Source organism: Adiantum capillus-veneris, chromosome 26 (genome assembly GCF_014529385.1).
Source record: "Adiantum capillus-veneris isolate H3 chromosome 26, ASM1452938v2, whole genome shotgun sequence".
Taxonomy (NCBI): domain Eukaryota; kingdom Viridiplantae; phylum Streptophyta; class Polypodiopsida; order Polypodiales; family Pteridaceae; genus Adiantum; species Adiantum capillus-veneris.
This window is the reverse complement of record NC_140956.1, coordinates 78,549,499-78,693,677: the sequence shown is the minus strand read 5'-3', so window position 1 is coordinate 78,693,677 and position 144,179 is coordinate 78,549,499. Positions and strand designations below refer to the sequence as shown.

The window sequence follows — 144,179 nt, the reverse complement described above, 5'->3', positions numbered from 1 at the left end:
AGTCTAGAGGTAGTACGCATCCAGTGAGGATTTAATCCAGAACACTCCCCTGATTGAACTTTTATCAGAAAGTCAATTACATAAATGGGAAACGCCCCCGCTTTTCCACAGTAATTCATGCACTAAGAGAGCAACTGGTATTTTTGCCAAGTCCAAAAAAGACCAGTAAACAATAAGGTGTAGTTAGTATGCCACAAGCCAATCGGCTAACCCCCAATCCATGTACGATGTTGCACCACAGTAAGGGGTAGCGGTCATCCATCCCTTACTATATAGACTTAGCCAACCCATATGGTGGATTATACCTGTTTTAAACAACAAGGAACATTCCTCCTCAGAAGTGCCATATTCTGCCAAGGGCCACCACACGGTGGTTTTAATTTCATCAGGTTGTGCGGTTGATTATGCCCCCCAATTTTTTTCCAAATTTTCACTTAAGTGTCATTATCAACAGTAAAAAAAAGTGAATATCGGGTATGGAAAACCCCTTTTGTCCAGAAAAAAAAGGTACCTGCAGTTAAATAATAAGCGGGTTAAAAAAAACCCAGTAATAGTACCATGGTAATGCTCCCAAAAGAAACCACCTTTACCATGTAATGCCAGTCAAACTTGACCACTGTAGTGGTCCTTACTAGGTTTAAGAACGAGGAACAGAGCCTACCAAACAGAGGTCCAATCACTTATATCATGCCATGCTAAGTATAGTCATCCCAACTATTTAAGTACACCATTTGCTAAGTGTAGGCATTTTTATGAAAGAGCGCTTTACCATTTAATAAAAAAATGACAGTAACAAGATTATAGATGCTAAGCTTAGTGACCAACCTGAGTTGGCTGAGTTGTAAGCTCCATGCTTGGTGCAATAGAGATGGAAAAACACACAGTCCTCACTCTTGACGCAAGTAAAACACACGCAAAGCTAAGTGAGGGGCAGAATGCGCCCTCACCTCTTTAAATAGAAGAAGGACGAACGCCCTCACTCATGGCTAATTGTCTGTAGCATATACTGAGTAGATCGAGCTCCCCCTGGCGAAATGTGGAAGAGTAGCCGCCCGCAATGTCATCTAGCACATTAGGTTAAACCCGAGCACCTCACGACATGGTAAATGACTGTAATAAGTAATTTATTCACGCCTTGTAACCATCATACCCTTCTAAGGGTCCTATCCCATGTTTCAAGAGTAGTAGGTCCCCTTAAATAGAACTTAGAGTATCGACAAGCAAAATACGCCTTAATCTAATGCTTAAAAAGGCTTCCAGCAAGTGGTTGAATGTGTGTGTGTGTGTGTGTACCAGCAAGTGTGAACTAAGCTAGGAAAGTTAAATTTGATACTAAAAAATTTACCAGTAGGTGGTGAAATGTGTGTGTGTGTGTGTGTGCGTGTACCCGCGTTGTCCCAGGCACCATACACAATGGGTCGACAGTAGGCCCATTGTGAATGGGCCTACTACCTTATTAAAGAGATGAGATTGTCAAGGTTAAAATGTAATTTAGGCCAGTCATGTCGAGTAAGTGATAGTAGAATTTTATCAATAATGTCATATCTATTGAAGCCATTAAGGCAGTACTTTTTTATAAGTATCTTAATATCTTCCCAAGCAAGGAGGTAGTTAAAAGAGGAGTAGACAATTAGATATAGTAGGCTGATGCAAGTGCTAAGAGCTGCTTTGTGGGGCTTATTACTATTCCTTTTAATGAACTCAAAAGGAGGAAGTTCCAGAAGATCTCTTTTCCATATAAATTTTTGGTCATATCCTCCAACACAGGGTATATGAAGCAAAATAGAGAAGTTAAGGAATTGTCCTGAAGTGCAGAAAAATCCATTTGGGGTTGTGAACCAATGTATAGAAGTTGGTTCTATTTTCAAGCAGTTAGGATATATATGACGGATTTCCTCCAAAAAGATTTTGTTGTTGATGCTCAGTAAGTCATCCATATATCGGTAAGTGTGTCTGAAGAGTAAAAGCTTATTATGAGAAACCATTTTTACCCAAAGAAAGCAAGGAAATACTACACATAACCGGGGAGCAGGAAAATCCCATGGGGATGCCAAGGCTCTGGTTAAAACAATGTCCTTCAGAGATAATGGTATAGTTTTCAAGTAACCAAGATATATAGCGACATACCTTCTCTTCATTGAAGTGTAAGGGATGGGAAGAGTTTTCCTTTTTAGTCCATCTAGGTTTTTTTTGAAAGAGATATGTAGAGACAACCTCTTTTACCAGCATTAACAAAAGCTAGTTTGATAACTTGTGATAGTACATCTTTAAGCCCAAGATCTCCTTCTAAAGGAATATTCTCATAACATTGAGTAATATCTGCCGAGAAAAGATGAAAGATGTGTTTAGGGAGGTTAAGAGAAACCTCAGTAGAGTTTTTTGTTATCCAAAAGGGGTTGTATTGTACTTGTAGAAAGTTATGGCAAAGTTTTTGTTTAGATGCACAGATAAGTTCAAGCTCTGCTAATGATGTCAAGACAAAGAGTGATATCTTTGGTGATATCCGTGAAGATGCCATTTGAAGCATCTGATATCCATTTGAATTTATGTTTATGAATCTTATAGGTAGGAAAAATTACTGGCGGTTTAGTATGCTGAAGAGAATATCCCAAATTCTCTAAGTGTTTTGAGATGTTATTTGTAACTGTTTATAGAGAAGTATTGATTCTTGTGAACTCCTTACCGGCGGATACTCGAGAATGAGCAGGATTCTTGTGAACTCCTTACCGGCGGATACTCGAGAATGAGCAGCATTCCAGGCTAAGTTTTTACAAATAAGAGTGGGACAATTAGAACTTTTGTCTAGACAAACAATAAACCATATCTTCGATATTTTTTGAAACTCATATGTGAGTTGTGGTGTTAGCCAAGATTTATTTGCAGATAACCATTTCTTAGGTATTTGTGAGATTTTTTGAAAAAAGCATTCTTCCACTACTTTGATTAAGTCTAGTAGGACTGTCTTCTCCAGTCGGAGAGAACTGACAAGGTCAGTTAAGCAGCAAAGTAAAGCTGATAGAGCAAGATAAGGTTTTTTTGGAAAGTTAGGTATGTGGTTAAGCCCTTTAGCCAAGATTTTTTGGACTTTGTTATTTCCAATGATGGTAAGATCACAAGTACAAACGTGCATACCATATGGATCAAAGTCTTTACAAAATGTGATAAACCGATTGCAGATGCATTCAGGGATTGAGTTATGTCGAAGAAAATCATTAGTGTATACCAAATTTTTAACAGGTTTTTGATATTTCCATCCGATAAGTACAATTTCTAGTAGTTTGTGATTGCCAAAAAGTAGGTCGAAGCACTCACACAAAAGTGTTTTAGGATGTACCCAATCAAGAAGCTCATTCTGAACGAGACAGTGTACGTAAATAAAGTCCTTGCTTGGAACTTTTTTGTCCTTCCAAATGGGCTTACAGCAACCTGCAGTTATATCAATAATTATATTTCAAGAAGGTTCCTGATTGGTGTATTTCTACCTCTTCCTTTAGTGTAACTACAAGATTTCCCTCGATAAGAAGACGAGCTAGGTGTTAGAAAAGAAGTAAAAGAGTTGGGGGTAGCAAGAGATTTGGGTCTTTTTAAAGAAGGGGAATCATCTTCATCAATACATGGTTTGAGTAAGCTAGTGATAATCTTTACACCTTTGTAATTGGCATAAGTGGTCAGATAGATCCCAGGTTCATCAGATTTTTCCTTCAAAATATCTAGCATTAGTCCGCGAAAGATGTTAAAAGCAATATGAGCGATTACTATCTGTTTTGCTTGGCCACCTAACCAAGAGCAAATAAGGGAGAGATGAAAGTCCACTGGTTTCTTCGAGAAGAGTAGGTCTAGCTGGGTGAGAATAAACCATATGGCATGATCGAACCACATGATGGTAGACTCACATGAAGCTTTGGGGTCAAGAAACTTGCTGGCACATTTAACATAGGGCCGAAAAACATTCCAAATGGATTCTGTGTAGAAGTCAGGATTGCTTTTGGCAAACTCCATGTTTCCCTTTGTTCGGATGTAGAGGCCTGTATTGGAAGGGCATTTGGAATGATCGATGAGGTTGAGGTTGAAGGGAGATTTTATTAGTTCCCCTTTATCAAGGAACTGTCCACCTTTCAAAATTTTGAGTTTGCAGTCTTCAATGGTAGAGACAGGGAGGTTAGCAAGGTAAACCCAGGTTTCACTTAGAATAGGTGCTAAAAATTCTTTGCTCGATAAGACCCAGAGCTGATGGTCTATCCCAAAGGATTCAATTTCAATCTGCCTAATAGGTACGAAAGGAAGGACTTTAGAGATTTTTGGTACCATTTCTAAGAGGTTAGAGTCATTGAGGGAGGAGAGATTGCTCTGAAATACTTTAACGGCTTCCAGAGTAGCACTATCCCTACAAAAGATGCCACCTGTTTGCGGGATAATCGAGGTAGCTGGGGTACTTATAAAGGTAGGATTGAGGCCGTATAGTTTCTTCAAAAAGTTGGACGGATCAGACCTAGAGGACGAGAACAAGGCAAGCTCTTGTTGATATTGTAAAGACAATATAGGAAGCTATGTTGTGTATTGTGAAATCAAATTAACACCTTCTTTTGAATCCTTATCCAAGGTAGCTAGAATTTTGACCCAATCATTAAAGGATAACATGTGTAAGATAGACATCTTTTTGTCTGAGGTAAGAGCCGAGTCATAAATTAGTTGAGAAGCATCCACGCTGCTAATACATCTGAGGACAAGAGATGTAGCCACAAAGAGGGGTTCAGAGGATAATTCCAAACCTTGCGAGAGGATATGTCTACTTAGTATAGTAAGTAATACAATATTTGACCTTTCTTGGTAAAAAAGGTCCGGTTCTAGCTGCTAAGGCTTTTTTAGGAGTATGGTCTTTTAGATAAAACTTAATCTACTCTAGAATCCTTGTATGATTCTCCGGGTTGTGTTTTACTTTCATACGGGCTGTCATTCTAAAGTGTTTGTGATCCTGCAATGAAATATATAAACATAGAATTAGTCTTGTGGATTGGGCCTGCAATCCTTAAAGCGGCAAAGTCAGAGACTGTGATAGCTGTGAGTAAGAGACCAGAAACATAGTCTGTGAGGGGCCACCTAACACCAGTCAACCGGTTAAGGGTTTATAGACGGTGGGTCCTACTTAGAACTATGCTTCAAAACTATTCTCTGAAGCCAGTGTCCCGGTTTCCCCATAAAAGGGAAAAACCTTATGTTTAGGATGTGTGTGTAGCTGTTTTACCATAAATAATAATACATAATTCAACTTTTTACATTCAAAAGACAGGTAGCTTGAGAGAGAAGGAATGATAAGTACAAAAATAACTCAGTCTCGAAATCATCTTTGTATAATGCTTATATGAATGAAGTTTCATTCCAGTATACAGATATCAGAAGTACTTCCCTTGTCAAAAGTGTCTGTGTAATCATGTAAGGACAACTGCTTAAAGCCAAAAAAAACTTCCAAAGATAAGATAGAGTCCTTACCTGCATGCATCCAAACAAGACAACATATATGTTAGCCTTGAATGTGTTTTACATGTTATTTGTGGACTATACAAGTTGTTATCCATGTCCATCTTTAACAAGTTTTTTTAAAAACCTTCAAGCCTTAGTCCAAAGTATTTATTTTATCACCTAAAGTGTAAGGTTTTTTAGAAGGTCATACTACCTTTAGATTTAGCTCCATTGATGAAGCTTCATATTCACTTTGCTATAAAGCAAAAGCAAAATAAATGATATTTCTTTTAAGAATAATCAACAAGTTTTCTAGTATTTACAGATAAAATTTAACCCTAATTAGGGTTCTATGTCCTCTTCCTTACTTAAATGTTACTTACCTTCATTCTACGATGAGTAAGCCAATTAGCAAAGATCTTTAGATATAAACACGATGTCTAGCTAGACCAAGTGTAAAAAATTAAGTGTGTTTTTTCTATGTGCTTTTATTAAAGAAAATATTTCTTTGTTCATAGTACTATTGAAACAATATAGCATCAAAAAATCCACCAAGTCTAGCGGTAGTACGCATCCGTTGAGAATTTAATCCAGAACACTCCCCTGATTGAACTTTTATCAGAAATTCAGTTACATAAATGGGAAACACCCCTGCTTTTCCGTAGTAATTCATGCACTAAGAGAGCAACTGGTATTTTTGCCAAGTCCAAAAAAGACCAGTAAACAATAAGGTGTAGTTAGTATGCCACAAGCCAATGAGGTAACCCCCAATCCATGTACAATGTTGCACCACACTAAGAAGTAGCGGTCATCCAGCCCTTACTATATAGACTTAGCCAACCCATATGGTGGATTATACCCGTTTTAAATAGCAAGGAACATTCCTCCTCAGAAGTGCCATATTCTGCCAAGGGCCACCACACGGTGGTTTTAATTTCATTAGGTTGTGCGGCTGATTATGCCCCCTAATTTTTTTCCAAATTTTCACTTAAGTGCCATTATCAACAGTAAAAAAAAAGTGAATATCGGGTATGGAAAACCCCTTTTTTCCAAAAAAAATTATGTACCTGCAGTTAAATAATGACCGGGTTAAAAAAAAACCAGTAATAGTACCATGGTGCTCCCAAAAGAAACCACCTTTACCATGTAATGCCAGTCAAAGCCGACCATTGTAGTGGTCCTCACTAGGCTTAAGAACGAGGAATAGAGCCCACCAAACAGAGGTCCAATCACTTATATCATGCCATGCTAAGTATAGTCATCCCGACTATTTAAGTACACCATTTGCTAAGTGCAGGCATTTTTATGAAAGAGCGCTTTACCATTTAATTAAAAAAATGACAGTAACGAGATTATCGATGCTAAGCTTAGTGACCAAACTGAGTTGGCTGAGTTGTTAGCTCCATGCTGTTGGAATTGGGGTTGCAGAGAAACGCACACAGCTTGGAGAAGACAAAGGAAACTCAAGGCACACAAATAGAGAGTGTGTTTCTTAGTGTGAAATGGAAAGATAGATAGACCTAGAGTGATAGGCGTATATACAATGCATAGGGGGGAAAACCTTCTAAAGAGGGAAAAAATGCCCCGGCGGTCCTAATGTGTTCACACACGTCACTACCACATGGATATGGTAACAAATCCCCTTGGAGTGATGCGGTGAACAAGAGCTGGCACATGAGTAAAGGGAAGTGCCATGCCCTGAGGACATGATCAGTCCACAAAGGGGAGTAAGCCCAAAGCTTTGCGGAATGCTTCAAGCTTCTCAGGAGACAATGCCTTTTTGAAAATATATGCAAGGTTGTCATGTGTTGGCACATAAGCCAAGCTGATCTCTCCTGCTGAGAGCCTCTCCCTGACATAGTGGTAATGCACCTCAATGTGCTTTGTGCGAGCATGAAAAACTAGGTTCCTCGCAACTGCCAATACGCTCTGACTGTCAGTGTAGATAGTGTTGGCAGTGTCCTGTCCAAAACCCAAATCAGCCATAACGCTTCTGGGCCATACACACTCAACCGTAGCTGTGAAGACTGCCCTGTACCTAGCCTCACAACTCGAAGTGGCCACAGTAGGTTGCTTCTTGCTCAACCATGATATACATGAACTACCAAGCATGAAACAAAAACCAGTTGTGGACACTCGCGAGTCAAAACAACCAGCCCAATCTGAGTCCGAAAAAGCATGTAAGTCTGGCGGCAATGATCCCCCCTTGGGATAAAACAAGCCAAGATGTAAAGTGCCACTAAGGTAGCGGAAAATCCTCTTCACAGCCTGCCAATGCTTAGACCCTGGGCTATGCATAAATTTGCTAACTTGTGAGATTGCAAATTGAATATCTGGCCTCGTGTTGCATACATAAATGAGTCATCCAACGCCAGTTTGGTAAAGGGTGACATCAGCAGGATCACCAGCATCATGTAGACTCAACTTCAAACCTGTTTCCATGGGAGTGGCAATGGGTTTGCAATCCTCAAGTCCAAACTTACATAGTAATGTCTCTATGTAACTTTTCTAACACAAGGCAATACCACCATCACACTGCTTGAACTGTATACCCAAGTAATGATGCAACAACCCCAAATCTTTCATCTTTAAAGTAGCATTCAAATCAGCTTTAAATTCAGCAATATGTCTCTCATTTGGTCCAATGATCAGCAAATCATCTACATAAAGAACCACAATGAGAAGTACATCACCCTCACGCTTTACATACAATGTGCTTTCTGTTGGACTGTTACGAAAGCTTTGTTTGATCAAATGAGTGTCAGCTTTCTCATACCAAGCACGAGGAGATTGCTTGAACCCATACAAAGCCTTCTTAGTTCTGCACACTTGTCCTCTTGTCCTTTCTTGTCAAAATCGCGAGGCTGCATTACATAAACTTCCTCAATTATGTCACCATTCAAGAAATCAGTAACAATGTCTTATTGATGTACATCCCAACCAAAATGAGCTGCCAATGCACATAGAAAATGCACAGTAGTCATATGACAAGTGGGAGCAAAGGTCTCTTCATAATCTATGTCTTTTTGCTGTGCATAACCCTTTGCAACAAGTCGAGACTTATGGCGATCAATCTCACCATCCGGATTGCATTTCAACTTGTAAACCCACTTTGTACCAATGGCCTTTTTGCCAGGAGACAAATCGCATAAAGTCCACGTGTCATTTTATATAAGTGCATCATATTCTGATTGCATGGCAGCCATCCAATTTTTTGAATTATGTGCCTTATTAAAAGAGAGAGGTTCCTCAACATCATGTAAGCTAGACACAGCCAAAGCATAACAATCTGATGCATAAGATGCATGGCGAGAGCCTGAACGAGTACAACTAGACAAAGGTGCATCCAATTTACTATCACGCAAAGTGTGCACCAGCCATTTTGGCATACCTCTAGCCTGCTCATTTTCAGTCCTCATTTTCAGCCCTTTCCTCATCAAGTACATCATTTATATCTACATGAGTAATAGGCTGATCTGTAACATTTTCAAAAACCCCCATAAGCTGTACATTTGCCTCATTGGAATTTACATTGGAATTTACATTCGAACTTCCACCACTAAAAAGAGGCAACAAAGTGTCATAAATGTCATGTGAGCTTACATTACTGTCTCTAGTACATGACAGCAAGGGCTGAACAAAATCTTCCACAAACACTACATCCCGTGAAACCAAAATATACTTTGTTTGTGGATGATACAACCTGTAACCTTTGCTTTCAGCACTATAACCAACAAAAATACATTTGACAGCCTTATCATCCAATTTTTAGCATTGCACTTGTGGCACTAAGCCATAAGCCAAACATCCAAAAACACGCATGTGCTCAATAGAAGGCTTTCTATCATGCCATGCTTCATATGGAGTCATAGATTGCAAAGCATTCGTAGGACACCTGTTGAGTACAAAAGTGGCACACATGACAGCCTCGAGCCAAAACCAATGTGGTAAAGCTTGACTCTTGACCATACATCTTGCCATTTTCGTAATAGACCTATTTTTCCTCTCAGCAACACCATTTTGCTGAGGTGTATACGGCACTGTACAATAGTGTTTTATCCTACGACTAGCCAGAAATGCATTAAACTCATGAGAGATATACTCCCCCCCCTTCGATCGGAACGGAGGGTGCCCATAGTAAATTTTTATACATTTTCAGCCATAGCCAGAAATTGTTTTAAGCACATAAAAACTTCAGACTTTGCTTTAAGCGGAAATACCCATGCATGCCTGGAGTAATCATCAATGAAAGTCACGAAGTACAGGTAATTGCCCAAGGACGGAGTTTGCATGGGCCCACAAACATCACTATGCACAAGCTGCAACCTGCGTGTGGCCTAAACTGAACCATCCTTTGGAAAATTAGAACGCTGCATCTTACCCAAAATACAGCCTTCACAAACATGTTTGACAGTTGCTGCAAGAGGCGGCAAAGAAGCAACCATATCAGATTTTGGCAAAATTCATATGACCAAAACGTGCATGCCAAAGTTCTGCATATGAAATAGCCCTTGAATCTGCAACAGCATTTGCAAAATTTTGTCCACACTGATCATACAAAGTGAGCTTATACACCCCACGTCACAAAAGGCCAGATGCAACAATTTCATCACCAAAATTGAGATCATGAACTATACATTTGTCATCCACAAATTTGACTACAAGTCCAAGTCTAGCAAGTGCGGATGTAGACAAGAGATTCTTCTTGATCCCAGGTACATAAAGTGCATGAACAAGTGTGAAGGAACTACCATTTGCAGTAGTAAGCACAATCTTTCCAAGTCCCTGAACTGGATAAGAGGCATTGTTGGCACAAGTGACTGAATTCCCATGAGGGACAGACTCGAGAGAGGTGAACAATTCATGATGTGAGGTAATGTGCTTTGTAGTACCACTGTCAAAATACCATACATGTGAATCCGCAGTAACTGACATGCATGCATCATGGACAATAGGATTGTAAGTGCACTCTGCACTAAAAGCCCATTCTGCATCAACATCAGCAACACAGCCTCCTTTCATAGAAGACTCAACAATGGCTGCATTTGTAGTGGAACCAACATTTGCAGTGGAACCACCCTCTTTCTTCTTAGCCTCTTTGGTCTTCAACTAATGACACAACTTGATCAAGTAATCATTAGCTTTACAATAATGGCAATGCATTTTCTTTTTGCCCTTATCACCAAAATTTTCAGACAAATTGCTGCTAGCAGAATCATTAGGAACATAATTTTTTCACTCGCAGCAGAACCATAAGAAGTGGCTGTATTGCTGTTACCACCTTTTCCCTGAGAAGCAATAAAAGCTTGTTCAAGTGCACGCTGCCTAGTCCAGTTTTTTCTAGAAAGTGACTCTTGCAATAGCAATGTGCATAATGCATCAAACTTGACAACTTCGGGATTTCCTTGGGTCATAAGTCTCCAAGTACTAGCAAAAGTTTGGTAAGAATTTGGTAAGGCATCAAGAACAGTCTGCACAAAGACTGTCTGAAATGACTTCACCTGCAGAAATAAGTTGCTCATTGATATCCTTGACACCAGCAAGGAAAGTGTCCATATCATCTTCCTGATGCATAATCCTCAATGCAGCTTGCATAAAAACTAGCCAAAATATCCAAAGCCTGTTTTGCAGATTTTTTTGAACGAATGTGAGGAATAATGGTGTGCTTCACAGACAACACAATCAATGCATGAGCCTGCGCATCCTTTACATCCAACGAGCTTGTTCTACCGTAGGCAAAACAACTCTAATAGCAGCAATCCTTGCAGCGAGACCTGCAACAACCTCAAAATCGTCTACATCCTCAGAACCAGGACGTACATCAATGCCCTGCACAATGTTCCAGATGCCCTTTGACACAAAAACATGTTGCATCATATAAGCCCACATAGGGTAGTTTTCCCCATCCAACCTCTCCTCAACAACAAACATCTTGAACACATCTGTGTTGTTGTCATCCATGGTAAATGCTGCACGTGATGTGAAAACTACCCGAAAATAGGAGAAATGAAGCGGGAACAACACATGCTATATAGCACAAACCGTAGAATGCTGTAAGGCACCTGTTATGCAAAAAACGATGCTGACAGAATTTCTGCACAAAATGATGAAATTGCATGTGCAGACCTGCCTATAGTGGAAATGGCGGCTGAAATGAGCCCGAATCAGAAATCTGAGCAGACTAAGCTCTACGAGTAGTCCGGAAATATTTGTCGACCTGCGAACGCTTGCCAAACCTCATTGTAATCGGAGAAAGTGAGAAAGCGTGTGCTGGAGCAGCTGGCGATTAAGCCCGGGAGGATGTACCCTACTCTGATACCAATTGTTGGAATAATAGTTGCAGAGAAACGCACACAGCTTGGAGAAGACGAAGGAAGCTCAAGGCACACAAATAGAGAGTGTGTTTCTTAATGTGCAATGGAAAGATAGATAGCCCTAGAGTGATGGGCGTATAGACAATGCACGGGGGAAAAAACCTCCTAAAGAGGGAAAAAATGCCCCGGCGGTCCTAATGTGTTCACACACATCACTACTACATGTACATGTGTGTGATCTGTTCACACACATCACTACCACATGTACATGGTAACACATGGTTGGTGCGATAGAGATGGAAAAACACACATTCCTCACTCTTCACGCAAGTAAAACACACGCAAAGCTAAGTGAGGGGCAGAATGCGCCCTCACCTCTTTAAATAGAAGAAGGACGGCCGCCCTCACTCATGGCTAATTGTCTGGAGCGTATACTGAGTAGATCGAGCTCCCCTAGGGAAATGTGGAAGAGTAGTCGCCTGCAATGTCATCTGGCACAGTAGGTTAAACCCAAGCACCTCACGACATGGTAAATGACTGTAATAAGTAATTTATTCATGCCTTGTAACCATCATACCCTTCTAAGGGTCATATCCCATGTTTCAAGAGTAGTAGGTCCCCTTAAATAGAACTTAGAGTATCGACAAGCAAAATACAGCTTAGTCTGATGCTTAAAAAGGCTACCAGCAAGTGGTTGAATGTGTGTGTGTGTGTGTGTGTGTGTATCAGCAAGTGTGAACTAAGCTAAGAAAGTTTAATTTGATACTAAAAACTTACTAGCAGATGGTGAAATTGTGTGTGTCTATATATATATATATATATATATATATATATGAGAGAGGACTATAGAGAGAGAGAGAGAGAGAGAGAGAGAGAGAGAGAGAGAGAGAGAAAGCTCCCTCTAAAGCTCTCTCAAGGATCTCCATTTGAAGGGAGCTTTTTTTAAAATTTTGCTACTGCAAGTAAAAATCAAGAAAAAAGCTCCCTCAAAAAGCTCTCTCCAATCCTCTACTCATGATCCACCTGTCCCTCCCCTCCAAGCTTCATAACCTCCAACAAGATGCCATTGAATGATTACTCTTATCTCTTACTCTTTTACGCTCTATCCTATCCACTTTGCTCTCGAATGGCACGTACACAATGGCACACATTGTCCGTATGAAACCGCATTACACACGTCAAGTAAACTCTGCGGACAATCAATAATCAAATTCCCTCTATCCAAATAGCCAACCTTTTGTTGGTCACTGCTAGAAAGAAAAAGTGCCCACAGAAAGAGAGAATTTCTTATATACATAGGTTAAAATAGCACATGAGACATCATCAAAAATTCAAGAACCAGAGACCATAACATCCATTTCAAGAAGACAAATCTATTTAGTCATTCACACTAAAAGACACATTTGTCTAATGTGCAGGCCAAATCTTAGTTTCTATGGGGTCCTATTAGAGAAAAGGGAAAAGTGTCTGTGTGTGCGTGCGTGTATGTGTGTGTGTGTGTGTGTGTGTGTGTGTGTGTGTGTGTGTGTGTGTGTGAGAGAGAGAGAGAGAGAGAGAGAGAGAGAGAGAGAGAGAGAAGTATAGTTGCATCATTGCCAATTGTCCAAATGGCACGTGGGGAAGTCTTTAACAAACTAAAAGATACGCCATCGCACCATATAGCCACATCTTGAAAGTTACTTATACATAGGCTAAAGTAGCACATGAGACTCCATCAAAAATTCAAGAACCATAGACCACAACATCTATTTCAAGTAGACATATCTATTTAGTCATTCATACTAAAAGATACATCTATCTAATGTGCAGGCAAGACTCTGGGGTCCTGCTAGGGAAAAGGGAAAAGAGACAGCACGTCCTTCCTTTAGCAAAGCCAGAGAAAGAGCACCCTTACTTGCAACCACAGTAAGAAAACAATCAATAGATTAGTTTCCAAACAACATTATAGGTAAGTGGGGTGTCTCTAGTTGTCATCCATGTCACCCTAACCTATACTAAAAGAGGAGAATGTTGTAAAAGGTGGAAGAATCTAACAAGGATAAGTCTGTTAATCCTTCTGAGTCAAGATAATCCCACCAGATTTCCTTGATAACAACCTTTGGCCATCCAACATGGTAACCGTGTACCAATAGTTACCATGCATGCCCGTTTCCTTATTTAGTCACTATTCCATACCATAGAGAAGAAATTAAGCATAAACTAATTGTTATGGTACCTCAGATGGTCTAGTCGCATTGTTTATCGTCTTGGCAGAGTGGTTTGAAACTTCAAACTTACAAGTTCAGTTCATTGCTGGTATATCCTACTTACCCATTCGCTCAAAGAAGAAGGAGGTGTAAAGCTAATACTCAAAATAATTTACTCTTACTTGATATCTTAATCATCAAGGCTTTCACACAAAGGAAGCCCTTACTATGCTCATAGACTAAGCAATTACTGTTTGGAAATACAAAAATGGAAACTAAATGAGCTCAAAATAATGAGCTCTCCTTTAAGTACTGCTTCTCCTCCATCTTGCTCAGAGTTTCTTACTCTATTCTGCATCAAAAGGTGCCCTAGATCAGGCCTGCGCACCATGCTACTAAGGTGGATTTCTATTCAAGCCTCACAACTTTCCAGGCATTTGTCATTGATTTCATCTACAATAAAGATGCTATGACTATGCCATCGGGCCTATCTTAACTGTCCATGTCACCTCGCCTGCAAAAGGATTTTGCCTTCAAGTCGCCCAGCGTATAAGACCTTGGGTTTATTACATCCCAAGTTCCCAAGTGAAAAGGCATTAAGGCCTAGTTCATCCCACGTTAGGGTATAGCCTTAGCCTAATTTAGTTAGGTTTCCTTTGTGATCTAGTTTGGCCATGAGTTAATTAGGTCTCATTGAGGTAGTCTCAACGAGGTAGTGGTAGTTAGCCTACTTACTTAATCGAATATTCAAATTAGCCTAACTAGCAGAACTAACAATTAGTTTCAGGTTCAATTTTAGGGCCATGTGCCCATACCATAGTACCATGGCGTGCGGGGAAGTCTTAAAGAAACTTAAAGATACACCACCGTGCCATACAACCACATCCTGAAAGTTACTTATATACATACGCTAAAGTAGCACATGAGACTCCATAAAAAATTCAAGAACCATAGACCACAACATCTATTTTAAGTAGACATATCTATCTAGTCATTCATACTAAAAGATACATTTACCTAATGTGCAGGCTAGATCTTAGTCTCTCTGGGTCGTGCTAGAGAAAAGGGAAAAGTGATAGTACGTCCTTCCTTTAGCAAAGCCAGAGAGAGAGCACCCTTACCTGCATCCACAGTAAGAAAAAAATCAATAGTTTAGTTTCCAAACAACATTACAGCTAACGGGGGTGACTCTAGTTGTCATCCATGTCACCCAAACATATACTAAAAGAGGAGAATGTTGTAAAAGGTGGAAGAATCTAACAAGGATAAGTCTGTTAATCGTTTTGAGACAAGGATAATCCCGTCAGATGTCCTTAATAACAACATTTGTCCTAGCCAAACCATGCATCCAACATGGTATTCGTGTACCAATAGTTACCATGCATAGACCATGCATGCCCATTTCCTTAGTTTAGTCACTACTCCATACCACAGAGAAGAAATTAAGCATAAACTAATTGTTATGGTACCTCAGATGGTCCAGTCACATTGTTCATCGTCTTGGCATAGTGGTTTGAAACTTCAAACTTCCAAGTTCAGTGCTGGTATATCCTACTTACCCACTCGCTCAAAGAAGAAGGAGGTGTAAAGTTAATACTCAAAATATTTTACTCTCACTTGATATCTTAATCAGCAAGGCTTTCACACAAAGGAAGCCCTTACTATGCTCACAAACTAAGCAATTACTGTTTGGAAATACTGAAATGGAAACTAAGTGAGCACAAAACAATGAACTCACCTTTAAGTATTGCTTCTCCTCCATCTTGCTCAGAGTGTCTTACTCTGTTCTGCATCAAAAGGTGCCCTAGATCAAGCATGCGCACCATGCTACTAAGGTGAATTTTCTTTTCAAGCCTCACAACTTTCCAAGCGTTTGTCATCAATTTCATCTACAATAAAGATGCTATGACTACACCGTTGGGACTATCTTAACTGTCCATGTCACCTCGCTTGCAAAAGGATTCTGCCTTCAAGTCGGCCTAGGGTATAAGACCTTGGGTTTATTACATCCCAAGTCCCCAAGTCAAAAGGCATTAAAGCCTAGTTCATCCCATGTTAGGGTATAGCCTTAGCCTAACCTAGTTAGGTTTCCTTTTTGATCTAGTTAGGCCATGAGTTAATTAGGTCTCGTCGAGGTAGTGGTAGTTAGCCTACTTAATTAATCGAATATTCAAGTTAGCCTAACTAGCATAACTAACAATTAGTTCTAAGTTCAATTTTAGGGCCATGTGCCCATACCATATGTTGGAATTAGGGTTGCAAAGAAACGCACACAGCTTGGAGAAGACGAACGAAGCTCAATGCACACAATAGAGAGTGTGTTACTTAGTATGCAATGGAAAGATAGATAGCCCTAAAGTGATGGGCGTATATACAATGCTCGGGGGAAAAAACCTCCTAAAGAGGGAAAAAATGCCCTGGCGGTCCTAGTGTGTTCACACACATCACTACCACATGTATATGGTAACAAATCCCCCCTCGAGTGATGCAGTGAACGAGAGCTGGCACATGAGTAAAGGGAAGTGCCATACCCTGAGGACATGATCAGTCCACAAAGGGGAGTAAGCCCAAAGCTTTGTAGAAAGCTTCAAGCTTCTCACGAGACAATGCCTTTGTGAAAAGATCTGCAAGGTTGTCCTGTGTTGGCACATAAGCCAAGCTGATCTCTCTTGTTGAGAGCCTCTCCCTAACATAGTGGTAATGCACCTCAATGTGCTTTGTGCGAGCACGAAAAACTAGGTTCCTCGCAACTGCTAATGCACTCTGACTGTCAGTGTAGATAGTGTTGGCAGTGTCTTGTCCAACACCCAAATCAGCCATAAGGCGTCTGAGCCATGCACACTCAACCGTAGATGTGAAGACTGCCCTGTACCCAGCCTCACAACTCGAAGTGGCCATAGTAGGTTGCTTCTTGCTCAACCATGATATACATGAACTGCCAAGCATGAAACAAAAACCACTTGAGATCAGCTTGGCTTATGTGTTGGCACATAAGCCAAGCTGATCTCTCCTGCTGAGAGCCTCTCCCTGACATAGTGGTAATGCACCTCAATGTGCTTTGTGCGAGCATGAAAAACTAGGTTTCTCGCAACTGCCAATGCGCTCTGACTGTCAGTGTAGACAGTGTTGGCAGTGTCTTCTCCAACACCCAAATAAGCCATAAGGCGTCTGAGCCATACACACTCAACCGTAGCTGTGAAGACTGTCCTGTACCCAGCCTCACAACTCGAAGTGGCCACAGTAGGTTGCTTCTTTCTCAACCTTGATATACATGAACTTCCAAGCATGAAACAAAAACCACTTGTGGACACTCGTGTGTCAAAACAACCAGCCCAATCTGAGTCCGAAAAAGCATGTAAGTCTGGCGGCAATGATCCCCCCTTGGGATAAAACAAGCCAAGATGTAAAGTGCCAAAAATCCTCTTGACAGCCTGCCAATGCTTAGACCCTAGGCTATGCATAAATTTGCTGACCTGTGAGACTGCAAACTGAATATCTGACCTTGTGTTGCATACATAAATGAGGCGGCCAACAACAGTTTGGTAAAGAGTGACATCAACAGGATCGTTAGCATCATGTAGACTCAACTTCAAAACTGTTTCCATGGGAGTGGCAATGGGTTTGCAATCCTGAAGTCCAAACTTACATAGCAATGTCTCTATGTAACTTTTCTAACACAAGGAAATACCACCATCACACTGCTTAAACTGTATACCCAAGTAATGATGCAACAGCCCCAAATCTTTCATCTTGAAAGTAGCATTCAAATCAGCCTTAAATTCAGCAATATGTCTCTCATTTGGTCCAGTGATCAGAAAATCATTGACATAAAGAACCACAATGAGAAGTACATCACCCTCACGCTTTACATACAATGTGCTTTCTGTTGGACTGTTATGAAAGCCTCGTTTAACCAAATGAGTGTCAGCTTTCTCATAACAAGCACGAGGAGATTGCTTCAACCCATACAAAGCCTTCTTACATCTGCACGATTTGTCCTCTTGTCCTTTTATACAAAACAGCGAGGCTGCGTTACATACACTTCCTCAAATATGTCACCATTCAAGAAAGCAATAACAATGTCTGATTGATGTACATCCCAACCAAAATGCGCTGCCAATGCACATAGAAAACGTGCAATAGTCATACGAAAAGTGGGAGCAAAAGTCTCTTCATTATCTATGCCTTTTTGCTGTGCATAACCCTTTGCAACAAGTCGAGCCTTTTGGCGATTGATCTCACCATCCGCTTGCCTTTCAATTTGTAAACCCACTTCGTACCAATGGCCTTCTTGCCAGGAGGCAAATCACATAAAGTTCATGTGTCATTTTCTATAAGTGCATCATATTCTGATTGCATGGTAGCCATCCAATTTTTTGAATTCTATGCTTCATTAAAAGACAGAGGTTCCTCAACATCATGTAAGTTAGACACAACCAAAGCATAATAATCCGATGCATAAGATGCCTTACGAGAGCCTGAACAAGTACGACTAGACAAAGGTGCATCCAATTTACTATCACGCAAAGTGTGCACCAACCATTTTGGCATACCTCTAGCCTGCTCATTTTCAGCCCTTTCCTCATCAAGTACATCATGTACATCTGCATCAGTAATAGGCTGATCTGTAACATTTTCAAAAACCCCCATAGGCTGTACATTTGCCTCATTGGAACTTACATTCGTATTTACACCACTGAAAAGAGGCAACAAAGTGTCATAAATGTCCTGTGAGCTTACATTACTGTCTCTAGTACATGACAACAAGGGCTAAATAGAATCTTCCACAAACAGCGGATGATATAACTTGTAACCTTTGCTTTCAGCACTATAACCAACAAAAATATATTTGACAGCCTTATCATCCAATTTTTTGTGTTGTGTTTGTGGCACTAAAGCATATACGCATGTGCTCAATAGAAGGCTTTCTATCATGTCATGCTTCATATGAAGTAATAGACTGCAAAGCTTTCATAGGACACCTGTTAAGTACATAAGTGGCACACATGATGGCCTCAAGCCAAAAAGAATGCGGCAAAGCTTGACTTTTGACCATACATCGTGCCATTTCCGTCAGTGACCTAATTTTCCTCTTAGCAACACCATTTTGCTAAGGTGTATAAGGCACTGTACATTGGTGTTTTATCCCACAACTAGCCAGAAATGCATTAAATTCATGAGACATATACTCCCCCCCTCGATCGGAACAGAGGGTGCCCATGGTACATTTCGAGATATTTTCAGCCATAGCCAGAAATTGTTTGAATCACATAAAACTTCAGACTTCGCTATAAGCGGAAATACCCATGCATGCGTGGAGTAATCATCAATGAAAGTCACGAAGTATAGGTAATTGCCCAAGGACGGAGTTTGCATGGGCCCACAAACATCACTATGCACAAGCTGCAACCTGCATGTGGCCCGAACTGAATCATCCTTTGGAAACTTAGAACGCTGCATCTTACCTAAAATACAGCCTTCACAAACATGTTTGACAGGTGCTTCAAGAGGCGGAAAAGAAGCAACCATATCATATTTCTACAAACGCAGCAAACTGGCAAAATTTAGATGACCAAAACGTGCATGCCAAAGTTTTGCATCTGAAATAGCCCTTGAATCTACAACAGCATTTGCAAAATTTTGTCCAAACTTGTCATACAAAGTGAGCTTATACAGCCCACGGCACAAAAGGGCAGATGCAACAATTTCATCACCAAAACTGAGATCATGAACTGTACATCTATCATCCACAAATTTGACTACAAGTCCAAGTCTAGCAAGTGCGGCTACATACAAGAGATTCTTCTTGATCCCAGGTACCTAAAGTGCATCAACAAGTGTGAAGGAACTGCCATTTGCAGCAGTAAGCACAATCTTTCGAACTCCCTGAATTGGATAAGAGGCATTGTTGGCACAAGTGACTGAATTCCCATGAGGGATAGACTCGAGAGACGTAAACAATTCACGATGTGAGGTAATGTGCTTTGTAGCACCACTGTCGAAGTACCACACATGTGAATCTGCAGCAACTGATAAGCATGCATCATGAACAACAGGATTGTAAGCGCACTCTGCGCTAAAAGCCCATTCTGCATCAACATCAGCATCACAGTCTCCTTTCACAGAAGACTCAACAATGGCTGCATTTGTAGTGAACCAGCATTTGCAGTGGAACCACCCTCTTTCTTCTTAGCCTCTTTGGCCTTCGCCTTAGGACATGACTTGATCAAATGATCATTAGCTTTACAATAATGGCAACACATCTTCTTTTTGCCCTTATCACCAGAATTTGCAGACGAATTGCTGCCAGCATAAGCATTAGGAACATAATTTTTGCCACTCACAGCAGAACCATAAGAAGTGGCTGCATTGCTATTACCACCCTTTCTTTGAGAAGCAATAATAGCCTGTTCAACTGCACACTGCCTACTCCTGTTTTTTTTGGAAAGTGACTCTTGCAACAGCAATGTGCATAATGCATCAAACTTGACAATTTCAGGATTTCCTTGGGTCATAAGTTTCCAAGTACTAGCAAAAGTCTAGTAAGAATCTGGTAAGGCATCAAGAACAGTCTGCACAAGGGAACTGTCTGAAATGACTTCACCTGCAGAAATAAGTTGCTCATTGATATCCTTGACACCAGCAAGAAAAGTGTCCATATCATCTTCCTCATGCATGATCTTCGACTCCAGCTCTTTACGCAGCAAAGAAATTTTAGCCTCATTGCGGCTTGCATAAAGACCTGCTAGAATATCCCAAGCCTGTTTTGCACTTTTTGCTGAACGAATGTGAGGAACAATGGTGCGCTTCATAGACAACGCAATCAATGCATGAGGTTGCGCATCCTTTACATCCCAAGGAGCTTGTTATACCGTAGGCAAAACAACTCTAATAGCAGCAATCCTTGCAGGAAGACCTGCAACATCCTCAACATCGCCTACATCCTCAGAACCAGGACGTACATCAATGCCCTGCACAATGTTCTAGATGCCCTTTGACACAAGAACATGTTGCATCACATAAGCCCACATAGGGTAGTTTTCCCCATCCAACCTGTCCTCAGCAGCAAACATCTTGAACACATATGTGTTGTTGTCAGCCATGGTAAATGCTGCCCCTGATGTGAAAACTGGCCGAAAATAGGAGAAACAAAGCGGGAACAACACGTGCTATATAGCACAAACCGTAGAAGACTATGAGGCACCTGTTATGCAGAAAACGGCACTGACAAAAATTCTGCACAAAATGACAAAATAGCCTGTGCAGTACTACCTATACTGGAAACGGAGGCCGAAATGAGCCCGAATCAAAAATCTGAGCAGACTGAGCTCTACGAGCTCACCCAAAATTTTAGTCGACTTGCGAATGCTTGCCAAAGCTCACTGAAATTGAAGAAAGTGAGCAGGCGTGTGCTGGAGCAGCTGGCGACTGAGCCCGGGAGGACGCAACCTGCTCCGATACCAATTGTTGGAATTAGGGTTGCAAAGAAACGCACACAGCTTGGAGAAGATGAAGGAAGCTCAATGCACACAATGGAGAGTGTGTTACTTAGTATGCAATGGAAAGATAGATAGCCCTAAAGTGATGGGCGTATATACAATGCTCGGGGGGAAAAACCTCCTAAAGAGGGAAAAAATGCCCCGGCGGTCCTAGTGTGTTCACACACATCACTACCACATGTATATGGTAACACGATAGTGTCTTTGTTTAAAAAAAACCAGATTCAAGCATCTATAGCCATGGAGTATCTATCTTAGTAAATGTGCACACACACACACACACACACACACAGAACTATGATTGCATCATTTCCAATTGTTTGAATGGCGCACGGGGAAGTCTTAGAGAAACTCAAAAATACACCACCGTGCCATACAGTCACATCCTGAAAGTTATGAAAGAGAGAGAGAGAGAGAGAGAGAGAGAGAGAGAGAGAGAGAGAGAGAGAGAGAAAGAGAAAGAGAGAAATGGAGAGGGTAGAAGTTATGAAAGTCCCCCTTGTGAAGGTGTGTGTGTGTATATATATATATATATAGAGAGAGAGAGAGAGAAGTATAGTTGCATCATTGCCAATTGTCCAAATGGCACGCGAGGAAGTCTTAAAGAAACTCAAAAATACGCCACCGCACCATACAACCACATCTTGAAAGTTATGAAAGAGAGAGAGAGAGAGAGAGAGAGAGAGAGAGAGAGAGAGAGAGAGAGAGAGAGGAGTTAGGTCTTCGAGCGAGCTCAACGGAGAGAGCTTTTTATTATTTTTTGAGGGCCGCCCTCTCTACCTCCCCTTCCTCCTCTTGCCACCCATGTGCTTCTTCCTCTTTCCTTTCTCCTCCTCCAACATCCTCCCTCTCCTCCACCTCCTCTCTCCATCTACTCCTCTAGCCGCCCTCCCTTCTCCTCCAACAATCGCCCATCCTTCCTCAAGATTCGACTCTTCTAGCCCTCTCTCTTTCTCTCTCCCTCTACCTCTACCCCCCCTTGCTTGCCCTCTCTACCCCCCCCCCCCCCCCAATCACCCCTCCCACTTTCCTCTCTCTCTCTCTCTCTCTCTCTCTCTCTCTCTCTCTCTCTCTCTCCCCCCGGATAGATCTTTAAGGTCTCTTGGGATAGTTTCCTATGATGTTAAAATTCTCTTCTTCTTCTTCTTCTCTCTTGCTTTCTCTATCTCTCTCGCACTCACTCATTCACTCTCTCCCTCTGTCTCTCTCTCCCCTTCCTATCTCTCTCACTTTGGGACAAAAGGGAAAAAAATGGTGGGGTAGCCGGGAGAGAGAGAGAGAGGGGGGAGGGGGGGGAGGGGGTGGGTAGAGATAGATAGGGGGCTTAGAGAGAGGAGTTGCAAAAAGAGGGGGGGGGGGGGGGCAACGCTAGAAAAATAAATTCTTTCTGACCAAAGAAAATAAGGGAAAACTTGAAATGCTCCTCGATTTTTAGGTCAAAAATTGAAGGTTTTATCGGTATTACACTAAAACTTGTGAATTTTTTTATTTTCTTCAAGGACAGCTCAAAATATAGCCGAGATTTTACAATTTCAATGGTTAAAACACTTTACCTTGGGTTTTTTTCTGACTCTAATAGGGGGTTGAGAGAGAGAGAGAGAGAGAGAGAGAGAGAGAGAGAGAGACAAAAGGGAGGGGCCGCGGAGGGGGGGAGGGGGATTGTGAGAGGGAGAGAGGAGTGAAAAGGAGTTTATGCCCCCCCAAAGAAAAAGAGGTCTCTCAAGAGAAGCTAGTAAAGGAGCTTAAGCCAAAAAAGAAAGAAAAAAAAAGAGCACTCCCAAACAAAGCACTAGCTATATCGCTAGTGCTTTGCTTGAGAGAGCTCTTTTTTTTTTTTTTGCTTAAACTCTTTTTCACTCTTTTTTTCCTCTTTATATGAAAAAGTAAACAACACTCTCCCCCCCTCTCCCTGTCACAATCCCCCCCTCTCTCTTCTCTCTCCCTCTTTTCTTTCCGTCGGCACCTTCCTTCCCTCTCTCTCTTTCTCTCTCTCTCCCCCCCTAGAGAGCTCCATCGTTGGCCTCCCATAAGCATGAAGGGCCGCCTTGTCGGGTGGCGTTAGATCTTAGTTTTGCCCGTTGGAAGCCCACATGCGTTCACTCTCTACTCACCTTGCTCTCCCACTCCCTTTGATGTGAGATAGGACATTGGGGCAATGGAGAAGAATAAAATCGATTGTGCACATTATGCTCGCTGCAAGGGGATAGGCTCAAGCATGAGAGAGAGAGAAGGGGGGAGAGAGAGAGAGAATGAGCAAGGGAAAGAAGGGGAAGGGGAGGGGCCAAAGAGAGGGAGGAGGGATGGGTTTTTTTTTTTGGGGAGGGGGGAGAGAGAGAGAGAATGAGCAAGGGAAAGAAGGGGAAGGGGAGGGGCCAAAGAGAGGGAGGAGGGATGGGTTTGGGGGGGAGAGAGAGAGAGAGAGAGAGAGAGAGAGAGAGATGGGGGGCTAGAGAGGCTAGGTGGAGAGAGAGAGAGAGAGGGCGGGGGGGAGGGGCGGGGATGGGTTGGAGGGATCATGAGAGGGAGAGAGGAAGAGGGGGTTTGATACAAAGAGACCCAAGGCACTAGAAAAATTGCTAGTACCTTGGCATTTTAGACAGAGATAGAGAGAGAGAGAGAGGAGGTCCTTGGCTGCTCTAGTGGTGGGAGGGGCGGCAATGGGCGGTGGTGGTAGGATTAGGGGTGGCTCATGGTGGCAGTATGCTAGCACCACTAACCACCACTGGTGGACTTAGGTGGTGGTGGCAATGGGTGCTAAAGGGCGGCAATGGGAGGTAGTGGTGGCGGCCCTCAAAAAAAAAAAAAAGATCGCTCCAAAGCTCACTCCATAACCGTCCCACAGAGAGAGAGAGAGAGAGAGAGAGAGAGAGAGAGAGAGAGAGAGAGAGAGAGAAATGGAGAGGGGAGAAGTTATAAACGTTTCCATTGTGAAGGTAGAGAGAGAGAAAGAGAGAGAGAGAAGCACTCTTGCTCAATAGGAAATGCATGTGTGTGTCTGTCTTCCCCTGTTGAGGATACTATCGTTCCTCTCCCTGTGAAGTATACTCTGTGCGTTCTCCTTGGGCATGCAAGGCAAGATGGAGTGGGTTGAATGTGAAGATGTAGATGAGCGTGCAACAACATGGGAGGAAAATAGCAATAATATAAAGTATCTTTTGAAGCTTTAGTCCTCTCATATATAAAATTTGAATATGCGCATTTACTTACTTTAGTAATTCAACCTTTTTTCGTAGCTTCTCTCCACGTGTTGGGTTCTTCATTCTTACTTATCCGACCTTTTTCCTTAGCGTCTCTCCACGTGTTTGGTTCTTCATTCTTAACGAAATATAAAAGTTAAAATAAAGTCCTTCCATTAAAAAGGGTATGTGGCTAGTTGGTTGGGGGAATTTTGAAAGGCCATCAGCTTTGAGAGAGAGAGAGAGAGAGAGAGAGCAAAGAGAGAGAATTAAAGTTTCTCAAAGGACACCGTGAGGAGCAAGCAACACATTCAAAATGTAAAAGGCCAACTTTTGATTCCATGATGTATGTCCCTCCACTTTATAGAAACATGAGGTGTCGGCCATCGTTTTTGCATACGAGCTTGGGTAATAGCTTGAGGTATGCCTTTATAGCCTCACTCAACTACATCTGGGTGCAGTGTTCGAGAACAATCAGTTTCACAAACATACAAAATTCCCTTTAAGGTAGATTCAAAGAGGAAATTTTGCAGAATAATTGGCATATTTTATATGTTCTTAAATTTTTCGAGCAGATTTTCTTTTTTTCTCTCTCTTCAACTAGGTAATTTGGTTTCTCAGCCGCATCAAGGCTAAGTTGAGGCACACTTTCCCAAACATTGTCTAGGTGCCACTGTGTGAATACACAAACACAAACCTAAACGTGGCCATGCAAATCTAATTTTGAAATTTTACGAGTACGGCTGCAAGAAAGAAAAACGTCAAGGCGTGCACTGCATGCCTGTGATGAGTAGTACGAGGGAAGGGGCAACAAAAGAGGGCCGAAGCACGGTTCATGAAGGCATGGTATTGCTACCACAGGATGGGAGAGGGCACTGCAGGAGGAAGGTAAAGAATGCTACTACAAGTGGCACCATCTAGAAGACAATGGGGTTCGCAAGTATGAGAGGAGGAGGAGGCGCGTAAAGCTGTAGTTCAGGAGTCTGAGTGCATGAGAGTAAAAGGAGTCTGGTCAAAAGAGTTGTTGAGGAAATTTATTGCAAGACTTTTGCGAGTCAACTCTGACCTCATAGGAGCTTCTCTCCTCGGAGTCTTGACTCTCATCAATCGAGGTGTTGCAAGGTTGGGATCATTGATGGTGCAAGGCAGGGCCAACTATTAGCAAGGCCGGGTTATTAACTGGGGTGTAATCTCTCTCTCTCTCTCTCTCTCTCTGTGGTGTGTGTGTGGCCCTGTCGTCTATGCTATTCCACTGCTGGGAAGGAAATCCACTATTCTAATGATTAGAAGCCTCCTTTGCCTTCGATCTCCAAATCTCTTGACCTACGCCATAGGCTATTGCATGACTCTCGAGCCAAGGTTATGCTTGCTAATTTGCAAGACAAAACGATAAACAAGACCATGTTTTTGGCGAGAGTGTAGCAATGATCGACATTGAGTATGCAAATTTTAGCATGAAAGAACGCATCCTCCTTCAACTCAACCCAGACAAGGCATACAAAAAAATATCATGTTCATATATTAAAATTGTCATGATGGCTTTGGGCTTTGGTCCCAGTATGTGTGCAATAGTGCACACCCTTATAGCAACTTAGAATCAGATTAGTTTCTTACAAAAAATAATAAAGATGATTGAAAAGACACATATTCCCATATTATAGAGAGTTATTGGTCAATCTTGAGAACCTTGAACGCTAAGGAGTACTTTCATAATAGATTGAATACACTATTGAATAGTTAAGGATGATTTTTATAGAGTAGATTATATGTGTGTGTGTGTGTGAGTGAGAGAGAGAGAGAGAGAGAGAGAGAGAGGGGGGGGGGGGGGGGGGGGGGGGGGGAGATAGGACTTGCAAGAGACCTCATCACTATTCTTTTTCCTTGCAGTTATAGCTTCATTGGTTTGGTGGAGCTCTTTAGTAGTTTGCCTCAAGTGTTCATCAGTATGGTAGAGGTTTCCTTTCATACATGTAGATTTTGATTTATGCAGTAGATCTTGGTATATCTATAATGGAATTAAAGATTATTTTAGGTGAAGTAAATAGTTAATATTTCATTTGTAACTCTCTTCCTCTCTCTCTCTCTCTCTCTCTTTCTCTCTCTCTCTCTCTCTCTCACACACACACACACACACACATTGTGTGTGTGTGTGTGTGAGAGAGAGAGAGAGAGAGAGAGAGAGAGTTTTTTCTATGTAGGGAGAGAGAGAAAGAGAGAGTAGACTTCGTATATAGAGAGTGAATAGTAGCGATAGACACGAGCCCCCTTTTAAATAGAGAGCCTTTGTTTCCAATCTTTGTGTCCCAATTGAAGAGATTGGTGAGTGCCTTAGAGTGATTACTAGACAGGGCCTCATAGATTCTCATTGTCTCCTATGCATGCAAGTTGATAAACTTCAATCACAATAATTGAGATTGGGAGAAGAAGGAGTTAGAAAATGTTGAGCTAAGTCAATGTAACTCCACTTGATATGTTTCTCATTACCTGTCTCACTAATAAAAATTAGATTTATGGACTTGCAGTGTTATTAGTTGCAGTCAAACTGTTGCCAATCAATCCCTCTTTCGCTGGCTCTCTTTGTCTCCCTCTCTCGTATTACCTCATATCCCTACAAGTTGGTAAACTTCAAGCGTAATAGTTGATGTGATTGACATAAACTCAAGTCACTATCCTTACCACCCCTCCCCTGTGAGATCCTTTGTTGCAACATTTTAAAATTTGAGTTCTTAACAACGTCTTCTCATCATCCCTTATTCCTCCAAGTTGATAAACTTCAAGCATAATAGTTGAGATGAGGAGAATCTATTGAGACATTAGAATGACAAACTCTAGTCACTATTCTTACCACCCTTTGGAGAGACCTTTGTTGCAAAATTGTTGGCTTATAGGGATATTATCACATTAAAGTTAATATTGACCATGATAATGGCCATGCTTATGTGAGTATTAAGGAGGTGAGGGACCGATTCCCACTTAATATATGTTATTCATATGGTGACACTTGTCCCGATTGTAGGATAGAGATGTATGTGTTGGGTCGCCCTCCTCGACGCCTTGGGTGAAGTGTGCATCGCATTAAACCTTGGATAGTGTGGACACCGTGATGCTTCCAGGACCTTATTTTATTGATGGTGATGGTTATTTATGTATCTTGTCATACATTGAGTGTTGGAATCTATGTAGCTTGACACACATCTTAGAATGTACTCCTCTCTTCCTTTCCCTCTCTATAAACAAACTCCTTGTTTGATTTTAATTATGGTTTGAGGAAAAAGTATTAATTATGGTTCAATTACTCCCTGCTTGATTTTGATTTCGGTTTGAGGAAAAAACTATTAATTATGGTTCAATTACGTTTTCATGGCATAGTCAATTAGGCCATTTCAGCAAGAATGGGATGAAAGATCTTTCTTGTTTGGGTTATTCGATTGTTTTTATCTTTTTGGACTTTGAATTGTGTGAGCATTGCATGTATGAAAATCATGCTAGATTAGCCCGTTCTAGTAAGTCAGACAAGGAACAAGTTAAGAAATTACATATAGTGCATTCAAATGTGTGTGGGCCTATGCCTACCAAGTCACTAGATGGTGGTGCATATTTTATCACTTTCATATATGATGCAACTTGCAAGCTTTGGGCATACCCATTGAAGCATAAAGATGATGCCTTTTATATATAGTCAGAGACAAAACAAAGAACAGATTTATGTTGAGATAACCATCAAGAAGCAAGGAAAGATAAGGATTGTAAATTGTCCAACGTATTTGAATATTTTTATGGTATGTTTGAAGTGAATGTCTTAGTCTTCATGGTTGGTTGTTCCAAAGTTTCTGTGACACACATGGCATTAGGAAAGAGCTTGTTGCTCCTTGTACATGTTCCAAAAATGACAATTTTGAGAGAATGAATTTTAAACTTAGAGAATTTGTAGCGTGTTGTCTAGTGCTAAGTTGTCAGATGATTGATCTGGGCTAAAACTCTTAACACTAGAATGGTAACCTAACAGGACATAAAAGTGTCCTTTCAAGGTTTTTGGAAAAATTTCCAAAACCATAGTAGATCCACTCATTTTGAAAAATCCTTTCATGAGCTTATAGTTCAATAACTACTACGTATGGAAAAAATGAGAAACTTGTAATTTTTCTCATCCCTTGGTCACTACAAGCCTCCAAAGTTGATGGACCAGTGCATTTTGCCCAAAACAGCAATTTCTTACGGTTGATTGCATATAAATAAGAGTGGGGATTTTTGTAGGACATGAGATAAAATGACCCGTTAACTTCAATGGGTTGGTGACCAAAACATATGGTTGCTTTTACCTCACTAATTTTTTTTTGGGAAAAAAAAAAGGTACAAAAAAGTTGCATTTTTGCCATTCTGCGGACCTATCATCAAAGTTTCTATAGTCACGCTCAATATAGATACTATATACATGTTTTCTTAGTTCCCTTTGGGCCTTTGGATTCAAAAGGAGCCATGGAGCATGTCAAAAGGATAATGGATCTCTTACAATTGGAACCTTGGGAGCAATGATAAAGTGCTAAATACAGCAAACATGAAAAAACTGGGTTTAGCATTATGACCTCTAGAAACCCATAGAAATTACTCAATATCTAGTCAAGTTTGTAGCCTATGATTAGATATGGTTACTACCTACAAAATACACACAATTGGCCTAAGAAACTAGCAATATTGAGAAAGTTATACTTGCTACTCTAAAATGTATCGTATTCTTCAGCAATCAAAAAACTCAACCATCATCATATACTTGTAAATTGGTCATAACTTTCAATTTTAACACTTAGCTCTCCCTACAAGCATCAAAACATGTTGAGAACTATGAAGGCCTAACCTCTAGCCATCTAAACCTCACAAACATGAAGTTTAGAGTGATATAGTTGCCAAAAATTTAAAAAAAGCCAAAAACTAGACCCGTTTTTTCACACAGTTTAGGTTCAAAAATGTTGTGCAAGAGGACACCCTATCGCCTTTGACAGACACCTTATCACTTATTTGAGTCATGGACCGGGCTTGTCAATCCTATAGGCGCGTAAGTGATCGTCGATAAGAGATGCACCACTTATCTTATTTTTACAGTATTTTTGCAATGACCGACCACTATGGACGCCCATGTGTGAATGGATCAGATTCTTATAAAAGGTCCATTTTGACCTAAAATCCTCATTCTTTGAGGTGCATGCTAAGAAGTGCTCTTGCTCTACCTCTATCTTCTTCTCCATTGTGTGCTCACGTGTGTATGTGTGTGTGTGTTTGTGTGTGTGTGTGTGTGTGTGTGCGTGCTTGAGAGAGAGAGAGAGAGAGAGAGAGAGAGAGAGAGAGAGAGAGAGAGAGAGAGAGAGTATATGTGATCGAGCATTGCGGCGGCATCGACGGCGGCGAGGTGGTTGAGCACGACGACGACGGCTCCCTCTTCTTCGTGGCACAGGATCCTTCATGACAGAAAGAATTGAGCGGTGAGTGACACACCATTGCCCCTTTGACCTTGCTAGGATTGTCCAGTTGTGTGTCTCCAGCCATTCATGGCTCGTACAGTGTTTGGCAAGTTCCCATCCTTCGACACGTGCAGTAAAGTGCACATTTTTTGCGCCACTGCCGGGGACTGCCTTGCACTAAGCTTGAGGAGCACTCAATGCTACCTCTTAAAACCATTCTTTCATCTCTGTTTTGGTGTTTTTTGAATTTGGATTAAGATATGTTAAGTTGATGTAATGTGCAGGTTTTAGCAGGTTTTGTTAGAATATGTTAGTGTTGCAATGTGCAGGTTTTAGAAGGTCTGTTAGCAGTTATGTAATGTGCAGTAGACAGTGAGCAGTTTGTTGTGTTAGGAAGTGTGTGTGCAGTGCTAATTAGTGTTAATTAGCTCTGTTAGATGTAGGTAGCTTGGACAGAGCCTCCAGATGTAGTTGTGTGCGCGCGCAAAGCAGGCTATGTGCGTGAGCTCGACATCCACGCAGTTGAACATTATCCACAGAAAAAGGTTTTTTTTAAAAAGTTGTGTTTTAAAAAAACAAAAAAAATATTAATATAAAAAAACGCTAAAAAATCTGAGACAAAAAAAATAAAAACAAAAGGAAGGATTGCAATCATTCCCTGAGCCTGAGCCCAAGTCCAAGCCCAGGCCTCAGTCTTATGATATAGTATAGACACATCTATATATATAAAGACTACCACCTCAAGTGAGGGGAGGGCATGTGGGACAAATTCTTCAAATCCTCCATCGTCTCGTTCACACTTACCCTTTGGACTTGCTAATTTTAGCCTTCTTCCCGCCTAAGAAAAGATTGTTTTTAGGATTCCCAAGGCTTTAAGTAACCAAATCAGGGGCTGTAAAGCACGGCACGTCCCTCTAACCAAGACGCTTACAAAAAAAGACCATAAAAACAAAATAATTGAGAGTAAATTTGGGTTGCAACATGCAAAAATCTAGGTGAGTGGCCTTCACGGGCACTCACCAACACTTCTAGAATGTTGAGGTCACATGCATCTACGCTCTAATCGTGTGCTAGAGGACAATCATATAGAGAGTGTCTCTGTTTATGTGGGAACCCACTATTCCTCCTCATTAGGCTCTAGGCCCTCAGTGAGAACCAAAGGTAGTACCACTCAGGACCCACATATTGCATCTAGTGACTCTTCCTCTAACTACGACGTCATGGAAGGTTATCCGATGCCCAATCCCAATAGTTCAAGCCAAGACATGCATGCCATGGGCCCACGGTCGGGACCCGGTGTGCTTAGCCACTTTAAAGACCGAACGTAGAGCTAGCGATGTAAATGAAGGGGGTGGGGAAGTAAATTCACCATTCATGACCAAGGTAGATCCCATGCTCCTGGAGAGTGTGCATGTGAATACTCCAATCACTGCACTCCCTGACTCTTGAGAGCTATTCCCCTCCGAGGTTATATTACATGATGGTAGAATCATTGCCGAAGTGCAAGAGGTTGAGTGACACATCCTTGCAGCTAGGGAAAAGAAAATCGAGAGCTTACGCAAGGCAGAGCAACGGAGAGAGCTAAAAGCGAAGGCCCCTATGTCAACATCCATGCTAGGCGAGCAATCGAGTGCTCCTGAATTAGCAACCACTAAGGGTCAACCATAAAGATCCACACTGCATCTAGTTCAAAGGACACCCCTAGCACCTCAATCCTAGATGGAGTATTTCTAAATGAAAACTGGGAGTATGAACTACAAACGGAGACTTTAATCGACCTATACACAAGTCACACCTATCATGTGGGTTGGTTAGATGTCCCACAATCCACATCGGGTGCTACTAGCGTAAAGGAGCAACAACAAAGAGTTTGTGATGTCATCCATAGGGTTATTGAGCTGAGAGGCAGAACAACGGGTTCCATATGTCTTCAATGGGTCTCATAGGATTCTTGGATATAGGGAAGGCTAAGCAACCAGCTTTATAAAAAATGGAGACTCCCTCGATAAGTCTGATGGATCCTCCATATGTTGTTTCTTCAGGGGTCTCAGTACAATTTGAGCCCACAAGTGATAGCTCTACCTTTCTAAGTTTAGCTCATCTTTCTCTTGATGACACCACAACTACCATGCCTACCCAAGTGATGGGCATGACAAAAAACATGCCATGGACCTCATTTATTAGTAAAACACCGCTACATGGTGGCCCAATGCCTACAACAGTACCTACTACAAGTGTGTATCAATCATATGCACCTATGGGTCCTCATGCTCATGTAGCTCCTACCCCTCCCATTGTTTCAACAACTTATGCTCCACGACCATAACATCCAAGCTCGTATTTCAATGAGACCATACTTGTTAGGAAATAAGACGTAGCTAAATAGATAATTGAGTAGATTACTTAATGGAGAGAGACAGATTTACATACACGAGATTATAGAGTAGAGAGAGAGAGAGAGAGTACACATGATATACGTGGTTCACCCAATGTGGGCTACGTCCACGGGAAAGCAGCCACTCAATGGCTTTAGTACTTCAAAACAAGAAGTAGTTTACAAAGGGATTATACCCTTAATGGAGCTCCCGCCTTGCTTCACTCTCACCACCTCACACTCACCTTGTTGCATCAACTTCACACTATATAATGTGTGTAGAAATGGCCTCCTTTTATAGGCCAAAAGGGTTGCCCTCTCTTATGAGAGGCAACCATGTGTAGCCGCCCTTGTGCGAATAAGTCCAAATCAGACCCTCCAATCCGCCGATGTGTGTCCGCCCTTGAGAAGACAAGTCCGCTTTTGAATTCGGCCACCGGCCATTGAATTCGGCCACCGGCCACCGGCCATTGACTACCGGCCAACCAACGATTGTTTTCCGACCACTTTCCGGCCGCCGGCCGGCCATAATATTCCGGCGAAAAGGAATATTTCGGCGAGGGAAAAAAAAAGTCTCGGGGACTTCCGCCCCCGAGGCCCCTAAAGTTGCCCCTGATTCTTGGCCGTGAACATTTTGGTTTCCGGTGAGTGATTTTCCTTCACGCACGATGGCTTCTCCTCATAATGGGGGCCTTACAAATGTGTCCTTTTACCACAGAAAATTACAAGGGTAAATCAGGCTCCATACTTAACAATATCCCACTTGGAGACTGATCTCCAAACCAAACCTGTGACTGCTTTCCATTCTGGCTTTTTATCCTTGAATGCCGATTGAAGATGAGAAAAAGCTCAACTTCTCCTTGTTGACCACCTTTGTAAACATGTCTGCAGGATTTTCACTTGTATGCACCTTTCCTAGCTTTAGTTGTCCCTCTTCCAAAAGAGTGCCTATGAAGTGATATCTCACCTCAATGTGCTTTGTCCTTGAATGAAACGCTGAGTTCTTCGCAAGATGGATAGCGCTTTGGCTATCACTGTACAAGACACAATTGTCTTGTTTGAATCCAAGCTCTTCTAAGAATCTGTGAAGCCACATAATTTCTTTGCTTGCCTCCGTCATTGCTACATACTCTGCTTCCGTGGTAGAAAGTGAAACCACTTTCTGCAGCTTTGAAGCCCAGCTTACTATTGTGCCTCCAACCGTGAACACATAGCCAGTAGTTCTCCTTCGAGTATCTTTGTCACCTGCCATATCTCCATCAGCATACCCTTCTAGAAAAATATAAGTTCCTCCAAAACACAAATCATTTGTTGTTGTCCCTTTTAGATACCTAAGTATCCACTTCACAGCTTGCCAATGCTCTTTACCTAGGTTGTCCATGAACCTACTCACAACTCCCACTGCATGTGCAATGTCTGGCCTACCGCTGCAGCATATGGAACTTTAGACATATAGGCTATCTCCTCTTGTGTCTTTGGACACATATCCTTCGTTAGTTTAAAATGACCAACCAAAGGTGTAGAAACTGGTTTTGCATTTTGCATTGCAAACCTTTCTAGTACCTTCTTGATGTAATCTGCTTGAGATAGCTTTATTGTCTTCTTCGTCCTGTCCCTTGATATTTTCATACCAAGTATCCTCTTTGCAGCACCTAAATCTTTCATTGAAAAATATTCAGACAGCTCCTCTTTTAGGTCTTTGATGTCCTGCATGTTAGCACTTTCAATCAACATGTCATCAACATACAACATTAAGATGATGAACTTCCCATCTCCCAAATTCTTCGTGTAGACGCAGTGATCCGAGTTGCATCTTGTAAATCCATGATCCAACATCCATCTATCAAACTTCAAGTACCATTGTCTTGATGCTTGCTTTAAACCATACAAGCTCTTCTTTAATCTGCAAACCATTTTCTCCTTACCTTTTACTTCATACCCCTTTGGTTGAAGCATGTAGATTTCCTCCTCTAAGTCACCGTGAGGGAATGCCGTATTTACATCCATTCGCTCGAGATTTAAATCATGAGTAGCCACAAGGCTTAAGACAAGCCTAATTGAGTTCATTTTTACAACAGGAGAAAATATTTCATTGAAGTCAATACCTTTCTCTTGAGAAAAACCTTTTACCACAAGCCTAGACTTGTACCTTTTCTTCCCACCTTCTTCTTCCTTCAGCTTGTACACCCATTTGTTTTGAAGTTCCCGCTTACCTTTAGGCAACTCAACCAACTCCCATGTTTGGTTGCGATGTAGTGAGTCCATCTCCACTTGCATGCTCTTCATCCATTCTTCTTTGGATTCATGTTGCATAGCTTCTTCGTATGATTCTGGCTCTCCAAAATCTGAGATCAAGAGATGGTTGAAGGAAGGAACAAACCTTTCTGGAGGTCTACTTGCTCTTGTAGATCTTCGGGGAATAGGTTGAGGCTCCTCATTTGGTTGACGTTGTTGCACATTGTCACCACTTGCAGTCCTTGAGTCTTCACCGTCCTCAAGCTCCATGTACTCATCACCTGTTTCTTTTGTTTGTTTTCTTTCCAAGTAATCTTTGTACATATTTTGTTCGTTAAAAATGACATCCCTACTCCTTAAGATTTTACCATCTTCAGGATTCCATAGGCGATACCCAAAGTCACCTTCTCCATAGCCAATGAAGAAACACTTTTTGGACTTTGCATCTAGCTTTGATCTTAGGCTTCTATCTATGTGCATGAAAGCCTCACACCCAAACATTTTGAGAAATGCATAATTCACCGGTTTACCTGTCCATGCCTCTTCTGGAACTCCCCCATCCAATGCCGTTGAGGGTGACCGATTGATTAAGTACACAGACGTACTTACAGCTTCCGCCCAAAGCTCAAGCGGTAGGCCTGCATGTAGCCGCATGCTTCGTGCTCGCTCCATGATTGTCCTGTTCATCCTTTTCAAAATCCCATTTTGTTGAGGTGTCCTTGGGGTTGTCCTTTGCCTCCGAATTCCATTGCTAGCACAAAAGATTTCAAAAGCTTGGCTGCAATATTCGCCTCCATTGTCGGATCTGAGGCATTTAACCTTGGTACCTGTTTCATTCTCCACAAAGGCTTTCCACCTTTGAAATATGGAAAATACATCAGATTTATTCTTCATGACATAAACCCATGTTTTTCTAGTCGCATCGTCTATGAATGTTACATAGTACAATGAGCCACCAAGTGATGGTGTACTTGCAGGACCCCAAACATCAGAATGAACCAACTCAAGTTTTTTAATTTTTCTTTCATTTCTTGATTTTTGAAATTTTACCCTCTTTTGTTTACCATAAACACAATCTTCACAGAACTCTAAGTCCACTTCTTTCAAACCTGGTAGAAGCTTCTTTGTTTGAAGGATTTGCATTCCTTTGGCACTCATATGCCCAAGTCGGTAGTGCCACACCGCACTGTCAACTTCTGTAGTTGCTGCACAAGCTGAAGGTTGTGTGCTAACAGTACACAAGTAAAGTGTACCGACTTTTTCTCCCTTGGCAACCACCAAATATCCCTTTGAGATCTTCCACCTTTTGTTTCCGAATGCAAGGTTGTGACCTTCATCATCCAATTGTCCTGTAGAGATCAAATTTTTGCGAAGAGAAGGAAGATGCCTAACATCTTTAAGCTTCCATTCATTTCCGTTAGCAGTTTTGACAAAAACTGTACCTTTTCCGACAATCTCACAAGCTTCATCATCTCCCAAGTATACATACCCAAAATTACCTTTGGTGTAGTCTTGGAAATGTTGCTTGTGTGGTGTCGCATGGAATGAAGCCCCGGAATCTACTATCCAGGAATTAGACACATTGTCTAATGAGAGAATTAGATCATCTTGCTCTACTTTACCTGCCACATTGGCCTCTGATGTTGGCTTGTTGTCTTGAGACTCTGCCTCCTTCTTCTTCTTGGACCAGCAATCCTTCTTGATGTGGCCCTTCTTGCCGCAGTTCCAACATTCAAGAACTGACTTTGTGCGTGACTTGCTCCGCCTTGAGCGATCACGACCCTTTTGGTTTTTGAACCTTTCCTTAGGCCTTCCTCTTGTTTCCACTGACAGTGCAGCACTTGATGATTCTCCTGTGCTTCTCCTTCGTATTTCCTCGCTTAGGAGAACACCCGCATCATCAAACTTAAGAGTATTTGTGCCAGAAATAGAATTGCTTACAGCCATCACAAAGCTGTCCCACCTATCCGGTAGAGATGATAGTATAACGAGAGCTCGCACTTCGTCATCGAAATTGATTTTCACTTATCGAAGTTGACTTATGTTTGTGTTAAAGTCATTTAGGTGTTCTGCAACTGAACCATTCTCTGCCATCTTTAGATTGAACAAGCGCTTCATAAAAAATACCTTATTGGATGCCGATGGTTTCTCGTAGAAGTCATCAAGTGACTTCATCAAGTCCTCCGTGGTCTTCATCTCCGAAACATTGAAGGCCACCGTTGACGCCAAGTTTAACCGGATTGTTCCCAGTGCCTTTCGATCAAGGACAATTCATGCTTCATCTGCCATTGTTGCGGGCTTCTTCTCAAGACCGCCTAGTGGTAAATAGAGGTCCTTCTGGTAGAGATAGTCTTCAATCTGCATCTTCCAATGTTGGTAGTTTTGCCATTGAACTTCTCAATCTTGAGCTTCCCTTCCTCCGCCATAACTCCCACTCAATTCAAGGAATCCTTTCCTTGAGATAATTTAGCTACGAGCAAACCTTGCTCTGATACCAGTTGTTAGGAAATAAGACATAGCTAAATAGATAATTGAGTAGAGTACTTAATGGAGAGAGACAGATTTACATACACGAGATTATAGAGTAGAGAGAGAGAGAGAGAGAGTACACATGATATACGTGGTTCACCCAATGTGGGCTATGTCCACGAGAAAGCAGCCACTCAATGGCTTTAGTACTTCAAAACAAGAAGTAGTTTACAAAGGGATTATACCCTTAATGGAGCTCCCACCTTGCTTCACTCTCACCACCTCACACTCACCTTGTTGCATCAACTTCACACTATATAATTTGTGTAGAAATGGCCTCCTTTTATAGGCCAAAAGACCAGTTGTTAGGAAATAAGACGTAGCTAAATAGATAATTGAGTAGATTACTTAATGGAGAGAGACAGATTTACATACACGAGATTATAGAGTAGAGAGAGAGAGAGAGAGAGTACACACGATATACGTGGTTCTCCCAATGTGGGCTACGTCCACGGGAAAGCAGCCACTCAATGGCTTTAGTACTTCAAAACAAGAAGTAGTTTACAAAGGGATTATACCCTTAATGGAGCTCCCACCTTGCTTCACTCTCACCACCTCACACTCACCTTGTTGCATCAACTTCACACTATATAATGTGTGTAGAAATGGCCTCCTTTTATAGGCCAAAAGGGCTGCCCTCTCTTATGAGAGGCAGCTATGTGTAGCCGCCCTTGTGTGAATAAGTCCAAATCGGACCCTCCAATTCGCCCATGTGTGGCCGCCCTTGAGAAGACAAGTCCGCTTTTGGATTCGGCCACCGGCCACCATCCATTGACTTTCGACCACCGGCCACCGGCCAACCGACGGTTGTTTTCAGACCACTTTCCGGCCGCCGTCCGGCCATAATATTCCGGCGAAAAGGAATATTCCCGAGGCCCCTAAAGTTGCCCCTGATTCTTGGCCGTGAAAATTTTGGTTTCCGGTGAGTGATTTTCCTTCACGCACGATGGATTCTCCTCATAATGGGGGCCTTACAAATGTGCGCTTTTACCACAGAAAATTACAAGGGTAAATCAGGCTCCATACTTAACAATACTAGCTAGCATTAGCATGTCACTTCGCACGTCTGCTATGCCTAGGGGCACACATATGAACTTTGGGCCACCACATGGCACAACATCGTATGCCCAGCCTGGAACCCAAGGGCTGTCTATACGCCAAACCCGATGCCAATCCCCATCCCACACGCAGTCTCAAGAGCGCCTGTCTCCACTATACATGCTCCCTTGGGTGACTTGGCAATATTTTTCCAAGCTATTGGTCGATCTATTGGTGAAAATATGCGTAACACGACTGATAGAGAGCCTAGAAGTAAGGTAGAACAAATAGCCAAGCTCAACAAAAATTTAGTGGAGACGGGGATGTAAGCAAGCATATCGAAGTATTTGAACAAATATGTGATTCCCTAGGAGAACACAATGACCTGCATAAGAGTAATGCTTTAAGCTTGACCTTGAGTGGGAAGGATGGGGATTGTCATAGAACCCTAAGGGTGGAAGAGAAAACGATTTACCCTACTCTTAGGAGACTGTTCTTGAAAGTATACATACGAGAGGGAGTACTTTGGGGTGTAGCATCTCAGCTTCAAAAAGCCCAACGAGAGGAAGGGAAGTCTGTGAGAGACTTTCTTTGTCGCTTGAAGGATTTGGATTCTCGTTGTAATCCAAATGAGCGCTTCAATAATAACCAATTGCTCGATAGATTCATTAGGAGACTAGGACATGAGGATATCTACAATGGCCTAGTCATTAGAGGGATCACCACTTGGGAAGCAGTCACTACCAAAGCGATCCAACTGGAGGACAATTTAATGATTCAAAGAGAAAGGGTGTCTGTTGAGCCTAAATCTACTAGCTCGCAAGCATCGGGGCATGAACCAATGACCATAAAGCCTATTGCTAAAGAGCCAACGATATCTCAAATGACTTTAGCAGATCTCACCAAGGCCATTCAGATAGTCTTAGAGACAATCGTGCTCCACAAAACAATCATATGTATCCAAGAAGCGACCAACAATGGTGCGCAGTTTGCTACGGTCCACATAGTAATAGTGAATGCCCTACGTGTAGAGTAAAATTTAATGAGAATTTTAATGTGCATGTGGAAGGTATGGTCATCAAGCCAAGGATTGCATAGTATTTAAACGTGAGATGGCCAATAGACAAACTTAGCATGGACGGACACACCTCGAGTGCCTGCATTGATGTCAGCCCCACCTGTTGAACAACCGTCACAACACATGGTCCCTAGGACCCAAAATGTTGTGCAAACAACACCATTACCACCTCCAATGCTAGGGCCGCAATCCCCACATCCGAGAATCACTTATGTGAATCTAGTGGGTTGTGAGTCATCTATTGCTTGTGCGGATTGCGAGGATGAGTTAGACCCTAATATTGCCTATGTGATTGATGCACTTGAAGAAAATCCACAATGCTACATGGAGGACTATTGGGGACAAGTCAAACCTGTCTATCAAGTAGCTGCTCTTGCGGCAAGAGGCCAAAATATCAATTTCACTGTCAAGGTACCATCTCTTCAATGCTACAAGTGTGGGGTCCACATCGTGTAGTTGAGTGTCCTATTAGATTACAAAAGAATGCCACACTAATGCAAATTAATCAAGCGAGCACATTTACAATTCCGATACGCATTGATGTGGCATAGATCATTTGATTGCCCAATGTCCTAATAATCCAAATGCGCCAAAGATCACATCATTGAACTTAATTGAGGTTACCAAGGAGCCATCACAAAATACCATATGGTACCAATAAATGTACTCACACGATCGATGTTCCAAAAACAAAATTATATTCTTAAAGAAAGAGACACGGCATCAATTGCCCAATCTCAGAAGAAGAAGAAGACACAAAGGAAGAGATCGCAAAAAGCAGCGAAGTTAGATCCAAGTTCAAAGACTAAAATAGGGACTGGTGACGACCCCGTGTATATGAATGACATTGAAGTGGATTCTGATTCAGGTGAGACCATGGAGACTAAAACGACCACTGGAAAAGACCCAAACAAGGAAGATCGGCATGAGCCACAATGGCCAGAACCCAAGAAGAAGATAGGAAATTACCCAAACCCTACACACGAGATCGAGAGAGTCAAGCAATTAATGGGTTTGGTAGAAGAGACACAAAGGGATCTAGAGTCAACAACGAGGCAGATCCAGATTACCGACACAGTGTTCCCTATGCAAAATCAACCTCACAAAGACCATAGACCAGTAGCAATACCTAGTGTCATCCAAGAAGAAAGTGACTTCAAGTCATTAGAAAGTGGGTGTACTCCCTTCTTGTTAGAGAGAATGTTGATAGAGGGAATACCTGACCCTATCGAAGAAATGGAGATCCCATCTTCCCCATGTTAAGGGACTATAGCCCAAAAATTATCGTTAAATATTGTCAAATTGATGGATTTCATGGCTTTAGAAGTCAGAACCACCAACATATCTAAACTATATGGAGACCCTGAGCTATTCTTAGCTCTTTGAGCTTCCCTCAACGGAGAATTGAAAGTCGGCCCGGGCTACCACAATTTGCATAGATGGATGGAGTTAGGGAGGTGCCAATAGAGGAGGAACACTTAGATCCACATCCCAACCTAGATGAGAACTCTGTTGTTGAAATACATGTTAACAAGTTGAGAAAATCTGAAGGCGATGAATCCATGCGACCATACCAATCACTACCAAGGGATTAATTGTGAATGGAATCCTTGATGGTGGCACTGGGGTTAGCATTCTAACTAAAAATTGTTGGGAATCTATGGGAAGACCTCACCTTGGGACTACAAACATAGTGGTAAAGATGGCCAATGGGACTATTGTTAAACCTATTGGGATGCTAGAAGATCTCAAGATCAAGGTCTTTGGACACAAAATAAGGCATACCTTATTGTTATTGATTTTTCCAAGCACACTATGTCATCTGAAATGATCTTAGGATGTTTTTTCATGAGGGAAGCGAAAATGGTGCATGACTGGTCTAAAAACCATGTCTACTTGCAGTTCCAAGACTTTGTCATTCGAGTTGATCTTGTAATTGGTCGAGCACATCCTCTAGGAAACAGATTTATAATTGATCATAGATCTGACGCCACAATTCACTCGGTCGCATTGCAGTATTGTTACACATGTAAAAAGGACTCTTATGTTGGGGAAGATTCCCTTTATATCGATGTTTTACCTGGGATGACTGAGTCTGACAACGTGCATTGGGTCCACCTTGCAACAACCATAGACACTTGGGGAAATAGGGGGACGACCTGGGTAGCACCTGAGGGGGATGAAATGTCACAACTTGTACCTTTAAATATGATAGGATCAATGCATATAGCTTTTGATGACCTACCAAATGAAGGCTTGACTGACATAGGAACTAGTAGCATCTCAAAAGACTATAGCCCACACGATTCGAAGTCAGAATCATCAATTAAAATTGACTCTGAGGATAAAGAATCTGAGTTAAATCTTGATGCAAATGTGGGGACGAACCATTCAGGGCCCAATGATACATTATATGACAATCTATCCGGGAGAGGAGAAGACACGAGTAGCAATTCATCTAGTGACTCTTCATTGGAGTAAGGTCATAATTGAAAATTAGACAAGAGGAGTAAGAGATATAAGAGGTGAAAATATCGAGCAAATGTGCGTGCTAGGATAAAGGAAAGAAATCTACCGCACAATGGCTTAACTATGTGGGGATATGTGATGCTCATCAAAAGTTGGTAGATAATTGGGGTGTATACCTTCAAAGCATCATGTGGTGTAGTCCACAACCCATTGACATCGCACAGCTAGAAGCTATAGAGAAGCCAAAGTTGAGCCGTACTACACACGGAGGAGCATAAGGTTGTGTATACAAAGGCCCAGGGAACACCTATCGATGGAAGTAATGGAGTCTATGATGGTCCAATGATAGTTAAGGAAATAGAGCAGACTCAGGTGAGGAGTCCAAACCTACTTTCATTGCCCAAGATCTGATAGAGACCGAGGAATATGTACTTAAGGAGCTTCTCAAGTAATTCAAGGATATATTTTCTTGGACATATCATGATATGAAAGGTGTTCCACCTTCCGTGGTGCAACACATAATTCCCATGAATAGCATGGTTAAACCAGTCCAGCAATGATCCTACCCAATGAATCCTAAGTATGCAAAGATTTTTCAAGAAGATATTGAAAAGCTTGTCAAATGCGGATTCATATACCCTATTGATCACTCAGAATGGATGTTTTCAATAGCTATTGTGCCGAAAAATAATGGGAACCTCAGAGTGTGTGTGGATCTTAAAAGGTCAATGCCGCCACTAGGAGAGACCATTACCCCTTGCCATATTTGGAACATGTACTTGAAAGAGTTGCAGGGAAGGAAGCTTATGGCTTTTTAGATGGATACTCTAGAAACAATCAAATCACAATTGCACTAGAGAACCAAGCTAAAGGTGCTTTTATAACCGAATTTGGAGTGTTTGCATTTCATGTTATGGCTTTTGGCTTAACCAATGTCCCTGTTACCTTCCAAAGATTGATAAATACTGCTTTTAGGGCATATTTGAAGGAGTTTTGCGAAGCTTTCTCAAATGACCTTTGTGTTTATTCCTCTTAGAAAGAACATCTATCATGTTTATGAAAAGTGTTTCAAAAGTGCAGATTGTATCGCATCTCATTAAACCCTTTCAAATACCAATTTTGGGTTAAACATGGAGTCATTTTAGGGCATATATCCAAAAATGTGATTTCCACAAATGAGAGAAAAATTAAAGCCATTTCCAATTTGCAACCACCTACAAACTATAAAGGAGTTCAAAGGTTCATGGGCCATGTTGGTTATTACCGGCGGTTTATTTTAAACTTTGTCGAGATAGCTCGCCTATTGTACAAGCTTCTTATTGAGTTCCACTTGACCACGGAGTGTGACCATGCTTATGAGTTATTAAAAAAGGCCTTAACAAGTGCTCCCATCCTACGAGTACCTGATTGGAAGTAATTTTCCGTGTCCATATTGATGCATCAAACTTTGCTATTGGGTGTGTTCTAGCTCAACCAAGAGAACATAAATTGGACTACCCCATTAGCTTTGCAAGTCGTCAATTAAATGATGATAAGAGGAACTACACCACTACAGAGCGTGAAGGTTTAGCTATGATTTACGCAGTGAAGAAATTTTGCCACTACCTTCTTGCCAACAAGTTTGTTTTCTATGTGGATCATCAAGCGTTATTGTATCTAGTGAATAAACCTTGTTCCACGGCAAGAATTATACGATGGTTATTAATTCTTCTTGACTTTGATTTTACCATTGTGATGAGACCCGGTAAAAGACATGTCATGGTGGATCATTTATCTCGCATACCCAATGGTGAAGCTTTTACTGGAATCGATGACGAATTACCCGATGATTCCTTGATCCTAGTCAAGACCACGCCAGAATGGAGTAAAAAGATTGTGAACTTCTTGGTTAATGGTTTTCCACCCAAAGAGCTTCGTAAGGATATAGCTCGAAAATTGTTAAAGGAATGGGAACCTTATTCTCTAATTACAAGAACTCTCTACAAGCTAGGGAAGTACCATATTCTTAGACATTGTTCTCGTGAGCATGAGTATTTATACATACTGCAAGAAGGCCACATGGGTATAGCCGAAAAACATTTCTCAGAGGAACTAACTGCTAGAAATGTGTTGCAATCAGGCTATTGGTGGTGACCTATCTTATTTAAGGATGCATCACTTTTTGCAAAAGGGTGTGATGAATGCCAACGTTACAAGATCACACAATGAAAGGATAAGATGCCCTTACATCCTATTAAAGTGACTCAACCATTTGAAAAATGGGGTTTAAACTTTATAGGCCCAATTAATCAAATAGCTCGTAACACTCAATCTTGATATATTATAGTTTCCGCTGACTATGTGACAAAGTGGGCGAAAGCAAGGGCGACACACAATATTGATGCAAGGTCAACTGCTAAGTTTCTCTTTAAGAAAGTTAATACGCGATTTGGTTGTTTGCTTGAGATTGTGAGTGACAATGGTTCTCATTTTATAAAAGGAGTGATAAAGGAACTCACCACAAACTTCATGATAGTCCACCATAAATCTACACTGTATTATCCACAAACAAATGATCAAGTTGAGAGCACTAGCAAGACTTTAATTTCTATCTTGACCAAAACAGTGGAAGATCATCGCACAGATTGGGATTTGAAGCTGACTTCAACTCTATGAGCTTATCGTACTGCTTACAAAGTGGATATTGATTGTACACCATTCAAAATGATATATGGTCAAGAAGCAGTTATGCTATGGGAGTTTGTAATTCCTAGTCTGTGGATAGCTTTACAAGAAGGTTAGGATGGTTAGATGAAGAAAGACAATTGGTTGTGCATGAGCTTGTGGAGAAAGATAGGAAAAAGAAATGGTTTGACCGTCATTTAAAGAACAAGGATATCAAGGTTGGGGATAAAGTTCTTATGTATGGAGTGCGTAATGAGAAGAAAAAGTTAAAATATACGAAAAAATGATTATATAGAGTATGCAAGATCACCCCACAAGGTACCATTCATGTGGAAACCCTTGATGTAGTTGAAACCTTTGGAATCCTCAATGGGAGTAAATTTAAAAGATACTATGATTCTTTAAGTCAAGAGGAGCTACGTGCCATTCGTCAAAAAAAGGCAACTAAGGCACAAGCAAAATTGAAAAAGATACAAGCTCAAGCTGAGGCTAAACAGCAACAACAATGTATTAGACGCCAATGAGAAGCCAATCTTGGAGTTACACGTGCATTTTAAGTTAAAATAGAGGATGATTGGTTGGACTTTGACACACCTCTACGATACCCTATTGAGTTAAATAGCACCTATAGGAAAGTTCTATATAACGTCTTATTGGACACAGGTGCTAAATATAATTTGTTATCATATGGATTGTGGTGTCAGTTAGGAAAGCCCTCCCTAGCTGAGAGTAATAACCAAGTCAAGGGTATCAACAAGAAAAAAACTACGATTTTTGGAACCTGGCACACTTCTGTCAATTATGACAACGGGATCGTAGCTCAAGACTTTTTCGTCATGCCTGCTGGAACTATGGAAGGCAATATAAACCTAGGAAGCACGTGGATGATAGTGACCAAATGCACTATTGATTGGGGGATTGTGACTGTCACAACACAAAAACCAACTCTTAGCCCTGCCACTCAAGTGATAGTTCCTGAGATATCACCTTCTGAGGAGATACAACCCAAAACATTGCATGTCCAGGAGGTTGAACCATCAGTATCTATAGTCCAACCCTCCAAAGCTTCAACTTTTGTACTTGAAACAAAGCATGAGACACACAAGATTCATCGTAATATAACAAAGAAAACATACAAATGGGTCCCTTAATCATCTTTAGCGAGTATTTTTGATGCTAAAAAATAGAAGCCTTGTAAGAGATGCCCCACTCGCTCCAAGAAATATAAGAAAACGCTGCGTTGGATTTTAGAACGACTATTGGAATCCCAAGACTACTATGAAAGAAATCATCAAATCTGGGTGCTTAAACGTAGATTGTGTTCTTACTTGTCACCATGTGAGTTAAATCCTGTCACGATAAAGCCGATTGAAGATCGTGGAAAGGGAAAGATCACAAAACACTATACACCTGATCCGGAGCTAGTTTGGGTATCCAAGAGCGAACGACTTGTTTCGCTCAGCTCAAACATAGAAAAAACAAATGAAGCTTCTTGGTCTTCATGTAGTTCTTCTACAAAAACACAAGCTTCATCACAACTTCCACCTACCGTCAAATTTGTAAAGAAAAACAAGGAAAAAATAGCACCTCCCATTGTAAATCCATCACCTAAAACAACGTTTCAAGAAAAATCATGGGAGAGTACCTTACTGTTGAGATGTCGAGCTCTACACCTTGAGCTGGCATCCACTACGGGCCTTGGCCGCTTACGGCATTTACTCACTGGCGCATTAGGTGACCGACACGGAGGATCTCTGCCAGTGATTCTACAGCTAGACTACACTTATAGTGCCAGCGTAGTACGCTTCTAGCGTGTTCACACTTAGTGACCGCATGTATATATGTGCTACTTTTCAGCTTTAGCACTTAGTCATTTTGTACTCTCTTTTCTGTGAAGAAGAAGAAGAAGCTTTCCATCTCTGTGTGCTTTGTGCTTGTCTTGTGTAGCTCTCTTGCATCCTCATTCTTTACATGGTATTAGAGCCTGGTGCAGGCAAGAGAGGCTAAGAGAGCAAGAGCATCACAATCCCTTCGTTCACAATCCCTTCGTTTCTAAACAGGTCTCCAAAGTGCAGTATACAGAGATTTACTGTACAAGTACAGTGGTTGTATGTACGCTTGATTGTGGACACTCGTTGAGTGTAGAAAGCGTTACAGGTACCACGATAGCAGGTTCAACAGATTTGCAGGTTTTTGCAGATTGCAGCTATTTTGTCTTAGTGCTTCAAGATGTCTGACGGTTTCAGTCAGATTGTTACTGAGAAGCTTGAGAAAAATAACTACCCTGCATGGAAGTTCAGAATAACAAATTTCCTAAAAGGAAAAGGTGATTGGGACTATGTAGAAGGAGACAATGAAAAGGAACCAGAGATTCCCGAGGCAAATGCTACAGCAGAACAAAGGAAAGCTTTGAGGGACTGGCAACAAGGCCAGAGCAATTTGATGTATTGGCTTTCTATGAGCATCACAGGTGGCATGATGGGCTATCTACAGGATGCTGAAACCCCTGCCATTGCATGGAGAAACTTAGGCAGAGTGTTCGAGGTGAACACCAAGGCCAGGAAGCTTCAACTAAAGTCGGAGCTAAATCCGGTTAAGAGGAAAAACCTCTCAATCAATGATTATGCTTTGAATATCAAGAGTATCATTGAGGCTCTTGGATCTATTAAAGTCTCAGTGGAAGACGATGACATTGTCCGTGCATGCTTGGATGGTTTAGGAGATGAGTATGTACATTTTAGGTCTTCCATGAATACAAGAGACGACATCCCCGTGTTCCAAGATTTGATTTCTATGCTTATTCTTGAGGAGAAGAACCTTGACACATCTTCTTCTCATGGCAGAAATAATTCTGAATAGGCCTTCTATTCTAACTCCAACAGAGGTAGAGGTAGAGGTCGTGGTCGAGGCCCAAGGGGTTGCAGGGGCCAATTTCTGGAAGGTCAATCAAATCAAAACAATACAGGTGGCACGGGAAACCAGTCTCAAGGCAGGGGGAGTCAAAGAGGTCGTGGTGCAGGATCAAGCAGGCAGCAACATACTCCAGATAGCAGAGAATGTTGGACTTGTGGTGAAAGAGGTCACATGTCACGTGACTGTCCAAAGGGAAAAGCAAGTGGAAAGAGAGAACAGGGCAACTATACATCTACTAGCAGAGATGCAGATGACAGCAAAAACGAGCACATGTTTGTTATGCAGCATGTAATGAATACAATGACTGCAGAGAATTCCACCCAAGATGATGTTTGGTATGTGGATTCAGGTGCCTCTAATCACATGACGTGGTTTAGAGATATGCGCAAACCAGATGTGTCAGGCTATGTGCAGACAGGAGATGACACAGCTCACCCCATTGCTCATGTAGGGGACATACCTCTAAATACGAAGAGTGGAAAATCAAAGTACTTAGCAGATGTACTTCATGTCCCAAACATTACAAAGAATCTTGTTTCTGTTGGACAAATGGTTGAGCAGGGTTTGCAGGTTCGCTTCAATCCAAATGGCTGTTATGTAGAAGATTTCCAGAATGGCTGTAAGCTGATCACAGAGGGCAAATGTGTGGGCAGAATGTTTACGCTGAATGTAGACATGCCTGAGGTAAAAGCTGCATTATTTGCACAGGGCACAGGTATTGTGGCTGATGTTGACATTTGGCACAAACGCATTGGCCATGTCAATGAGCAGAGATTGCGCAACATGCAATCAAAACAGATTGTAAAAGGTTTGCCCAAATTCAAGGTGGATGGTATGCATAAAGTGTGTGCAGCATGCCAGTTTCGAAAACAGTCAAAGGGCTCATTTCCACATGAGCGCAATGTATGTAAAAAGCCAGTTGAGGTGGTGCACACAGATGTTTGGGGTCCAACCGATACTGCAAGTATACATGGTTGCAGGTATTATGTCTCTTTCATTGATGACCATACAAGGAAAGTATGGGTCTACTTCATGCGTAACAAAAGTGAAGTGTTTGGTCACTTTCAAGACTTCAAAGTCATGATTGAGAAGGAGAAAGATATGCAAATCAAGACATTGAGGTCAGATGGAGGGGGAGAGTACTTCTCCAATGATTTTTCAAATTTTCTGCGACTGCATGGTATACGCAGGCAGTTTACATGCAGATATACTCCACAACAGAATGGGGTCGCAGAAAGGAAAAACAGGCACATTGCAGAGGTTGCACGTGCATTGATGAATGAGAAGAACATGCCTCATCATTTCTGGGCTGAAGCCATAAATACAGTTGTGTACATTATGAACAGGACACCTACAGCTGCGGTGCATGATGTAACACCTGAGGAAAAGTTTACAGGTACAAAGCCTGATTTGGCACACTTGAAAGTGTTTGGCTACATAGCTTACGTGCATGTACCAGATGAGTTGCGTAAGAAATTGGATCCTAAAGCAGAGAAATGTATTCTTGTGGGATATTCCCTTGAACAAAAGGGGTACAGGTGCTACAATCCTACTACGCGAGAATTACGAGTGAGTAGAGATGTAGTCTTTGATGAGATGAGCAGCTAGTACAGTAATGCACATGGCACTATTGGGGCTGATGTAAAAGATGATGTGGTTGTACAAAATGTGAGGCCACAGTCACAGGTTTTGAGTGGACCACAAGAGTCCTCTTCTTGTGGCTCTGTTGAGAAACCATGGAATGGTAGACTACGTACGCAGGTTACTCCACCAACAGGTACAGGGAATGTATCACGAAAAGGAAAGGAAAAGGTTGATGAACCTCCCTTTATGACTGATGCATCATCAGGTTTTTCACATGTAGACATGGATTCAGATGGTTCTGAACAAAGTCTTGATGAGGAATTTGGAATTCCGGCTGTCAAGACACCTGGTGTAAGGAAAGTACAAGAAGATGCTAGAGGGCAAAGGAGTGACCCAGGACTGCGCAGATCTAATAGAGTCAAAAATCCAGTTCAGAAATTGACTTATGATGGGTATCTAGCGCATCACCAAGCCTACATGGCTAAGGTGATACAGGATGTGAAGCCCACAAGTTTTGAGGATGCAGTTGGAAATGTGCATTGGGATGATGCAATGAATGAAGAGATGGCTGCATTGGAAGCAAACGACACATGGGAGTTGGTGCCATTGCCAAGTGGCAAGAAAGCTATTGGCTGTAAATGGGTGTATAAAACCAAGCAGAAGGTTGATAGTAACATTGAGCGTCACAAGGCAAGGCTGGTCGCAAAGGGTTATGCACAGACGTATGGTATAGACTATGAGGAGACCTTTGCTCCAGTGGCAAAGATGACGACTGTGAGAGCTGTCATAGCAGTGGCTGCATCTAGAGGATGGATTATGCATCAAATGGATGTAAAGAATGCCTTCTTGAATGGTGAGTTGCGAGAGGAAGTGTATATGGATCAGCCACCTGGTTATGTCGATCCAGGTTACCCAGATTATGTATGCAGACTTCTCAAAGCTTTGTATGGTTTGAAGCAGGGCTCTAGAGCATGGTATGACAGGATTGCCAAGTATCTTGTCAGTATTGGTTTTAGGAGAGCTCATGCTGATCATTCACTCTATGTACATGAGAGTGATGTGGGGATTGTGGTCATTACCATATATGTAGATGACCTTATTATTGTTGGTGACAATGCTATGGAGATTGACCATGTGAAGGGTCTTCTCAAACAGGAGTTTGAAATGAAAGATTTAAGCGAGTTGCGCTACTTTCTTAGCATTGAGGTGATCAGGACTCCAGAGGGTGTATGGCTATCATAGAGACAGTATGCTTTGGACATGTTGTCAAAGTATGGTATGGCTGATTGTAAGCCAATTTCTATTCCCTTGGATGTGAATGCAAAGCTGAGTGCAGAGAAGGGTGATGTTGTTGAGGATGTCAACATGTACAGGAAGATTGTGGGTAGTCTAATCTACTTGACTATCACGAGGCCAGACTTGAGCTACAAAGTAGGCTTGGAGAGTCAGTTCATGCAGCTTCCGAGGAAGCCACATTTGGATGGAGTACGACGCACACTTAGGTATGTGCAAGGTACTCTTGACTACGCATTGTTCTATGCAGCAGATGCACCATTAGCATTGTATGGGTATACAGATGCAGATTGGGCAGGTAGCATTGTTGATAGGAGATCTACGAGTGGCTTCATGTTCTCTTTTGGGAGTTTTGTTGTTACTTGGAGCAGCAAAAAGCAAGCTACGGTTGCTTTATCGAGCACAGAGGCCGAGTACAGAGGTGCAGCAGTTGCGGCGTGCGAGGTAGCTTGCCTACGCACATTACTTGAGGACTTGGGAGTGCAGGTGGACCAGCAGATTTTCATCCATTGTGACAACCTCAGCAGCATGCAGTTGGCTAGGAACCCAGTGTTCCATGCCAGGACCAAACACATAGAGGTCCATTACCACTACGTTCGAGAGCGAGTGTTGGCGGGCGACATCGACTTGGTCTACGTCAGCACAGAGGAGCAGATAGCGGATATCTTTACCAAGGCCCTCGGAGCTGAGAAGCTTCGACGTTTCCGGACTATGCTTGGACTCTGCGAAATGCAGAGCTCGAGGGGGAGTGTTGAGATGTCGAGCTCTACACCTTGAGCTGGCATCCACTACGGGCCTTGGCCGCTTACGGCATTTACTCACTGGCGCGTTAGGTGATCGACACGGAGGATCTCTGCCAGTGATTCTACAGCTGGACTACACTTATAGTGCCAGCCTAGTACGCTTCTAGCGTGTTCACACTTAGTGACCGCATGTACATATGTGCTACTTTTCAGTTTTAGCACTTAGTCATTTTGTACTCTCTTTTCTGTGAAGAAGAAGAAGAAGCTTTCCATCTCTGTGTGCTTTGTGCTTGTCTTGTGTAGCTCTCTTGCATCCTCATTCTTTACACTTACCACCCTTGCAACTAGATGAAACGTAGGGTAGTAAAAAACTATTGGTCAAAATTTTTACCCATTACAAATTGGAACAATTGGTTTCAAAAGGTAACATCGTTCTAAAAGATATGATCTACCCAAGGAAGGGGGAAGTGTTTGCTGACATCCATCATTCACTTGCTCCCCCTTTAACCTTCTTCCCTGACCTCTTAATCTCCCAATCTGAGGGAATGTATATATATAATAACCCTATACTCAAGAAAACAAAAATAAAAAAGTAAAAGAGCAAGAGCCACAAAACAAAAAGCTTGAAATCTACAAATTCTAGTATATGACCCAAAAATCATAATAATACATTATGCACAAGGACACGATCTTTTGAGACGACCCTTGTAATATTTTCACACTAACCAAAATCTATCTGTGTGTATTGATATGGCTAGTATGCTAGAGTCATCCACTCCTACCTTAGGTGAGAGGTATCTTCTTTACTTTTCACAAGTGTTTCACATAGTGTACCCAGTGCTTGTCTTTGAATGGAAATTGGTAGATACGCTAGCGTGTGAGAAGAATTTTGAAGAGCTAGAATGGTTGATACGTCTCTTGACCACCACTAATCATTACTTAGTAGAGAATGTCTCTCCGATTGCACAAGTTTATCCTTTTGACTAGGATGACTATACACGCCTAGTGACATTCTTAATGAACATATGTGCATCAAATGATGAAGAAGATTTACATGATTACACGAATGACACATATGGTCTCATGGATGATGGTTTTATTTTTCTCGAAGAGGATAGGGATTTAGACTTAGGGCTACCCGTCGATAGGATTCTTGATGTTGTTTTAATTGGGGTCAATAAAGGTTGGTGTCTCTTCCCAATTGATGTGCCTCGTTCTAGAGGTATTCCTTGTGTTTTCTAGTGTGCATAGGAACGCGTTGAAGTTGTTGGATTTTGAACTTTTGTTTAGTTCACTGTTCAAATCAAACGCGATCATCAAAACAAACAGATGTTTCTTGTCCATTATCATTGCCTCTTGTCTTTTTAGAGTAGCACAATATTCAACACATTTGCTTAGTATTCAACGTTAGATTCAATAGAATTTTATGTCATAGTCCCTTCTTTAGGTTTATGAATCAAGAAGTCTGACTAAGGTAGTTTCACCAAGATAGACATTAGAGATCTTCTCTTAATACCATGAAAATGGTCTTTATAATTACCAATGGTGCCTTTAAGTTCTTAATCCGATACTATGAAGAATTATGTGCAATGTACTAGTGCTTTCTAGTGGGCTTGATTCCTCTTGACCTTTAGTTTAAGTATTGTAAAGGGAGTTTAATGTGTGATGAGTCTATGGACAGTGTCAATATGACTTCTCAAAGTTACAAAATTAAAATGCAATGAAAAACAAACAAACAAAAAACGAAAGTGTCAAACATGTAAAATATTAAGCTGGAAGAGAAATCCCAGCTTGATTTGATACTCCACTCACATGTATTGCCTATGGTATTAGAGACCTAGAAGTTCCCAACATGGATGCTTTTTTCCTTGAAAAGCAAAAAGCCCAAGGCATACAAAATAAGCACATGTCAAAAATTGAACAAATATGAAAAAACTTTTGAGGAGTCAAACAAAAGGGATAATTCAGTCGATGATTTCATATGCAATTCCTTTTATCGTAGCTTAATTAAATCTTTTAGATATAGCCTCTCGTCAATCCTCGGACATGAAATACTTTGCTCTCGCGATTAAACAACTTAATTGACCAAAGAGAATTCAGAATCTTATCCATGGTATTAATAGTTGACCTTTAGTGTCTCTCAACCATTAAATTAGCGACCTTAAAATTGTTTATTTTTCTTATCTTTATAAGTACTTATACGTTTGATTATATAACAGTTTAATGTTTACTACTGATAAATTGTTTAATATTCTGTTACCAATCAATCTGTGTGCCTATTCACTGCGTATGCTTTCTAATTATATATGTTCTATGCGAATACAATCACTGGGCCATTTTTTATTGATTTTGCAATGTTTGAAGAAAGCTAAAGACTACAAACTCAAATGCTCTTCCACCTCGACGAAGGGCTTTACTTCACTAGCTTCCGACGACGGAATATACATCAGGAAGGGGGACATGTTAACCACTTACGGATACCCTATTACCTTTGACAAACGCCTTATCACTTATTTGAGTCATGGACCGGACTTGTTGGTCCCATAGGTGCGTAGGTGATCGCTTCCTGTTGATCACATTACCGGAAAGTTGGGACACTTTCCGTACAGCTTTGAGTAATTCTGCACCTCCAGATGGTTTGACCATAGGAGGTATATAAGGCAGTCTGCTTACTGAAGAAACCAGCAGAAAGACAATGCACAAAGGCAAAGGAACAGCCTTAGTTGTTAGGGGAAGGACCAAAGAAAAGGACAAAGGTGGAAAGAGGAATCATTCTCGTAGCAAGTCCCGCAGTGCTAAAGGCAAGAGTGACATAGAATGCTACCATTGTGGCAAGAAGGGTCACATGAAAAGAGACTGCAGAGAATGGAAAGCAGAAAAAGGCAAAGAGAAAGCTGAAGACCATGGTGAGACGAACAAGTCCTCAGTGAATATTCAAGAAATAAATGTGACAAACACTGTTGCAGAGGATGACAATCTAGTGTCAGGAGACATCTACTTCTTGAAGAATACAATGGACTCAGCTCTTCTTACAGCATCTGATGGAAATGCATTGAGTGACTGGATTATAGACTCAGGGGCATCACTTCATGTGTCTCCAAACAAGGAGTGGTTTACCTCTTATGTAACCACTAAAGATCATGTTCGGCTAGGCAATGGGCAGACATGTGAGATCTTAGGTGTTGGAGATGTTCAATTGAAGTTCCAGAATGGTTCTTCTTTCACACTGAAGAATGTGAGACATGTTCTCGTAATTACAAAGAGCTTGATCAGCACAGGTCTACTTGATGATGCTAGCTACGTCACCACTTTTGGACAGAACATGTGGAAGATATCCAAGGGTTCTATGACAGTAGCACATGGAGTAAAGTCTGGAGGACTTTACATGATTTATGTATCAAATGTCCCTAAAAATGTAATCAATGTAACCGAGCAGCCGAACGTTTCTTTGTGGCATAGCCGGTTAGGACATATGTCCAAAAAGGGAATGGAAATCTTGTCTCGTTCTGGTTATTTGCTTGGCTTGTCATTTAATGATTTTGAATTCTGTGAACATTGTCTTTATGGTAAGCAAACACAGCAGCCACATAAGCATAGAAGCAGTAGAAGAGATACACAGTTGGCACTTGTTCATAGTGATTTTTGTGGACCTATGCCTAACCTATCTCTAGGGGGAGCTTCTTACTTTATGACATTTATAGATGATTACTCGAGGAAAGTATGGGTTTACTTTCTCAAGCACAAGGATGAAGCGTTTAGTGTTTTCAAAACATTTGTGACACTTGTGGAGAATCAGAATGGCAAGAAGCTTAAATGCTTACGCACTGACAATGGTGGAGAGTATGTTTCAAAGGCCTTTCAGGACTTTTGTGAGTCAAAAGGTATAAAACATGAACTTACTGCTCCTTACAATCCTCCTCAAAATGGTGTTTCTGAGAGGATGAATAGGACCATACAAGAGAAGGTCAGAAGTATGTTGTCTAATGCACAACTGCCAAATGGGTTTTGGGCTGAAGCTGTATCAACAGTTGTTCATCTTATAAATAGATCTCCTAGCAAGGTTTTGCAGAAGAATTCAGTGGTAGATATGGTATGGTCAGGCAAAATGCCCTCATACAAGCATCTCAGAGTCTTTGGCTGTGAGGCATATACTCATGTTCCAAAGGAATTTAGAAACAAACTTGAGCCAAAGAGTAAAAAGTGCATCTTTCTAGGCTATGGTAATTCTGGTGAGATGGGGTACAGACTTTGGGATCCCGAATCCAGAAAGGTTATCCACAGCAGTGATGTTCACTTTAATGAAGCCAAATATCATTCTAAACCAGAGAGGGTTGAGGATATTAGAAGAGTTGTCTTCCAAGAAGATGGACCTGCACGTGCAAGACAAAATATCAGGGCTCAAGAGGAGCAAGGACAGGATAGAGTGGAACCACACGTTGTGGCTGAGCCTCAGCCACCTATTTTGCATAAATCGGGACGGATCTCACGACCTCCTGATCGGTTTGTTCCATCTATGAACTATGTCATGTTGACTAATTGCAATGAGTCTCATGTTACAAGGAAGCAGTACAAATGAAGGACTCTGGGAATTGGCAATTGGCCATGCAGTCAGAGATGACAGCTCTACATAAAAACCAGACATGGAAGCTAGTTAAATTACGACAGGGCAAAAAGGCTCTACCTTGTAAATGGGTTTACAGGTATAAGATCACCGCTCATGATAGTCAACCAAAGTACAAAGCAAGGCTTGTTGCCAAGGGCTTTAAGCAAGAACAAGGCATTGACTTTGATGAAGTCTTCTCTCCGGTGGTCAAGATGACTACATTGAGATGCTTTCTTGCATTGGTTGCCATATTAGATTTGGTGTTGCACCAAATGGATGTCAAGACAGCGTTCTTGCATGGTGATTTAGATGTGGAAATTTACATGCAGCAACCAGAAGGGTTTGTTGAGAAAGGCAAGGAAGATTTGGTGTGCCAGTTGTTAAAGAGTCTTTATGGCTTAAAACAATCACTGAGGGCATGGTATCATAAGTTCCACAAGTTTATGCTTTCTCAAGGCTACAAACGTAGTGAGTTCGATCACTGTCTATATACAAAGAAGGCTAAGGATGGCACTTGGTTGATCCTTATTTTGTATGTGGATGACATGTTGATTGCTGACAAGCACTTGGAAGAAATTTCAGCTTTGAAGTCAAAGATGGCAAAATCGTTTGACATGAAAGACATGGGTGAGGCAAGTCATATACTTGGTATGCGCATTGAGAGAGACAGATCAAAGAAGTTGATTCGGTTATCTCAAACAGAGTATATTGACAAGGTTTTGCAACGTTTCAGTATGGAGAAGGGAAAGGCATTGAGTGTTCCATTGCCACCATATGTGAAACTTAGCAAACAAAATTGTCCTGTGTCTGAGGAAGAACAGGCTGAAATGGATAAGATTTCATATGAGTCTGCAGTGGGTAGTTTGATGTATGCAATGATTTCTACTCGCCCAGACATTGCATTTGCAGTGGGAGTAGTAAGTCGATACATGTCAAACCCAGGCAAGAAACATTGGGAGGCAATGAAAGGAATATTGAGATACCTGAAAGCTACAAAGAGTATGCGTATATGCTATGGGAGTCTGGAGCTAAGTGTAAAGGGTTTTACAGACTCAGATTATGCAGGTGACTTAGACAACCGAAGGTCTACGTCAGGTTATGTCTTTACATTGGCTGGTGGAGCAGTATCATGGCGTTCTAGATTACAAGATTGTGTTACTCAGTCTACTACAGAGGCTGAATATGTTGCAGCATCAGAGGCATGCAAAGAATCAATTTGGCTTAATTGACTAGTAACAGATTTGAGAATCAAAGAAGAGATGCATGTGTTATATTGTGATAGTCAAAGTGCTATACAATTGGCTCGCAATCCAGTTTATCACTCAAAGACAAAGCATGTGGATGTGAAATATCATTTCATCAGGGAAATGCTCGAGGATAAGCAACTTCAGCTTGTCAAAGTTCACACCACAGAAAATCCTGCTGATCTACTTACAAAAGGACTTCCCTCAGAGAACTTTGCGCATTTTCGCAAGCAGTTAGGTGTAGGGTAGTACATCACTTCTCTACATCTCTTGTATATTAGCTTGTATAGTAGCTTCTCTCACACTTAAAGTACCACATTGGACTTTAAGTGGGAGGTTGTTGGGGTATAAAGCTCAATGTGGTCGCCCAAGTTATTGGGCGGGCCGCCAGGTATGTACACATATTCTTTTGTTAAAACCTAATAAGAACTCACTATGCTCTACACATTACAGTAGAGCGAGTTCACCATATCGTCGTGCTCTTCTTCTCGCACTCTCTCGCGTCGCACTTCCACTCGTACTCCTTCACACAGTGCATTATGTCATGGCCCCCAGCCGAGTCTCATCCCTAGTATCCAAGATCTCACGGTTGAACCCAAACCTGTTGGTGTGGCAGTGGATCATGCTCTTGTGTCGCTAACCAACTCTTTCTAGTTTAGTGTAGCACACAGGCCACAGGCAGCAACCCCTACTCGCTACACCTTCACACGGGAGACGAAAACCAACTCTTGTGTCGCTAACCAACTCTTTCTAGTTTAGTGTAGCACACAGGCCACAGGCAGCAACCCCTACTCGCTACACCTTCACACGGGAGACGAAATGTGTGTACATAGATGGGATCTACAAACGCTTGTGTACAGAAGAGCCAGGACGACCTCTGGAGGAGCTTACTACTATATTGACACAGACATTACATGATGCAGCAGCAGAGCCATACCCACACACCCAACCTGAGCAAAGACGACGTTCCCAGAACAGCTGGTATGATGAGGAATGCCGCGAGACTAGAGCTAGACTTCAAAGGGAGGTGCTTTTGGGGGACATCACTCACAGACAGTCACAGATTGACTTCCGGCACCTAGTGCGACAGAAGAAGAGGGCATTTTTGGCTCGCCTAGAGCAGGACCTATACCAGATATTCTTGAGTCGCGACTCACGTGAGGCATGGCGGCTCTTTCATGAGCACTCTCCCCCCCCTACCATTACCTCTACACAGGCCTGGGGCGAGTATGTGTCATCTCTATACACAATTCTTGGACAGCCGCCCTTTCCCAACCCCCCTGATCCATGCCCCCACACATGTGCTTTTTTCATCGGGCTGAGATGGTGAGGAAGGCCATCGACAGGATGAGGACTGGGAGAGCATATGATCATGATGGCTTAGTGGCTGAGCACTTCATGCATGCCAAAGATCTACTAGCATAGCTTCTAGCGGTTATATTTAACCGTGCCATGTGTGAGGGCTTGCCTGATACTTGGAGCCTATCTACTATTGTACCTATCTTCAAGTCAAGAGACCCTATGGAGCCTGGGAATTATCGCACTATCATGATCGGACACACATTGGCACGGCTGTACGCATCCATTCGTGAGCAGCAACTGAGCAGGTGGGCAGAGAGAGAGAGAGAGAGAGAGAGAGAGAGAGAGAGGATACGTGCAACCGGGGAGGCAAGGTTCAAGAGAGGTTTTTCTACCCTTAACCATACCTTGACACTCAGAGCCATCATTGAGGAGGGCAGATCACATGGGAGAGGATCTATTGTAGCTTTGTGGACTTCCGCAAAGCATTTGACACAATACCCAAAGCTAGATTGATGCGCAGATTACACGAGTTGGGAGTACCCCCACAGAGCTCATTTGGGGGGTCATGGCATTATACACGTGAACAGTGGGGCATGTACGCACCTCAGAGGGCCTATCTACAACGATTCACTCCACTATTGGAGTGAAGCAAGCTTGCCTACTCTCTCCTACTCTATTTGGTATGTATGTGGATGAGGTTTCTGACTACATTGAGAGAGATGGTGATAGAGGTGCATAGCTGGCAAGGACATGGATTCCACTATTGTTATATGCTGATGATATTTTGTTGATCTTCGACTCGCCGGAGGGGATCCAACGTCACTTGGATGCTTTGCATAGGTTCGCCCATGAAAGTGGTTTGTCTGTCAACCTTGGTAAAACCAAGGTCATGGTATTTAATACCACCCCACAATGGATCAGGAGGTCAGCGCCCGCATTCACATACGGCCAGGAGACAGTGGAGTATACAGATGCTTACACTTACCTTGGAGTGGTTTTCGGTGGACCAACATTTTCATTGAGGAGAGCAGCAGAGACTAGATTGACCAGAGCCCACGTAGCATTGGGTAGATTGGAGAGGATGTGTTCACATGTTCAGTTTCAAGAGCCTCGAACAAAGCTCTGGCTCTTTGACACTTTGGTGGCTTCTGCATTGCTCTATGGAGCTAAGATTTGGGGACCTTCATTGGACCATCACGGGAGGACAAGTCGCACTGATAAATGGGGGGACGTGGAGAAGCCACTAGTCGTCATGATCCGCGGCTCATTAGAGCCAAGGCTTCAGTACCACGTGCCATTATTCCGGCAGAGCTAGCTGCCCCCCCACTAGTGGTGGAGGCATTCACCAGATCTGTCTCCTTCATACACCGCATGTTGGAACTTCCCAGAGACAGATATGCCCGCCTTGCACTTGAATCCTCTCGACAGTTAGCCATGCAAGGAGATACAGCATGCTGGTATGGGGAAATGACATCATGGTTTTAGGCGCATGGGTTCAGCATAGACAGATTGCCCCCCTTCCAGTACTCACTGGATGCACCCTCTCTGACTCTTACACAGTCGGAGATCACCAGGCTCATCCGCCAAGACGTGACTAACTAGACGCCAGGAGGACATGGATACAGCCAACACGGGAGTTGGGCACGAAGATGGCTTTCTACAAAGAGCATCTTCTCCAGCTTACGGAGGACGGTGTTGTGACGAGTCCCAGATACATGGACACCCACTTGTCTCATGGGATACGATGTGCTATTGGTCAGATACGCACATCTTCACACCAGCTGCGGATCGGAACTGGGAGATACAGTGGAGTACCGGCAGAGGCCAAGACATGCCTCCTGTGTAACATGGAGCCTGAGACAGAGTTGCACTACACTTGCCACTGCCCCGTTTACTACGAGATACGTGGCCGCTTCCACTGCTTGTTCACAGAGGGCTTCAGACCACTCTCCAGAGTCATGCGATACAAGGATCAGCGATGCTTGGGTCTGTTTTTGCTCGAGCTACGCAGACATAGAGAGAGCCTGGAGAGGCTAGCCAGTCTCACAGACGGATCACAAACTTCTTTGGAGCAGACACTAGACACCCGAAGGAGCTACTACCACAGGAGATCTCGTCGCCTCACACCAGAGGCACACTGATCGGCCGAGCTAGGGAGATCTAGATGCCCACGACTGCGGAGGACTACACAACATCGACGGAAGCTGCATCAGAGGATTCAGATCACTTTGGCCTAACATGCACGACGCCCAGTCAAGCTATTGACCATGGAGATTGATGAGATCCGCCAACAACCGATGCTGGATCTTTTGTGATTTAGCTGTCGCTCACATCTAGCAGTTTAGGATTCCATAGTATTTTATTTGGTCATTTTTGTTACTCTGACCTTGTATCAAATCCACCACATTGTAACTTTCTGGTCTCATAGGTCACTTTGGCCTTTTGAAGACGTTAATATAACATTTCATTTCATTTCATAACATTTCTCTCTCTCTCTCTCTCTCTCTCTCTCTCACACACACACACACACACACACACACAATTGCAGAGATGAATAAGTAAGATTTAATGGGGTTCCTCTTGTTTTACAATCACTGCCACTTTTTGCTTAGTACCACTTTTGGCTGAACCTACTCTATGATTCTTCGTATCAAAAAAACCCAAATTTGGCCTCGTTACTGCATGTGGTTTTTCAAGGTGGACAACACACCGCCCAAAGGTTGAAGAATGCCACCATTCATTTTTTGAGCCAAGACAGGAAAAAAGCGTCCTTGAGATCATTGTGTTCTATGAACTTTGGAACATTTTCTGTGGAACCAGATCATAATCTTCGAGGTCATACCGTGATCGTTCCCGTCCCACCTATATACCAAACAGACAACATTGTCATCATGCTTCTATTCCCTATTGGATACAACAAAAGAGATGAAGAAGAGACATACCCTGCTCAAGTACGCTTGGTCACACGAAATTTGCTCGTCCATGCAGATGACCTTTTGTTCAAGTGACATTATTCTAGAACCCAGAAACAAGGGGGAGAGAACTTGTTTAAAAACATGAAAGAGAACTCTTCACATAAACAGACGGCCGTCATCCTCACACATTCAATTAATTGGTCCACTTACTGTCTGATTTTTGAGTCGAGTCTTTGAGTTATGTCCCTTGTTTTGTACTGCTCAGGATCTTCATGGAAGCATACCATTCCATCTTTCTGATTTATGGTAGCAAAAATCTCACCTTCCTGAATCTGAATGTATGGCCATATGCCATTTTAGCTTACGGAAGCAAAAAGGTTTTGCTTTGGATATGCTAATTGCTTCTCATGTAACAGAAAAAGTTTGATTTTTATAATAGCAGGGATTCAATGAGCTTACCATGCGTAGAACGTATAGCTCTGCTTCTTTTGGGCTTGCCAACTGCACTGTAGTGGCTATGTCTTCAAGTGACAGAGTGACAAACGTTTGCGTCAGTCTCTGTATGTTCCGTTTATACAATGAAGAAACAACTTGCTTCACCAGGCCCAAATTACTATCCTGTTTGACTCAAATGTTAAGTTGTGCTTGGCTCCAAGAATAAGAAAGTTAAACATCTGATTTTAACATGGTGATAAATGCAACAAGTTTGTCATAATTGTCACCATTATCAACATTTTTCATTACCTTTCTGAAAGCTTCTTCATTAGATTCAACACAGCGTTGTAAATCACCGATATTTCGGCTGCTAAAACAGTTTGCAAGCTCCAAATAGTCCTGTAAAATGAAAAATAAGGGCAGTGGTAGATACACGCACGATACAAACAGTTCTGAGACAACTAAGAGATTCATCCTCAGCTACCTTAGTGCATGTCTTCAAGTATCTTTGGCTAACTGAAGGGGTATACTTTGGAAAAGCTGGAACCTGCAGCAAAACAAAAGCTTTAGCTTATCCTTGAAAAATCCCTAAACATAAAGCAATCACATTTTGAAGGTGGAAGCCCGAATGTATCAACACAAGACGACAAATCTTTGTTGACTAGGTGCCCACGGTTGTTGAGTGCAGAGAAACCAAGAAGAAAAGAACCGAAGTTGAAAGTTCTATGATGTGCGGCTTCATAAATGATTGTATCTAAGAGAAGCTATTTCCTCTCCTAATGATGATATTAGTCTTTGTTACTGGAATTTGCAGGGGCTAAGTAGGTGCCCAAAATTCAAATACAGTTAACAAAACCCTTGTTTGGATTGCATTAAAAGTGTCTCCCTTATAACTGAAAAGTAGCTTGAGATCTAAAATTTTCTATGTGAATCCAAGGGTACGGAATGACACTAAAGGGGCTGTGCTAATACTAGCAGGGTAATGACATCAGCTGAGAAAGATTATATCGCAGTATAGCACACTGTTAAGGCCTTCATGTTTTCTTCCTTAAAAAATTGTTATTTTGACTGTGGAAGAAACTTTTCTTTTTGTGTTGCAACACATGGATGTCTGCACACATATCTCAAAATAAGGATCAGAGATAAGAACATCGCAATCTGTGAGAAACCGCTTTTTCTCCACAACTCTCAACTCTCGTTGATGAAGCATAGTGAGAGTTTCTTTGATCTCTTTCTCTCCCTTATGGCCCTTGATTCCCTGAATTCTTCCTTGAAAGCTTGCATCTCTTTCTCTATGCTTGTAGAAAGATCTGCCATTATAATTCCACTAGACTTATGATTTTAATTCTGCCAGACATGTTGCATAACATAGTAACCGAGCACAAGAAACAACCTAGTTGTACTTGTTACTGTGTATATGGTAGTGATGTGTGTGAAGACACTTAGGACCACCAGGGCCATATGTTTCTGCATTAGCAAGACTTGTTGTAAAATTTGTGGATGATATATATTGTTTACGATCTTACTTTAGGTGATACTATTGTGGCATCAAGTACCTTGTGTCCTGGTTCAATTCCTCTGACAAGTGTGTGGAAAACTTTACAAATGCAATTACAGATTCTAAAGTTGTTTCAAATGCTAGATTATGGCATGCACGTCAGAGATAAACTCTACTTATTAGGGTATACTAGATATTGTATGCGCTCCCGTTTGTGACAGCTGCCCTTGCGAGATCTCCTGGCAAGAGAACTGATTTAGAGAAAGAGGAAGACAAGTCTCATGTAGAGAACATGAAACACCTCCTCTCCAGGGCCTCCACCTCTGCTGTGGTGCTCTGCATCTAGGTGATCACATCCTCTTGGTGTAGATGCTTTGAGGAGAAAAACGCAAGGAGCATGTCCTTGCTGCCCATCAACTGCCTGTGTTTTCCCCTACTACTCGGAAGAGAAATTGTTGGGGCTGGAGAAAACGTTGGGGCCACGTGGACAAGCTACTGCTATAGGTCAGCATTAGTCTTCGTTAGTATAGTTTAGGATCTAGCCTGACACTTTGTGAGCCTCAAGAAGGACATGCATGATCATGCATATCAGTATAGTTGCATACCCATAGAAACATGCTACGGGGAATGTGGTCGGGGTTGGGACGGCAAAAGTTAGGGAACGGGATTGGGGTCCATAACAATTTTTCTTTTTCATTTTTTCTCGATTTTTTGAGTTACACGTATGTACTATAGTGCTAAGAACAGTAAGCACTTTGAGCATTGAATTGCACCAAAAACGACGAGAAATATGACTTATAATAGCAAAATACGCCAATAAAACATCCATGGCGTGATGGCGAATACAAGTAGATGAGTACATGCCTCAAGGGCTCAAAACGGAATTGAATATGGTGAAGATCTAGCCTTTACACTTCCACAAATCTTTCCTTCTTTCCTTGCGTTAATGTGTGCTGCTTAGCACGAGAGATGGTTCCTTTTATTTTCGTGAAGAGAGGGAATGAGAGAGAGTTAGAGATGTGCAGAGGGGGGGGAGAGAAAAGGAGAGTGACAAGTGCAATGCGTACGTGACATTCGGTCTCTTGAGTCTCAATTTGATCTCAAGTATGAAGTTTTAGTCTTAATTCTAAGATTAGCACCAATAATCCTCAACACGTTCCTGGAAACGGTGTTATGGCGCATAAGTATTAAGAACCACAAACTTCCCAATCATATTTATCCTCATGCATGTTTCATGCAATCATCCCATACTCAAAACATTCATTTGATGTGTTTGACCATAGCATCAAATAATGAATTCTTGTCCTGTTCCCACAAGGCCTTACAAGTATTCATCAAATGAAATCCTCAAAATGGCTCTCTTGAGAAAAGTAGGTTAACCTTGCTCTGATACCACTATCACACGGCTATGAGACAAATCCATAAACAATGTCATCTTGTCTCTATGGACGTAAAATAGTTACAAAAGAAAGCTAATGTGTGTAATGTGTAAAGAAGATTTGATATCATCTACAAGAATGTGAAAATGTGCTTAACTTTAGAACAGTAAAAACAATACAATACTAAAGGTAGTATGTGAAGAAGTGCGCAAAGATGTAAGGTGTGTCCCCTAGATCAATAGCTCTGCTTTAGAATGTCGTACAAAGGGTAAGGAGATACTAGATCTCTCTTGAGCTGTGAAAGAACAATCCGTAGCCTGTCCGCTCATTGATGATTCAAGATATTATCAATTTGAATCTAGGGAAAGGATGGAGAACATGGGCCAGTAGGGAGGGCATCTTCTGGATCCAAGCTGTCTAGCTTTGGCTGCTATCACTCCTCTAGTCATCTAGTGATGCCTCAAGGTATCATCATTTGAATCTAGAGAAGGGATGGAGGACATGGGACAGGTTGGCGAGGGCATCTGCTGGATCCAAGATGTCTAACTTTGGCTGTTATCCCTCCTCTAGCAGCTAGTGACATTAATCGTCCTCTGATGAATTCACACGAGGAGAAGAGAATCTGAACTCCTCACTCACTAGAAGAAGCTTCTGATGTGTGACTACGATCATGAGCCCCTAAGCTGCTAAAGTCGAGATAGCAACTGCTCATTGTGTCCTACTAGCTCCATTAAGAATGACCCAACAATCTCTGATCAGGACAATATATAGCACTCCTCAACGATTCTTGATCCTCCGCTTGCATAACCTACGTATTGGACACTCTCGCGGACCACGGTATTCCATATGCCCCCAATCTCTATTCCCAATGAATGCTCTACATATGAGGATGTTCAATAGCAATCTTCACATCATGTACACCCAGATGAGTACACAAGTTTAGCTGCACGAACTGCAAAAAGACGCACTACCAACTTTCCAAAACAAGAATGAGGCTCCATAATTATCCCTCAGCCGTTTTAAACTGTAAAAATTATCACAAGATATTATCAGAATGGATACAGAGCCGAACTGGAGCTTTTAAGCCTCTTCGCAGGAAGACTGCTTCATATAAAGAACATCATCCCCGCTTCATGATAGATTGATCCCTCGTTGGCAAAAACACACCAGCACAAACATTACATGCACCTCAATGAGGATTTGAATTAAGCATCTATACAACAGAACATGTGGCCCTAAAGTGCAAGAGGATTCGAGCTGTCATTGCGGTAAGCCCACCACAATGGCTCCGTTTCTAGTATCTACACGTTTTTAGGCATGCCCATTTGCCCCATGAAGTTTTCATACATCCATAAATTTGAATCGATGGCATACATCCACATACGAATGATGTATGGACAGACTCACGTACAGACAATGGAATTTGGGTGCACACACATAAGTATGAACAGCCATTCACACATGCATACAGAAAATTATGAGCGTGCGTATATACAGATGTATGAACGGATGCAGATGCATGCACACATGGCCTTGCGTAAATGACAGGTGAGCATATTGGCAAAATGGAAAATCTAAAACGAAAAAACATGTTAAAATTTGTTTATCACACACGACCTATTTGTGAGGAGAAAGAGTTCAACCTGTCCACAATGTATCAAAGAAACCAAGATAAACTTTTTGTAGGACTCCACAACTATGGCACTGAGTACAGTTGCTGGAGCTGTGATTGCCTGCACATAGAAAGTACACACACAGGAGGCACACCACATGATTAGCCAGATGAAAAGACGTTAAATCATATAGAGTATACTAAAATAATCAAGCAGTGAAACCCAAACAAGGAGCACAAAGATAACAATTGAACACTAACAAGCAGAGGTGGACACTAACTTATAGAAGGTCTCAAAGAGATGACACGTAACATAGACGTAGTGGCTAAAGCCTCTTATGGGGTGAGTGAGCTCCCTACAAATGAACTTTTTGACAAGGAGCGCTGCAATAGACCTACCACCCAACCGTAGTAGCCCCATATATAAAGACTGGAGTTGGCCGAACGTTGACCAAGCATGGCCAAGTCTAGGTCAATTGACATCCAGTGTGGCCATCTAGTCCAGGCAATGGACTCCACCCCTGAACCATTGCAATTGCGGTGTGTATAAAGGAAGTTTACATCCTCGTAGACGTTGTGGAACCAATGCTGAGAGGAAAACATCGGCGGGTAAAAACTTCCCTTCATTGAGTTCAACTCTTAGACCTCCTTCATTCTCTTATGGTAAGTTCACTCTCCTCAAAACTCCATGTTAGCTTTGTGAGTTCTCTATTGTACGCTCCTTTTTTATAATCTAGTGTTCATATACCAAGCATCCCATACTATCTGGATTGACAATATTGTCACAAAATGCTGATGTGTCAAGCCACTGAAGAACGGAACCAACCTGCAGATCCTGGCCGAGGAGCCTAAACTCTAGAAGATGCAGCAGAAGAAGTTTTACCAACTTGCAAGACCCCGTCCGATGGGGCCCAAGTGACCTAAAGGAATAAAATAAAGCAGGACCACACACACACACTATTGCGTAGCAGTTGATGATGTGGCAGGCAGTACGGACGCCCAAATTTTGCGTTGACATGCTAATGTGGCACCCTGTACGGATTTCCGGATTTCGCGCTCACTGTGCTGACGTGGCACCTATACGCATTTCCGTGATTTTCGTTGGGGTAGCTTTTAGTGCCAGATGCTTTTAAGCTTAAAGCTTTTCATGTAACTGCTTTTCATGGCCAAGGGCCTTTAAATATAAGCCAAGGGCTCATTACTGGCCCATTCCCACGTGGATGTGTAGAGTCTCGAGTGCCATGATGTACTGAGTTCAAGCATTATAAAGAAATACAGAAAGGGGTGCCAAGGTTTGGGACCAGTGTTCTCTCGGGGTGGAACTCTGTCACTCCCCATCTCGTATGCCGTGCACTCTCTATCTCTTTCAGTTCATTTGTTATTTGAAGTGCTTAAAGTTGTTCAATCTATTCTTTTCCGTTAGCACCGGGTGCCCGTCCTTCCCGAGTACGGATAATAAGGGTATCCATATGGGCTCCAACCATTGTAGCCTAGGGCGGTGGTGGTGAGGGCAATGACGGTGTGAGCGGCATGAAAACACACACAGCGCCTCTATAACGACCCGACACACACTCTTGGGAAGATACACACACACACACTATGGGGCACCACTCGGCTTACACAACACACCTGGCCGAGATAGGAAACACACCTCTGGAGTGAGAGGAGAGAGACTATCCACTTGCCCACTCCACACACACACACACACACACACACCCAAAAAACTCAGCTCAAAAGAGGAGAATTTCTGATGTTTAGATACAATTGAGCTTGGGCCAACACCAATGGGGCAAATAGCTCACACAATATGGGTAAAATAAGCCAGATACAATCACAAACTAGAGCAGAAACTTCGCTCATAGGAGAAACTTACACAGAAAAACAGCAGGAAAAGAGTGGGGAATTTGGCAAAATGGACAGCGTCATCGCGTCCGGAACGGCCCAAAACCCCAGTCTACAATGTCAAAGTGCTCAAATCCGACCTCGGATGAGCAGTTTACGGCCAAAACAGGCTCCAAAATGAGCAAAAAACACAGCTGCGGCTGTTCCTCCTCTCTTCTCCGCGTTTTTTCAGGTCTTCTCTCTCTTTTTTCAGTTCCCACACTTAGCTTTATTACTTGGGCACCCTTGGCCTTTTAGATGACCTCAAACGGACCCCGAACAGGCCAAAAACTGACCTCGCAGTGCATAGTTGTCACCTTTTTGCATCATCCGCACACCTGGCACTCAGCTTTTTTCCAATAATGCATCTCGCCACCACGTGAAGTGGCCCCAAAAAGTGGTCCTAATGATGACCTTTCTGCGTAACTCTCACAAGAAAACACCCACGTTGTGTCCGTCCTCATTTGCGTGCAAATATTGACCTCGTTCGCCCTCCTGACGCCACTAGATGCCATCTGACGCACCTGCTGACCTCATGTCGTCGGCCCGCGGATAGCTTCCTCGAGAAGTTTTACGCGCTACCAACTCCTCCTTATTGTAGAAAAAACACAATGGTACTGGTAATAGTGAAAATCGATGCACTATGTACACCCTGTCCTACCTGTACACATGTGGGCCCCACGTAACCACCTGGCTATGGAAATTGGGCAATCCTTTATTCGATGCACCATGCATGTGTATGTACATATGCGCAATCCCTTGCTCCAAAAAACTCCTGACAACGGTGGCAAATGCGGTTGCACTGGATCAGGGTCAGATGGCTGCACCATATTCCTGAAGACTCCCTTGATCGAAATAGACGGCTGGGAAAGTTGCCGATTGTAAGCTCTCGTACTTTCTGGTGGCGGAGGAGGAGGAGATATCACCTGGGGCATCAAAGGGGGTAATAACATGTAATTCAGAAACTATTGAAAACTTTGTAGCATCGGGATATTTTGTTGCGGATGCCATGAAAGAATGTCGTGAAGCTCGTCAAGGAGAAACTGCAAGTATTTTGACGAATACATGAAAGCCATGTCTTGGGTTCTTTATTGTAAGGTGCAGCGGAAGTGAATGTTGATTTTTGCTCAAGATGAGTGCTCCGAACTGTGCTCAACGGTTCCTTTTGCCTTCCGTTCCTTTAGTGAGAGAGAGTGCAATGATAACAAACAAAGTGAATGACGCTGTGAATGAAGGTGCTGAGAGAGAGAGAGAGAGAGAGAGAGAGAGAGAGAGAGAGAGAGAGAAGAATACAACACCAGACAATTCCCAAACCCTCCTCCAAGGGTCCCCCCTCTCTATGGCGAGAGAGGTCTATGATATTGATTGCACAAATCTAGTACAATGGTCTAGATGCAATGGACTTGCCAATGATGTCGACGACAATGATGACGGCGACGAAGACGGGCTGAATTCTGAAAACGCTAGTCTGAAAACTGCAAAAAGCTGACTTCTGCTGAATTCTGACACTGTGTCGGCGAGGACAGCGATGGCGACGACGCGACGACGATATGCTGAAAACGCAGATGCTGAAATCTGCGGACAGCGGACTGAATCTGAAAGCGCTGGCTGATTTGACGGTACAGCAAGGATCTGCTGCGGGTAGGTGATATCTACGAGGCTAAGGGCTGATTCTGTAAGGCTAAGTGCTGAAAACTGAAAACGCTAATGATCTGGGCTGATCTGACACCGGAATCTGAAAACGCTAGGATGAGTCTGCAAACTGAAAACACCTTGCTGAATCTGTAGCAAAACGCTAGGCTTGATCTGTTGATGAAAACGCTAGTTGTCCTGCTTCTTTTGGCTGAAAACGCTAGGTCTCCTGCCGATCTTGCTGAGAAGGTGCACTGCAAGTTGTTGGAACTTCTTCTGCCGCTTCTACCATGAAGTGCTAGCGCTAGGTTTCTTATATAGTCACTTAGCAAATTTGACCTACTCACTTTTCCAACAAAGTCAATACGTGAAAAATGGATAAATTGGGAAAATGGATTCTATGACTATAAAATGCTCATGATGGGTACTAAATGTCATGCTGATGATCATGATGTGTGCAACCAAAGGATATGCAACTATTCTAAGTGCCTTGACATGCACGGCTTGCGCACAGGCTCACAAAGGTGCCAGAACACTTCCTAAGCTGACTTGAACCCTAGACCTGAAGTAGCTTGCCCACATGCACATAGGGTTAGATGTGCACGTGACATTTATGCCTTATGCCTTGTAAGACAGAGCGGTGAAGACAAGAGCGCGCTTGATGTGCGATGGAGTAAGGGTGGAAGTGGCTAATAACTCCGGGGTCGGGACATGGAAGGCTAATAAGTCCGGGGCCAGGACATGAAGATTTTTTAGGGCAAAATTTGGAAGCGCCAGTTTGCTTTGTCTGCTCTTTGATAGGACCGGTATGCTTTCAGAAAAGCATACGCATAAAGCTCTGATACCTTCAAGGATGGCGGCACGACAGTCAAATGTTTCACCTTTTCCGGGATGAAAGATCGGAAGAAAGCATTGCAGTTCCTACAACAATTCGACAACATCTATGCTTTGGGGAACTATACAGAAGAATCCAAGATCTCTCAAGCAAAGAGATTTCTTAAAGATAATGCCATGGAATGGTGGGTTCAATCACGACGCAATTGCATGCTCCAAGGACTTGGCATGCAGTTGCGGTTCCTACAACAATTCGACAACATCTATGCTTTGGGGAACTATACAGAAGAATCCAAGATCTCTCAAGCAAAGAGATTTCTTAAAGATAATGCCATGGAATGGTGGGTTCAATCACGACGCAATTGCATGCTCCAAGGACTTGGCAAGCTTTCAAGGCAATATTTGTGCGCAGTTATATGACTTCTCTTTATGAAGTTTGGATCTTGGCAGAATGGGGCAACTTGAAAATGCTTGCCACAAAGACCATGGACGACTATAACCAAAGGTTTCTCGACGTCTACCTCCCTGTGTCCTTCATTAAGTTCATTTCCTTGTAAGGGTACAAATTGAAGATAGACCAGCTAGAGTTTACTATAGAAGTAACTCTGGCCAATAACCAAAACTCCCGACAATCACGAACAAAATCTCAAGATTGTCGTGAAAGTCAACCGCAAAGGCCTCGTTTGACACCTCAACAACGAGACACCTTATTACAGTAAGCCCGATGTTTTGGATGCTTTCAAACAGGGCATAACTATTTTGGTTGTCCCCAACACACTGACAGACCAGAGGAGTCGACGCACGCGCGGACGGTCGACAGAACCCCAGAACCATCTCCAGCCAAACAAGCTAAAGCAGCCATTGGACTTGTCCCTGACAACTATGGTGTCACAAACTGATGACGTGGCAATGTCCATAAGTTGTCCCAACTTAGAGGGCACTTGCCAACAGGGCCCTAGGGACACTAGGCTTAAAAGAAAACTGGCTTCCGCAAATCGCGTTGCAGTGCTAACGTGGCTGGCCGTACGGATTTCCGCAAACGTATTGTTGTGCTGACATGGCAGGTCGTACGGGATTCCGTCTTTCGCGCTGGCTGCTTTTGGGAGTCAAGTGCTTTTGAGTTTGGAAGCTTTTCATGTACTGCTTTTCCCCATGGCCAAGGGCCTTTAAATAAGTCCTCTCTCTAGCTCACTTCTTGTGCTGACGAGCCCGTGAGCAGAGGAGACCCATGGGCAATTGTACTTTGCTCAAGCATTAATACAAAAAGAAATACTGTAAGGGGTGCCAGTCTTTGGGGCCAATCTCTCTGGGCACGAAACTACGTCGGACAATGTCAACTAAATTGAACTATGAACTAAGCGTGAAGTATTTTAAAGTAATTCTCTCTCATGTGTCCCACCAGATTCTCGATTTGGGATGTTCAAGTTTGTTACTGTGGTATCAGAGCTCAGTCGATTTCTCTTCTACCGGGAAATCCGATCCCTTTTCTTGCGAAACACATGGACTCTAGGATGAATCAAACGACGACTCCTACCACTTTGGGAATAGAAGGCAGCACAGGAAATTCGAATGGATCAGCAGATCAAGAATACGGGCCACCTTGGTCTACGGAGTATCAACTGAGGAGATGCAACGCCAGCAGCAGGTTGACGACTGCGCAAAGCAGATGCTCCAGTTTGCAAAGGATCCACAATATGAAAATTTTTTGACTCGGCACCTGATTGAGGAAGTGCATACGCACTGGCATTGATACACCAATAAAACCAGCCCTCAAGAAACCTCCTACCCCAAGGATGTTTAATGAAGAAGAGCTTGATGACATTGTCTAAAGACGAGTCAACCAACTTTTGGGGGTGAAGAAACGATCGAAGAAATGTAACAAGGGGACTGACTACCACGGTTATTTGGGCCGACAATCTTCTTTTGCAAGTGCAAGAAAACAGAAGAAGCATGTACGCTTCGAAGGACTGTTCAGTTCGTCCTCATCTTCTTCTGACACTTCGGATAGCTCTTCCTCTTCCGATTCGAGTGATGAGGAGAGAAAGGGCAAGAAACAAAGAACGAACCAAAGATTTGGAAAGAACAAGAAGAAGGCAAAGAAGAGCTCAAGTTCAGGCTCTGATGACCACATGTTCTATTCAAAGAAGAAACACTTTTACAGAGCCAACCAATATGATTTTCTCAAGAACAAGGACAAAAAGACCAAGGAATTTAAGGAGGGTGGATAGTCAGTAGTAAAGTTTGAATCTTTTTCAGGATTTCAAGATGCTCCCAAGGCTTTAGCCTTTATTCAACAGTTTGACATAGCATTCTCTGGATGGTGCTACTCAAAGCACTCCAAAATCAAGAGGGCAGCATCATTCTTGAAAGGAAATGCACAAACGTGGTTGTCCACTCTTCTTTTAAGGAAAGAAGCCCCGACTAAGCGGTTAAAGTTCAAACGGCTCTTTATTTCCTCTTGGCTGACTCAAGAGTACGAACGAGATGTGATGACCGCTTGGAACCATCTTCGGATGACCAAGGCTGACACTTTGGATGCTTATTGTGAGAGATTTTGGGATGCTTTTCTATTAGCCTCTTCTTTTAAGAAGGTCACTTTTAAGCAGCAAATCGAGCGGTTTTGTTGTGGCCTTTCCAAAGAGATCCGAGATGACTGCCTTGAGCAGAAGTCCGAGTCCACACAGCAATTGATGGGACATGCTAAGCGGGGATTTTCTATGCATTCGAGTAACCTGACTTACCTCACTGATCAAGGTTCGACACCAAGGACCGGACAGAATTCAACAAATTATAATAGAAGGAGGAAGTTTCAGAAAAAGAAGGATGCACGACCCCGATTGACCGAGGAACAGAGAATAGACTACCTCAAGGAGGGGAAGTGTCTTGACTACGGAGAACAAGGACACATCCCTGCAAGGTGCCCCAAAAAGGCACAACGAGGACAATCAGAAGATAGGCTAGAGAGTTCCAGAGCAGCTGAAGAACGTGGCAAAAAGGAAAGATGAAAGCACGACTGGTAGCAGATTGTATGGGGACCGACCCGAATCAGATGGATGAAAGCACCGATCTTTGCCGCGCATGGGGCAAAGTATTAGATCAGGAAGCCCTCATCTTCTTTGACGGATGAGCCAAGGCCAACTTCATTTCACCCAATTGGCCGACTTGGAATTACGCTCAACAGAATGGGGCCACAAGCAGAGGCAGTTCTAGCGGCACCCGGACGGGGTGTTGCCATTACTCCTGTAATTGGCAAACTTCGTTTGCATTGTCAGGGGTACTTAGGGCACGAGGACTTTTACATCATGCCTTTGGAAGGGTGTGACGTCCTTCTAGGAATCCCTTGGTACCACAAGAACAACGCCGTGGTTGCTTATTGGGCCAAGAAAGCGACTTTGACAAATGAGAAGGGCAGGAAAATTGTGCTTGATGTAAAATTGAAGGGCTAGTCCGTCACTATTGTATCGGCTTCGGCCATTTCCAAATTAATTGAATGGAGTCTTTTCGTTTACTCGATCTACTTAAAAGAATTGAATGATGAACAACGAATCAATATGTCTAAAATGAATAAGGAACGACAAGAATTTCTGCACACACAGTCTGATTGCTTCTCTAAAGGCCTACCAAGCATTTACCTGCACATCGTCCTGAGGACCATACGATTGATTTGATTCCTAGAAGTACACCACCGAATCGTCGAGTTAGCCAAGCCCAGAATGAAGAAATAATGAACCAAGTAAAAGAACTTCTAGAAAAGGTGCACATCACCTTACTGTTCTCCGGTTTTGCTAGTACTAAAGAAAGACCGATCTTAGAGAATGTGCATTGATTATAGAGCTCTCAATAAAATCACCATCAAGAACCGATTCCCTATTCCAAGGATCGATGATATTCTCAACAGACTTCAGGGACCCTCTTGCTTCAGCAGAATTGATTTGAAAAGTGAATATCATCGTATCCAAATTGCTCGAGGGGATGTCTACAAGACAGTTTTCGGACAGCTTTTGGTTTATACGAATATTTGGTGATGCCTTTTGGACTCACAAATGCTCCAACAACATTTATTCGAATGATGGATAGAATTTTCCGAGAGTATCGATCTTTTGTGGGCACTTTCTTTGACGACATCATAGTTTTCTCCAAGAATGAAGCAAAGCACAGACGTCATCTGTCACACGGCCGGGCACCCCGTGCCAATAGAAAAGAACAGACTGAACAGACTTTTAACACTTCAATAACAACTGAATTGAAAGAGAGAGAGAGACAACACGCGACACGGAGTGGCGGAATTCCACCCCAGAGAGTATTGGCCCCAAACCTCGGCGCCCCTTTCGGTATTTCTTTATATTGCATCATCAAAGTACAAGCCGGTACTCTAGACTCTGCACCTTCTCCAGGAAGCATGCCAGAGAATGAGCCCTAGCCTCATATTTAAAGGCCCTTGGCCTAAAAAGCAGTTTACATGAAAAGCTTTCAAACTCAAAAGCTTCTGGTCCAAAAAGCTGTTTACTTTCAAACTCAAAAGCTTCTGGTCCAAAAAGCAATGCCAAAAGCTGCCATCGTAAATCATGGAAATCCGTCCAGCCTGCCACATCATCATGCCAACGTAATTTTCGGAAATCAGCCACGCTGTTGCAGTTTTAGGGTTAGGGTTTCCAAAATCAGGGTTTGCAAGTTTTAGGGTTAGGGTTTTCAGTATTAGGGTTTCAGCAGTTAGGGTTTTTGGAATTAGGGTTTCAGCAGTTAGGGTTTCAACAGTTAGGGTTTTTGGAATTAGGGTTTCAGCAGTTGGAATTAGGGTTTCATTCTTTAGGCTTTGACACGTCAGCAGTTTGTTACATCTCCCCTTCTTGAAAGAGAGTAATCGTCCTCGATTACAGCATATCTGCAAAACAACTCAAGTTAGCTCAAAAATTTCCGAGGGTCATTCCGAGGGACAATCAGTTTGCTCTTTTTATTAAGGAGTTAGCTTCTCCTTTCTGCCCTTTTGATCAAGGAGTTAACTTCTCCTTTCGGTTGTTTTGATCAAGGAGTTAGCTTCTCCTTTCTGCTCTTTTGATCAAAGAGTTAGCTTCTCCTTTCGTCTACATCCGAACTCTTGATATTCCGGCGTAGTAAAATTAGCCATCACACCCAGACCATACTGATCTTCCACGGGTGTCTTGATGCACTAAAATTACATACCCAGGTAATCTCATCCAATTAGAAATATTCAGTAATTGGCACATCACAATGCAACACAAATGCTTACATATGCATGTTACAAGACACAACAAACAGCACCGCTGAGCACTCCCCCGAGACAAACAGTCTGCAGTATGAAGCTACTCAACGACTACCTCGTCACCCCCCTCGCAAATAACCTAAAAAGGCCCGGGCCATGAGCTCAGAGGACTGTACAACCAAACGCTCCCCAGACTGCAGTCTGCGTCGCTCGGAGGTTCTAGCATGCAACCAAACGCTCCCCAGGCATCGGCCTGCGTCGTTCCGAGGTTCAAACAATACCAAAACCCGTATTTCTCACTTCTCCACTCGGGAGTAAAAATCACCAATCAATGAAACCAGTATTGAAACCAGAGTCAAACATTTCAAATCGGCACCAAGACAGGTTCAAAACAGATACCATCCATTTCAAACAAATTCCAAACAGGATCACCAAACAAGATCAAACAGAACTCAAACTTAAAAAGCAATCTCGACATCAGTCAAGCTCGAAAAGTCGACTGACTTTCCATCTTGAAACCTGCACCCAAAATTAGGGTTAGGTTCCTTCCATGAGGTCGTAGCCGAGCACAGCATGGTCCATCAACTCTTGGACAAACAGTGTTTCTTTAGCGGCAATGGTAGTCCCAAGAGATAGCAATCACACCGAACCTCCAAGGTCATCTGATCGTGAAGAGACATCTGATCGTGAAGAGACATCTACTGGGAGATATCGAGAAACTTCAAGTTATAATCTGCTAGAGTTTCCATGGCAAGCATTTCAGAATACCCCAATCTACCAGAAGTTGCACTCCGAAGGAAGATGTCAGAAACCATATAACTTCGGGCAAAAATTTTCTTGAAAGCTTGCCAAGTACTTGGAGTATGCTGCTTGGTAGTTGTAGACATCAACATCTGCATGGCACTGCTTCTGAGAAAAAAAACAGTGACTTGTAACAAATATGGATCCTTCTCTTACAGTGATCTTAATTGGCTTATGCCTGTAAGACACTGCGGTGAAGACGGGAGCGCACCCGATGCGCGATGAAGTAAGGGTGGGAGTGGCTAATAGCTCCGGGTTGGAGGGCGAAGATACCTCGAATCAAATTCCAATAGCTCTGTCTGCTCTTTTGTAGGACCGGTATGCTTTTAGAAAAGCACACGCCTGATGCTCTGATACCACTGTCACACGGCCGGGCACCACGTGCCAATAGAAAAGAACAGACTAAACAGACTTTTAACACTTCAATAACAACTGAACTGAAAGAGAGAGAGAGACGACACGTGACACAGAGTGGCGGAATTCCACCCCAGAGAGTATTGGCCCCAAACCTTGGCGCCCCTTTCGGTATTTCTATATATTGCATCATCAAAGTACAAGCCGGTACTCCAGACTCTGCACCTTCTCCAGGAAGCATGCCAGAGAATGAGCCCTAGCCTCATCATATTTAAGGGCCCTTGGCCTAAAAAGCAGTTTATATGAAAAGCTTTCAAACTCAAAAGCTTCTGGTCCAAAAAGCAGTTTACATGAAAAACTTTCAAACTCAAAAGCTTATGGTCCAAAAAGCAATGCCAAAAGCTGCCAGCGTAAATCACGAAAATCCGTACAGCCTGCCACATCATCATGCCAGCGTAATTTTCGGAAATCAGCCACGTTGTTGCAGTTTTAGGGTTAGGGTTTCAAGAATTAGGGTTTGCAAGTTTTAGGGTTAGGGTTTTCAGTATTAGGGTTTCAGCAGTTAGGGTTTTTGGAATTAGGGTTTCATTCTTTAGGCTTTGACACGTCAGCAGTTTGTTACATCATCTGCTACGAGGCTTTCAGGCATTGCAGAAGCATAGATTGGTTATCAATCCCAAAAAGAGCAAGTTTTTCTTACCGGAGATATATTTCTTGGGGCACATTGTCTCAGCAGAAGGAGTGTGCAAATGGACCCGGCCAAAATTGAGACTATCAACGATTGGCCTGAAGTGAAAAATGTTCACTAAGTTCGAAGCTTGCACTCTTATTATCGGCGGTTCATTCGGAAGTTCCAGAGATAGCTTCACCTTTGCATTTACTGACTCAAAAAGGAGTCCCTTTCACGTGGGGACCAACAGACGTGACCGCTTTCGAGATGGGAATGGACTACAAGACCAATGTTGGCTTAGCCAGACTTACAAAATCCATTTGAAGTTATTGTGATGGTTGTGGTCGTAGTCTGGGAACAGTTGTGATACAAGAAGGCCATGTCATTGCTTACGAAAGCAAGATGTTTTCACGGCCAGAATTGGTAGCACAGATATATGAGAAAGAGCTATTGGCACTGATCCATGCTCTTACACAGTGGTAATAGTATTTACTCAGAGCTGATTTTACAATCTTAACGGATCATCAATGTTTACGCTACTACTTGTCACACAAGCAGCTTTCGAAAAAGCAGATGCGATGAGCTAACATCTTGTCACAGTTTCACTTCCAGATTGTCCATGTTCTAAGGACAGAAGAATTTAGTGGCAGATGCATTGTCTCAGAAGCCCTTGGTTCTAGCTATTTCCGCGATTCATCTCAAAAGCTTTGAAGATATGGTTGACCAATATGCCACAGATCCTAACTTTGCTACAATTTTACCCGGATACATAATGGGAAGACAGTTTCAAGCTATTCCATACGGGACGGCTATTTGATATGGAAAACGATGCTCTGTGTTACACAACCTTTGAGGGAAAAGGTCTTGACAGAGTGCCATTGTTTACCTTTTATAGGCCACCGCGGCATAGATACCACCTTGAAGGGTGTAGAGCGTTACTTCTAGCCGAGGCTTAAAAAGGATGTGGATGACTTTGTTCGTAGTTGTTTAGTATGCCAAAAGGTCAAGTTTGACAAGCATAAGCCTCAGGGACTTCTACAGCCTTTATCCATTCCCACCTGCCTCTAGGAAAGCATTGCTATGGATTTTATCTTTGATCCCCCCAAGACTCAAAGTGGGCACGATGGCATTTGGACAGTCATTGACAGGTTTAGCAAGCAAGCAAGCTCACTTTATTCCAGTAAAGAAGACGGTCAAGCCTAATCATTTAGGCTTTAGCAAGACTGTTCCTTGCTCAGATTTTCCGGTTACATAGCGTGCCTGAGTCCATAGTCTAAGACAGAGATCCCCGATTCACGAGTTTATTTTGGAGGGCAATTTGGGAGAACATTGGCACGCAGTTGTAGTTCTCATCATCATTCCACCCACAGACAGATGGGCAATCTGAGATAGCCAATTTAGTGGTTCTGGATTTATTGAAGTCTTGCATCTCCGATCAGAAGACTCAATGGGAAAAATATTTGCCTTTGGTGGAGTTTGCCTACAATAACACGGTTCACTCTTCGACGAGGAAGATTTGAGGTAATCGAAGGTGCTAAGAAGGTCTTTCCATTTCTAAGCACCAAGGACAAGATTTTGAAGCAGATCAGTACACAAGGGATTTGGACACTGCTTTTGCCAAGGTTCGCGAGGCTCTAGAGAAGTCTCAAGCACGACACAAGAAGGCAGTTGATAGACATAGACGCGACTTGAAATTGAAGGAAGATGATTGGGTGCTCTTATGTTTTGAAAAGGCACGCCTAAGGAAACGAAAGAGAATGGAGCCGCTTTTTTCAAAGCTTAGCATGAGGTATATAGCCCTTTCCAGATTCAAGAAAAGATAAATGATGTATCCTTCAAACTCAAGTTGCCAGACACTTGGAAGATTCACCATGCTTTTCTTGTGAGCCTCTTGAAACCCTTGCCTGATGAGCAACCTGAAGAGGAAGAGAGCGAGGAGATACTTGTTCCAGACGGATACTAGCCCATAAAGAAAGAAAAGTGAAAGGTGAAGTGATTCGATGGTTCTTAATGAAATTCAAGAACTATCCGGCATTGGATGCAAAGTGGATGGAGGAGGAGGACCTAGCAGATACTCCTCAAATTTTGGAACTTTACCTTAAGGCTTTCGGCTTAGCTCCGACTATTCACAAAGATCCCGTAGATCAGCAGGGTTGAACGTGGTGTAGACGGGACTGCACGAGCCGCTCCTTTGTCAAAAATTACCTAGATGGAATGAGGTCACTAATTTCCCTTTGGATTTCAGGGATACTGCTGTGATGACAGTATTCTGTTGTATGACTTTACGAAAAAGAAAACTGAAAATGGGAATTCTCAAACTTGATTAAGTGATTCTCTCGTGTGTCGTGCCTAATTTCCGACTTGGGGTGTCCAAGTCTGTAACGACTCCTCCCGCAAGTTTGGGCCATGAGATATAGAGTCCTTTTACAACCAAACGCCCCCTACACCGCAGCATGCGTCGTTTGGAGGAGCTGAGAGTAACCACTGGTCAGACTTTCTATTACTCCCCCTGTAAATAACCATCGTAGTCCGGGCCATGAGTAACAACAACAATACTCTCCCCGTAAATAACCACAAGGATCCGGGCCATGAGTAAAAACAATACTTTTCAAACATTCAATACTACCCCCCCAAATAACCACGAGGGTCCGGACCATGAGTATGAGCAAGCTTTCTCAAACATCATTTCTCATTACTCCATTCGGGAGTAAAATCACCAATCATTGAAACCAGTATTAAACCAGAGTCGAATAATTCAAATCGGCACCAAGACACGTTTAAAACAGATACCATCCATTTCAAACAAATTTCAAACGGTACTTCCTCAAACAGAGTTCAAAAGTATTAAAACAACTAGATAATTCATTCAAGCTTTTTCTTCAGACAGCCGAACTTTGAGGACGACTAACTTGTCCTTCTGCATCACGGTAATTGTACGGTTCCAAATCTGGAGTGTCGCATCATTCTTGTCATGCCATAGCATACCCAACGAGCAACTGAGCAGAGAGTGCCAGCGGGAGTTGTAACTTTGCTCAAGCATTTTTATAAAAGTAAATACCGAAGGGGGCGCCAGATTTTGGGGCTAATACATCTGGGCACGGAACTATATGGAGCCGTGTCGACTCTGTTTTAAAAAGTGTATTAAAATTTTGAAGTATTTTAAGTGATTCTCTTGTGTGTCGTGCCCGATTCCCGACTTGGGATGTCCAAGTAAAAAGGTACGGGCCATGAGATATAGAGGCCTTTTACAACCAAATGCCCACTAAACCGCAGCTTGCATCATTTGGAGGTGTTGAGAGTAACCACTGCTCAGACTTCTTATTACTCCCCCCGTAAATAACCACCCACGACCGGGCCATGAGTAACAACAGCAATACTCTCCCCGTAAATAACCACAAGTGAGTGAAAACAACACTTTTCAAACATTCAATACGCCCTCTGCAAATAAACACAAGTGTCCAGACCATCAGCATGAGCAAGCTTTCTCACACATGATTTCTCATTACTCCATTCGGGAGTAAAATCACCAACCATTGAAACCAGTATTAAAACCAGAGTCAAACAATTCAAATTGGCACCAAGACAGAATTAAAACAGATACCATCAATTTCAAACAAATTTCAAACAATACTTCCTCAAGCAGATTTCAAAAGTATTAAAACAACTATGTAATTGTTAGGTGCAGCGGAATGAATGTTTGCGCTTTGCTCAAGATGAGTGCTCCGAACTGTGCTCAAGGTTACTTTTGTTCTTATGGAAGGGAGGGCCTTCCGTTCTTACTGGAAAGTGCTATGATCACAAACAAAGTGAATGGACAATGTGCGTGCAAGTGTATGAGACTGAGAGATAGAGAGAGAAGAGATACGACACCAGAGACGTTGTAAAACCCTCCTCCGAAGGCCCCACTCTCGTCGACGAGAGTGGTCTACTTATGATTGCACAAAGTAGTACAATGACGATGCAATGGACTGATGCAACTTAGGACTATGCCGATGATGACGACGACTTTAGGACCGAAAGCGGGCCAGTGCAAATCTATTGTGATCTGTGAATTGTTTTGAAGTGGTTATTTGGTGCTGTCGCGATTGATTCTTGACTTGGAGTGTCCAAGTCTGTTACAGTGGTATCAGAGAAGTACATGCACACTGGAAGAAAACCACTACACCACCCCTGAAACCCCTCAAGAAACCTTCTGATCACAAACAGTACTCAGAGAAGGAATTACAAGAGGTGGTTGATGTACAGATTGCTCATCTTTTTGACGCACAAAAGAAAGCCAAAAAGCACGGCAAAAAGCAGAAGAAAAGCACTGACTTTCCGGGATATTTGGGTCGTCAGTCGACTTTTGACAAGGCAAAGAAAAGTCGACTTTTGACAAGGCAAAGAAACAGAAGAAGCGTGTTAGATTTGAAGGAGTACCCACTTCTTCTTCTTCTTCTTCTTCTTCTTCTTCTTCTTCTGACAGTTCTTCTAGCTCTTCAGATTCGAGCGAAGAAGACAGAAAAGGTAAAAGCGAAGCAAGAAACAAAGCTTTGGAAAGGGCAAGAAAAGGGCAAGAAAAGGGCAAAGAAAGCTAAATCTCGCCCCGAGCCTGACAGTTCTACTGAGGACTCGTCTACAGACAACTCAGATTCTGATGATGGAAACTTCTATGCGAACAAGAAGAAAGCCAACCAGTATGACTTTCTCGAAGATAAAAGCAAGAAAGTCCGAGAGTTTAAGGAAGGTGGCCACTCGATCAAGTTTGATACTTTTTCAGGATACTCAGATGCTTCGAAGGCTTTGTCTTTTATACAGCAGTTTCACATCGCTTTCGCGGGAGGACGCTATTCAGAGCACTCCAAGATTCGGAGAGCTACCTCTTACCTTACGGGGAATGCTCGTACTTGGTGGTCCACGCTTCTTTTAAACAAGACTGCGCAAATTAAATGGCTGAAATTTAAAAAGCTTTTTATTTCTTTTTGGTTGATGCAAGAAGATGAACGAGATATACGAGCTGCTTGGAACCATCTTCGGATGACCAAGAAAGATACAATCAATGCTTATTGTGAAAGATTCTGGAGCTCTTTTCTACCCGCCTCTTCATTCAAGAAGATCTCGTTCAGAGAACAGATTGAGCGATTCACCTTGGGTCTACCTACAGAGATCCGAGATCACTGCTTGGAGCAGAAGTCAGCTTCTATTCAGGAGTTGATGAGTCATGCGAAGCGGGGCTTTGCCATTCACTCTGGCAATCTGACTTACCCCACAGATGAGAACATGACACAACGAGCCGAACAAACTTTTGGGAATGGAAGTAGAAAGAAAAAGAGCAACCTAGAGAAAAAGGATGCACAAACCAAGCTTACTCCTCAGGAGCGAGCTCGATTCATCAAGGAGGGAAAGTGCTTTGGATGCGGGGAACAAGGACACATCTCCACGAAGTGCCCTAAAAAGGCAAAGAAAGAACAGAATGATAAGGACGACGACAGGCCTGAGAGTTCGAGAGCAGCTGAGGAACGTGGACGAAAAGTCAAGATGAAAACAGGACTGGTTCCAGATTGTGTGGGTACTGATCCCGACACCATGGTTGAGAGTACAAAACTTTGCCGAGCTTGGGGCAAAGTGAAAGATCAAGAGGCCCTGATTTTCCTTGATGGAGGAGCCAAGGCCAACTTCATTTCACCGGAATTGGCTGCGCGGCTCGAGATTACTCCCGATCATATGGGACCACTTGCAGAGGCAGTTCTAGCGGCACCCGACACGGATGTAGCCATTACACCTGTCATTGACAAACTTCGATTGCATTGTCAGGGGTATTTGGGGCATGAGGACTTCTTCATAATGCCTTTGGAGGGTTGTGATGTTCTCTTAGGGATTCCCTGGTACCACAAGAACAACGCCGTGGTCGATTATCGCACGAGAAAAGCGACTTTGACTACAGAAAAGGGCAGAACAATTGTACTTGATATTAAACTAAAGGGCGAGTCTGTCCCTATTGTATCGGCTTCGGCCATTTCAAAATTAATGACATCCAGTCTGTTTGTTTACTCGATCTTTATGAAAGAATTGAGCGATAAGGATAGGACAAATATGTCTAAACTTGATAAAGAATGCCAATTTTCTCCACTCTCACACTAATTGCTTCTCAAAGGGCCTACCAGGAGAGTTACCCCCTGCTCGTCTTGAACTCATACCATTGATCTGATACTTGGAAGCACACCACCGAACCGGCCACCTTACCGTGTGAGCCAAGCACAGAATGAAGAGATTATGAACCAAGTGAAAGACCTCTTGGAAAAGGGTCTTGTCCAACCTAGTACTTCACCGTATTGCTCTCTAATGTTGTTGGTTTTGAAGAAAGACGGATCTTGGAGGATGTGCATTGATTATAGAGCTCTCAACAAAATCACCATCAAGAACAAATTTCCGATTCCTAAGATCGATGATATACTCGACAGGTTACAGGGATCCTCGTGCTTTAGCAAGATTGACTTGAAGAGTGGACATCATCAGATCCAAATCGCGCCGGGAGACGTCTACAAGACAGCCTTTCGGACTACTTTTGGGTTATTTGAGTTTTTGGTGACGCCTTTTGGCTTAACCAATGCTCCTGCGACATTTAACCGGATGATGGACAGGATTTCGAGAGTACAGACTATTTGTTGGCACTTTCTTTGACGACATCATTGTTTTCTCCATGAATGAGGCAGAACACAGAGATCATCTGCTTCAGGTCTTTCAGGCATTACGAGATCACAAGTTAGTGATTAATGCAAAGAAAAGTGAATTTTTCCTACCAAAGATACACATTTTGGGACACATTGTCTCAGCAGCTGGAGTGCAAATGGACCCGGCCAAGATAGAGACTATCCGTGATTGGCCCGATTTGAAGAATGTCCATGAAGTAGAAGCTTCTTGGGACTGTGTTCGTACTACAGGCGGTTCATACGAAAGATTGCAGAGGTTGCTTCCCCTTTGCATGTCTTGACACAAAAACGAGTCCCATTCTCGTGGGGATCCACAGAGGTGACTGCCTTTCGGACCTTGAAAGAGAAATTGACTACAGGACCAGTTTTGACTTTGCCGGACTTGCAGAAGTCATTTGAAGTATATTGTGATGCTTGTGGTCGTAGTCTGGGTGCGGTCTTCATGCAAGAAGGCCATGTCATTGCTTACGAGAGCCGATTGTTCTCTAGGCTAGAGATGACAGCACAGATATATGAGACAGAGCTTTTGGCGGTTATCCATGCTCTTACTCAGTGGCGGCATTACCTACTCGGAGCGGATTTTATTGTCTTTACAGACCATCAGAGTTTGCGCTACTTCTTGTCACACAAACAGCTTTCGGAAAAGCAGATGCGGTGGGCGAACATCTTGTCACAGTTTCACTTCCAGATTCTCCATGTGCAGGGACAGAAGAATGTGGCAGCAGACGCTTTGTCTCAGAAGCCGTTGGTTCTCGCTATTTCCGCGATACATCATAGGAGCTCCGAGCATATCGTCGATCAATATGCCACATATACAGATTTTGCAGATATTTTCACACGGATACGGGATGGGGAGACAGTAGCTGGATACTCCCTTCGGGAAGGCTACTTGATGAGAAAGACTATGTTGTGCGTTACACAGCCGTTGAGGGAAAAGGTTATGATTGAATGCCACTGTCCACCTTTTATGGGTCACCGCGGCATTGCTACCACCATGAAGGGGGTAGAGAGATACTTCTTTTGGCCAAGACTCAAAAAGGATGTGCAAGAGTTTGTACGCAGTTGCTTAGTATGCCAGAAAGTCAAGTTTCACAGGCATAAGGCACAGGGATTGTCACAGCCTTTACCCATACCCACCTGCCCCTGGGAAAGTATTGCGATGGATTTCATTTTTTATCTCCCGAGAACACAGAGTGGTCACGATGGTATCTGGACTGTTATTGACAAATTTAGCAAACAGACTCATTTCATTCCAGTGAAGAAAACAGTCAAGCCGGATCACTTAGCTAGACTGTTTGTGGCCCAGATCTTCAGATGACATCTCTGACAGAGACCCCAGATTCACGCGTTTGTTTTGGAAGGCAATTTGGGAGAACATTGACACGCGGTTGCAGTTCTCATCATCGTTCCACCCGCAAACTGATGGGCAATCTGAGATTGCAAATTCAGTGGTTCTAGATTTATTGAAGTCTTATATCTCTGATCAGAAGACTCAATGGGAAAAGTACTTACCTTTGGTGGAATTTGCCTACAATAACACGATACACTCTTCGACGGGGAAGGCGCCATTTGAGATTGTTGAAGGTGCTGCGAAGGTTCGACCCTTCCTAAGCACGAAAGATAAGATCTTGGAAGCGAATGAATATACGCGAGATTTGGATACCGCTTTTGCCAAGGTTCGCCAGACTTTGCAGAAGTCTCAAGAACGACAGAAAAAGGCAGCGGATCGCCATCGTCGCGACATGAAATTAAAGGAGGATGATTGGGTGCTCTTACGTTTTGAGAAAGCATGCCTACGAAAGAAAAAGGGAAAGGAGAGGCTTTTTCCAAATCTTAGTATGCAAATAGCGAACACACATGCTGGAGTCTGTTTTATTTCAACGCTCTAGAGTATGAAAAATAAAGGTGACAAACTTTCTATTTTTAAAAAAAATAGCAAGGCGAAGCTAACCTAACCGCCCACCAAAATATCTGCCCCCCCCTTTCTGCAGCGCGTTCTCTCTCTCTCTCTCTCTCTCTCTCTCTCTCTCTCTCTCTCTCTCTCTCTCTCTCTCTCTCTCACATGACACATCCAACCCTATGTGTCCGTGGACAAGGTACAGCATGAGCAGGGTTCTGTCAGCCCAGTCAGTCGAGATTAGAAGTGATCTGGCACTTTTGTGAGTCTATTCGTAGACCGTGCATGCCCAATCACTTAGTATAGATGCATATCCTCTGGTTGCACACACCATGATCATCAATATTCCCATCAGAATCCATTAGAATCAGTTAGGGGATTTTTCCAGTGCATTTAGCCTATTTTCCCTATTTTTGACATTTTTCACTTATTATATTTAAGTGACTTCCAAACAAAAGTAAGTAGGGCAATTTTGCTAAGTTAATATATAAGCAAACCCAAGTTAGCACTAAATGGCAGAAGAGGCAGCAGGAGCTTCCCGCTCAACAGGCATTCTTCTCAGCAAGAACCCTCAAGCGCCAAGCTTCCCATAGCCTAGCGTTTTTGGACATCCTTAGCACTTCCCCATCTCTGACGTTTTGCAGATTTGCTTGGTCGCCACAGATACATTCAGCCCTAGCGTTTTCACCTATCGCTAGCATTTCCACAGCCTGGCGTTTTCAGCCTCCCCACCATCGCCAGCTCCTCCAATTGCCTAGCATTTTTGCTAGTACCACCCAGATCTGCCAGCGTTTTGGTTTTCAGCCCTTTCCGCAGCAGAAGAGGCAGCGTTTCAGCAGTTAAACACAGCAGCAGATTCAGCCCTAGTTGGTTGCAGAAGACCCCCATTTTCAGCCCACAAAAACGCAGCCAAAACAGTCATTTTCAGCCACCGAAAACAGTCCCAGATTTTCAGCCATAGCGTGTGTATGGACAGCACATAGAAGACCACAGATTTCAGCCCTAAAGTCGTCGTCGTCGTCATTACCGTCGGCGGCGGCAGCATAGTCCCAGATTGCATCAATCCATTGCATCGTCATTGTACCACTTTGTGCAATCAATAAGTAGACCACTCTCGACGACGAGTGGGGCCTTCGGAGGAGGGTTTTACAACGTCTCTGGTGTCGTATGTCTCTTCTCTCTCTATCTCTCAGTCTCATATACTTGCACGTACGGTGTCCATTCACTTTGTTTGTGATCATAGCACTTTCCATTAAAGAACGGAAGGCTCTCCCTTCCATAAGAACTAAAAGGAACCTTGAGCACAGTTCGGACCACTCATCTTGAGCAAAGCGCAAACAATCATTCCCCTGCACCTAACATTGGTCTCAGAGCTTTGGCAGTGTTCTGTATCACTCAAGGAAAGAACCACAAGAACCACAAGAATTATTTTTGCTTGTCGAGGTCGCACGAACCCAAGTTCGCTTGGGCGTGTTGATTCCTAATCGTGTTTTGTTGAAGAGTGACAAGAATCCCAAGAAAGAAGGGCTTGTCCAGCCTCCCCTTGTGTCTCTTATCACTCATTGAGAGCGGACCGTGCACTTAGCGGCCGGCCAATCGATGTGAGGTGGAAAAAGCAACCTTGGTGTGAGCGCAAGGCCGCCAAGGGATGCACCCGCGGAAAAGAGTAGAACTCGGGTGAAGAGAAGATCCTTCTCCAACGCGGTTTGCAAGCGAAAGAAAACCTCAAGAACCTCAACAACAGACCCCCAAGAACCCAAGTTCCTCGTGAACTTAAGAACCCAAGACCCACAAGAACCCACGAGTTCAGAATGATCATCATTCAAAGCAGAATGGATACTTCGCTTGGAGGTGATGAGCATGAGAGAGGCGAAGAAGAATTTTCCCCACCAGGAGGTTTTTCCGACCCTTCCCCATCTACGATACCGATTGCACTAACTCCAATGGAGGAGTTGGAGTTGTTGTTTACGGAACAGAATTTACAACGCGAAGCAAGAAATGCCGCAAGAATAGCAGCCATAGAGCGCAAATACCAAGAAAGAATGGCAACCATGGCGCGTGAGCACGAGCAAGCACGCTTGGAAGCCAAAGAACGATAAGCCAAATTGGATCGTGAATGCAAAGAAAGAAAAGCAGAAATGGAACGCAGACACGCAGAAGACAAAGCAGAAAGACAAGCACAGAACAAAGTAAGACAAGCAGAATTTGATCGCGAGATCAAAGCAAGAAGAGAAGAGTTCTTGCGACTCTTTTCTCAAGCTCAAGCACAGATGCAAGAGATTCGGGAAAAGGAGACTCTCTCAATCTCTTCTTCTCCAAAGCATGACACACAGGATTTGCATGATTATGATAAGCATGATGAGATTATGATAAGCATGATGATTTGGATGACAAAGATAAGCATGATGATTTGAATGATATTGCTAAGCATGATGATTTGGATGCCAATGACAAGCATGATGAGTTGCATAAAGATGATGTGATTGTTCACAAGGATGATGTGTTAGTGGATGCTTTTACTAGCGAAGCTAATCTCGTTGTAGATTCGATCAATCACGAAGAACCGATCTTGGATTTCGAGTCGAGGTCCAAAGAACCCCCTCAGAAAGAACCCCTTCAGGAAGAACCGATCTTGGCTCTCGAGCCTAGGTCCAAAGAACCCTCACAGGAAGTATTATGTGTTCGCATGATTAATACGCACGCATTGTTCGAATGTTTCATTCGTGATCGTTTCCTGTATTTTAGTCAGCATCTTTATGTGATCCCTTTTCCTAGGCATGACATATTGTATGTTGAGCACGTTTCTCTCATGGATGAGCACCAATGTATGCGGATTTTTCATGAAAAGCTGAAAAGTTTGCATTCAAGGAAGTCATAATTCATGTCTCTTCCTTGGCACGACACAGTTGTAGGAAGAGCACAAGAAAGTATGAGCACCAAGCATGCGCATTTCCGTTGTGAATTGCCACAGTTGATTGTTGTAGATCATAAGAGAAAGATTCGATCTCATTGTTTGCATATGTTTGGTGAACGGTTCGTCACTCCGTCCGTCTCTATGTTCATCTACATTGCATACACAGTCTTTAGCGAAGACAAGATTTTTTCCATTCACTTTACATGGAATGGGTATGTTCATGGTTTTGTGTTGGAAATTGTGTTGGAAATGGTTTCTGGAATTTTCAGCCATGGAGATTCTTGAAGAAGAAAGAAGCATGACTATAGACGAACTAGAAGCAAGGAAGGAGATTCAAAAGATTTTGTCGTTTTCCGCGCGGCCCAAAGAAGCAAGCGTTCCAGACCTTTATGAAGTTCAAGTACCGCACGACCCACACATCAAAGTGGGTCAGCGAAGAGTCCTTCCAGGATTCCCGATGCTATTGGCGATATCCCTCGACGCCATACAATTCGGTACCAGTAGCTCACTTTGAAAAGGAGGGGATGTCACGTGACACATCCAACCCTATGTGTCCGTGGACAAGCTACAGCATGATCAGGGTTCAGTCAGTCCAGTCAGTCGAGATTAGAAGTGATCTGGCACTTTTGTGAGTCTATTCGTAGACCGTGCATGCCCAAGCACTTAGTATAGATGCATATCCTCTGGTTGCACACACCATGATCATCAATATTCCCATCAGAATCCATTAGAATCAGTTAGGGGATTCTTCTAGTGCATTTAGCCTATTTTCCCTATTTTTGACATTTTTCACTTATTATTTTTAAATGACTTCCCAACCAAAGTAGGTAGGGCAATTTTGCTAAGTTAATATATAAGTAAACCCAAGTTAGCACTAAATGGCAGAAGAGGCAACAGGAGCTTCTCGCTCAACAGGCACTCTTCTCAGCAAGTACCCTCAAGCGCCAAGCTTTCCATAGCCTAGCGTTTTTGGACATTCTCAGCACTTCCCCATCTCTGACGTTTTGCAGATTTGCTTGGTCGCCACATATACATTGAGCCCTAGCGTTTTCACCTATCGCTAGCATTTCCACAGCCTGGCGTTTTCAGCCTCCCCACCATCGCCAGCACCTCTAGTTGCCTAGCGTTTTTGCTAGTACCACCCAGATCTGCCAGCGTTTTGGTTTTCAGCCCTCTCCGCAGCAGAAGAGGCAGCGTTTTCAGCAGTTAAACACGGCAGCAGATTCAGCCCTAGTTGGTTGCAGAAGACCCCCATTTTCAGCCCACAAAAACGCAGCCAAAACAGTCATTTTCAGCCACCGAAAACAGTCCCAGATTTTCAGCCATAGCGTGTGTATGGACAGCACATAGAAGACCACAGATTTCAGCCCTAAAGTCGTCGTCGTCATTACCGTCGTCGTGGTCGGCATAGTCCCAGATTGCATCAATCCATTGCATCGTCATTGTACCACTTTGTGCAATCAATAAGTAGACCACTCTCGCCGACGAGAGTGGGGCCTTCGGAGGAGGGTTTTATAACGTCTCTGGTGTCGTATCTCTCTTCTCTCTCTATCTCTCAGTCTCATACACTTGCACACACGGTGTCCATTCACTTTGTTTGTGATCATAGCACTTTCCATTGAAGAACGGAAGGCTCTCCCTTCCATAAGAACTAAAAGGAACCTTGAGCACAGTTCGGAGCACTCATCTTGAGCAAAGCGCAAACAATCATTCCGCTGCACCTAAGACTCTCTCTCTCTCTCTCTCTCTCTCTCTCTCTCTCTCTCTCTCTCTCCGACACACACGCGTGCCTCACACACACACACACACATGCGCGCGCGTGCTTGCGCACGGCATGCGCCTAGGTCGAGGTCAAAGAATGGACTCTCTCTCTCTCTCTCTCTCTCTCTCTCTCTCTCTCTCTCTCTCTCTCTCTCTCTCTCTCTCTGGGTTCAAAGTGTAGGGCACGACCCCTTCGACTGCCGCTGCAGAACGTTGTCAGACGTTGCCTGGAAGCCTGCGAACCTCCCCGTCATGTCAATTCAAAATGCATGTATGATATAATATAATATCTAATGTTACCTTTTGTGTGAGTGAAATATTTACTACGGACCTTTCCAGATCATTGAAAAGATAAATAATGTCTCCTTCCGATTGAAACTGCCAGATACTTGGAGAATTCACAATGCATTCCATGTGAGTCTCTTGAAACTTTTTAAAGGTGATGTGCCTGATGATGGGGAGCCTGATGAGCAACCCGAAGAGGAAGAAAACGAGGAGATCCTTGTTGTTGAACAGATTTTGGCACATAAGAATACGAAGAATAAAGGTAAAGTCCGAAGGCGGTTCTTGGTTAAGTTCAAGAACTATCCTGCATTGAATGCGAAGTGGATGGAGGAGGAGGACCTAGCAGATACTCCTCAGATTGTGAAACTTTACCTCGATGCTTTTGGTTTAGCATAGTCTATTCCAAACGGAACCCAGAATTCAGCTTGGCCGCAGATTTGATGCAGTGGGATGCACAAGAGGGGAGTCGCTCCGCTCCTTTGTCAACAGATGCCTTGATTTAGATACTAGAGTCACTGATGTCTCTTTGAGCTTCAGGGATACTGAAAGCTGACAATATTCTGTTGTATGACTTTATGAAATGTAATTCCTGATTATGATACTGATTTGTTCTTGACTTCTCTTAAGTGTAGGAACTGATTGTAACAGACTTGGACACTCCAAGTCAAGAATCAATCGCGACAACACCAAATAACCACTTTAAAACAATTCATAGATCACAATAGATTTACACTGGCCCGGCGGAGTTCCATGCCTAGAGATATTGGCCCCAAAGACTGGCGCCCCTTTCAATATTTCTTTATGTATTTATTTAAATGTTACAAGGGATGCCCAAAAGCAAAGCCCCAAAAGCTTGAAAGCAAAAGCAAATTCTCTCTCTCAATGAGAGTAAAAATAAAGCATATTCTCTCTTTATCTCTCTCCCAATTTCCTTGCAAAGCCAAAAAGCAGGGATTTGCGTCGCTGAAAAAAACGCCTCCGCGATTTCCAAAAATTAGGGTTTTTGGCAGAAACTAGGGTTTGCAGGAATTTTAGGGTTTCTCACAGAAATTAGGGTTTCTGCTGTCCGTAGCCACATCATCACTTTGTGACATACCCCCCTCTTGAAAGCATTGTAATCGATCGCGATTACGCCTGCAAAACCAACAAAAGCCATAAACCGTCTTAGCAGACACTGACTGTTAGTACCTACGTACTAGGGACACACATCTAGCACATGTACCAAATCGACAGTCACATCACACGACATCACAGGACATCACTAGACATCACATGACATTCAACATTCATTCGGATCTTAGACCATGATTTATCGGCAATGTAGCTAGCAATCACATCTAGATCCAATCAGGACCTCATTGATGTCCGATTGACTAACCCCTATTGCAACCATGTCTATTCGAGATCAATCAAACCAAAATGCTGCAGTCATTTCGTCTATCAGTTCCAGCACTTAAAAGAAGTCAAGAACAAATCAGTATCATAATCAGGAATTCCATTTCATAAAGTCATCCAGCAGAATACTGTCAGTTCTCAGTATCCCTGAAGCTCAAAGAGACATCAGTGACTTTAGTATCAAAATCAAGGCATCTGTTGACAAAGGAGTGGAGTGACTCCCCTCTTGTGCATCCACATGCACCAGATCTCCGGCCAAGCTGAATTCTGGGTTCCGTTTGGAGTAGACTATGCTAAACCAAAGCATCGAGATAAAGTTTCACAATCCAAGGAGTATCTACTAGGTCCTCCTCCTCCATCCACTTCGCATCAAATGCAAGATAGTTCTTGAACTTAACCAAGAACCGCCTTCGGACTTTACCTTTAGTCTTCGTATCCTTATGTGCCAAATCTGTTCAGGAACAAGATCTCCTCGTTTTCTTCCACTTTGGGTTGCTCATCAGGCTCCCCATCATCAGGCACACTACCCTTAACAGCTTTCAAGAGACTCACATGCAATGCATTGTGAATCCTCCAAGTATCTGGCAGTTTCAATAGGAAGGAGACATCATTTATCTTTTCAGTGATCTAAAAGGTCCATAGTATTGCATACTAAGCTTTGGAAAAAGCCTCTCCTTTCCCTTTTTATTTCGTAGGCGTGCCTTCTCAAAATGTAAGAGCACCCAATCATCCTCCTTCAATTTCATGTCGCGACGATGGCGATCCGCTGCCTTTTCTGTCTTCTTCGCTCGAATCTGAAGAGCTAGACGAACTATCAGAAGAAGAAGAAGAAGAAGAACTGGGTACTCCTTCAAATCGAGTACGCTTCTTCCGTTTCTTTGCCTTGTCAAAAGTCGACTGACGACCCTAATATCCCGGGAAGTCAGTGCTTTGCTTCTGCTTTTTGCCGTGCTTTTTGGCTTTCTTTTGCGCGTCAAAAAGCTGAGCAATCCGTGCATCAACCACCTTTGTAATTCCTTCTCTGAATACTGTTTGTGATCAGAAAGTTTCTTGAGAGCGGGTTTCAGTGGTGATGTAGTGGTTTTCTGCCACTGTTCATGCACTTCCTCAAAAGAAGTCTCGCTCATATATTTTGCCAATTTCGGATCCTTCGCAAAACTGAGCATCATCTTTGTTGCATCGCCGATCAATTCACGACGCTTCATCTCTCTTTTCTCCACCTGAGTAGGCCGAGGCGGGTCATACTCTCTGTCAGAATCTTCGTTGTGATCCCTCCCCGCATCTCCAGATGCAGAGAGAGTCGACAGATCCTTGCGTGAAGCCATAGGTGCCGCGAAAAAAAAATTGGGGATCAGATTTCCCGTAGAAAAGAAATCGGCCGTGCTCTGATACCACTGTAACAGACTTGGACACTCCAAGTCAAGAATCAATCGCGACAGCACCAAATAACCACTTCAAAATAATTCACAGATCACAACAGATTTACACTGGCCCGACGAGTTCCGTGCCTAGAGATATTGGCCCCAAAGACTGGCGCCCCTATCGATATTTCTTTATGTATTAAAATCAATGTCAAAGTACAAAGAGCGGTTAGGGTTTCACTCTCAGACTCTGCGTCCAGATGCCCTGAGAAGTGAGGCCCTCACCGCATATTTAAATGTTACAAGGGATGCCCAAAAGAAGAGCCCCAAAAGCTTGAAAGCAAAAGCAAATTCTCTCTCTCTCTCAATGAGAGTAAAAATAAAGCATATTCTCTCTTTATCTCTCTCCCAATTTCCTTGCAAAGAAAGCATATTCTCTCTTTATCTCTCTCCCAATTTCCTTGCAAAGCCAAAAAGCAGGGATTTGCGTCCCTCACAAAAAACCCCAAAAAAAACAAAAAAACCAAAAAAAAAAATCACCTCCGTGATTTCCAAAAATTAGGGTTTCTGGCAGAAATTAGGGTTTGCAGGAATTTTAGGGTTTCTGTTGTCCGTCGCCACGTCATCACTTTTTGACACTGATAGACAAAATGACTGCAGCATTTTGGTCTGATTGATCTCGAATAGACATGGTTGCAATAGGGGTTAGTCAATCAGACATCGATGAGGTCCCGATTGGACCTAGATGTGATTGCTAGCTACATTGCCGATAAATCATGCTCTAAGATCCGAATGAATGTTGAATGTCATGTGATGTCCTGTGATGTCTGGTGATGTCCTGTGATGTCGTGTGATGTGACTGTCCATTTGGTACATGTGCTAGATGTGTGTTCCTAATACGTAGGTACTAACACTCAGTGTCTGCTAAGACGGTTTATGGCTTTTGTCGATTTTGCAGGCGTAATCGCGGTCGATTACAATGCTTTCAAGAGGGGGGTATGTCACAAAGTGATGACGTGGCTACCGACAGCAGAACCCTAAATTCTGCCAGAAATCCTAAAATTCCTGCAAACCCTAATTTCTGCCAGAAACCCTAATTTTCAGAAACTCGAACCCTAACTGCTGACTGGAAACCCTAATCAGGCGGGGCAGTGCCACGTGGCAGCAGTGTACGGAGGCTTCCGGATTTTGTGGCGGAAAAAGCAGGCTGGAATAAAAAAAGCAGCTAGCGACGCTTATTGCTGGCTTTTTGCTACGCTTCGAGAGAGAGAAAGAAGAACATGCTTTATTTTATTTTACTCTCATTGAGAGAGAGAGAGAGAGAGAGAGAGAGAGAGAGAGAGAGAGAGAGAGAGAGAGAGAATCTGCTTTTGCTTTCAAGCTTTTGGGGCTCTGCTTTTGGGCATATCCCTTGTAACATTTAAATACGCGGTGAGGGCCTCACTTCTCAGAGCATCTGGACGCAGAGTCTGAGAGTGAAACCCTAACCGCTCTTGTACTCTGACATTGATTTTTAATACAAAAAGAAGTACCGAAAGGGGCACCAGTCTTTGGGGCCAATATCTCTAGGCACGGAACTCCGCCGGGCCAGTGCAAATCTATTGTGATCTGTGAATTGTTTTGAAGTGGTTATTTGGTGTTGTCGCGATTGATTCTTGACTTGGAGTGTCCAAGTCTGTTACAGGCACTTGTACGGATTTTTGTGATTTTCGATGGGACCGCTTTTAGCGCCAGTTTTTGAGGCCAGATGCTTTTGAGTTTAAAGCTTTTCATGTAACTGCTTTTCATGGCCAAGGGCCTTTAAATATGAGACAAGGGCTCATTCTATGGCACGCTCCCGCTTGGAGGTGCAAAGTCTGGAGCACCGGAGTTGTACTGAGTTCAAGCAATATCAAAAGGGGCACCAAGGTTTAGGGCCAATGTTCTCTCGGGGTGGAACTCCGCCACTCCCCATCTCATGCGCCGTGCACTCTCTATCTCTTTTAGTTCAATTGTTATTTGAAGTGCTTAAAGTTGTTTAGTCTATTCTTTTCCGTTGGCACACGGTTCCCGTCCCCGTGACACAATATAATGTTCCACTCAAGGTGATTGTCGTCCATCCTATCTTTGAAATCTTTGAAATCACTAGCAAGATGAGATCTTAAAAGATTAATGCTTGGCTTCTTTCGCCTTTTCCCACTATACTTCCTTGTTTTCAAGACAATAAAGTGCTTTTTTCCACAAGTATATGCACTCCTAGTTGGGGAGTAAGCAATTTGTTTCCTTCAGCCAATGCGCAAATAGGTTCCATAAGTCCCCGGCCTTACGGTGTGCCACCATGTCGGATGCCCATCTTTCTTGAGACTTGCGAGCTCTTATTGGTTGTCACTCTTTAGCTATGAGTTTTCACACTCTCATTTCTATAAGAATAGCTTGCTATTATTCCCTTATCCTCTTCCTCCCTTAAAAAGTTTATTTGTCCTCAGTTGAAATCATGTTGTCAAATATAATTTTACTTGTCTTGAAGCCACACACAATCGACTGACTTTTTCACTTTCTACATTGTGCTAGGAGTTAGGCACAAACTTATACAAAGTTCTTTCAAGCGAAAACATGTGTCCCATACCATACGTACTACAATTTCATTCGAGTTCCCTTTGTTGACTAACTCCAAATGGGTGGCATGCTAAGTTGTCTCCAACATGTGGATCTAAAGAGGGTTCGAGAACTAGGTGGCCATGCACATTGCACACTCCACCTCCCACTAATTCTTTTTAACTCTCAGATAGCAATGCACAATCTAACTTTTGAGTTGTAACCAAAACCATCCTTAATTGTTTCAATGTACTTCCATACTCAAAGAAACAGTTTACTTTCCTTGGTCAAAGAACTTAATCGCAACCAAAGAGGTCACTTGATTGTGAGCACGAATGCTTTCACCATTGTACCATATGTACTCTGTGTCTAGTGCAATTTATGCCTTCATGCAAACATGTTAATGAATGCCTATAATGGGTTTCCATACCCTCTTTTTGATGTCCGAGCACGGGTTCACACTCGTGCCTTGTTCTTTGAGGTGTGTATGTCTCTATGCCTTTGTGTGTGTGTGTGTGTATACCCCCTAACTCTTTCTCGCTCAAGCAAATGTCACTTCATGTGACTCATTATTGCAAGGACTTGATACCTTTTTCCTCCATTTAACAATTGCATGCACGGCAATGTATATGTTGTACTCATGTGTGGCCATAAGTTAAACACATATGTGTGAGTGGGCGTTACCGCCCCTTTTTTAAAATTAAAAATGCCACCGTAAGAGCCCCATATATAAAGACTTGAGTGGCTTGTTCGCACTTGGTCAGACCCTAACGAAGCATGGCCAAGAGTATGGTGTGCCACGCGACACACTTGTATGGCCATCCAAAGTCTCCTAACACCCCATGTGGCCGTCTAGCAATGGCAATGGACTCCACCTAGAACTATTGCACACACGGAGAGCTCTAAGCACTCTATCCGCCATGCTATCCTTGCTCCAAGGTTCCACATTCTACGCGAAGTAACATAGGGGATACCGATTCAAGATGCATAGAGATAAACAAAAAAATATAGCCACATGATTTGATACAAGCCCAAAACTAACATAAAAAGGCCAATGACACCAAGATGACAAAGGAGAATACTTTTCAATGTGAGTCATGATCAAAGCGTATTCCTAACTTGATACAGGCCCAACTATCTCACAAAAAGTCATGGACACGAAGACAAAGTGGTCCGCTTTGAAGCATAGCGTAAACACAAGGTGGCCCACTCCAAAACTCACATATTTACCCCAATAAACCTATCTCAATAAACTTGAAAAGGAAGGTAGGTTGCTGGTCGGATTGCTCAAACATACACACGTCACAACTGTATTTTTCAGCTCTACATTCCCTGCCCATGTCTCTCGCTACTACGTGATCCTTTGATCCTGTCAAATTATTTTTTATCTTCTCTGGTTTAAAAGTGACTTCAAAGTCTCAGCACACTTCAATATTCCAGACTAACTTTGTAGTTTTCATATCAGAAAAACTTCCCACTCTAAAAATAGTCATCCATTAATGGTAAGCACATAGCTTTCAACGTTGTCACCACTTGAAACCAGGAGCATCTATTATTCATGATTATAAAGCCTTTACAACATCAAAAGCAAGATCATAAAGAAGCAGTATCTCACATGGTGAAAGCATTCCAGCGCCTTGCCAAATTGCTTTAGGCCAATATATAGCATACCCCTGCACACTCAAGATAATTCATGAAACAAGAAGCATGACTTGAAGATCTGCAGAATTTCAAATAAGGAAAGGGTGAAATGCTGACCCATAGTAGCAGTACAACAAAAAGTCTTTCGCACTAAGCATGCATTTCCTTGGGTCAATCTCAAAAATCTGTTCATCAAGAATATCCAATGCTGCATTGTAGCACTTGGCCAGCACGCACACCAAAAAAAAGTCCGCATGAAGAGCAGTTAAGTATTGGGGGGATGGCTGAAGCTTAATTATGGCAGTATGCATGGGATTTACAGCTCGCATTGGTGAATGGAGCTGTAAAGCACTGTCCTTCACTCTTTTGCACAGCGTAGTGACTACACAGCCACAATATGTTAGTAAAAGGAATATTTATCATTATACACAAGATCACCAACCCTTCACTAGAGTTCACAGGACATACATTTTTCTGGAGCAAATCGGATTTGGTCCTTTGCACAAACATTTATAAAATGTATTGCTGTACTTAGAAAATTTTCAGAGTCCTCCTTTGGCATCGAATCGCTTGATTGAGCCTCCCTGCTCGCCAAAAGACACAATTACTTGAGTAAAAGTACGATGCCACTTAAGACAAAAGAAACGAATTTACTAAAGAGCTGAATAAGAATTTGAAAAAGTTTCAAACAGTCTCAAACTTATAAGGACCTTGCTGCGTGTAGAAAATTGCTAATCGATAAACAAACTACATGTCTTTGATCCTTATAAACAAGGCCTCTATCATCTCCACATGTGCCATCATAAAAATGGCCTTCGAAGGCTGAGCGGTAAGACTAACGATGGGGAAGCACCCGAGGCTATGCCAATCAAGCAAGCTACCGTTTGCAGCAGTCACGTCTCAAGTAATAGAGCGGGTTTGGGCGAGGATGGATTAAGGGGGGTGGGGGTTTGCTAATGGCTAGGGGTCATGGGGGGGTTTGCTAAAGGCTGTACGGAGGTAATGGTGGGGCCTGTATGGCTGAGAATGCTGGGCTAATGGCAAGCTGAGGCTGGAGGGGCTGCAAGTGCGGCTGTGAGCACAAGGGGGCGGCCAGTCGCTAAGCATGCTGCAGGCGGACAGCAGTGTTTGGATAAGCGATTGGGGATAGTAGCGGGAGGGCTAGGAAGGGTACGTGAGAGAGTTGGCGAGGGGTGAGTGCGCTGCAGAAGCAGCAAGCAGGTAAGCAGGGGCCAGATTAGCACTTTCTTCTTAGCAGGCTTCAATGCCTCAGCTTCTTGTACGAGAACTCTCTCTCTCTCTCTCTCTCTCTCTCTCTCTCTCTCTCTCTCTCTCCAAGAGAAAATCTTCTATTGAGATAAACATCTCAAGGACACAGCCTCAAAATAAAATATACAAAAGCCAATCACCACAGAGGTGTGATCCCATAAATATCCAATGAATCACCATGTAAGGTGCAGCGGAATGAATGTTGTATTTTCTCAAGATTAGTGATCTTTATTTGCTCAAGGTTCCTTTTAGTTCTTACGGAAGGAGAGAGCCTTCCGTCTTGTAGAGTGTTGTGATCACGAACAAAGTGAGTGGATATTGTGCGTGCAAGTGAATGAGACTGAGAGAAGGAGAGAGAAGAGATACGACACCCGAGAGGTTGTAAAACCCTCCTCCGAAGGCCCCACTCTCGTCGGCGAGAGTGGTCTACTTGATTGCACAAAAGTGTACAATGCAAATGCAATAGACGGATGCAATTTGGACTATGTCGATGATGACGATGGTAATGTCTTTAGGGCTGATCTGGATCTTCTTGTATCTGCTGTCCACAAAGGCTTAAGGGCTGAGAACTGGTGATCTTGGGGGCTGATGTCGTGGCTGAAATTCCCTGCTTCTGCTGATGCTTTAAGGCTGAAAGAAAACGTTGGATGCTAGGGCAATGCTGCGTTTTTGAAGGGGCTGTTGCCAGCTGAAAACGCTGATGATCTGCAGCGTTTTTGAAGGGCTGAAACTGAGAACAAAACGCTGGTCTTCCTGCAGGTTTAAAGGCTGAATCCTTGCAGCGTTTTGGTGCTGAAATCGCCACTGATTTGCAAGAGAATGCTAGCGTTAGTGAAGTCTTTGTGCTGCTGCCAATGGAGAGTGAAAACGCCAGGCAAGAAGGGATATGGGGTGGCGATGGCTGGCTCTGGAAAACGCCAAGGGAGGGATCCTTCTAGCGATGGCTGCAAACACTGGTGGAAGGGAGTGGCCTCGCCAAGGGGTTGGAGAGGGTCTTGCTAAGAGAGGGTTGGACACCTGTTGCTTGGGAAAGCCTGTTGTGCCTTTGCTCATCTGCCAATTTGTGCTAACTTGGGTTTGTGTCACAAAACGGGAGCGTACACGAGCACTTGAAAATCTGTCGCTCTTGCGCGGGAAAAAGCGACTTCCGTGCTTCGTAGTCTCGCGATCTCTTGCGGCAGAGTCTTCTCTTGCTGATGTTGGTACCTCCCGTGAGTGAGGGCATGTGGTGCTTTTATAGCTCCCTGGCCACAGCACGAATAACTGCTTTTTTTCTTTTTTCTTTTTTTTTTTTTTTTTTTTTTGGCGCTGTTCTACCCGAAATAGGGAGAGAGAATTCGCTGGCTGGTTTTGTTGCTTTATCTTCTAAGTGGCTGTCCACTTATTAAGTGGACGGCCGGTATATTTTGAAATTGGTATGAACCTGCCCAAAAACTCAATAAAACCTTATAAGTTAAAACCAATGCACTTAACAACACTTCCCAGGCGTCCTTGGATGCAACCACATGCACGAATGCAATGCAAACATAGATTCCTCGCGGGAAAGCGTCTGCCTTCCCGCGATTGTTCCTGCTTTTCGTAAAAAGCTTCATTGAAGCCATCTTTATTCTTGTGCTTGCGTTCTTACGCGTATTTTCTTACTCAGTTCGGATTTCCTCCTTAGCCTACGGGATGCCCCCTTACTGATGCACCCGTCACCCATCATGTGACGCATTAGGGGCACTCGTAACCCGGCCCTTTCCACCACTTACGGAAACTCCTTCGCGATGTTTACCGTCACCCATCAAATGACACATCAGAGTTGTCCGTTCTTGATGGTAGTTCCTGTAGCTACAATCTTTTAACAGTTCTTAGTGCACACAATAAAATATCCTAAAAAAGAGATTAATCATTAAAAATAAGAAAATAGTCCAATTAGCAACAGTTTGCTTATATATTAACTTACCCAATTTGCCCTACTGAGTACCCAACAAAAGTCACTTAATAAATAAGTGAAAAATGTCAAAAATAGGAAAAAATGGAATAAAGTCATCTGAAAAATCCCCAAACTGACTCTGATGGAAATGCTTATGCTTATGCAATGTGCAACCAGAGGATATGCATCTACACTGAGTGACTGGGCATGCACGGTCTACGAATAGACTCACAAAAGTGTCAAATCACTTCCAATCTAACTTGACTGGACTTGACGGAAACCCTACTATGGTGTAGCTTGTCCACGGACACATAGGGTTGGGATGTGTCACATGACATCCCCTCCTTTTTAAAGTGAGGTACTGGTATCGAGCTGCATGGCTTCCTTGTAGTCTGCCAACAACTCTGGATAATCCTTGAAAAACTCTTCGTCTACCCACACCGCTTCGTGGGTTCCTCGATCTTTGAACTTCAAAAAATATTGTCATACTTGTTTCTTCGAACCATGGCGAAACCCATGCAACAAAACTTGCTCCGACTCCATGACTTCTGCTTCATCGATGATCTCCGGTTCTTCTTCTTCCGAAACGTCCTTTGGAGGTGTTCCCTGAAACACTTTCAACCAAGAAACATGAAAAACGTTGTGCATTGACCATGAGTTAGGCAACTTCAATTTCATTGAAACCTCATTAATCTTTTTGATGACTGGAAATGGACCATACATACGAAAAGATAACTTAGGACATTTCTTTCCAACTTGCTTAAGACGTTGTTTCATGATTCGTAGATACACCCAATCTCCTTCCTTGATCGAGACCTCCTAACGATGCTTGTTAGCCTGTCGAGAATAAGATTCCTGAGCCTTGCTTAGCCGAAGCATCACTCTCACAGAAATCTCATCCAATGACTGACTCTCAGCATTGGCATCAAGCATTTGACTGATCGATCGAGTCAACAGTGAGACTGGAATCGGCGGCCAAAAGCTGCCTCATACAAAGTTCGATCAATAGCAGAAGAGAAGGAATCATTGAGAATAGCCTGAACCAATGGGAGATAGAGCTCCCATTGAGACTGCTGATCATGAACATAAGATTTCAACACATCAAAAGCCAACTGATTATAAATTTCCGTTTGACCATCTGACTGTGGATGAAAAGCGGATGAAAAATTCAACTTTGTGCCAAAATTTTCAGAGAGTGCACGTCAAAAGTTGGACGTAAACTTAACATCCCTATCTGAAACAATGGACTTTGGCAAACCACAGCGGGGGTACCAATGCTTTATGAACAATCGTGCAACATCTTGTGCAGTAACTGTGGCCTTACAAGGAATCAACATGCAGAATTTGTTGAAACGATCAACAATAGTTAAACATTGAGTGTTCCTTGAATGCTGACTTGGTGGTAAGTTAGTCACAAAATCAATAGAGATATCCTGAAAAGGTCCCTCGGGAATAGGCAGCGGAAGCAAGAGGCCTTGCTGCTTACCCCGAGAAGCTTTTACTTTTTGACATATAGTGCAATGTGTAACATAACTAAACACATCTTTTCGCATTTTAGGCCAATAGAAAAATCGTTCAATCTTTTCCAATGTGGTGTTCATACCCCTGTGCCCACCCGTGAGAGAGTCATGTACATCATGCAATATGGCTGGCCTGAGAGAGGGCAACACATGTCACCAGGAGGTGTATTTTTCCTGTTGCCTTCCGTAAATAAGTACTACATATTTTTATTTATTTTTATTTTTACTTGTTTTCCCTGGGACCCTTGAAAAGGTGCAAGTGGACATTGTATGGCCAGTGTAAAACAGTTGCGGCCGAATAGGTTTCTCACATCGGGAGTCTAGGTCGGTCAGTCTGGGACTGGTCGGGCCAGTTAGCACTGAATTCTGATGAGTATGGAAGCTTGTGTGCACCAAATGAAGTCTGGGCCACTCGGAAAGTCACTTATAACTTTATAAGTCAGTGGGAGAGGAGGCTGATTTTTACTCTAAGTGAGCTACAGTGTGTGTGTGAGTAGTGGGTGCAGGTCTACAACTTTAATGGAAAGCTTGCCTTCACCTCTATCTCATGTAGCGCGATGATTTGCTCTCGTGCATCTCTCCCTCCCCTTTGGCTTACATGGTAATGCCCCACTAGATGGGCTACTCAGTTGAACATGTACAGTTATGGGGGTTTATGCGCGTTTGCCAAGGCAAGAGCCTTCTGAACAGGAACCGGATTAGCTAATTGCTAATCCCCCACAGGTACGCACAGTTCCATCGCGAAAGATTGCGAGTTCGGAGAGTTTTCTCGCGTGAAAACTCGTCCAATTCACAGGGGAACTGTCCCATTGCGTGCGGGAGCCCTTGGGACACGCGTAGGCGTGTTCGCTCCACTAAAAACGATCCGAAACAGCGAATTACAGCCTGCTGTGTTTTTCTGCAGGTTTAGGGTTTCGCACCTAAACTGCAAGGGAACACCGGGGGAGTCTCGTGAGAGCCTTGGGATGCGTGTACAGGCTTTTGGACACCCGGGCTTCCAGATAGCGAGGGAATCCGTCCTAGACAGGTGCCTTTGACCTACAGGGGTTTTTGCGCCGTTATGCTGCCAAAATCAGGTCGAAAACCTGCGTTTTCAGCCCTCGCCAGGTTTGGACAGCTTTGTAAAAGCTTGTGCGAAGTGGTCGGATCGTCTACTTTAATTTGAATAAAGAAATACCGAAAGGGGCGCCAGTCTTTGGGGCCTACAGGGTGTCGGTCTCGTGTGCGCAGTGACATTCTAGTCGCTGGACGCAACTGTGCTCTCTTCCCTTCTCAGTGCTCTGTGTAAAGTTAACAGGTAATTGAAATAGTACCGCCCTCTACGTTGTACAGGCCGGTTATAACACACATAGACGCTAACGAAAAAATAACAATCCATTACGGATGAGATAGTTGCTGGGCCCTTGGGAAGCAAGAGCCTGCAACCAATACTGACCAAACTCCAAATCTGCATACTGATTCTTCATGCTGTCAAAAGACTCACCCTGTATAGAAAATGTGGTTCTTGACTCAAGAGCCAAAATCTGTCCTTTGCGACTCAACGCATTTGCAACATGGTTAGCTTTTCCAAGCACATACTCAATCAAACCTCCAAATTGCTCAAAAAATTGTGACCACCGCGCTTGGCGATCACTCCAATGTGCACTAGGCATAGACTGGAGCCACTTGAGGGCTTAATGATCTGTGCGCACTGTAAACTCTCTACCATACAAAAAATGCTTCCAATGCTTAAGAGAATGAATGACAGACAAAAGTTCTTTATCATAAACTGAATAATTATTTTCCGCACTATTGAGCTTCCGGCTAAGGAAAGCTACTTGGCGACCATTCCGCTGTCGTGCCGCTCCGCTTCCACGATGGAAAAAAGAGTAAAGAGAAGCAGAAAAAGTCTATTTGAAGCTCACATATTTATTGAGCAGTGACCAGGGCTCGAAAACAAGCAAGGAGATCCAGAAAGTGTATGCTTTATGTGGTTATGAAGGCCTAAGCGTAGAGATTTTATGTTTGAAGAAAAGGTTTTACATGTGAAAGGGCTCTTAGGACATATAAGGCAACTTGAGTAGAGGAAGACATGTGGTCAGTGGTAAAAAGGAAAGTGTGTGAGAGACTTCACATCTCTGCATGAGGGAGGCCGAAAAAGTCCTATTCTGTAAAATTTCCATAAAACAGGTTTCTGGAGAAAACGGCCCGCGTTGACAGAAGGAAAAGGGCGTTTTGAGCATTTTTGTCTCTCACACACAGAGGCTAATTCTGCACCGATTAGGAGATATTCAAGTTTTCGTGCTCTGCTGTATTAGCGGGGAGGAAGCCATAAGCTTTGAGCACTCTAATCCTAAGCCAAGCTTCCATAGCCCACTCTCATCCAAGCTTCCATAGCCAATCTAATCAAAGACACCATCAGCCACTCTAATCCAAGCTTCCAAGCCACTCTAATCATGGAAGGAGTTTAAATAATGTAAGCAGCGGTACTGTTAATGATAATCCAGCTTCAGGATCTTGTTCAAGTTATTTGTTTCAAGCTTTGTCTACATTCATTGTGTCTGCTGCAACTGTCTTCCTCACACCTCTCACAGCCAGAGACCTTGCGCCTTCCCGGCTCAGCTTTCGAACACAAATCCCCTGACACCGCTGGAGCACAACGCCTATATCGACATTGCTCGCATCCGTCCATACCTCGAAGGGGTCATCTCAAGAGGCAAGGATAAGACACGGTGCTTCTGTCACCGCAACCTTAAGAGCTGCGAAAGCCTCAATGGCTGCTTCGGGCAAGTCTACGCGCTGACGGCGAGTCTTGACCCCTTTCAAAACATCAGTCATAGGTGCAGCAATGCATACAAAATCCTCTATATACGAACTATATGCTTGACATAAACCAAGAAAAGAACGCACATCATATGCAGTTTTGGGCAAATCCCAATTACAAACCTGTTCCACCTTCGCGAGGTCTAGCTTGACACCTTCTGCAGAAATGATATAACCCAGATAAGTGACTTCAGTAAGAAAAATTCCGACTTCTTCGCTGCAATGTACAACTGACACTCATCCAAACGAGTTAGTACCCTTTCAACATCTAATTCATGTTGCTCCCACGATGCGAAAAAAATGAGAATATCATCTAGAAAGATGAACACACATACACCGACCATATCGCTGAAACGACCTACTATGAAACGATTGCACGTATCCACGGCTCCTATCAATCCAAAAGGCATAACAATATACTCCCATTGCCCTCGCTCGGTGCGAAAGGTGGTCTTGAAAATGTCGCCTTTGAATACCCATACCTGATGGTATCCACTTTTGAGATCAACCTTGCTGAAAACCTTTGCCCCATTGAGCCTATCCAAGATATACTCAATGCGAGGCATTGGAAACTTGTTCTTAACGGTCATCTTGTTTAATGCCCTGTAATCAACACACAAACGAGACGAACCATCCTTCTTGCAAACGAACGAAATAAGGGCAGCAAAAGGACTTACACTAGGACGTATGAATCCTCTAGCCACCAACTCCGTGAGTTGTCGCTCTAACTCTTCCTCCTGTGACTTGTTCAAATGGTAGGGAGCCTTACTGACAGGCTGCGCTCCCTCCATAAGCTCGATGTGATGGTCCTTCGGCCGTTCCGGTGGGAGACGAGGTGGAAGATCATCCTGCAAAAAGAGATGTTTAAATTTCGTAAACAACTCCAAATACTTACCTGGAGTCTAAATGCTCTGGGAAACTAGGACAGCATAGATGAATGCCGCTTGTGCTCCTCATCATAATTCACGCTTTACCTGCACATGCAAGATGAGAGGCAAAGAATGCAAGCCCTCCTCAGCACGAATGATGAGGGGGGAATCAGTATCGAAATGTAAAGTGATCGTGTTAGCACTAAATTTAATGTCCGGATCAAGTTCACGAAACCATTTAATGCCTAAAATCATATCACATCCTGAGAGAGGAGACACAAGAAATTTCCTACGAAAAGAAGCTTGCTTAACGGTAAACATCACATCAAGGCACTCCTTCGTGATAAGAGAGTCCATACCAGGAGCGAAGCCAGAAACCTCGAGAGGAGATTTCTGACTAACCTCTAGGCGGGCTCTCTCAACAAGAGGGAGACTAATCACATCATGCATACTGCCACGATCAAACAATATGACAAAACGCTGTCCTTTTACATGACCATAACACTTCATGAGAGATTCATCAATGTGTGTGTCAGAGTCATGAGAAGATACGAGTTGTGTTGTGACACAGTTTGTGATAGTTGCGGGTGCCTTTGGTTCTTTAGGTGGAACTGTCTTAAGACAGTCTTCTTAATGTGACCCTTAACGTGACATTGAAAACATCTACCTTCTTTAGCCTAAATCACTTGTTCTTCAGCCGTGATGTATCCTCCTATAATTCCTTGTGAAGCTTTTTCATGAGGGGTTAGCTTAGGTTTTGCAGGTGCTTTAGCTTTACCCTTAGATTCATTGTTAGAGTTCTTTTCCGAGGAATTAGAGGAAGAAGGGCTAGAAGAATTACCATTCTTTCCGTTCTTACCATTCTGTGTGTTCTGAGAATTCTGCGGGGTTCCTTGAGAAGTCTTGTTTTCCTTAGGCTTTCCTTTGTTGTGCTTCATCTCGTGGGCGAGAGCAATTGCTACCGCTTTGTTGAGATCGATTGGATCGCGTACCTCGACATCATACTTGATATACTCATCCAATCCGTAAAGAAATGCCTCCTTGCGCTTCGCATCCAATTTGCGTAATTGAGTGCCAAGCTGCAAAACACGATTAGAGAAAGACATAACCGGCATACCATTTTGCTTGAGAGCTCGCCAATCGTCCTTCAATCGTGTAAGGTACTGAGGTTGCATAAACCGCGCCTTGAGCTTGTCTTGGAAATCAGCCCAACTAAAAGAGGGGCGTGAAATCGTCAGCTGCCTCTAGGTGCGCAGCTAGCTGTGCCTCTTGCCATGCCTGGTACCAATTTATGGCATCACGGCAAGGTACATAGCTGCCGTCAAAACTTTGCTATTGCCTGTTTTCTTAGTTGTTCCAAAATAAGCATTAAATTGATGCAACCAAGAATGAATAACAGTAGCATTCATCTTACCGTCATACTTACTGAAGGTCAACTTCTCTGTGACTGGATTGTGTAAATCCGCATAGTGGCTTGCGCCACTGGATGAACTCCCACGATCTTTGGGTGGTTCGGTCTTCGAGGCTAGGACTTGGGCAAGCAATTCTTAAGTGCGTAGCTCTCGTCGAGCTTCACGCTCGGTCTCCAAAGCCAATCTATGAGTGGCACGATCGGCCTCCAATGCTGCGTTTCTTGCTGCCGCTTCTTCCTTCCTTAATTCTTTTCTTTCTTTTCTTGCGTCGCGCTCGCGTTCTAAAGCAAGGAGCTTGTCTTCCTGTCTATCCATCATGGCCATCATTTGCTTCATCATTGCCTCCATAGGGTCTGGCGTAGATGGCGTTGAAGAAATCATCTTCGGGTGGGGACGAGTCTCCGTCGCCTCTCTCATGCTCATTACCTGTATGCGAAGTATCCATTCCGCTTCGGGTGACGACCATGCACTATGATCTTGGGGTCTTAATCTCGCGAGGAACTTGGGTTCTTGAGGTTCTTGAGGTCCTTGATTCGTGAGAATCTTGGGTTCTTGAGGTTCTTGAGGGGTTCTTGAGCTTGCAAATCGCGTTGGAGAAGGATCTTCTCTTCACCCGAGTTCTACTCCTTTATGCGGCGCACCCCTGGCGGCCTTGCCCTCACACCAAGGTTGCTTTTTCCCACCTCACGTCGATTGGCCGGCCGCTAAGTGCACGGTCTGCTCTCAATGAGTAAAAAGAGACACAAGGGGAGGCTGGACAAGCCCTTCTTTCTTGGGATTCCTGTCACTCTTCAACAAAGCACGATTAGGAATCGCCACGTCCAAGTAAACTTGGGTTCGTGCGACCGCAACAAGCAAAAAAATTATTGTGGTTCTTGTGGTTCTTTCCTTGAGTAATGAAGAACACTTCCAAAGCTCTGATACCAATGTAAGGTGCAGCGGAATGAATGTTGTATTTTCTCAAGATTAGTGATCTTTATTTGCTCAAGGTTCCTTTTAGTTCTTAGGGAAGGAGAGAGCCTTCCGTCTTGTAGAGTGCTGTGATCACGAACAAAGTGAGTGGATATTGTGCATGCAAGTGAATGAGACTGAGAGAAGGAGAGAGAAGAGATACGACACCCGAGAGGTTGTAAAACCCTCCTCCGAAGGCCCCACTCTCATCGGCGAGAGTGGTCTACTTGATTGCACAAAAGTGTACAATGCAAATGCAATGGACGGATGCAATTTGGACTATGTCGATGACGACGATGGTGATGTCTTTAGGGCTGATCTGGATCTTCTTGTATCTACTGTCCACAAAGGCTTAAGGGTTGAGAACTGGTGATCTTGGGGGCTGATGTCGTGGTTGAAATTCCCTGCTTCTGCTGATGCTTTAAGGCTGAAAGAAAACGCTGGATGCTAGGGCAATGCTGCGTTTTTGAAGGGGCTGTTGCCGGCGAAAAACGCTGATGATCTGCAGCGTTTTTGAAGGGCTGAAACTGAGAAAAAAACGCTGATCTTCCTGCAGGTTTAAAGGCTGAATCCTTGCAGAGTTTTGGTGCTGAGATCGCCATTGATTTGCAAGAGAATGCTAGCGTTAGTGAAGTCTTTGTGCTGCTGCCAATGGAGAGTGAAAACGCCAGGCAAGAAGGGATATGGGGTGGCGATGGTTGGCTCTGGAAAACGCCAAGGGAGGGATCCTTCTGGCGATGGCTGAAAACGCTGGTGGAAGGGAGGGGCCTCGCCAAGGGGTTGGAGAGGGTCTTGCTGAGAGAGGGTTGGACACCTGTTGCTTGGGGAAGCCTGCTGTGCCTTTGCTCATCTGCCAAATTGTGCTAACTTGGGTTTGCTTATATATTAACTTACCCAATTTGCCCTACTGAGTACCCAACAAAAGTCACTTAATAAATAAGTGAAAATGTCAAAAATAGGGAAAAATGGGATAAAGACATCTGAAAAATCCCCAAATTGACTCTGATGGAATCTGATGGAAATGCTTATGCTTATGCAATGTGCAACCAGAGGATATGCATCTACACTGAGTGACTGGGCATGCACGGTCTACGAATAGACTCACAAAAGTGCCAAATCACTTCTAATCTAACTTGACAGGACTTGACGGAAACCCTGCTATGGTGTAGCTTGTCCACGGACACATAGGGTTAGGATGTGTCACGTTACACACCAAGACTATTTCTTGGTTTCAAATATTTCTCAATATACATTCTTCTATGATCCAAGAGGGGGAAAATTCTCCTCATATTGTGTGATAGGCACAACAAGAGGAAGATCATCTCTGTCAAAATGGCATGATGGCAATGAAAAAACCGGAGATGCACGAGGTATGTAATGAAGCCTGTAGAGTAGATCCTGTGGTGGATCCCTACGTCAGTAAAGTTGACTGCTTGGAGGCACCTATGTTTGCCATTGCCGCCGTCTGCTCCTCTTCTTTGCTTCTCTTCTCTTGGCTCTCTCAGCCTCCGACCTTCTAAATCTTGATGATATCTCTTGACCCTCCTAGCTTGCGCCGCTCAGAGGGTTCCATTTGCCCAGACCGCAGCCGCAGCCTGCACCGTCTAGAGGTTCCAAGTACAACTAAACCATCCTCGGACCGCAATATACGCCGTTTTGAGGCTTCCATCCACAGCTAAACAATCCCTGGACCGTAGTTTGTGCCGCTTAGAGGTTCATCAAACAGTATTGCAAACATCATTGCAACCAGAATCAAACAAATTCAATTGGCATCAAGACAATTTCAAAGTAGACATAATCTATTCAAACAATATTCTCAAATAGGGTTCCAGAAAGTGTCTGAATAAAAAGCAAAAGCAAAAATCATTTGGGGTTGGTTTCTGTAAGTTGGACTCGATGATTGTCTTGCCATCCTGGTTCAAGGTAATGGTTCTGTAACTTGTGGCCGATTTAAATGATAGCATCGTTTTATGATGCCAGGGCATTCCCAAAAGCAGTCACAATGCCCCAATTTCATAATGTGAAAGTCAGCCTTGCCATGGTAGCCCTAAATGGTGACAAGAAGGGCTAATATCTCCTGTAACCAGCTCTACTTCAATGCCTCCAGTAAACTGGTCGTACTCAAAATCCATGTTCTTTAGAAATTATGGGTGGATAAAATTTTCAATGGCTCCGAGATCAAAGACGAGAAGTGTTTTGTGGCCACGAATCTTTCCATAAGCTCGACATAATTCTTTGGAAGCATCAAGTATGATAATTGCATAGATGTCTCGAACAAATCCCATTGTGGTTCTACCCTATTTGGTAGAGGTCGCTTGGGAGCCTTATCTCCTTTGTGGAGACATAGGAGTTGTAAGACTTACACCACTCTGCTGCTTCACAGGTCTAGGGCATGCATGTACGGCTAGTGTGCCTCCGGGCTGGCCACCCTTTATATGCAAGGTGCAACGGAAGTGAACGTTGAACTTTGCTCAAAATGAGTGCTCCGAACTGTGCTCAAGGGTTCCTTTTGCTTACGGAAGGGAGAGCCTTCCGTTCCTTTAGAGAGAGAGTGCAAATGATCACAAACAAAGTGGAAGACACTGTGAATGAAGGTACTGAGACTGAGAGATAGAGAGAGAAGAATACGACACTAGAATGTTGTCAAACCCTCCTTCGAAGGCCCCACTCTCTATGGCGAGAGCGGTCTACTATTGATTGCACAAATCTCTACAATGCATTGGACTTGCCGACGATGAGGACGACGATGAGACCGTCTGAAATCTGAAAACGCTAATGGCTGAAATCTGCAAATCTTTATCTGCTGAATTCTGACTCTATGTCAGTGACGACGGCGATGACGACGATGCGACGACGACGCGCTGAAAACGCAGATGCTGAAATCTGCGTTTTCCGGGCTGAATCTGCAAACCTTGGCTGATCTGACCGTGCGGCGAGGGTCTGCTGCGAGAATGTGAGATCTACAAGGTTCGGGGGTTCTACTGCGGAGTTTGACTGCTGAAAACTGAAAATGCTGATGCCTATGCTGGTTCTGTCGCGGAGAAATTGCAAAACGCTATGTTGTTCTGCTGATCCAAAAACGCTAGGGCTGCTCTGTGTCTGATGCAAAAACGCTAGTGATCTGATGTGGAAACCTGCTATCGCCAGGGCTGATCTGCAACTGCAAAACGCCAGGGCTGAGTCTTGAAGCAAAAACGCTATGGTATCTGCTGGGGGGGGGGGGGGGGGGGTTCTGAGAAGGTGCACTGTCGAATGTTTGGTCCCTGCTGCCTCTTCTGCCAGCCTCTTCTTATATACTGACTTACCAAAATCCTATCCTACCCACTTTCCCAACAAAGTCACTTAATAATAATAAGTGAAAAATGGCTAAAATAGGGAAAATAGGTCTATGCACTGTAAAAATGCTCCTGATGTGGTTCTGATGGTAATCTGATAATCATGTTGTGTGCAACCAGAGGATATGCATCTACTCTTAAGTGCCTGGACATGCACGGTCTGCGAACAGACTCACAAAAGTGCCAGAACACTTCCTAAGCTAGACTAACTGAACTCAACTGAACCGTAGTCATGAAGTAGCTTGTCCACGTACACATAGGGTTAGATGTGCACGTGACATTATCAATGGCTCCAAGATCAAAGAAGAGAAGTGGTTTGTGGCCACGAATCTTTCCATAAGCTCAACATAATTCTTTGGAAGCATCAGGTGTGATAATTGCATAGATGTCTCGAACAAATCCTATTGTGGTTCTACCCTATTTGGTAAAGGTCGCCTGGGAGCCTTATCTCCTTTGTGGAGACATAGGAGTTGTTCGCTTCGCTGCTTCACAGGTCTAGGGCATGCATGTACGGCTAGTGTGCCTCCGGGCTGGCGACCCTTTATATGCATTTTCTCTGAATTGTCAAGCCGCCCACTTCTCGGCCAGCTGCCCACTTTGTCCCGGCGCTCTCAGACTTTATTTATTTCTTGTTGGGTCATGGGGGATTTTATCTAGCATTGCCCTACCTCCCCTTGGGCACCTATTTACCCAACTTCTACACTATTTAGTCATTGTGTATTGGATCGGCTGCTCATGGTAGTCATGGGGGGCTAATCGCCCCCTCTTCACCATATCTAGTGCTTCTCTCTCTCTCTCTCTCTCTCTCTCTCTCTCTCTCTCTCTCTCTCTCTCTCATAACAGGTCTTGAGTTCAACTCTCCTCGTCGGCTAGATCTTTAAGGTCTCTTGGGATAGTTTCTTACGACCTTAAAACTCTCTTCTTCTTCTTCTTCTTCTCTCTCTCTCTCTCTCTCTCTCTCTCTCTCTCTCTCTCTCTCTCTCTCTCTCTCTCTCTCTCTCTCTCTCTCTCTCTCTCACACGCGCGCACTCACATGGTATCAGCAGCTTCAAGCTCTCCATGGACCAGGCGCTTGTGCAGAGGTTTCTCCTTCCAAGGGATCAGCTCAGCTAGCGTTTTTGCAAATATCTGCCAACGTTTGTTGCTCTTAGACCTGGCGAAAACCTCCGGGCTGTCAGCGCTACACCTTTTGGGCACTTTCCATCACCGGAAAACCCTCTCCTTCACCTGCGTTTTCAATCATATCTACATTTGTGGATAGACCTGCGTTTTTGGACAGCATGGCAGCGTTTTCAGCATGGAGGGGCGGCGCTCAGCTTCCAACCCATTGGATCTTGCTTTTCTACACGGCTTCACATCCGGTGCTTACCGTCGAAATTCCTCAACATATCCGATTTCAGCCATTCCTCACTGCTGTTTTCTCTATTTTCAACCCTCCGTGTCACGTGTGCACTTCACTTGCGCCACGTGGACACGCTTCTGCCATAGTCTAGCATGAATCTTAGCTTAGGACTGAGCCTGGCACCTTTGTGAGCCTCTAGCAGGACGTGCATGTCCAGGCCAGTCACACTTGCATACCCTCTCTTGCACAAGAACAGTCATTTCATCATGCAGGCATTTTACCACATGAACCACCTCTTATAAGTCATTTTATTAAAAGTGACTTTTGAAATTCTTTTTGTAAGTTTGTTGGGAAGCTTGCCCTACCCAGCATATAATTCCTATAAATGAAACCCATTGGGCACTCAGTAGAAGCAAGGACACAGAAAGGGCAGGCACCGCAGCAGATCGGCAAGCACCCTCAGGCTCCCCAGCATTTTCTTAGCAGCATCAACAGTTCAGCGGGTTTTCAGCCCACAGCCACCAGCGTTTCAGTTTTCAGCCCTTAGCTTCACCGGACTACAACTCCCCATTGCAGTTCCTCGCCGCATTGACCAACGAGCGGTAGATCAGCCTGGCGTTTTCACTTTTCAGCCAAGACAGCCAGTGTTTTGCAATTCCGGCCCAGATCAGCCAGTGTTTTGCAATTCCGGCCCAGATCAGCCAGCGTTTTGCATTCTCGGCCTTTGCACGGCTTGGCGGTTGCAGATTAGCCCCGCAGTACCGCCACAGTAGCAGATCCATAGCAGAGCATCTAGCGTTTTCAGTTTAAGCCTTGACGCCGTCGTCGTCGACACCATCGTCGTCATCGACATCGTCATCGTCATCACAATCCCTATCTTGACGACGACACCTTCATCATCGTCATCGCAGATCCCTATCTTGATGACGACACCTTCGTCGCCGTCGTCTTAGTCCCGGACTTGATAACGACACCATCGTCATCGTCATCGTCATCGTCATCGTCATCGTCATCGTCATCGTCATCGTCATCGTCATCGTCATCGTCATCGTCACAGTCACCATCATCGTCGTCGTCGACATAGACCAGCAATACCCGTCGTCGACATCACCATCTTTGACACAACCATCGTCGACTTCACCGTCTTCCACACAGAACCGTCGTCGACTTCACCATCTTCAACACAGTACCGTCGTCGACAAAGACCCTTAGTACCTCGTCATCGACTTCATCGTCTTCAACATAGAACTCGTCGTCGACCTCCTCATCTTCGATATAGAACCCGCATTACCCATCGTCGACATCATCGTCTTCGACATAGTCCCCTTCGGTACCTCAGTACCCCAGTACCTAGCATCAGTGTCCATAAGCATCAGCATCTCAGCATTTAGTCATTGTATCAACATTGTGCAAGAATAAAGAAAGTACTAGCTCTGGCAATAGAGCAAGGGGGCCATTGAGGGTTGGGACCCGACATCCCTGTTCGTCTCTTTTCTCTCTCTTGTCTCTCTCTTTCTTTCAGTTCAGTTCGGTTCTTTCAAGAGAGGTAAAGTGTCCCTTGTGTTTGTGTGCAAAGTACTAGATAAGAGCAAAACCTTATTCTCTTCCGCGGCACTTGACACTCCGATGGCTGCTGTGCACACAGAGATAAACCCTCCCTACACCCTCTGCACCGCTCCAGACCATGCCGGGATTTTATGAGCACACTAAAAATCGCTCGACAGCAGCGTTTTCATCACATCGCAGTTGCGTTTTTTAATGGACAGCAACCACATGGTTTGTGTTTTTCACAGAGGATGAAGTTATCTCTTGCCAGGACATCATCTAGTGGTGGTCCATGCGGTCTCTCAGTGACTGCTGCAGTACACGGTATCTTCGACATCAGCTTGATCATCAACGGGCGTACGATCCTTGGGAGATCTATTCATTCCAGCCATCATTCGACGGTTGCGCACTCCAGAGGGGGTGGTGACTTGTGGTTTTCTATGGACACACCTATGCACTCGTTAGAGGAGTTCACACGAGATATGGCCATGCTCATGGAATATGGGATTCCGACATTCCCAGAGAAGACACCACCATCTTGGAAGGACAGACACTTCGCACTTGACCTCGACACTTCTGATCACTTGCTTACACAGGAGCATCTACATGGACTTAGGGAGAGGATCCTGGATCTCTTCTTGAACAGGTTCATTGCTTGGATCTACAGACTGGAGTGGAACTCCAATGCTTTGAACTCTCTTGGAGAGTTTACCCGCAAGATGCGGGAGATCGGGCATCATTATGCGACTACATCCGGAGTCAACCGAAGCTGGCCTTGTGTTAGGTGAAGCGGAATGAATGTTGTATTTTCTCAAGATTAGTGATCTTTATTGCTCAAGGTTCCTTTTAGTTCTTAGGGAAAGAGAGAGCTTTCCATCTGTAGAGTGTTGTGGTCACGAACAAAGTGAGTGGATATTGTGCGTGCAAGTGAACAAGACTGAGAGAAGGAGAGAGAAGAGATACGACACCGAGAGGTTGTAAAACCCTCCTCCGAAGGCCCCACTCTCGTCGGCGAGAGTGGTCTACTTTGATTGCACAAAGGTGTACGCAATGGACTATGCAACTTGGTCTATGCCAATGACGACGACGATGACGACGACGACGATGACGGCTGAAATCTGGGACCTTCTAATCGCTGAATTCGGGGACTGTTTGGTGGCTGAAAATGGACTGTTTTCGCTGCGTTTTTATGGCTGAAAATAGGGTAACATCTGCAACCAATCTGGGGCTGATCTGCTACAACGTCATAGGCTGAAGACGTTGTGTATATGCTACAGACTAGGGCTGAAAGTCAAAAACGCTGATGCATGGCTGATGCTAGCAAAAACGCTAATGCTGATCTGGGCCGGAAATCCAAAAACGCCAATGATGGCTGCAGCGTTTTGGTCTGAAAAACGCTAGCAAAGTTGATGAATCTGATGGCGATGGCAGTAATCTGCTAACGCTAGGGTGTTGGTGGTGTTGACGATCCAGGCAAGGCTGAAAACGCCAGATCTTGGAGGTAGGCGAGGATGGGATCTCCAAAAACGCCAAGGTGCTTGAGGGGTACTGCTGAGAAGTTGCCTGTTGAGCGGGAAGCTCCTGCTGCCTCTTCTGTTGTGGAGTGCTAACTTGGGTTTGCTTATAAATTAACTTACCCAATTTTCCCTACTGACTACCCAACAAAAGTCACTTAATAAATAAGTGAAAAATGTCAAAAATAGGAAAAATGCGAGTCACTTGAAAAATTCCCTAACTGACTCTGATGGAATCTGATGGAAATGCTTATGCTTCTGCGGTGTGCAACCGAAGGATATGCATCTATGCTAAGTGACTGGGCATGCACGGTCTACGAATAGACTCACAAAGTGCCAGATCACTACGAATCTAAACTGACTTGACTGACGGGAACCCCTGCTATGGTGTAGCTTGTCCACGGACACATAGGGTTGGGATGTGTCACGTGACATCCCCTCCTTTTCAAAGTGAGATACTAGTACCAAACTGTATGGCGTCGAGGGAGATCGCCAACAGCATCCGGAATCCTAGAAGGGACTCTTCGCCGGCCCACTCTGTTGTGTGGGTCGTGTGGTACTTGAACTTCATAAAGGTCTGCAACGCTTGCTTCTTTGGGCCGCGCCGAAAGCGACACAAAGTCTTCAAAATATCCTTTCTTGCGTCAACTTCGTCTAGAGTCCTGCTTCTTTCCTCTTCAAGAATCTCCATGGCTGAAAATTCATGAAACCATCTCCAACACAAAACCATGAACATACCCATTCCACGTAAAGTGAAGGAAAAAAATCTTATCTTTGCTAAAGACTGTGTATGCAATGTAGATGAACATAGAGATGGAGTGACAACCCGTTCATCAAACACATGCAAACAATGCGCTCGAATCTTTTCTGTTTGATCAAAATCAATCAACTGTGGCAAATCACATTAGAAATGCCCATGCTTGGTGCTCATAGAATCATGTGCTCTTTCGAAAACTGTGTCATGCCAAGGAAGAGACATGAAATGCGACTTCTTGACATACAAACTTTTTAACTTTTCATGAACAATCCGCATACATTCGTGCTCATCCATGAGAGAAACGTGCTCAACATTCAATATATCATGCCTAGGAAAAGGGATCACATAACGATGCTGACTAAAATACAGGAAACCTTCACGAATGAAACACTCGAACAATGCGTGCGTATCAATCATGCGAACACATAATACCTCTTGTGAGGGTTCTTTGGACCAAGGCTCGAGAGCCAAGATCGCTTCTTCGGGATCTATCGAATCTTCTTGTGGGGGATCTATGGACCTCGACTCGAAAGCCAAGATCGATTCTTGGTGATTGATCGAATCTACAACGAGGTTAGCTTCGCTAGAAAAAGCATCAACTAACACATCATCCTTGTGAACAATCACATCTTCTTCATGCAACTCATCATGCTTGTGAGAAATCACATCTTGATCATGCAAATCATCATGCTTGTCATTGTCATCCAAATCATTATGCAAATCATTGGCATCCAAATCATCATGCTTATCATTGTGCTTCAAATCATCATGCAAGTCATTGTCAATCAAATCATCATCATGCTTCGCACAATCATGCAAATCCTGTGTGTCATGCTTTGGAGAAGAAGAGACTGAGAGAGTCTCCTTTCCCCAAATCTCTTGCATCTGTGCCTGAACTTGAGAATAGAGTCGCCAAAACTCTTTGTTTTGTCGGTCGCTTTGTTCTTGTATTGCTTTTCTTTCTGCTTTGTCTTTTGCGTGCCTGCGATCCATTTCTGCTTTTCTTTCTGCGTGTCTGCGTTCCATTTCTGCTTTTCTTTCTTTGCATTCACGATCAAATTATGTCATTCTTTCTGCATTTCTTGCTTCGCGTTCTAACTTCCTTTCCATAAACATCCGGTTCAAAGCCTCCATAGGAGTTAGTGCAATCCTTGACGTAGATGGGAAAGGGTCGGAAAAACCTCCTGGTGGGGAAAATTCTTCTTCGCCTCTCTCATGCTCATCACTTCCGAGCGAAGAATCCATTCCGCTTCGAGTGATGACCATTCTGCAATCGTGGGTTCTTGTGGGTTCTTGGGGGTCTTGTGTTCTTAAGTCCACAAGGAACTTGGGTTCTTGCAGGTCTTGGGTTCTTAAGTTCACGAGCAACCTGGGTTCTTGGAGGTCTTGGTTCTTGAGGTCCTTGATTCGTGAGAATCTTGGATTCTTGAGGATCTTGAGGTTCTTGAGGTTTCTTTCGCTTGCAAATCGCGTTGGAGAAGGATCTTCTCTTTACCCGAGTTCTACTCCTTTCTGCGGACGCACCCCTTAGCGGCCTTGCGCTCACACCAAGGTTGCTTTTTCCCACCTCACGTCGATTGGCCAGCCACTAAGTGCACGGTCCGCTCTCAATGAGTGAAAAGAGACACAAGGGGAGGCTGGACAAGCCCTTCTTTTTCGGGATTCCTGTCACTCTTCAACAAAACATGATTAGGAATCGCCACGCCCAAGCGAACTCGGGTTCGTGTGACCTCAACAAGCAAAAAAAAAATTCTTGTGGTTCTTCCCTTGAGTAATGCAGAACACTTCCAAAGCTCTGATACCAATGTTAGGTGCAGCAAAATGAATGTTGTATTTTCTCAAGATTAGTGATCTTTATTGCTCAAGGTTCCTTTTAGTTCTTAGGGAAAGAGAGAGCTTTCCGTCTGTAGAGTGCTTTGGTCACGAACAAAGTGAGTGGATATTGTGCATGCAAGTGAACGAAATTAAGAAGAGGAGGAGAGGAGATACGACACCGAGAGGTTGTAAAACCCTCCTCCGAAGGCCCCATTCTCGCCGGCGAGGGTGGTGTACTTTGATTGCACAAAGGTGTACAATGCGTATGCAATGGACTATGCAACTTGGTCTATGCCGATGGTGACGATGACGATGACGACGACGACGATGACGGCTGAAATCTGGGACCTTCTAATCGCTGAATTCGGGGACTGTTTGGTGGCTGAAAATGGCCTGTTTTCGCTGCTTTTTTATGGCTGAAAATAGGGGAACATCTGCAACCAATCTGGGGCTGATCTGCTACGAAGTCATAGGCTGAAAACGCTGTGTATATGCTGCAGATTAGGGCTGAAAATCAAAAACGCTGATGCATGGCTGATGCTAGCAAAAACGCTAATGCTGATCTGGGCCGGAAATCCAAAAACGCCAATGATGGCTGCAGCGTTTTGGGCTGAAAAACGCTAGCAAAGTTGATGAATCTGCTGGCGATGGCAGTAATCTGCTAACACTAGGGTGCTGGTGGTGTTGACGATCCAGGCAAGGCTGAAAACGCCAGATCTTGGAGGTAGGCGAGGATGGGATCTCCAAAAACGCCAAGGTGCTTGAGGGGGTACTGCTGAGAAGTTGCCTGTTGAGCGGGAAGCTCTTGCTGCCTCTTCTGCTGTGGAGTGCTAACTTGGGTTTGCTTATAAATTAACTTACCCAATTTTCCCTACTGACTACCCAACAAAAGTCACTTAATAAATAAGTGAAAAATGTCAGAAATAGGGAAAATGGGATAAAGTCACTTGAAAAATTCCCTAACTGACTCTGATGATCTGATGGAAATGCTTATGCTTCTGCGGTGTGCAACCGGAGGATATGCATCTATGCTAAGTGACTGGGCATGCACGGTCTACGAATAGACTCACAAAGTGCCAGATCACAGCTAATCTAAACTAACTTGACTGACGGGAACCCTGCTATGGTGTAGCTTGTCCACAAACACATAGGGTTGGGATGTGTCACGTGACACCTTGCATGGTAGTGCAACTACTCTCCTGATCATTGGGATTGCTACCTTCAGAGTTGCTTACACTCACCCTCAGTAACCTTACAGCAGACTTCTCCCCCGACCTAGGCAGTAGGCCACTCCCAACTCATTCACATTGAGAGCCACACCGAGATGCGTTTTGGTCGTTGTGTTGGCGCGGATTCTGCTTTGGTTGATACCAGAGGATTGGAGGCAGGAGATACAAGCAAGACGGCGCAGACATCTTGGTCTGGCCACCTCACTTCTCAGCGCAGACTGTTCCATCTGGCTTCCGTACTTCTACTGGATAATAACGGTGCAGACAGCTTGGTCTGACCACACCTCTTCTCAGAGGCCCTTCACAACACAGACTGTTGAGTCTAGCTTTCCTCTCATCTTGGATTAACCTGCCTATTGACAGGACACCATCCCGTCGTGGTCCATGTGGTCTCTCGGTGACTGCTGTAGCTTACAATAGCTTCTACACTGCAGATTGTTTAGTCTGGCTCTCCATGTTTCAGTGGACGTTTGTGGCGCAGATTGCTACATTTGGCCTTCCTCGAGTTTTACACAGCTTAGCCACCTGGCCACACTGGATTTCAGGTTCATGCATTGACAAGCTTCCGATCATTCTCATGACGGTTCCTGGGCTTCACCATTTTCTCCCGACAGTTTGACTACAAACACCACAGATCCTATTGGGCACGACGCTTGCAGGTCTATTGGCACTTCTTTTACGACAAGGAGTTGTTTTCCCACTGAGATTGGAGCCTTCATGCACTATCTTCACTGTATTGGCGGAGTATAGCAATTTGCTACACTGCTCGTGATGGCACTTTACCATGGAGATCTCTCTGAGGTCGTGACACCACAGGCTGCTGCTACACTTGTGGAGTTCGTCGGAGTAATGTCTTTTAGTGGACATTGCAGCGGATATCTTCATCATTTGCCTCACATCTTCGGCTTCATGCGGTTGTTCAGCATCAGGTGATAAAAGGGGATCTTAGACTACACCACTCTACTGCTTCACAGGTCTAGGGCATGCATGTACGGCTAGTGTGCCTCCGGGCTGGCCACCCTTTGCATATGCATTTTCTCTGCATTGTTCGGCCATCCACCTCTAGGCCGACCGCCCACTTTGTCCGGGCATCCTCATACTTCATTTATTTCTTGTTGGGTTGTGGGGAATTTTATATGGCATTGCCCTACCTCCCCTTGGGCACCTTTTTATGGGGGCAGGGGGATACCCACTTCCACACTATCTGGTCATTGTGTATTGGGTAGAAACAATCTCGCCCGAAACAGAGAGAGAGAGAGAGAGAGAGAGAGAGAGAGAGAGTACCCCACCCTTGTTACCCCACCTCCACCCAACACCCGTTGCTTGCACGCTCCTCTCCCTTCGTGTCCCTACAGGAGCTTGAGCGGGAGCACGGATGACCAGTATATATATGAGAGGGAGAGGTTGGTCGCCCACCACCTTTGCACAGCTTTAGAGAAAGAGAGAGAGAGAGAGAGAGAGAGAGAGAGAGAGAGAGAGAACCATGTGCCATTGCCCCTAAAAAGCTCTCTCATCTTCCCTCACCGCCACCTAGTACCCGCTACAAACACTTTCTCCTTTGCATTTTTAAACACATCCTCTACACATTCGCCTTTTCAACAACTTTTCTAAAATCGTCCACACATATTGCGCACAATTCATAAGGGAAAATGCAAAACAAAGAAGACTTCGAAACCGGGTAACCCTAAAAACAAGGGTCCCGCCTCATGCCAACCTACCAAGTGGGCACAATAGTGGAAGCATCGCCAAGAAAGTACCTCTACCTCAGGTACGGTCGTGCACGGCCACAAAAAAGCCGTCACTCCCTAATCTGCTCCTAGGAGATACTAGAGCCACCACCGGACAAGAATTTGAAACTCTTAAAACTCACGAACACGAGTAGCCACAAGATTTTGGATCTCCTATGACAGAACTCCTCCAAATTAACCTCCAACGGAGAACAGGTGACCGCACAGGCTTAGGGCAACAAACACCTACACACGTAGGACTTGTAGAAGGTGGCTACAAAGAGTTGGAGACAGATTGTTGTGAAAGAAAGAGAGATCGGTAGAAAATGCTATACAAAGAAAAATCAGCAGGAAAAACATCTGACTCACCCTTTCCGCTGCACCTTTGACATTACCACTCTTCCAAGTGCCAAGAAAACACTCCCATGAATCCAGAGAACCTCAAGGGCTAGAGGACCACTAGCGGGTCCCTGTAGGACAGTAAAAGTGCCTTGACAAGCAGCACACACTGGGGTACAGAGGGTAATTTCATATTCTCTAATCAATGTACACAAATTTTGCTGCAAATTTATTGCAACTCTTGCATCAAGATAGTATCTACTGCTTCTCTTATCTATCAAGGACTGCTTTTAGAGTGATTTTTGTACCATATGCAAACTAACCAGCGAACACCCCTACATGTATGCATTGCTACCTACCTCATTGAATAAATATAAAGGAAGAAGATGTGATAACCAGAATCCAGTTCATGATGGGCATAGTCAGTTTCCTGTTGAAACCTTGTCTCGAGATGAATACCAAATTTCCAGAGGCATAGATCATCACAAAGAAATTCATCCAGTCTTTGTGAGGATGTGCACACGCTTCTTTTGTGTGTGTGTGTGTGTATGTGTGTGTGTGAGTGAGAGAGAGAGAGAGAGAGAGCTCACAGAAACACAAGGTAGCCGAGCGAATGGAGAGCTGGGTCTAAGAGGGAGAGGGCTGCAAGCAGGCGTGAAGAAGCCTTGGTGGATATGGAATCATCGCACTGCTTAAGAACCGATGCAAGGTGAGCGAGGTCCTCGGGAGTGCCGGACAAGCCCTGCACCTGCGCTACTATGTTATCCAAGCTGTCCATCTTCTCCATAGCCGGCTCTCCTTCCCGTAATTAGTTCACGTACAACATTAAGGTTGGTGTGTGTTCTAACGCAAAGCAGAGTCGAAAGGACATGGAGTTGTTTCAACCATGAACTTGGTACATATTGCAATCCATGAAACCCGCAAATCTATTTATTTGGTAAATTTCGTAGCACATATTCCACGTTATACGCGATATAGAGAGACAGAGAACGAAAGAGAGTAGAAGAGCACGCGCAGACGCATATCTTAGAGCGGAGTGCTACATCGGCATGACGAAAGAGAAAAGGGGAGAGGAGAGAAGAATGACACAATCACTGGGTGCAATCTTCTCCCTTGCAAGAGTGACCATTTTCTTTTTGCACGTATTTATTTATATATTCTTCAATTCTCAAAATTGAATACACATTGACCGAGTGGATTTAAATGGCCTTAGTTCATACAGAGCATTTAAATAATAAAATATTCATAAAGATGATATCTTTTCGCATAACCTTTGGCTTTTTCCACCTGTCACCTGCACTAGATAATAAAGTATCAATTCCATTACATACCTCTCTATTAGAAAGCAACCGTCCTCAGTTGCAAATTATGAATCTGCAAACAATACTTGTCAAAAACAGTGATTAGCATTATGTGTCAAAAATAGCACGTAGTAAAATAAAAAATCTATGAAAAGAAAGAACATTGATTATGTATGTCGTCATCCACATACTATCTATTATAGTGTCCCATACCACTAGAATAAACAGTATATGTCATATCCTAATGAATCAGGATATCATTGGTCACACTCATCATTCAATAATCTATTTTCATCAAGCTCAAGTTCACTTTCATAAATATTGTCGCGACATCATATACCAATTTTCAATCCAAATCCAAATATCTATCAGCATATACCCATTTCAAATCCAAATTCACATCACTATCATTATATACCCGGGTTAACAAAATCATACCAGCTACAGTGGTGGCCAGCCACCACTGTAGCATGATTTTGTGATTGGTGTTGCCTAAACCGCTGAATCTACACCGATGAGATGTACTGTCTAAATCGACAAATCTGCACTAATGCTGCCTTAATTGGCGGATCTTCTTTTGGTGTGAATTAAAATAGTGAATCTATATTTTGTTGGTAAGTACTTACAAAGTGTTTTTGATTATGGAAAGTACCTCAGCTCGTATGAGTATGGATATAGCTTAATGTCAAATGCTCTCAATAACAATTCAATTTAGTTCAAAGTGCAAGCCACAATATGAGAGATGGTTGGGTTCATAGCTCAAAAGATAACATGAAAAAAGAAAAGCAGGGAGGTCTTGGATGTACTTATATGTATGATGTACTGCATTTGAAAATATATATACCAGTTTGTGTGTGGGGAGAGAGGTACAAGTAGGAGAAAGCTGTAATTATTAAACTTACACCAAAGTATAGTTAACAAATTCAAAATGTGTTAATTTTTATTTTATGATTAGCCATGAAATAAAGAATATTGTGCCTATCTAGAATTTGATTCGATATAAGTATTGCATTGCACATTTAGAACGTACAGTTTTGGCACCTTGACTTGACAATGGAAATGTTAAAAATAAATTAAAGTGGAGCACAATATGGACTAGTGTAAAGGGCACTGACTAGTGTTTAGTCAGGATATCACAAGCATCCATCATGTGAAGGCCATACTATAAACAATAGATTGGTCCAACAACAAAAAAAAACAACGCAAAATTAATTTGATCGTAGCTGCTCTTTCCTAGAAGTCTTCATTTACGACATGCATTTTCAGTTAGACATAAAATTAGGTAAGATAATCTAGGTTTTTTGTGCATCAAGAGAATGCCTAGCAAACCACATACTTAAGCTTCTCGTTTAAACTTGTAGTAGGTAGTATGGGAGTTTGCATCTTGTACAAATTACTGAAACTAAGCTAAACAATGCCTTAAAATTCAGAATGCAAACCACACGAGGTATAGCCCTATCATTCAAAATTAGGGTGAAGTAAATGTCTAATTAGCGTGAGTAAAAGAAGAAGGATCCATCAAGGACAGATTTTAGATTGCACATTAACGAGACACTCACAATATGTGTGTGTGTGTAGTTGTTTTATCATAATTACTAAGACATAATTGAACTTTACATTCAAAAGACAACTGGCTCCAGAATAAAAGAAATGATAAGTACAAAAACAACTCAGTATTAGAATTATCTTTGAATAATGTTTGTAAGAATGAAGCCTCATTCCAATATACAAATAACAGAAGTACTTCCCTTGCAGTAGGTGTATGTGTAATCCTGTATTGGACAACTACTAAAAGCCAAAAAAACTTTCCAAGATAAGATAGAGTTCTTACCTGCATCCATCCAAACAAGACAATAGATATGTTAGCTTTGGATGTGTTTTACAGGTATCAATGGACTATACCAATTGTTATCCATGTCCATCTCACAACTTTTTTAAAACTTTATAAGCTAAGTCTAAAGTATTTATGTGTTCCATTTTTTTAAAATTATTATCCCAAAGTTAATTTTTTGTATAAATATATTATTATTTTGATGAGAAGGCCATAACCCCTTCTAATCCAAGTGTCTTATCCCCCCATCAAACAATTATTTGAGTTTTTTTGCCAGATTAATGAGGCTCCATCATATGAAGCCTAAAAAATTCATTAATAGTTCAAACTTGTTTTTGTTTATTCAGAACAGATACAGTTTATGTTTATATGGAATCCAATCTCTTAGCAAACCAAGTGGTATCCAGCCAGTTCCAAATGTCAAAACCAAAAAAGGACTAGCTGCTTATACGGGTTTTTTTGAAAAAATAGAAAACTACACCCGCCCATGTGAATGTAAATAATGTAATGCATTATCTCATCCAAACAACCAATTAATACACAGGTTCAACATCAGTATGCAACCGAGGAAAACTCCCCTACAAACCTTAGCAAAAACATGCAACATTAGTGCGCAGTAGGTCAAAAATCCCTTTATAGTCACTTAGCCAACCCAAACGGTGGGCCTTACCCGGCTTTATGTGATAGTGATCCATATACCATGCTTTATGCGACAATACCAAGTCAATCCCAAAACAACAAACTATACCCACCTATGTGAATGCAACTAATGTATTGCATTATCTCATCCAAACAACCAAGTAATGAACAAGTATACAGTATCGGTATGCAACCGGGGCAAACTCCCCTACAAACCCTAGAAAAATATTCCAACATTAGTGCGCAGTATGTCAAAAACCCCTTTATATTCACTTAGCCAAGCTTTTATGTGACAGTGATCAATATACCATGCTTAAGCAATAGTACCAAGTCAATCCCAAAAGTCTTTTGATGAACAATAAGCACCATCAGTTTGTCAGGTCATTATCGACGGAGTACTGCCTTGCCAAGCCAAGTAGCAGCAACCCCAATTTTTTCCAAAAAACCAATGAACAGTTAAGGTAAAGCTACCAAGAATCAAAGTTTTACTGAGTTTAAGCGACAAAAACTAATATGCCATACCCCAAATTCTAAAGATCACTTATGATCAAAACCATAGAACTGTATTACGCAGAGCTTACTGAAAATCGAAACCCAATAGTGGGGTCAAAGCTTTGCCAACAAAAACCATCAACTTATGCCATGTACTTATCGACCAACAATCTTTAAACAAGTTCTATTACGCTGAGTCAAAACCACACAATGGGCCATACCATCAAACTGATAGAGCAACACCATAACAATTATATTTTCCTAAAAAATAAGTTTGCAGTGAAACTCATGATAACAAGCAAAGTAGCCAACCTGTGTTGTTTTTGTTGCAAGCTCCATATTTCGGTGCAGTAGAGAATAGATACACAGTCCTTTACAATTTATGCAAGCAAAAAAACTCATACAAAGCTAAGTGAGGGGCAGAGTTGCGCCCTCACCTCTTAAATAGAAGAAGGAGGAAGGTTGCCATCATTGTGTAGCGTGCAGAGAGTAATGAGTGGAGCGATCCCCTCCTGGGGATCCGAAACTGCGAGGCCGCCTGTGATGCAGTATGCCAAAGCAAAAAACCACCATAGAGCCTTCATGGCCAGGTTTAAAAGGACAGTATACCACTTTTTTAGGTTTTTAGTATCACTTACAATTTATAAGGGCCATATCCCATGGTGGATACCGTATATAGTGAAACTAGGAAGCGTGTTTAGTAGACTCCCCGATGTCAATTATGCTAGAGAATCTTATAGGCAAGTAATACAGTGTGTGTGTGTGTGTGTGTGTGCACGCGTGTGCGTATAGCATTCGAATTGACAAGTGAGTGTGTGGGTGGTGCCAAAAAGTCATCCACTTGCGAGGTTGTGGACAATCAAATACAAAGGTAGGGCCCACACTTTGGTTAAGGGTGGAAAGAGAGAGAGAAAATGAAATGAAATGTTATATTAACCGTCTTCAAAATGCTAAAATTATGTATGAGAGAAAACTAATACAATCCTTGTGTATCTATTCCAATGCTTGGGTACAAACAAAATAAAATAAAATGAAGTACAATGAAAGATTGAAACCAAAAGCCTAAAATCGTGATAAAAATCAGTATCATCATCATCAATGCCCGAGGATACTCGGCAATGGGCGTTGTGCGAGAAAGTACTGCATCGATCACTGAAGAGTTTTGTCGATGTCCGCTTTTGTAAATAGTCGCGGGGGGGGGGGGGGGGGGAGGGGGGGGCACTGTTGGAGGTGTCAGATGCAGCCAGAAAAGGGGGAAAGATTGAGAAATGAAATGAAATAAAATGTTACATTAAACGCCTTCAAAGGCCAAAATTACATTTGAGTCAAACGGATACAATCAGTGTGAATCTAATCCAATGTTTGGGTACTAAAATAAAATAAAGTAAAGTGAATGGCTAAAAAAAAACTAAAATTAAAACCCTAAAAGCGTCAAACCAAAACCGTTATCATCATCGTCGATGCGCATGGATCGAACGTTGTTTGAGAAAGGATTGGAGCGGTCTTTGCCGAGCTTCATCAATGTCCGCTATGGAAAGGAGTCAAATTGGGAGGGGTAAGAGAGAAATGAAATGAAATATCATCTTCCACAGGCCTATGGGACCAACTGATACAATCCTTATGGAGCTAATACAATGTTTGGGTACAAAATAAAATGAAATAAAATAAAAGTGAAAATGAACATGAATGCTTGAGGACAATTGGCATGTGGCTTGTGTATACGCCACGGTGGAGGTAAGAGATGCCAAAGAGAAGGGTGTACCAAGAGTGCAGAGGGTTTTTCTCGACTTTTCATTTCTCATGGAGGTGGTCGGCGTTGTCAGTATCTAGATTGTCGTAAGGTGCGCAAGGAACCACCAAGTTTTGTAAAGGCCATGGAGGTGGAAGAAGATGTGAGTTTGAAGGATGCACAAAAGGAGCAGAGGGTAGTACACCTTTTCGCAAAGCTCATGGTGGTGGCAAGAGATGCACGTTTGGAGGAGGGATATGTACTAAGAGTGTCCATGGAGGTACATCATTTTGTATCGCTCATGGAGGCAGTAAGCGGTGTTCTATCCCCAAGTGCACGAAGAGCGCAAGAGGGAGAACAGATTTTTGTGTAAGACATGGGAGTGGTAAGAGGTGCAAAATTGAAGACTGCAATAAAGGTGCACAAGGTAGCACAGACTATTGTAAGGCTCATGGAGGGGGGAAGCGATGTTTGTGGGGCCAAGAAGGTTCTGTGTATGATGGAAGCATGTTGGATGAGGGATCTTTACATGGACTTCAAACCTCATGCGACAAGTTTGCAAGAGGAAGGCGGGTCTTTGTTCTGCACACAACAATCTTCTAGAGCAATATCATAATGGCTTGTCATCTACAACAAGCTTACAAGGCTCAATTTCTGAGCAAGTGCACCATAAACAGCCACACTCTGAATTAAGTGCGCAAACCTCACAGCTGGATGAGGAGCAGCACTCCTTCTTTGTTGAGCATCAACTTGGGAGCATTGGAGAGGGTTCTTGGAGACCTTAGCAGCAAGTATAGAGCCCTGTGGTATTCAAAGCTCAATCTACATCAAGGAGATGTGTTGCTATTGATGCTTCTTGGCAAGATATTGCGGATGGCTTTGCTTTGGAAAATTCCCCTTCCAATGAGTATTTGACATGCCAGATACCAGGGGAAGACCCATATCTTTGTAATAGAGTTGCAAGTAGTACTCTTCCCATTCCTCTTGAGCTCATGCTTCAGACCTCTAAAGCTCATTTGCAAAGGGAATTTGCCGCACCATCCTCACAAATTCAAATGCAGATAGTGGGCCCTAATGCATTGCAGCAGTTTGGTGATTCAATTGATCATACTCCTCTTCATGAGGATCCTGAAGGCAGGGTCCATGGCCCCTTTGCGGCTACATGTAACTCTGAGAGAGAGTGAGATGACTCAGGTTGACCCCGAGGAAGATTTAAGAGAGTTAGAATAGGATGGGTGCATGGTGAGTAACTTCCCAAGACAAAAGGGATGGGCGTCTTCACTTTAGTGGGTTGGCAACGAATTGTGACGTGTTGAGGTGATAAGGGAAAGGAGTGTGCGAACTGTGGGGCTGTAGTTTGTGGTTGGATAACTCCGAGTGATTGGCATCCTTTGTAGGTGATTTCGATACCCTGTGGTGGGAAACCACATGCACTAACCATTAGAGGGCACCTCCACTGTCTGCAGCCATAAGAGTCACCAAAGTGCAGTTTAGGAGGTCATGGGAGTTGAGTGGAAGCTGTAAGCGCAACTACCAAACGCTGACAGTTGCTAACGATAGTTGCTAATGCCTCATATGGCTACTGAACGACAGTGTTAACGGCGAGTAATTGATCTATGAGCATTCCTGCAAAGACCTTCGACTATAGCCCACCTTCTACACATTATATCCCCTTGCCTTCTTGGTTTGCTGGACGCTCTCATACCCTTCATATGGCGCGTTGTTTTTTCAGCTTCCCGTAGCTCTTGCCTCATGAGCTTCCTCAACACTCCTTCTCCCTTAGTAGCACTCTCATAACTCTTTCCTCCTCAGAAGGCAAGTTGAAAAACTTCTATTGCTTGCGCTGATGATCTTAGTCGTTAGGGTCTGTGCAAATATATCTATTTAAATCGCTATATACAGATTTAAAAGTCGCTATGGAACCGTTCCTGCAAGGATGTGTAAAGATTTACAATTATTTCGTTCCCCATTAGAGTAGCTAGTTTTTAGTTCAAACTTTGTCACCAGGATGTTCGAGGTCTCCTTCTTTTTCAAACTCAGCCATCCTGTTGAAGATCTGATGGGTTACCCCTATTCCATTAAAATTCCCTTCCACCTCTTTCTTTATCCACCAGCCTCAAACTCTTCACGTCTACTTGTCTTACCTTTTTCGATCCCTCATCATGACTAAGCTACATCTACTAAGTCTACGTACTATCCTCTTCCCTATTCTTTAATTTTCATATCCTTTAATCCAAAATAAACATGCATACTATAGTGCATATGATTAGTTTAAATCATGGCATGGGCATCGTTATTATAAACAACGAACACTTTTTTTTTCATGTTCGATTATCATAATTACAAGAAGTTCTCCACATAAAGAGAAAAAGGAGAGTTTAATCAACTAAAAGACATTGGATATCTCATGCAAATATGTAATTTTTTATCAATTAAAAGTATTTTCAAATACAGAGAAAAAGAGAAAAATCACTTACTTTGATCGGCACATCCAAGATATGTAGCCATAAGAGCATAGCTAGGCTCTGATACCACTGCTACAAACGGAAGGTGTGGCGTCCTTGCAAAATACCAGAATATAACATATTGCATCCATGAAACACACAAATCTGCTTACCTGGCAAATCCTATAGCACATATTCCATGCCATACGTGACATAGAGTGACAGAGAGCGAGAGAGAGTAGAAGAGCACTTGCAAACGCACCTCCTAGAGCGGAGTGCTACACCGACACAGCAAGAGAGGAAAGAGGAGAGGAGAGAATAATGACAATCACTGGGTGCAATCTCCCCCCGTGCAAGAGTGAGCATTTCCCTCTTGCACGTATTTGTTTATAGATTCTTCAATGCTAAAAAATGAATACACATTGGCCGATCGAACTTAAACGGCCTTCGCTCATAAAGAGCATTTTAAATAATGAAATGTCCATAAAGACGATATCCTTTTGCATAACCCTTAGCCTTTTCCACCTGTCACTTGCACTAGATAATAAAATATCATTTGCATTACAGAGTGTGGGTCGAACCCATGACCTCCTTGTTGCCACACAAAAGCCCTATCATCACGCTAGTGTGCATCGTTGCCCATGTTTAACTGCCCCTAGTTCATTGGAGGATCGGACCATTGAGATTAAAACCCCCAAATTTGGGCCCTAGATCCCCTCTAGGACTGACGAGGGGAGTTATCCCTACCTTAATTTTTCTTTACAAATGGTAGAAAATCCCTCTTTTAACACCTATTGTGAATGTAAATGTAAATGTAATAATGTACCTTGTTGAAATTAAATCAAGTTTTCAAATAGCTTCGGCAATAGGTCATGTTTTAAAAAAATCTTTGATCTCCTTGTAAAGATAGGTATGATGCAGGTAAATGAGACTTTGTTGTTGCAACTCAATAGTGTTGTTATCTTCAAGAATCATGGACGTAAATCATGTGGAAGAGAAGGTGAGTGGCTTCATTTTAGGGCTCTTAGAAAGGACTGTTTACTAAAAGCTTTTTCATAGGTTTTAACAAAAACTTGTCTATAGGAGATTTTGGGGTCTCTTCTAAGCCCCATAGCAAGCATAGTGTTTAACAAAAATATGGCGGACTTGTTCATTGAGAGATAGAGCATACCAAATGGAAGATCCACTGAATAGTTACCTGAGGAAGTGAGAAAAAAAAACTAGTTTAGAGACTTCAAAGTTTAAACTTGGAGTAGTATTGTAGTATGCCAATTTTAACATCTTCACCAATAGACCAATAATATGTCCTCTCCCTCCTTCTCTCTCTCTCTCTCTCTCTCTCTCTCTCTCTCTCTCTCTCTCTCTCTCTCTCTCTCTCTCTCTCTCTCTCTCTCTCTCTGTGTGTGTGTGTGTGTGTGTGTGTGTGTGTGCGCGCGCGCGTGCGCGTGCGTGTTCACTACCAATAAAGGGCTGAAAATTGCAACCTTTCTTGAGATTTACGATGCACACACATGGCTAAAAAATTGTAGCTCTTCCCAATGATGGGCAAGCTACACAACATGCACTTCCTCACATAAAAGATAACCCTGCACAAGGAGGATATGCTCAATAGAAGCGCTTTAAGGAGAAATTCTTAAACTATGTGAAATATGTAAGTATATAGTGATTCATTATCTTGTGTATGACTACCATGTGTGAGATAGGAGTCAAAGTAAAGCTCTATATACACATCTAGAAAAAGTATATAATTCAAGTATAAGTCAAAGCCTAATCTAATGTGAGTAAAAAGTTGTGACTTACATCTCATACTAACATTGACTAATTGCAATAGCCACTATAATAGAGAGAGAAGCAAATTTTTAATTTATCCCATCTCAACTCTAGACTCACTACCATAGCAAATTTTTAATAAATTCATTATGATTAGGCCAAATAAAGCTAGAGTTGACCTGATGCATTCAAAGAGGTTTGAAGATTATTGGAGACACCGTGATGGAAAAAATCATAATTCAAAGGAGCATTGGTATTCAACATGCAGAATGCACTAGCTCTTGCATTTTTGGACGTCAATTTTCTATTGGACACATATATAGAAATTACCCTATGCATGTCTTGAGTTAATTCGTTGTGAAATGATGCCAAAGTTTAGTAGCTTGTTTGTGTCTTTCCATCTATAAGTTGTCAAGATGCCCCTTTGTTTTCTTTTCATTTGTTTCACAAACCTTTTGCTATCTACACATTTTAATGCATCGATTGATCTGATGTCATATTGATTTAAAATACGAAATATGCAAGGTATTATTAATATAGTGACCATAGTAAGGGTGACATCAATCACGTTGTTCAATAGATTGTCGTGCTTGTGTATTGCTTTTATTCAAAAATGTATGCCAAGTGTGGGGTCCTTACAAGGGTGTAACAAGTTGGGATGAGCTTCTTGTATGAGATGTGGTCTCTTCAAGTGTAAATGTAAGATATGCCCATCACGGATAAGGCCGAGAATCTTCATGCTCTTTGAATGTCAATAAAAAAATGAGTGTCTCTCTCCAGACACATCATTTATGCTTGACTCTTAAAGGCTTATGATGCCATGCGCAATGATAGGATCCTTTCCTCTCATATTATCATTTACTGGTAACACTCTTACTGCTTGAATCATAGAAGTCTATACAATGAATCTCATGTTGCCTTTTGGATTGTATTGAATGCAAAATATGCCCACAACATGGGCAGGTCCAAGAATCACTTGATTATTTTAGGGAGATATATAGTGAGGACCCTTTCCAAATGCAATTAATTATGCTTGTATATTTAAGGCATGTACAGATTAATGAGCTTGTTGTTTGTTGAGCATGTATACCAAATGTGGGAACCTCAAAAAATCACAACAAGTTTGGATATGTAATTGCATTTGGAGAAAGGCCTTCACTTATTAGCAGCTGTTAAAAGACAACCCAAAGATCTCTTGCCACACATCCATGTTGAGCATATCGTGGATTGAATGGGCTTCAAGTGATGACATCTTGGATAGGAAGCTCAATTAAACACTTTGTGCTTTTGTGAAGTTGTCGTATTTGGCATGTTGGGGTAAAGGTGGCATGTGCTTTGCCTCAAGGCTAGACATCCATTGTTCGGCTACCCATTGACTTCACTGATTACTGACCTTATTCTTTCAACATAAAAGAACAAGGGGTCTCATGCATTTAGCAGTATGTACTCCACCCACACACATTCTATCCCTTCACACCCATTGCACGATCCACTTTGCACATCTTTCACACTAGCGTACTCTTTAACCGGTATCAGAGAACATGGGGAGTAGTGATGGCAACAAGGACACAACATCACGGAGAGCAAAGCAAAAGTAGGAACAAGACTATTTGTAGGTCATTTTTACAATTCTCAAGCTCTGAAACACGGTTTTTTGCATATCTCCATCACACAGAGTTGGATGGATATGATCCTGAAGTTTAGATTGGGGTTTTGGCACATTTTAGACATGATGGTGATGTTTATTATATAAAATTATATTCCAAAAGACATCAGGTGCAACAACAACAAGTTTTGTTGTGCACTTTTGGGGCAAAAAACATTATTTTTGGCGTATCTCTCACACTCAAACTTGGATCTATATAATCTAAGATTCTAACCCTAGGTTCTCAACGTTTCAAACGTATTGGTGATATCAAAATTTTGACATTTTGAATGCTGAATTTTTTGCAGCAGCCTGTAGTAATTTTTATGCATAAACGCTTTTACAATTGGAGTCCTACACTCCAGAGCATTATGTAGTTTCCATCTCTGGATATGTATGTCAAATTGTGGAGAGATGGTTTACCTTGCCTTTGTGTATGCAAGTGTTATTTTGTGATGTGGCTTTTGAATTGATACACATCCAGACGTGGTTTTGTGCGCACTAAGACTGTGTGGGACTTCAAAGAGGTTGCAACACTTGGTTTAGTGCTTCTCGATTATGTGTGTATATGTGGATACAAATTGAGCTATTTAAAGTTTACAAGTGATACAAATTCACAGGTATACATGTTATGGATAGGTAAAGTTGTACGAAGAGCTACTCATGCAGGAGTGAGCTTCGTTGCCATAGTTTTAGTAGTCTATGTATGTCTATATGTGGATTTGCATATGAGACAGTTTGTCTAAGACAGGTTTATGCATTTTGCTTTGATCCACAGGTTTTCTCTTACTTTCTTCGTAGGTTTTGGAGACCCTTGTGGTTAGGTTTTTTCGGGTGTTTGACCAGTTATAGATGAGAGACTTAGTCTCTATTTATGCGCATAGCTTAGTTGGATTCACAAGTTTGGTGTAGCTTATAGGAAGTCACAAGTTATAAGTTCTACAGGTTACATGTATTCACAAGTTACCAATTCTACAGGTTTCTTTGGTAGAGATCTATTGAGCTACAAGATTCATATACATCGATCATAATTATGATTGTGTAGTGGTCAAAAAGATCTTCCACTTTGGCATCTTTGATGCGGTTTATGGTTGAGATTGTACTCAATCTACAAGGGAGACTATGTCGGATTTCTCCCAAGATTTCTCACCGTACACCTTATGATGCATATGCAAATTTTGGTTTCTTGGAATCCATTTAGCTTATATGTGTGACGTTTTGGAGTCTCAAAAGATGACTTGTGAGAGATGGAGATATCATTTATGATGACACTCACATTGTTGGCATTGTGATCACACATGGGACATTAGACATTGTTGTTTCAGATGTATGAGGCAAAAACGGAGATGTATGTGTGATGCATGTGAGGTTTTGACATGGACCATAGAGGTGGATTCATATGTCAATGACGATGATGTCACGTCTACCTATAGCGTTCCTCGTGCTTATATGTTTGGCACCTGTGACATTTCTTCCTATCGGTTTCTAGATGAGGCTGCAATCTTCCGCATCACACCATGTTGTGAGTGGTTTATCACTTTCTTTAGTCGGAGTCTTGGTCGTGTGCACTTGGTTGATGGTTTGGTGTTTGACATTACAAGAGAAATGTATGATTGTCATTACCCACGACACATTTTTTGTGCTATGTCATGTGCTTTATGTTCCTTAGATTGTGTAGAGTTTGATCTCGGTGAGACAGCTAGCAGATTGTGGCTATCATCTACTACTTTGAGAGCAGTCTTTCTAGATGTGTTTCATATTGCTTGTGATTGTGAGAGGAGCTAGATATGGCTTCTTTGCTCCATTGGACGCATCTGAGGTTCAAAATGGTTTGGTCTTAATTGCATCATTGACATGTGGTATGGGAGAGATAAGACATGTGCCATTTGCAAGCTCCACTATGCTAAGGAGATAGAGCATTTAGCTCTGCAAGATCTGCCGGTAGACTCTGTAGAGACAAAGGTAGAGCGAAAGTGCTGTAGTGAGATACAACAGGTCTTGTCAAAGTCTATGTGGATAGAGGTAGAGTGGGGATGCTCCCTAGAGAGACATATAGAGATGGATGACATGGAGTACTTTGATATGCTCATGCTAGAGGCTGATGAGTTTATGCCAGGACACATAGTTATGCATATGGATGAGAGGGATGTGTCCATCCTTGTATCAACACAATGACACATCCATATGTTATGAGTAGTCTTGATGATGCAGTGTATGCAGATAGTGTTGAGGAGGCTAGTACATCCAAGTTTCCGTAGATTTTGCCACTGTTTGGGTGTCTCATGTACAACCTACTAGTGTCAAGGCCTAACCTAGCACTTGTAGTGGGAGCATTTGCAACAAGGATTGTCAATGGTATGATGATTGACACTAGCATGATGCATTGTGCATAGTTATGCATATGGATGAGAGAGATGTGTCCATCCTTGTATCAACACAATGACACATCCATATGTTATGAGTAGTCTTGATGATGCAGTGTATGCAGATAGTGTTGAGGAGGCTAGTACATCCAAGTTTCCGTAGATTTTGCCACTGTTTGGGTGTCTCATGTACAACCTACTAGTGTCAAGGCCTAACCTAGCACTTGTAGTGGGAGCATTTGCAACAAGGATTGTCAATGGTATGATGATTGACACTAGCATGATGCATTGTGGAGCGATGTAGACCATATAGAGATGTCTGCGGGATTTGCACACTTGCATATCACCAGAGCCGATAAGTCTACATGTAGATTGAGTAAGCGAGCCAATGGATGTAGGCTGAGAGAGTTTCTTGCCTACATTACTGGTTAACTAGTAGAACACACTTGTCGGAACATTCACATTCAAGTGGGAGTATGTTGGGGTAAATGTAGCATGTGCTTTACCTCGAGGCCAGGCGTCTGATGTCTAGCCACCCACCACTGACCACACTGACCTTATTATTTCTACATAAAATAATAAGGGGTCTCATTGGTTTAGTAGTGAGTACTCCATTGTGCATGCCTTGCTCACCCTCTAGCACATGGACAGCTTCTTGTCTTTACTCGTAAACAAGTGGTGTAAAATCCTAAAATAACCTTCCTAACCTCAACCTCTTTGGTAGGTCTTTTGTGCATTTTCTTTTTGTCGACTATCACATCACCGCTACAAATAATTTAATGAGAAACTAGATCCCATAAGCAATAACTCATCTCACCACTTTCTCCATAACCAGTGAAAATGCACTTTGTAGACTTTGGCTCTAGCTTCTTTCTAAGCTCTTTGGACATGTTCAAATGTTTCACAACCAAAGACTCACAAATGATCATATGATGAGTTTTGAGCGCTCCCAACGTCTTTTAGAATGTCACCATTAAGTGTCTCACTCGATGATCTATTGATCAATTGAATTGTGGTCTTAACACTAGAATGGTAACAGGACAGTTTTATGTCCTTGGACACTTTTGTGTCCTGCTAAGTGACCATTTTGCTTGAATTATTTGAAGAGTATGAAAACGAATTTCTAAGTGCTATATATCCACAAAGTTGCCTTATGAGCTGAAAAAAACTTAGCATTTTCTTTGGAGTATCGATCTCACAAGTAGATTCACAATCGGAATATCCATTGATCTACACAATGCATAACATTGTACCTATAGCCACTATGAGCATACATTATAGCTCATTTCTGCGATACTGGATACAAGAATACTAAATCCATGTTTGAAAGTGACCAAGCCGATTGAAGTGAGAGTCAAAACTCAATCACTATCAATGTGGGAGTCACACTCGACCATTAAAGCATCAAAGAGTAGACCACGAATACAAGGAAGTTTTGGCGAGAACTTGGGAAAAATCTGGCAGAGTTTTGAGTAAAATCTCACCAAAATGATTCAAGGCCCTAATGGGATCAATCTACAAAAAGGAGTAATCCAAAAGCTTTGCACAAAGTTTTGAGGCTCTCGCATGGCAAAGCCTATGTGAAAAGATCTACAACGGTTGTCTTGCATAGGCACATGAGTTTGATTGATCTCTCTTGTATAGAGAGATCTCTCTTGTATAGAGTCTCTGCTTGACATAACGATAATGCACCTTAATGTGCTCTGTGCAAGCATGGAACATTGGAGTTGAGGTTCCGAGGGAGCTTTTGGAGTGAGGTTTTTCTAGATTTTTTCTTAATTAACCAATTCAAAAAAAAAGCTCGTTTCCCTCCATAATCATTTTTTGGAACGAGCTTTTTAAAGAGAGCTTTTATTTTTTAATCCCTCTCTCCTTCCCTCTACATAAATAAATCTCTCTCTTCTCTCTCTCTCTCTCTCTCTCTCTCTCTCTCTCTCTCTCTATATATATATATATATATATATATATATATATATAAAGATAGATAGATAGTTGTAATGAAACACGTTTCACACTGATATGAAACCATTGCAAAATGTTTTGTTTACACAAAAAACGTTTAACACATATAAGCTTTAAACTTTGCAAAATTACATTTCTTGTTTACGTGGTTGAATTGAACTGCATGGATTCAGCTTTGTAAAAGTTGCAAACACCACTTGGAAGATTTTTTTTTTCGTAAGTTTGAAAGTCAAGGTCAATCAAGTGGGAGGCTAGTAAGTGTGTGTAGTACAACACTCTCTCTCTCTCTCTCTCTCTCTCTCAGCACACACACACACACACACACACACACACACAGAGAGAGAGAGAGAGAGAGAGAGAGAGAGAGAGAGAGAAGAGAAGAAGGGAGGGCTTGGGTGGGTTGGAAATAACAAGAACAATGTAGGCTTGACACCCATAAATCACATTGAGGAAGGTAATACAGATATGGAGGTTAAGAGGAATCGTCTTCACTGGACTATGACTCATTATGTTCACTTTCAAAGGCACTTGAAGATTCTTCACTCTCTACAATATCATTGGGGAACAGAAGTTGTATTTGCCTCGGCTTGAACTCATTGTACATGAACTTTGCAAGATTATCACGTCGATCAGAACCATTACCAAGCATACTAGCTTCTTCACCATTTGCCACTTGCCCATGTGCAATTGTCTCTGAGGTACTCATGGGTCTCAGTGCTTGGAGCTCAACTAAAGATCTCCTAGCACTTCTAGTGGGCTCCTCTTCTAGTTGCCCATCCCTGAGGTCTCTTTCTGCTTCATTCACCCGATCCATGTCAAACAAATCTCCTTAAACTATGCAAGTGCTATGCAACACTAAGCAAGTGGTAACCATTGAGGGCACATTTTGCAGATCCATGTCACATCTCCTTAAAAGTATGTGAAGCGAGCCTTACGCATTCCAAAAGCCCTCTCCACATGCATCATAGTGCTTGATTGAATGAAGTTCCATTGGTACTTGAGGCGGGAGAAATCATTCTTGCTACCCTTAAATGGAAGAAGCATATATGGATGGGGTGGTAAGCACAATCTCCCACAAGGCAATACCGTCCAAGGCGACGTGCTTCACAATGCTTTCCAATTTCACTACGACTGATATTAATTGAGTCATGAATAGAGCCATCCCATCCCATATCATAATCCCATACATTACAATTTGCTGCATATGTACATTGTAGAAGGACGGAATAAAACCCCTTGTGGTTATAGTAATCTGGGTGGCTTTCCTTAGGAGCTATGATTGGTATATGTGACCCATCAAAAACACCTACAACAAAAGGAATACCATGTATCCTCTCAAACTCTTCTGCTTGTTGGATCAATCTTGATTCTGAATGCACATGAGTACCAATCTGCCAGAACTTCGAGGTTAGTACGAGAGGCTAAATGATACGGATACAGTCATGGTGGGGAACTTTTAAGGATCCAAAAACATGGCAGTCTATGAATTTTTCTCCAAAAGATGAATGGTTTGAAGTCATGATTCCATTGAGTCGTTATCTACCTACTATGAAGGGCACAATAATTGAACTCAAGAGCGAGATGAATCAGTCATGAGTATATGGGATGGGTCTGACTGTCTCAGTAAACGGGTTCCTTGAAGGTGTAGTCATGGGGCTTGGAGACTTTAGGCTTGAACTTGATTGGATCCAGGCTTTGCGTAGGTCAGACGGCTAAAGGCCATTGCAATGTTTTTTTTTTTTTTGTGTGAATCTTGTAGCCAATCGGTACTTGTGGAAGATTAGCCAACACATACAAGGAGAGCAATAAGGATCACCTACTTCGTGTGAAGGGGCTATCCTGTGGCACACGTTTCATCATGTGTTTGGGTAGATTGTCTTATCACTTAAACATTCAATTCCACCCTCTTTATCATGGTTGTTTTCATCTAGCAAGCTTCTGCATTTTGCTGTTCTCACTGAGGTCATGAGCTCTTTGTTGAAAATACCTATTTAAAATGTCCTTTTGTAGTAGGTTTCGGTAGCATATGAAATTTTCTCAAAATATTGTCATCAAGGAATGTTCCAGGAGAACTATGTTTTGGTTCTTCCTTGTAATCGGTGTTTTTAGCGAGAGAGAGAGAGAGAGAGAGAGAGAGAGAGAGAGAGAGAGAGAGAGAGAGAGAGAGAGAGAGAGAGAGAGAGAGAGAGAGAGAGAGAGAGAGAGAGAGAGAGAGAGAGAAGGGGGAGCGATGCTATAGTTGTTGGGGACGACAAAGATTTGTTGAATCAAGTGTCGGACATTGTTGCGACGATGGAGGTGTAGGGAAAGGGCTAGTCTTTGGGGTCATAGAGAAAGAGATAGAGGTGGAGGCACATAGGGAGATGGGCTCCGTCTCACTGAGGTGGTGCCATCAGATGATGGGGGCATATCAACAATGTGCACCTGTCTGCAGCTTCTTGGGGGATGTTGTAGCGGCTACTTTGTTTGCAGGTCCTGCAACTCTTCCTTAGTCTCTTCAGCAATGGAGAGAGAGAGAGAGAGAGAGAGAGAGAGAGAGGTTTTTAAAAAAATCTCTCTCCAAAAAGCTCTCTCCAAAAAGCTCGCTCCAAAAATTGATTTTGGAGTGAAGCGATCTTTTTGTAATTGGTTAGTTGAGCAAAATCTGGAAAATTTTCCCTCCAAAGCTCCCTCCATTCCCATCCTCGGAACATTGGGTTCAATTGCAACAGCCAATGTGCTCTTATTATCAGTAAAGATCACAATGGTAGGTTGCAGTTTGAAACTTGAATCAGTCATAAGGTGTCTTAAGCCAAAGGTTATGCATTAAAACTACAAATTGAATGTATGTCCTCACAAGGACATACATAGATGAGGCAACCAACAACTCGATGGTAGACACTAACATCAATATAATCTCCAACATTGTGGAGGCACATTTTTGTAAACTTGTTTCCATGGGATTAGCAATAGGCTTCCAACCTTCAAGGTTGAATCTATGCAACATTGTCTCTGTATACTTTGATAAGAGGAAATGCCTATATCACACTGCTTAAGTAGCGGCCCAAGTGTGACATCACAAACTAAGTATTTAAATGAACCTTAAACTTACTAGTGTACCATTCATTAGGTCAAGTGTGTAGCATGTCAGCAACATAAGGAATAATAATCAAAAGTACGTCACTTGTACACTTTATATAAAAATTGCTATGTATTGGAAAATTTTAACAGTAATGTGCAACCAAGGATACATGTATTATCTCATGACAAGCACAACGAGCTTGCTTCAAACCATACAAAACCTTTTCCAACTTGCATACTTTGTTCTTCAACAACAAAACCATAAGGTTGTGTTATGTACCCTCATATAAATCACCATTTTGAACCGTAGTCCTTATGTCCAATTAGTACACATTTTAACCGTTGTGTGTTACCAATCCACAGATCCTATGGTTCTATGGTTGGTAGTCCTACAACAAGTGGGATCAAAAGTCTCATCAAAATCTATGTCTTTTTTTAGCATAATCTTTTGCCACTATTCTAGCCTTACAGGAATTGACTCCCATTTGGCTTGTGTTTCAACAAGACAAAGTATCATTCTTTATAGTAGCATGATAGTACTTAGCCAATTTTAAGGACTGTGTGCTTTTTTTATATAAAGAAATCAATTCTTCCTCATCAGATATACTTAGATGCATCCATTTCATTGTCGCGTAAAGTTTGCACTAGCCACTTTGTCATACTTCTAGTCGGATCTTTTCCTCATCAATTACACGACATTTTCATCAGTTATATGATAATTCGTGACATTATTTCAAACCTACATAGATTGATTTCCTACCTTATATTGATCTATATATAATTGGCAACTAGTAAAAAGAGACATCGTATCGTACCTATCTTGTGAACCGTCATCTACCTTTTTTGTACATGATAACACTACATGCATTCACAAAAACTACACCTTAACTAATCAAGATATGCTTAGACCATGGATGATGAAAGTTGCAGCTTTTGCTCTCTAAATGGTAACGAATAAAAATGCACTTTACAACCTTATAATTAAAAATTCCTACACTATTTCTGTAGAGCACAGGACAAAGAACCGGTAGCACATAAGTGAGCAAAAGAAGTCCTTTTGTAATGCCAAGCTTCATGCGAAGGGATAGACTATAAAGCTTTAGTGGGACAGATCTTGAGTATATATGTAGCGCACATAACAGCCTCCTGAGGGATTGGCATGGGTAGGATATAAGTCTCACTAAAGGGGGGAGGTAAAAAGGAGAAAAATAACAGACAGAGATGTATTGGAACGAGAGAAACATACGGGGGGAGGTAAGAAGGAGAAAAATAAGAGATAGAGATGTATTGGAACAAGAGAAACATACATTCTTTTTATAAAGTATATCAATAACATATATCTCCATTGATAAATGTAGATAGATAGTTTGATACAACAGACGCAACATTGCTAGCACAATATTTGTAATTCTGGTGTGATGTCAAAATAGAAAGCTGGTCTTTGATATTGCAAGACGTAGACCCTTTTCAGTTGAATCACCTCAAGTAGATATAATCACATGGAGGATTACCTAATGAGTACTTCTTGATATTTTGTTTTTCTTATGATGTTAGGGTTGTTTGAAGCTTAGAAATAAGGAGAACCGTAAAAAGCACATTGCAATAAACTAAAAGAGAGTTTTGCTACACAATTGGATTTAGCCATAATGTGTTTTCAAACAACTATAGAAAACCTCCTATGTAGACAAGGGTATAATTATTTTTTCCACTACTGCTCTTATAATGTAAGAAGGGGGGTCATGAATTAAGATATACAGGTCGTAAATAGGGGTTTTGAAACTCTTCACTCGTAGGTGGCCTCCTTTTCTATGGAGAGTGGATTGCTCGTTGGCAACCTCCAACAAAAAAGCATGTAGAAAAGCTTGGCTTTTGAATATACATTGTACCATTTCCATAAGTGACATGTTCTTTCTCTCAGAAATACTATACCTTAAACCATAATCATTTTTTAATCAGAAAACACTATATTTTGGTTATATATCCAAAAACAAACATGAAATTCACTAAATTCTTTAGACATATACTCCACCCCTTGATTTGAACTAAGGGTGCTCACACTGCAAGTGATGTATTCAACCATGAAGAAAATTTTGTGAAGCACATCAACATCTGAATCTTCTAGCTTGCTATGCTTACAAAAATCTAAGTTGGTTGCGTCGTTGGTCCTCTTGAAAATTCATTTAGACATGTATGTAAAGGTTGTATCTTGGGCTAGGCTCTCAAAGGATAATTCCGTGTAGGCAACTCGTAAATTGTAGTTTGTCCATAGGGAAATGTGTGGTCCTATGCAAACTTCATTTTTTGGGAACTATTTTCACTTTATGATTTCATTGACATGCTTACTTCCCCTCATCAAGCAAGCCAAATCGAAGGCCTTGTTAAATCGAGCATAGCTTGATGGAGGATCAAAAGTAAAGCAGGATTGCAGCCAGAATCGAGCAAAAAATTTGAAGTTTGCAAAGTGAAGTTGGTGAGCAAGGAGAAGTGAGTAGTAGCAGCAAGTAACGAGCAAACAATTGTGTAAATAGTGTGTGTGTGTGCGCGCGTGCACGCGCGCACGCAAAACACACACACATGCACATTGCGAGCCCAAGAGCTCATGGGCACCTGCATCCGAGCAACAATGAATCAAAGGGTATTGAAGCAAGGCAGGAACATTGTGTTTTGAGCTATGGCGTGACCTAGTTTAGCATGTGTAA

The 144,179-nt window shown here is 42.8% G+C and overlaps 1 protein-coding gene and 1 pseudogene across 1 annotated transcript; one reads left to right on the top strand and one right to left on the bottom strand.

Annotated features, from left to right (window-relative positions):
* Window positions 1–60,701: 60,701 nt before the first annotated feature.
* Window positions 60,702–123,139, bottom strand: COP13 (Proteasome component (PCI) domain protein). The gene is made up of 11 exons (XM_086502310.1): window positions 122,835–123,139; window positions 98,372–98,487; window positions 98,021–98,285; window positions 97,878–97,935; window positions 66,025–66,114; window positions 61,989–62,051; window positions 61,814–61,903; window positions 61,529–61,687; window positions 61,280–61,401; window positions 61,097–61,169; window positions 60,702–61,016 (listed from the first exon to the last, which is right to left on the bottom strand). The coding sequence occupies exons 1-11, from the start codon at window positions 123,029–123,031 to the stop codon at window positions 60,942–60,944; spliced, it is 1,308 nt and encodes a 435-aa protein (XP_086358436.1). The 5' UTR covers window positions 123,032–123,139; the 3' UTR covers window positions 60,702–60,941.
* A 4,898-nt stretch (window positions 123,140–128,037) lies between these two features.
* Window positions 128,038–129,420, top strand: LOC147423703 (uncharacterized; annotated as a pseudogene).
* Window positions 129,421–144,179: the final 14,759 nt, after the last annotated feature.

Bases quoted from the DNA above. Each gene is read 5' to 3' on its own strand.
- COP13 (XM_086502310.1), bottom strand. From the start codon at position 123,031: ATGGAGAAGATGGACAGCTTGGATAACATAGTAGCGCAGGTGCAGGGC. The intron at 66,115-97,877 runs GTGAGATACTGC...TTCTATGTGCAG, and splicing joins CGCTGGAATGCTTTCACCAT to GCAATCACAGCTCCAGCAAC. The intron at 61,170-61,279 runs GTAAGTGGACCA...TCTGGGTTCTAG, and splicing joins CTCGACTCAAAAATCAGACA to AATAATGTCACTTGAACAAA.